The sequence below is a fragment of the Trachemys scripta genome, chromosome 2, assembly GCF_013100865.1.
Source record: "Trachemys scripta elegans isolate TJP31775 chromosome 2, CAS_Tse_1.0, whole genome shotgun sequence".
NCBI classification, from domain to species: domain Eukaryota; kingdom Metazoa; phylum Chordata; order Testudines; family Emydidae; genus Trachemys; species Trachemys scripta.
In genome coordinates this window covers 169515570-169659748 of record NC_048299.1, presented here as the reverse complement: position 1 = coordinate 169659748, position 144179 = coordinate 169515570, and the positions used below count along the sequence as shown (strand labels likewise).

Here is a 144179-nt window from a genome sequence, read left to right as displayed (position 1 = left end):
AAAGGGGAGATTCCCAGCATCTGGATGGAAAACACAGCACTTGATTCTAGCCTGGGATCTGCCTGAGATATCACATTTTCAAGTTATGACAATTTGTGGCCAGAAAAGCTATTGCAGGTAATGTTCAGGGGAGTTTTACACCCGTTAGCTAAACATGTCTTCTTTCTGTGCCCTGCACAACTGGGCTAGTAGTAGCTAAGGCACCTGGTTTTGTAAGTGAAGGAATACAAAAAATAATTTACGTTGTAAATTCTTCAGGGCAAGGACCGTCTCTATTATACGTTTGTATAGCACTAGCACAATGGGGCCCTGACCTGACTGAGGCCTTTAAATGCTACTGCAATATGTTACTAAGTTATTAATAGTGCTAACAACAATTTTCATAACAACAAAGGGTCACAGGTCTGAGCTGATTAGCTAGTGGACATTTAACCAACATGTTTTCCGCCAGAGATGGGAACATGTAACCAATGCAATAGATGTCAAGAATCTGTTTTGCCTCTTCATGTAGGTTTCAAGACAACAAGATTATGTGAGGCATCAGAAATAAAAAATTCAAGGGTTGTATTGTGTTCATATCTTGTTCAACAATGGCAGTTTTACTTTGTGCTTCATCACTTGTGCCAGCTATCAGAGTTTGCAACATCTCTTTCGTCATGGGACCATGGCCAATAACAGCTGCCACCAAATAACCTAAGTCTTAGAATCACATGCAAAGTGTACTCAGGACCATTAAAAAGAAACTAGAGCTCATATGGGATTCACCATCTGGGTTTTCACAAGAGTGCAGGGATAGCACCTATGTAAGGGATGCAGGCTTGCAGCTCCTAAGGGATTTTCTTTGCCTGGTGATGGACCTAGTATCACAGGCATAGCACCATGCCAAGATCGGGAATCCATGAAAGCAAGTATCCATTGCTATTCTGTGCCTTCTCTACAGGTACTGGAAAGTTAACACTCTGGGGGAAAGCACTCACAGTTTAGAACCTTGCACTTCAGAAAGGGGGCAGGAGATTTTAGATTCATGGACTAGGCGAGGCAGGCACTGCATTTAATTTAAAGGACTGCAACTCCACTCCAGTGAACCAATATATTTCTAGTGGTATATTGAAGTCTTACGAACTAGGGTACCGTCTGTTTAATCAGCAAAGACTAGGATCTTGCAGATAGGTAAATTCCTCTGATCTTCACTGACGTTCCTTCACTGACCCATCTACTTCCTGTGGCAGCCTATTGTAGATAATGGACTCCTGTGACACCCTGTGCCTCAAAGCAGCACCCTGGAACCCCTGTATTCATCATTCATATAGTTATGATATATTTCATACAAAGCATGCCATGTAAGATATAAGAAAGTCCATGATCTGCTGTAACCCATGGTTCTGTCCAAATATGTATTCATTAGTGTGTATGAAGTTATGAGTTTTGCTGTATGGTTGTTACTGAAATATGCTGTATGTTTGCTAGTGACATACAAAGGACCCACGCCTAGGAGGGTGCTCAATAACCATTAATCAGTAGGGGAGTTGTAATCAAGAGATCTACAATCCAATGACAGTTGCCCAAGCACAACACAGTGGGGACTGCTCAACTCTATGACTCAGTTGCACAAGACCACACCCAGGGGATTGCCCAGCCCAGTGACTCAGCAAAGCCCACCAGGACATATCTTCTAGGCACATGGTCCAAGGATATAAAATAGGACACTGTGACAGCATGTTTTTGCTTTTCTCCTCCCCCACCTCCAGTGAAAGCAACTGGAATGAAGAGAAGATGAAGGTCATCTGAGGAAACTGGTCCAGGCTTAAGGGGAAGCCTGCGTATTAAGAACTGTAACATCCTGTGAGATGAGAAAATTGCTGATCTAAATATTGCCTAGTGTAATAAGGTTTAAGAGTTAGATTGTACATTTTTCTTTTATTTTCTTTGTTAACTTTCTTGGAACTTTTCTGCTTACAACTTTATAATCACTTAAAATCTCTCTTTCTGTAGTTAGTACATCTGTTTTATACTTCACCTAAAACAGTGTATTTTCTTGAAGTGCTTGGGAAACCTCAGCTCAGGTACAAAAGCTGGTGCATGTCCTCACCACATGGAGGGTGGGTGGACTGGGTTATAAATTTACACTGGTCAGGGTGCAAGGCTGGGGAGCTGTGGGGGAATTGGCTGGAGCCTCTCTATTGTTAGTTCATGAGTGGCTGGGAGCAGTAGTCATGTAACTCAGCTGGGTGTGTCCCTTCCTGTGGTTGTCTGTTTAAGTGCAGTACCTGCCAGAGGTTTGCAGCTTGTCAAAGCATCAGTGTGAGAGGGAGCCTGGGACAGAGGGCTCAATGGTCTCACAGTTCAGATTGCACCCCAGGGATCCTATCACAACTCCCTGCCTTGCCCTCCATCCTTTTGCACATGTCTCTATACCCAGAAAGTAATTTATCATGTCATTAAGTATATTTTACAGCACAGTGATCATTAAAGAACTGACTCCCATTCAAAGCTTATTCCCCTTTCCCTTCCCCATACAGTTATGGAGTTCTGTTCTATGGAGAGAACATGATTAGGAACATTCCCTGGTTAAGTTTATTCCCCATGGAATTGAGTTCTCCTCCTTTGCTAAGTGTTACATTCTATTCACATTAGCTGTTTAGACTTCCCTGACTCAACAACTTCCCCATTAAAAACACTGAGGAATCCTGAAGCCCCTCCAGACAACATCTTAGATTCATTCTATAGTCTGAGTCACTTTCTCTTTGGCTGAGGGACATACACAGTTCTTAATTTGTAACAAAAGAGGTGCCAGGGCTCACACAATTGTTTTACTTTCATAATTGACATAGCAAGCCCAGAGGTGCTGGAACTATGACCTGCCAAGCCTAGAGGTGCCAGGACTCAGCACTGGCAAGCCCTGGCATAAATTAAACTCTGGACATACACCTAACAATGAAAAGGGCAGTTGCTTCCTAATATTTCAGATGAGCAATGTGCCCCCTCATGGAGCAGCATGCAGAAAAAAGAAACAGGGGCCAGAGTAAGGAAAGTTATTCTCTGTAAACTGCTAATGGATTATTTACACTGATTGTTCCATTGTCAGGGATAGAACAAACGGCCAGAGCAGAGATGCAGCTAGTTGGTACTGTTTTCTCCTCCAGATCCTCCTGGGGTAGGTTTTCCTTCCAATGTAGCTGCAAAACAGAAGCACAGTTTCTTAGCAGACGAGTCTTGTGGAATCAGTTAGTCTCTGCACAGGCAGCTTACATACTGCTCTATCAATGTCTTTATTACTCCCAGTGCACAGTGTCCTGAGGCGCACCTAACTGCGGAGGCAGAGTCTAGAGCTGAGAGTGTTTTATTGAGCAATGCACAGTGTCCCTCTGCAACATTAAATTCATCCAAAGCTGTTGAGCAATTTATTTTTTCCATTTTCCTCTTTCCTGTTCAGAAGGGAAGGCCCCACAGACTCAACCTAATGGAAATAAGCTCATTGGACCACATTCATCCCTTGTCTAACTCCATTGCCATCAGTTGGTTTACACCAGGGATGAATTTGGCCAGTATGTTGAGGGTGCTGCCTTTGTTGTTTCTGTAGGAGAACCTACTGGTCAGTCTGACTTGTGAATGAGCTCTGGGATCCCTAACTAACAATAGGAAAACATCTGTCTTGTATCTTTTTATAAGCTGGATGAGATGGAGAAAAGAACTGTCTACCAGGTAAGCAGCAGGAAGTCATTTTATGACAACATATAGATTGTCATTCTCAGCATATTCTGTCTTCTCCTCTCACATGGCATAAAGTCAGAGAAGCCAGAACAAATAACAAGGCCATGAAGAATCAGTCTGAGAGTGAGAGGGTGTGCTGCTGGAGGACTGAGGAGCACAAGCATTATCAGACACCAGGAGGAAGGTCCTGTGGTGAAAATAAGGAAGGTGTTTGGAGGAGGCCATGGAGAAGTAGCCCAGGGAGTTGTAGCTGTCATGCAGCTGTTACAGGAGGCACTATAGACAGCTGCAGTCCACAGGGCCCTGGGCTGGAACCCGGAGTAGAGGGCGGGCCCGGGTTCCCCCCAAACCTCCCAATTGACCTGGACTGTGGGTTCTTCCAGAAGGGAAGGTCTCTGGGCTGTTCCCCAACCCACATGGTGAATCTCTGGGGCAAGAAAATCCGCCAATAAGCGCAGGACCCACCAAGATAGAGGAGGAACTTTGTTACACCCACATATGATGATCAGTTAGACCCTGAGCATGTGAGCAAGAACAAGCCAGCAAAGAGAATGCTTGGTGCCACCTCAGATCCCTGGCCCACCATGCCCAATGTCCCATCTCCAGGCATGGCCATCTCTGATGCTTCAGAGGATGGAGATGAAAGACAAACAAAAAACACAGGTCTAGTCACCTACTAGACCAAGGTGCTAATGTAAGAGAATTTAGGATAGCAGCAGTTCCATGAATGACAGTGAAGCATTACTCTCTAGACAGACTAGCTGTCAAATTAATGCTTAGTTTACTATGGACAAAACATTTCCGTGCAAGGTCAGGAAAGTCAAAGATCTCCCATATACTAGCTTGTGATGTTGTTTTAAGGAACTGTCTGTGGTGCTGAAATCATTGTTTGGGCAGCCAGTGGCACAGTGACATTGACAGTGACATGGCTCAGTGAGTAATTGAAGTGCATATGCGTGTGTGTGTGCGTGTAAGTGCATGCATGAACATCCAGAGGCATGGGAGTTGCAGTTGCAGTTCCAGATGAGGCAAGCGGCCTCCAGCCTGTGTTTGTCGCATCACACTGTTTATAACACATGACACTGAGGCCAGGAGGTTAACATCTCCTTTTCTTGTGAGGAATGCCCATACTATAGGATTTATAACAGATGCCTTGTCATATGGGAAGCTTTTGCTCTTATTTGTACTTTGTCTACTGTACACTGAATGCATTTTCTACCTCTGCAGGTTAAGGTGGTAGTTCTTCAGATCCTTAGTGAGATGATCAGACAGGAAAATTTAGAGGGAGATGGAACATGGTGTAATCTATCACCAGGGAGCCATCATATCATACAACAACCTGATAAAGACAAAAATGAACATTTATGGCCTGATCCTCAGCTGATGTAATTTAGTGCACCCTCAGTATCTAAATCTGACTGTTGGAGTGAGCTGTATAAATGAGGCCATGACTAACAGTACAACTTCCAGCTCCCACAGACAGTACATTGACATAATCCACCCACTGCTGGTTATAGGCAGGGGACAGATTGCTGCATAGTTCATGAAAGTGTAACAATCTGCTCTTCAATTAAGATCGTGAGATTTAACAATAAAAATCATTTATCTGCTCTTTTCCGCTTTAGTCAAGTTTATTTTAAATGAAAAGAACAATGAAAACAATTACATGGAATAATGATGTCAATGCAACCATAAGGTTGCTGGTTTAAAATAGCCAGGATATGCAAAAGGTGAATCCTCCAAGAACATTTACTTGACCACATTGCACAGCTCAGTGGGAGGTGGGGTGAGGGTTGGGGTAAATTTTAAAAATGTAGGTCCTGATCCTGAAAATACTTATTCACAAGTTTAACTTTAAGCACATGAGTAGCCTTATGGGTTTGCAGGATCAGGTTAATAAATAATAAAATATGAAGCCAGCGATTCTCAAACTGTGATCCACAGAGCATTTACTAATAGTCTGCAGAGAGCTGGCAGGTCACATTGTCCTGGCTCTTGATACAATAATGGAAACGGAAGCAGTGGAACAACTTGAGGAGGAGAATGGCAATCAAATCAATGGACCAGGAAGATGAGTTTAGCTGTAGCATTTCATATAGACCAGAGTGAAGCAATGTGGGCTTTACAGAGGCCAGAGAGAAAGGTGTTGCAGTAGTCAACATGGGATTTAAACAGTACCTATTAAGATGTGGTCAACACCACAAAAAAGTTTTAAAAGACCAATATTCAGTTATACATTTAACCAAAAGAAGAATAGCAAATACTGCATAGGTGAGTTAAAATTACTCTAGGAATTTTAACTATGCTTTGCCCTCTCATTTTAACAGGGTGAGCTTAACATTCCTTTTATATAGTTTTACACTTATTATTTAAAAGGAAAAAATGATGAGAGTTGCAAAAGTGCCATGTACTGTTTAAATCACAAATCATTACAGGGTGAAGGCTGGATTGGAAGGAGAGGACAAAGAGTAGAAGTTGAAGGCAGTCAGAGATATTTGCATTTGGGAGTGGGGTATTTCTCACCACTTTGGGGATTGCTATAGGCTGCCCATGGCTTTCTGAGATCAGCATGTGCTAGATGGCAAACAGGAAGGCTGATAGAATCTTGGAAGTGTCACTTCACTGAGCTATGAAGAGGAAAAGTCAAGGAAGAGAGAGAAAATATGCAGAGACACAGCTATGAAAAGGAAGAATTAAGGGCAAAGCGGGTTTGTTACCATATCTGTAATTGCTGGTATATATCTGGACAGTGCTTTTAGGGGTTAGCAACTGGAAAATTATGGCAGACTTGTGTACAAAGGTACAGTCAAATCTTTCTTCTCCCCCAACCCCAACCTCCATTGCTAATTTTCAATCATTGTCTTTAAGCTCAGTTCTCAAAATTTTATTAGCAAGATAATTTAGCTTTTAAAATAATGTATGATGTGGGGGGGGGCAGGAGGTACTTTCAAAAGATATTTTCTGAAATGTACTTTATATGTATATGTTTGTGGACATGTTTCACGGATATCCATTTCTGAGTGTCGTGTGACCAAGAGGTCATGTTCCTTCCTATATTCATTAAATCACTGCTTATGAAATCTGCAGAACTGCATGATGGTAAGTTGGATGTAAGATATTTGCTTAAAATGAATTTAAAGGAAAGATATTCTGTACTTTGTCCATGAAAGGGTAAACAAAAACATTTGCTCTGTGGGGTTTTTAAAAGCCATAGTAATATTTAAAAGAAATGTGAAAAAGCTGTAAATGCATAGTACTTTTTATACTCTCCTGTTTTAGAGGGAAACAATTATAAGCAAAGGCTCAAAGTCATTCACTAATGTGGACTTTCCATAGGACAAAATCCATCTTCTTTTGAAATCAATGGAAAGACTCCAATTGTATTCAATAGGAGACATAGGACTTGGATCTGTAAGGTGCTGAGAACTCTGGCACTGATACAGAAAAGGACTTAGCATGTGCTTAATTTTAAACACTTGAGCAGTCCTACTGACTTCAAGGCATAGGTTCTATTTGGGGTTTACTCAAATAGACCCAGTTGAAGTCAGTGAGACTGCTTAAGAATTTGCATGATCGAAGCCCTGGATGCTGGCTTTTTTTGTTTCCTGCTGTCAAATGTAATTAAAAGACAACTGGAAATACACACATACTTCCTCAATATTACTTTAACATATAAGTAATTACTGTAGTTTCCACAACATTGTTTTGGGTTTGTGAATTGGAGGCAATCCATGAAACAACTGTTCTGTTTAAATGTGGTCTGCTCCAAGAAAAAGTTTAAGAACTCCTACCTTGGTGTTTTGCATGTCTGGTTAAACAGTCACTCTGTGAATAAGCAAGAAATCTACCAAAAATTACCTTAAATGATTTTTACCCCAAAACCTGCTACAGGATAGTTCCTCCTGTTGATCAGAGACATGCTCTGTAACTATATGTTTAATAATTCATTTTTTCACATCAGTGCCAAATATTAAGCTTTACACCCTGATTTGAGTAACTTTTTCCCATTTTACAATTAAATGGAAACCTCTCATGGGAAGAAGTTTGGGTCATTTTTGGAGAACTACCCAGCAGGAGTAAATCATTAGCAAGACAAAATTACAGTGTACAGATTACCACAGTATATGTGCTCACTCCTGCAAACACTACACACATGAACTCAACTGGCCTACTTCCACGAATAGTTACTTATGTGTCTGTTGGTAAAAATCAGGCCCTGTGTTAACCATTGTTGTCATGCGTAATGTTTCTATTTTTTAGCAACCTGGATGATAACATGTTGTCTACTGAAAAATCAAATATCTTTGCCTGAATAAATACACTGGGCATTAGTGCAAACTCCTACCCCCTCCCCCCCCGAGTCCTGCGGCTTCTCCTGCAGGAGTACGGTATGATGCCATATGGTATATGTAAAATGAGAACCGATATCTTGTCTAAAACAAGATTTGGAAGGAGGGAGAGGTTGGTGGCTTTTGCTTTGTATTTAAAACAATGCTGCTTAAAATTGCCAACAGTGAAACTGCCTTTCTACTTAGCAGGGTAATAAGAAAACTCACTGGCATTTGAAGATTGTATAGTTATAATCTGAATAATTTGCCTTCACAAATTATGGTTTGTTTGCCCTTTAGAGGAAGTATTTTGGTGATAATCTGACTATTCAAAATTACCTTTTCATTGAAGATGCATGTTTTCATTACTACACTGCTCTGTTGTCATTTAAGCACTGATTCTGTTAAGCACTTAGGCACATGTTTAAAAATCCCATTGATTTCAAGTTGAAAGTTAAGCGTGTGGTTAAAAGCTTTGCTGAATCAAGGCCTTAAAAAAGGGGGAGGGGGAAGTCAGTTAGGTCTTTTATGCTGAAAACAAGTCCCAAATCTCATTCAGGATTCTTTCTGGATGAAAAAGTCTTCAAAAGTTTAAAAAAATATATGAACTGGCATAAATCTAAAAACCACAAGGTCAGAATCTCAGATCCATCCCTCCATTTGGTATACTAACTTACACCAGCCAAGGATTGGCACAAAACCACAATGAAATACACCCTAATGATTTTTTCCTAATATATCATATCACTCACATTTTCCCCTTGGTACTAGGTTATATAGGCTTATAGTTACATTTCTATAATTCTTAATTATATTAATGTAATATTCTAAAATATTGTGTCTTATTGTGCATTATTTTGTGAGGTAGGGAGGTATTATTAACTCCATTTAACAGATAGGGAACTGAGGAACAGAGAGATTAAAAGTAATTTGCTAAAAGTCAGACAGGAAATCTTGAACAGAGCTAGGAAATGAACACATCTCCTGAGTTCCAATTCCATACATTAACTACAAATCCATCACCCTTCCCTCACAAGAAATGAAGGGTACACCAACACTGCAAAAAAAGACCCACAGCAGCAAGTCTCAGGTCAGCTCACTCGGGCTTGCAAGGCTTATGCTACAGGGCTAAAAGTACCAGCGTAGCTACAGCCAGGATTCTGGAACCAGGGAAGAGGGGAGGATCTTGGACCTCAGGCTCCATCCGAAGGCCAAACATCTACACTGCAGTTTCCACCCGGCAGTGTGAGCTCCGCAAGCCCGAGTCAGTTGACCCAAGCTCTGAGACTCACTGCTGTGGGGTTTCTTTGCAGTGTAGATGTACCCTAAGTCAGAGGTTCTCAACCTTTTTCTTTCTGAGTCCCACCCCCCCAACATGCTATAAGGATTCCGTGGTCCATTTATGCCACAACAACTGTTCTGCGTATAAAAGCCAGGGCTGGCATTAGTGGGTAGCAAGCAGGACAATTGCCCCGGGCCCCATGCCACAGGTTGCCCTGTAAAGCTAAGTTGCTCGGGCTTTGGCTTCATCCCTGTACAGCAGGGCTTGGGATTTCTGCCCTGGGCCCCATAGAGTCTAATGCCAGCCCTGCTTGGTGGACCTCCTGAAACCTGCTCACGCTCTCCCCAGGGGCCCCCAGACCCCGGTTGAGAACTGCTGCCCTAAGTAATCATGGAGTGAGAGTCAAAGTACTGCCATGGATAGAAACTTGCTAAGAGAAAGAAAACAAATAGAAGGTCAGTTTTCAACATGGCAAAAGATAGCTGTGTGGTCCCTAAAATTCTGTGATAGAACTGATGTTATAGAAAGGGGGGTTAATAGTGAAGTGGCAAAATAGGTAGATGTCACAAAATTATTTAGATCAGTTAAGATTTGAGAATACTGAGAAATTTCAGAGGTCCCTAGCAAAGTTGGGTGAATGGACAGCACAACAACAGATGAAATTTAGTGTTAAGTGTGAAGTAACAACAAGGACAACCTGTATACCTTGCTGCATTCTGAAGAAACTGTAACCACTCCAGGAAAAAGATCTGGGCATCATTATGGGCATATATTATATTAAAATTAAATTAAAACTTCCGGCAGAAATGTATTGGTAAGAATTTTTGTACAGCGCATTTTTGCATAAATTATTATAATCTTTGCTATATTATGGTGTTGAATGACCCATTAAGTTTTATCTTAATTTACGCTCAGTTGTAAATAAGTAAATGCAACTTTTTGGTAAAGTTTCTGTATGTATTGATACATCAGGCAGAAAAAGGCAGACAGAATGACTACTTTGTTATAATCACTTGTCTCAACAGGGTCAGATATGGAGTCTTAGCTGAAGTCCTTTTTTATTAGAGATTTTATAAACAATGGCAAATGCAATACTGAGAAATGGGTTTTAACTTGTTACATACAGCCACTATATTTACATACATTCACAAAAGCATTCTTGTTCAGGAAGGGCACTTAAGTACTTGCTTAAGTGGTTTCTTGAATCAGGGCCAAAAGCAGCAATGGAAGTAAGTTTTTGCACTTGCCTGTTGGTTTCACAAGCTGGAGTGAGCAAACCACACATCTGTCCAGTCCTTAAAGCAATGAACCCTTCTTTTGTGAAACCGGTGTTTGCAGAAGTCCCTCTGCAATATTTTTTTTTTCCAGTGTGGAATGTCCAGCTTTGCTGGCAGTTGGTTCTTTTTATTCACGTTCCTGACTAGACTCAATGATTAATAATTCTTATACACTGGGAAAAACTGTTGCTCATTTCCTCCTCTCTAGTTACATTTCTAGTAGTGCTTTCATTATAGACACCAGTTTCTTTGGCATTTTTCATAATTGCCATGAAAAATTAACTGGGCAAACACAGGCTTAATCCAAGAGGAAAATTGTGGTGGGCTTTTTAAAAAATAAATATTCCATCTAATTTTTAAAATGACTATTTTTAGACATAACATTAAATAGTAGAAATGTAATGGAGTTAAGTTTATATTTTTGAAATTAAGGTCTCAGTTCTGCCAACACTTGGCTTGTGCCAGCCCTCCAATCCATTTGTTGCATGTATTTCTCCCACACAGTAGCTTGCTGGATATGTGATTTTTCATTCACACACTGTGTGGTACAAAATTTCTCAAGCTTTGTTCAAAATTCAGGAAAGAATCCCTGTTCAGGAAAGCACTTAGGCATATGCTTAACTTAACATGGGTTGAAGCCCCAGAGACTGCCAGAGCAGGAGAAGGACACTTTCTCTGCAAAGGAGAAATGCATCCTGGTGGTGTAGAGTGAAGCATTTTATGTTCTCTCTGAGGAAGTATGTGGATTTGGAACAGTGTATAAGATGAGGCATTTAAGTAGCTGTAAGTAGAACTGGGTGCAAAACACCACATTTTCTTAATGTGATCAAGTCCTGTCACTGATTATTATGTACGAGTTTATGCACAAAAGGCAAACCATGCTGTATTTTAACAATTACAATCTTTTAGTTTTATAACAAAGAATTATGTAGTGGTAAGTTTACCTTGTAACTAATCTTTTCTTTCTCTTTCTTTCTTTCTTTTACTCTTCACAGCAGTTTGCTATATTACTATCTTGCCTCAGTTTATAACATACTCCACTATGCTGTAATGTAAATTGCTAGGTATAGGGGCTGCAGCATCTCCACAAAGACCCTGTTGTTTTGCCATAAGCTGAGGATGACTTTTAGTTCCAATCATGTTTCCTGATTCTTTTTGCCAGATTTCATCTGTGCCATGGAACAGAGCTGGGACAAGGGTACTTGCCTGTGTCTTTCTTGCTGTGCAGTCCTTTCTTGTCAATGGACAAGAGCACTCTGGATACCATTCAGGTACAAGCTGATAAATCAATTAACTTCTCCAAAAACAAATATGATAAAAAAGTAAATATTTTACCAGAATGATTGCCAATGACCTTGATGACACCTTTTCATTTGGTTCTTTGATGTGCTATTTGAAATGTAATGATGAGCACAGTGCTGAAAAATTAGCATGAGCCGGTGAAGCCAATTATTTAAATACCCATTGATTAATTGGAAAAAGCACATTAACATCTGTAGATAAAAAGCAATAGAAATATAGCATGAAAGGGGCTGATTCAAGATTAGTTTGTGTGACTGAATCTATGTCTACACTATAATTAAACACCCACTGCTGGCCCGTGTCAGTTGACTCAGGCTTGCTGGGCTTTGGCTCCAAAATTGTGGTGTAGACGTTTGGGTTCAGACTGGAGCCCAGGCTCTGGGACCCTCTCCACTCACTGTGTTCCAGATCCTGGGCTTCCGCCCAAGCCCACATATCTACACTGCAGTTTTACAACCTCACAGCCTGAGCGGTGCAAGCCCAAGTCAGCTGACATGGATCAACCACAGGTGTTTAATTGCAGTGTAGACTTACCCAGTGTGAGCTATAAACCCATTAACCGTTTTCAAGTACATAAAAGGTTGTTACAAGGAGGAGGGAGAAAAATTGTTCTTCTTAACCTCTGAGGATAGGACAAGAAGCAAGGGGCTTAAATTGCAGCAAGGGCGGTTTAGGTTGGACATTAGGAAAAACTTCCTAACTGTCAGAGTGGTTAAGCACTGGAATAAATTGCCTAGGGAGGTTGTGGAATCTCCATCATTGGGGATTTTTAAGAGCAGGGGTTAGACAAACACCTGTCAGGGATAGTCTAGATAATACTTAGTCCTGCCTTGAGTGCAGGGGACTGGACTAGATGACCTCTCGAGGTCCCTTCCAGTTCTATGATTCTCCTGATCCTGCAGTTCTTGAATACGTATTGGGAGACTGCAGGATTGGGTCCTATAGTAAGACAAACTATACAGTAGCCTCTATGAGTAAATAAATTCCTATGTTTATGCAACAAAATGCTATTTACATGCAAATATATTATAAATTAAAATAAAACCACTGCATGGCATGACAGCATTTAGAGTTCATCCAATTTCTAATAGAAATAATACACAAAAGAACACTGTACACCTAAAAGCAAAACACAAGCCTTTAATTTGTTCCCAGACCTCATATACTAACATATCAATGAAAAGTAACAAGCTGAATACTGAGATGCTGATGACTACTTCATTAGTCCAATTTACAGTAGTGTTTAGGCCTACAAACAAATGCTTGTGTTTGCATACATAAGTGTGATTGTCTAATTTTAAAATTCAGGCTCAAAGTGGCTAAGGCTATGTTTACACTTATGAAATTATACCAGCATAATTACGTCAGCATAGCCCAGTCATGTAGATGCCGCCTACATCGAAGAGGTTTTTCTGTTGGTGTAGGAACACTACCTCCTCAAATAACATTAGCTATGTTGACAGAATCCATCTTCCATCAGCATAGCTGCATCCACACTGTGGGTTATATCAGAATGGGTACTTCAGTCAGGTGTGTGGATTTTTCACACCCCTGATTGACATAGCTATGCCTATATAACTTTTTCAGTGTAGACCAGGCCTAAGAGAGATTCAGTGTCCTCAGTTATGTTCCAAACCGAGTCAGAAACAGCTATGATAACATCTGTGGTGGCTCAGTTCCCACCTAAGCAGCTCGACAAATAGAAAATAAATATAGACTTGATGGAAAGAACAATTAGATTCTTAATTATGGGTTTTTAAAATTTTTGTTATTAGCCTCCCTGTATTTATTCGGATCTCTGCTGTTTGTTTTTCAAAAACCTCAGACTGGTGATATGGCTGGCTAGAACCATCTTTTTCATTGACATAGTTATGGCTATACCAAAAAGCACTGCACTGAGAATTTAGGCCCAGATCTTGAGAGAAAGCTAGGTTCCTAATTCCCACTGATACCAATGAGAGCTAGGATCTGGGCCTTAGTATAAAAAGTGCTTTATTGTGCCTGTGTATGTGATTAATGTTTTATTATTATTGGTATCTCAAAAATGTATTAGGTGACGAAGACACCTATAGGAAAATAGCGGCAGAATCATACTCTTATTTGCCTGAATTAGGAAGTACATCTTATGATGGCTATAAATCAGAAGATGATTTCAAGATGACATCCACAAGCATCCCTTACCTCACAGACTATCCTGGTAGATATTACCCAGAGGAAACCACAGCTGGATATTATGAGTCGTCATCTTCAGGTTATTACCTGGACAGAGAGAAACACACTTTCCCAACAAAGTACTATGTTGATGGTAGAGATGATACAACTTTGACAGTTAAGGCATCATTCAGTGAAGAGAAAAATCTTTTCCCAGTTCCTGAAGTCTCAAGAGAAGCACAAGGTACGTATAATCTTTATTCTTTCCTTATTTTTCCCTCTATGACACATGTATACAACTGCTGTAGCATACTGTTATCCATATAGCAGCTGCATGTCCAAATACAAACCAGTTTGGAACGAGAAATGTCTAAGGCTGAACAAGCGAAAGTATATCTTAATTTGCCCAATTTCTATCCCAGGCTCATTTTGTTATTATGATGTAATATTTCATTTTCTTCCTATTTTCTTTTCTGCTCACTCTTATGTTACTCCTAGATAACAGGACATTAGCTGTGGCCAACACTACTTTTTCTCCAACTCTACTAAGGCCTGGTCTATACTACCCGCCTGAATCGGCGGGTAGAAATCGACCTCTCGGGGATCGATTTATCGCGTCCCGTCGGGACGCGACAATCGATCCCCGAATCGGCGCTCTAACTCCACCAGCGGAGGTGGTAGTAAGCGCCGCCGACAAAAAGCGGCAGAAGTCGATTTTGCCGCCGTCCTCACAACGGGGTAAGTCGGCTGTAATACGTCGAATTCAGCTACGCTATTCACGTAGCTGAATTTGCGTATCTTAAATCGACTCCCCGCTGTAGTGTAGATGTACCCTTAGTCAGAAAGGTTGGGAACATCTCCCTCCCCTTGTTGGGAACATTACCATCCATTCCATATGTTGGTGGTAGCTCCTTATCCAAACACGTGATGACTTTTTTCACCATTTTCATGTTAGTCATGTTGACCGCTGTTCCATTTTAGTCACTGATCTATTGGAAGAACTAGAAGTACGCAGGGCTTCTGGAGTTAGTATTGTTCCCGGATCACAAAGCGACCTGACAGCTTATCAGCTTGGACCAAGCGTGCAAGTCAGAAGAGAAACCAGGTATGTAAAATGACATCAACAACCTATTAGGTCTTTAAATTGGGATTATGTAAACCCCTTAATCTTGTTAACATCTTAATATTTTGTTTCAGTGAACTTCAGTATGTGCACTGAAGTATAGATTCAAATTAATGTGTCAGATGCTCAGTTGGTTTAAATCGGTATAGCTCCATATAAGTCAATGGGCAATGAAGAGTCCCAAGAATCCTCATCTACTGTGGCATGAGACTATAACATTGTCCTCTGACTATCTGTAATACTTCATTCCTCAATTCCAGACATATGGGCTTCTTTAGACAAAAAGGCCCAGTCTGCACTAGAGATACAGCTGTGATTTTGAAACCACTGCTCTATATAGTTAATCCCTTTCCATCGAGAGGGACACATCAGAGGGATAAACACCAGGGAGAGAAAGGAGTTATTTAAGTTAAGGGCCAATGCTGGCACAAGAAAAATGGATATAAACTGACCATCAATACGTTTAGGCTTGAAATTAGACTAAGGTTTCTGACCATCAGAAGAGTGAAGTTCTGGAACAGCCTTCCAAGGGGAGCAGTGAGGGCAAAAAACCTAACTTGTTTTAAGACCTAGCTTGATATGTTTATGGAGGGGAAGGCATGATGAGGTTGCCTACAGTGGTGTATGGCCATCTGCAACTATTAGTAGCAAATACTCCCAATGGCCGGAGATGGGACACTAGATGGGGAGGGTTCTGAGTTACTACAGAGAAGTCTTTCCCAGGTGTTTGGCTGGTGGGTCTTGCCCATATGCTCAGGGTCTAATGGATCCCCATATTTGGGGGTCACAAAGAATTTTCCCCCAGGTCATATTGGTGGAGACCCTGGGGGGTTTTCACCTTTCTCTGCAGCATGGGGGACAGGTCACTTGCTGGTTTGAACTAGAGTAAATGGTGGAATCACTGCCATTTGAAGTCTTTATATCAAGGTTTGAGGACGTCAGTAACTCAGCCAGAGGTGATGGGCCTATTACAGGAGTGGGTGGGTGAGGTTCTGTAGCCTGCGATGTGAAGGAGGTCAGACTATATGATCATGATGGTCCCTTCTGGCCTTAAAGTCTATGAGAGTCAGTATTTCCCATGACAAATGTTGTTAATGGAAAACAAACATTTTCAAGGGGACTTGATGTTGAACACAGATGCTAAGGTGTAGCGTTTCTTAGGTTTTTCATACATTTCTTTTCTAGATTTATTCTCCCATATGGGTTCCCCCAGGAATTCTCTGTAGTCTCCACCTTCAGAATGAGAGAGGACACCTCAGAGGTGGTCTGGGATCTGTGGGAGGTGATGGACAGAGAAGGTGCTGATCAGTTCAGGCTGCGTCTGTATGGTGAGAGCTATGCAGTTGACATATATAATGCAGCAGGAGCAGCAACAGGTAGTGAGCTCACCACCTTTGAGAACTTGGAGAAGCTTTTCGATGGGGCATGGCACAAGCTCGCTCTGTATGCCAGGAGACACCATATTACTTTGTATGTAGATTGCCAGCAAATGGGCACAGCCCCTGTCACTCATGATGGAACAATCAGAACAGATGGAGATAGTGTTTTGGCCAGGAGAATAAAGGATGATGTTACTCCGCTGGTAAGTACCAAGCCATGCACCTTACTATATATAGATTTACCCTTAACCTAGACTGTTCAGAAACATTCAAAAAGGGATCATACATCACTCTGACTTACTGGAAATATGGACTCATGTTGGCTTATGTGTCTGTGACATGAACCTTTTACTTCACTAACCTTTTTTCCAATGTGCCCAGCCTGTCTTGGATGCCACTGAAATCAGACTTGCACTCCCCATTCTGAACTGAGGATCAGAAAACAGGGTTTGTTCAATTTCATTTGCACTCTACTGGAGCTGAGGCTTTGGCCTCTACTATCTAGCAATGAAGCCACACGTCCTGGTACAAAATGCTGCAGTCCTTAACATGAGAAGTTGCTATAAATATATCACTCCCACAATCGGCTCTCTGCACTGTTTCCCCCCTGAATAGAGGGTACAGTTCAAAGTCTCTGTCCTTTATATTAAAAGTAGTCTATGGGATTCATTCTCACTATCTGAGTTCTCCCTCTGTGCCCATTACCTACCACAACAATGACCTACCACGGGAGCAGTGAGACTGTCAGCCCATAAGGGGAGGCTCCGTAGTACAGGAGACAGAACTTTTACAGGGGCTAGAGTTATGGAACTCACTCCGGCAAGAGAGAAGAAGGATTTCAGTCCAAACCACTCTCCCAACTACATGCAAACATACTGCTTCGTTGTAGTTTTCCCTCAGCAAGTCCTTCACAGACAGACGCCACAGCACAATACAACCACTCGCTCACATACAAACACAAATACAAATTGAAATGCCCATAAACTTATCAAGCTCTCTCTCCCACAAATATTAATGCTATGCCAATCGTTCAGTATTTGGGAGGTGTTTAGATATTGTGGTGATGGGGGGACAGACAGACAGAGAGATTATAATGCGGGTGAAGCTTTCCTGGAATTTCAGCATTTCCCCATTGATTCAATAGGTTGATGTGCAGCAACTACAGCTTTACACAGACCATAACCAGGCAGTGGATGAAACCTGTTGTGAAATACCTGGAGTGGTGAGTTTAGACTACAGATAATACACATGCTTTCTCAGATTTCAATTAAATTCCTGTCCCCATTTTTCACTTTTATTTCTTTTTGTCCCTTGCAGGAAGATGACCGGGTAAGTTCCCGAAAGCACATTCAGTGGATTTATAAATATGGAAATTTCACTTTAAATGCAGAAGGAAAACATAGTTCAAATGTGTGTTTGTGTTTTCTCCCAAGTGTGCTAGTTCAGGACTTATGGAAACTAGAAAGGATTGCAACTGCCAGCCTGGAGAACCAGGTTATGCTGGCCTTCCTGGTCCAAAGGTAAGAAGAGCAATTTATTATTAACTAATGTAGAGTTAGCTTTGAATGGAGAGTGAAGTGTAAGGATTTCAAAAAATGTAAACAAATTTGTAATGTTGGCTGTGACTGGAGGCCCAGGGGAGCCAGCTGAGGTCACTCAATTAGGGTGAAGTGCAAAGAATGGGGCAGGCAATTCCCAAAGCTGGTGGATATTCCAATACTTAGATTTACCAAACCAGCACAAAACAGTCTCTGTTATACCTCACTGGTTACTCAGAAGTCAACAACACAGTTCCCTTGAAGTAACCCAGCCTCAGGCCTCCACCTAGACACCCAAGTCAAATATGATGAGGATTAATTAAAATCTTATTCATCATATAAAAACACATTACCTTCCAGGTTAATGAATATTCCAAATCTTACCCAAATACACTCTTACAGTCGATTCTATTAACTAATCTAAAATAATTAAAAAAGAAAAGGGAGAGAGGATTGGTTAAAAGAACAGTATACATACAGACATGAGTCGATCTTGAGAGTCAGATTCATAGCAGGGATGGAGAGCTTTGTAGATGCAAAGAGTTCTTCTGAAATAGTCCATAGATTATAGTCCAATATTTATATTCAGGGCGGTCCAGTCAGAACTGGGATCTCAGTCCTTATGGCTTAGGCTTCCCCCGCATGAAACCTCAAGCAGATCTGAGATGACAGGATCAGGACACAAGGGTCTTTTATACAATGCCAGACCTTCTTCGACAGGTCGGAGTCCTTAGGAGAACAATATGCAATCAGGGCGCCTTTGAAGTAGGTCTATTTCCTAAGCATCACCGGTAATTAGCTACACAAATTAACATAAGGCAATTGCCTGTTTTTCTACCATTCGCAGATGCTTGGCTATACATTTCAAAGAGAGATGAATACAGCGATATCCTATGTTTACAGTTCATTTAAATGCTAAGATGTTCTCTTGATCTCTGAATTAATGGAATACAGCATAGACAGGGACTGTTTGATTACATTGTTGACCTCTACCAATATATATGTAAATACACAAAACCATAAACAATATCTCCCCATATGTTTTTAAGGGTTGAATATGAGTCATTTATCCTGCAGGATGCTGAACCCTTTCTAGTCATGCGTCACATTGGCCATTTTAAAAAAAGTTTGTTTAAGTTTCTTTTTAAAGCCTTAAAGGCTAGGGGTGAAATCTTGGCCCCATTGGAGTTAATTTGAGACCCTCCACCTCACCAGATTTCAGAGCCTGGGTGCCAACCTGAGCGGGAACACCTAAACTGCAATTTTTAGCCCCACAGCCCAAGCACAAGTCAATTGAGCTGGACTCTGAGACTCGGCACTGCGAGTTTTTCTTTGCAGTGTAGACATACTCAATGGCAGACTCCCATTCATTTAACTGGAGCCAGAATTTCATAAGTACTTGTACTCCTTCTTGCCTTATTTGTGCCTGCCTTTGAATGGTGGTGTACATTTCAGTCACAGCTCTCTTGTGGGTATAGATTTTGCAGGATCAGGTTGTTCCATGTCCCGACAGAGGCTGGGCCTTTTGGAAACCTGAGCCCTAAACTCTGTGGTATTTTCATTTATGAGTAGGATTCTAAAGCAAGCATGTATGCAAATTATTGTTTGCATTTTGGAGTCTGGCGCTGATTTCATTGGGTTTTTAGAAGATTCATAAAAAAGAGTTTAAAAATAGCACTGGGTGCTATTCATATAACAGACTCTGAACTTTCTGATTCATATTTTGGAGCCAAATCTCCCCCTGCTCCGTATAAAGCTCTGTGACATATGCTGCATTGTGCTGCTCTCACTGATCCCATCTCAAGCACTGCAACATGAAACCAAACCTCTAAAGGATACCCAATTTGCCACTAAAATTATTATTTCTGCTTTATGGTCTTTAAAGTTATAGTACTGAGGGTGATCATGGGATAGTTCCTCCCTATGGACCTGACCCTGAGAAGCCCTGAGCACCCTCACTTCCCAGCAAATTCAATGGATGTTAGGGGTGTTCAGCATCTCTCAGGATCATGTCCTATCCTCGGGAAATGTTTGTGCCTTTAATCTAAGACGTGCAAAAGGCTGGCACGTAGATGCTATGAAGACAACAGCCTTTTAAATGCTGCCAGAATAACAAATAATTATTATTTTATTTTTAGACTTTTTCCATCCTAGGGATTAGTGGCTTGTGACTCTCACTTTAGATATTGGGGCCAATATAAGAGCCATTGTCTCATCATATTTGGATTTTGGTAAGCAAAGAGGCGTCACACAGTAGGGACTGTTAGCAGAGTGACTTTAGAATAATGCACAGAAATCCCAGGTAGGAACTAAGGAGAGTACCACCCATCTGTGTTTTTAAAATGTGGTCTCTGTCACTGATTGCAGCTGCCCTCACGCAACGCAACATTTCCTGTGCATTTTCATGTGCTTTGCTTTGCAGGGTGAAAAAGGTGATCAAGGTGCTCTAGGCTTCCCAGGATTTCAAGGAAGACAGGTAATTGACCACTGTTAATTTGGTGAAGGGATGAGTGGACCTGGATGAGGGTAGCAAAGCAAAACATTCTTAAAACTGAAATCTCAGGGCCCAATCCAACTGCACTTAAGTCAAACATAGTCTTTCCATTGGCTTTCATGGGAGCTGGATTAGCTCTGTGTTAGGGCATTAGTGATTCTTTTGTTCCATTAGTTCCTAATAAGTCAAGCTCAAAATCAAAAACTTTGACCCTGATCCTGCCAGGTACTGAGACTGCTCATCCACTACTGAAATTGCAGGAGTTGTTTAACTCGTCTCAGAATTGGGCCCATTACTTTGTTTCTTCTGGAAAATATGCTGCAGAACATCTACCAATGTACTGTGAAATATGCTTACATGATTAACACTAAACTACTCCTTTCAAATAAATAAAGTACATCTTGTGGTGCTGTGATCCTTTTTTAATTCTATGTTGTTCTCTTGCTAAGTCACAAAATTCCATAATTCACAAATCCTCTCACCTTCACTAATGAGAATGAGGGAGGTTCTTCTGCAACCCATTTTTTCCCACTATATCCTACATGTTAAGATAGTATCCTTCCTTTGTTTCTTTCCCTCTGTTCAGTACACAAGACCTTTATGGGCAGATGTGGAAGAGTGTGTGTGAAATATTGATAGGTCAGATCCTGGGTATAGCAAAGAAAGCTGTAGAAAAATAAGAGCATGCTATTTGTCTTTAGAAGTAAAGTCATACAGTGAAATATTTCCATAGGGATACAAAGGAGCAAAAGGCGCTCCTGGAAGAAGAGGTGATCCTGGACCAAGGGCAGGGCTGGCTCCAGGCACCAGCGCAGCAAGCAGGTGCTTGGGGCGGCGACCAACGTAAAGGGGCGACACATCCAGGTCTTCAGCGGCAAGTCCTTAGTCCCTCTAGGAGGGAAGGACCTGCCGCCGAATTGCCACCGAAGGACGAAGCAGTGGCGGCGGCAGAGCTCCCGCCGAAGTGCCGCCAATCGCGGCTTTTTTTTTTCCCCAGCTGCTTGCGGCGGCAAAAATATTGGAGCCGGCCCTGACCAAGGGTTTGGCCCCTTCATTTATTTACTAGCTGGGGGTGGGGGCAGGAAGCCTATCTGTTCATTGTTATTAATGACTAGTGAAGTGACAGCCTGTTGTGCTGCCAGGCAAAGAGCTAGAGTTTGGGGCTCAAGTTTAGAGCCTGATTCAGCACGGTGCAAACATATGCATAATTTTAAGCACATGAGCAGCCTTGTTAACGTCCATGAGATTACTTATGGGCTTAGAGTTAAACAGATGTTTATGTATTTTGCTGACCCAGGCTTGTCTCTTGCTTCTGGGATTAACTTGCACTCACATATTTGCCTTATAAAAATGGCTCACTCTGTTCCCCCAAGTGGGAGGGAGCAACTCACACTGCTCTCTCGAATGTGTGTCCCCACCCTTATCCCCCCTGGGACTAATGCTCAGAGTGGCATCACTAGGTTCCAGAAGGGGCCTGTCCTGGGGTCAGTCAGAGCGAGGTCACTGCAAAGCAGGGTTGCGGGTGAGCGGGAGCAAAGTAGAGGGGAAAAAACCAACCTGAGGAATCTCAAGAGACCCTCCCTCCTTTTCAGCACATTCACCTTTGCCCGCACCCGGAGTTGGTACAGACGCATTATACAGATTCATTCAAATAAGTTAAAATTCATTCCTGTGTAGAATGGCCCACACAAGACTTAGGAACTATTTATGCCCTTAAAACTGGATATAATTGGGGTTTCTATATGGACAGGCCTTCTGCTGGGCCCTGTCTGGAGACCGTACATAAAGTCCCTGTTTAATTTTTAAAAAGAAATTGGTAGTGCCGTGGTTACAGGGCTAACCGCACATGTGACACCCTCTCTGGTGACTGATGCCATCCACTCAGGTGTCAGTGTGAACAGCTTCTCAGTCACAACTGCCCCACCTCTGGACAGAAAGTGTCTTTTAAACTGGTTATAGTCCTTTTGAGTGCCTGGTCCCGAGCACTGGGAAATAAAGCTTTTTGACTTGGCTGTATTCTGGAGGTAGGACCTTCACAACTAGAAGCTCAGGCATCGTCTCTTAACCAGCCTGAAGTGTTTACCAGGCAGTGGCTTATCTCAAGCCATTTTTGTCCTTTCCTGCTTGTGTTTTTTCCCAGCGGCCCCTATTAAACTCAATCAATAAATTCGTACAACTAACGTCCAAATAACCAGATCAACGTACAGCATTCTTAAATTCTTACAAAGCAACCTCACTTCTGTGACAGATGGCTAGTACTATCTTGGGGTAGCAGGTGTTTTAAAGCTACATGTGGCAGAAGCAGCTTTGTTCTTCATTTATGCACTAACATGGATCACATAAGAGTAATGTCAGCTTGAAAACTGGGTGCCAGTCTTGTGTCCATTTATCTGTAATGCACTAGAGACTTGTAATTAAATATCTACGCAATGTTTGGTAGGGTGAGCCAGGACCACCAGGTTCCGAAGGATCCTCTGGATATTCAGGAGCTATGGTAAGTAGGCAGAAAGTAAATCCAATGCATTTTCACATATGCTGTGTGAGGCATTGCAGGGGATGGGCAAGAGTTTGATTAGAATCATCTAAGTAGAATAGATTCAGAATAAATACCGATCATTGTTTTCTTTTGACCGCTATCATTCATTAACTACTCGCTTATCATATGACAGAAACTGATTTGCATATTACCATATTTTTTAATGTCATTCTTATACAGTTCTGAAAAGTGAAAGTAATTTAAAATTTCTGGAAAAGCAAAACATGAAGGTACAAAACTATGCCGCTTTTTCTTCTTTCGAGGGTTAAATGAATAACATTGCATTACTCCCTCAGGGTTTCCTTGGTGAAACAGGTGAACTTGGGCCCCCAGGGAAAAAGGTAACATGAAAATATTATTCTGCTTTTATGCTAAACTTTGCTTGTTTTATTGTTAGCTTGTCCTCCCAGCCCCCTCATCCTTGTTTACCTGTCTTGTCCTACATCTAGATTGTAAATTGTCTGGGGAAAAGACTGTCTTTTGTTACTTTTTTGCTTAGGGCCTAGCATATTAGGGCCCTGATCCTTGAATGGGGTTCCTAGGCACAATAACAATCATCGATGATTTCTCATGGGAAAGGATCTGAGCACAGAAGAGAAAATGAGTCCATCTGTTAATTGTCAGAATGAGTGGTGTGTCAACAGCAGGAAAGACTCTTTCTAAACAAAGAAGGTAACTTGTTTCTGGTCCTTCTCTGTCATAGGGTGAACCTGGTTTGCCTGGACCTCAGGGTGAATCTGGAATAGCAGGAGAAATTGTAAGTGATCAGTCTCTCTCTTTCTGTGCTTGTCACTGGAGGCTTCTAAATGCTGTAGAGAATCTGAAGCCAGAAGTAACAGCTGGTTTTGCATTTCAGAGGGATGCTGGTGGGAGTGGTGAGGATGGTGGCTCTGGTGATCCAGGAGAGACGGTATGAGATGGCAATTTATTGCAAGTAGTTCGTATCTGTCAGGCTTTGTCTTTTTGCACTGTCTATATAAAGCTGAAAAATGAGGTCCAACAATGTGAATGCTGTAAATAACCATGTTCCCATGGCACCAGGTGTTCAATCATAACTTTTAGCTGTGTAATGTTAAGCCAACATTCAGTTCAGTCATCAGTGTATTTTCTCTTTTGTCAGAATGACTCTCTTTTCATGTTTAAGTTCCTGTCTTCCCCTGTTTGAATTTCTTTAAAAGCAACAATTAAAATCTAACACTTGTTCTTACTATCCCAGGATTCTTTTGTTTTTCCCATTTTATCATAGAAATGTAGGGCTGGAAGGGACCTGAAGAGGTCATCTAGTCCATCCCCACACATGAAGGCAGGAGTAACTCTACCTAGACCTTCCCTGACAGCTGTTTATCTAACTCTAACCTGTCTTTAAAACCTCCAATTACTCCTTGTCAACCTATTACAGAACTTAACTATCCTTATAGTTAGAAAGCTTTTTCTAATATCTAACCTAAATCTGTTTATCTCTTTGTAACAGCCCTTAACATATGTCAAGACTATCATCAGGTCCCTCTCTTCATTCTTCTTGTCTCAAGAGTAAACAAACCCAGTTTTCTTAACCTTTCTTCATGTGTCATATTTTCAAAACTTTTATTGTTTTTGTTGCTCTCCTCTGGACTCTCTCCAATATGTCCGCATCTTCCTTAAGGTGTGACACACAAAACTGGACACAATTCTCCACTGAGGCCTCCCCAATGCTGAATAGAGTGGAACAATTACCTCCTGTGTCTTATGTACGACATTCTTGTTGATACACCCCCGGAATGATATGAAGCTTTTACATACTTGCATCACATTGTTGACTCATTCACTTTGTGATCCACTACAACCCCCAGAAGTACTTTTCAGCAGTACCTCTGCCTAACTAGTTATTCTCCATTTAGTAGTTGTGCATTGGATTTTTCCTTCCTAAGTGTAGTACTTTGCCCTGGTCTTTATTGAATTTTATCATTTTCCATTACTCTAATCTAGAATCACAGTAAGCAGTATCATGGCACTTGCTTGACTAGTGTGGGGAAAAACAACAGTCCTTAGTTCCTGGGATGCTAGTGTATCTTCGGTATAAGCAACAAGCTTGGGCTAAAATAGGGCTTCGGCTTGAATAGACCCCCCCAAATTCTATTCCCCTCAATTTACTGGGACTGAGATACATCTATAACTGGGACATAACTATGACAGGGCCACAGATGCCTAAAGGAGCTCACTATTCCAGGCCTCCTCCACAGAGCAACAGGAGCACCACACAGGAATGTCCCTGCTTGAACCATTTTGTGTTCACTGTGCTCAGAGAGCCTGAGAGCCTGGGAGCAGTGGCCCTGTACTCTATGGTAAAGAATGACTCATCTCACTAAAGTCAGAAAACCTGATCTGCACCTGCAATAAGCCTTTCCCAGTTAGATTCTTTGATGCAAATAATGCATTCGTGGCCCACTACATTTAAGCCAGAAATAGGGCAGAATAAAAACCTGGCACCAGATAATAATACTCATTGTGGCAGATCTTCAGTTGTCATAGCACCCTTGCCTTGTAACAGAACTCTGATGGCTTACGCCAGCTGAGGATCTGGCCTATTAATACCAAGATGTATATGAGCTCTGGGTGAGTCAAGCTGCCCTGCTGCAATGTCATTCTCAAAAGTAGCATCCTCTGGAAGGCATGTCATAGCTTGAATTGACATCACAATGTTAGCCATTGCTGCATTATTTTCTGGGTACTATATAGAAGCAACCAAGATAAGTGTCTGAACCAATTACTGTGGTACAATAGTGATGTGGTTAGCAAAATACTCACAGATCTAAGTATTATAGACTCATTATGGAAATTAGAGATGGAAAATACTTAAGCCCTGGTCTACACTGGGGGGGGATCAATCTAAGTTACGCAACTTCAGCTACATGAATGACGTACATGGATCTACTTAGCGTGGTGTCTTCACCACAGTGAGTCGACTGCTTCAGCTCCCCTGTCGACTCTGCCTGCACCTCTTGCAGTGGTGGAGTACAGGAGTGGACAGGAGAGCGCTCGGGGATTAATTTATCGTGTCTAGATTAGATGCTCTCTTTTTTACTGAATGTGGCTGTAATCTGTGTGCACAAAATTATGACGTTACACAGACAAATTTCCACACGTTGAACAATGGCCATGTCTAACATGCTTCAGCAACTGTGTACAATTGCAATTATCTTTATCACCGAGGACTATATATGTTGATTCCCCCAAAAAAACTCCAGACAAATTCAGCATGTAATATTACTTCGAATGAAGTGGTGTTTCCAAAACTGACTGCATGAAAATGTATTTTTTAAAACCATACTAGATGCACTCATTGTTCATTGTTATTTTCCTTGCTTATATTAAAATGGCGAGACATTGGCTTTGTTTTGTTGTGGAGTAGGGTTCCCAAGGAAGACCAGGAAAACAAGGACCTCAGGGGCCTGTGGGACCCAAGGTAATTCCACACCACGTTGCTGTAGGAAAACCCAAACAACTCCAACTAGCCAGGAATATATTAGACTTAAAATATCATTTAAAAAAAAGAGGGAAGCAAAGATAACTCCCTACAATGGTTAAAGGCTGGATTAGGAAGGAGCAAAACCCTCATGAAACCCCTGCACTGACTATCTGGACATTGGATCTCAGTGCACTGGGATAAACAGCTAATTTCTGGAGGTGGATGCAGTGTAGTTGCAGCCATATCGGTCCCAGGATATTAGAGAGACAAGGTGGGTGAGGTAATACCTTTTATTGGAGACAAGCTTTTACAGAGCTCTTCTTCAGGTCTGGGAAAGGTACTCCCAATCTCACAGCAAAATGCGAGGTGGAACCGATTGTTTAGCAGAAGTAGTTAGCACATATTGTAAGAGACCATTCAAGGCAGAGGATGCCAGAGAGTGGGTGGACAGTGCCAGGTAATGGGCAGGGTTTTTGCTTCCCCCGTCTTCTCACTTGCCAGACTAGCTGAGCCAGTGTGTGGGGGAAAGGGAATATAATAATTTATGGTTGGTATAATTCCTGGGAGCAAGGAGGAAGCAGAAGAGGAATTGGGACCCAGAGATGTGTCTGAGTTACAATATTTCCCAGGCTGCTCCTGAGTGGTACTGTTTATGCACCACCCTTAGCTCAGAGCTGTGCCTATGGCTACAAATCTTTTCCCAATGTGATATGTGAACATCACTGAAAAGGAAAAGAGCCAGATTGTGCTTTTAAGCCATTGGCCAAGGTGTGTATGGGGGAGGTCTCTGGAGGATACATACTGCAGTGAGGGCCTCTGGAGGAAGTGTAACTGATTTATCCAGAATTCCTCCATGTAGAAGCAGCTCTGCCGCCCAATTGTAGTATCCACTAATCCATGTGGTCAGAGTGACCCAGCTACACAGAGCTGCAGACTTTATATGACTGTGTATTCCCTTCTACTGTATATTGTGCAGTCTAATATATTTTAGAAAACACAACATGTTAACATTTCTGCCCCGAGAATCATTAACTAACATCAGGGGGTAGCCGTGTTAGTCTGTATCTACAAAAACAACAAAGAGTCTGGTGGCACCTTAAAGACTAACAGATTTATTTGGGCATAAGCTTTCGTGAGTAAAAACCTCACTTCTTCGGATGCAACCAGACTCTTTGTTGTTTTTATTAACTAACATGTGGCTTCAACTGTATTTGGACCCAAAATGGAGGTTTTCATGGGTCCTTGGCTATTTCATTTCCACACTATGCTGGTTACCAGTTTGAGAGATGATCATGACTTGGAACTCAGAGAGAGGAATTCTTTGAAGAATGGAATTGGAGGATTTAGGGATAGAAGTTTAGTTTAGTAAAGAACAATAAAATGAACAGGAATAACAGCTGTCAAATCTCTATTCCAGGGCTTTGCTGGTGCCAAAGGAAACAAAGGAGATATTGGAGAACAAGGATATAGGGTAAATCTACCAAACCATGTCTTGTGTCTCTATCAGAGCGGAGGGTAAGGGCCTGATCACACAATTTCTCAGTGCACATAAGTCCATTAAGGTCACTGGGAGTTTTATGCACAGAGGTCTTGCAGAACTGAATCCTAATGTAGTAGTGTAGACTTAGCTCATACAGAGCCTGATTGTTTGGAACCCATATTTGCATTGGTGAACCCTCACACAAGTAGTCCCATTTAAATCAGCAAGACTGCTGGCAATGAGAATGTGCTCATTAAGGGATAGCCCACAATGGGTACTACATCTGCCAAGTAGTACTGCTGCAACCAGACTTCAAATACAGGGACAGAGTCTCCTACTTTTACTCACTTAGTGTAATACCTTACTCCAGAAGTAGTCCTGTTGATTTCAATGGAACTACTCAAGAAGTAAGGTACCACTAAAGATAAGAGTGACTGAATTTGGCCCAGAGCAGTGTTACCATTACTAGAAATGGTAGGCTGAGCCCATAGAACTGGCCTATGTATTACTTCCCAAGTGTTGTCTACTATTTAAAGTTGTTACTCCCTCAAAAATGAAAAGGGAATTCAGATCAAAAATGTCTTGAAGCAACCAAACAATCTCTCCTAAATAGCAGAGGGCAGGTTTCTGACTTAGATCTGCATGATAGATAGATGTGTGCTCAACCAACCCCTGTGTGGATTTCATGTCATTATCTACATATAACAGGGTTCACTCACCACTGGGGTGCCCCCTTGTGGCTGGGTCAGGGGGTCAGCTCTCATCCAGTCTAGTGCTCCCTTCCGTCGCTTGCTCCATGGCCCCTCTCACTCTCTAGGACTCACAGTGCTTTCCTTGTGACTCAGCCCACCAGCCAGGTCATTATATAATTTTACCCCTTCTCGGGTATCCAAGTCCCTCAGAACCTACTGTCCATATACTGTCCCTGGCAGTCCTCTTTGCCGACTCCCAGTCTGTACCACTTCCCCAGTGGCTGATAGGGGAACTTGGCCCCACCCACTACTCTGGCTTCCAGCCCAGGAACCCTACCATCAGCAGACAAGGTCTTCACACCCTTGCAGCATTTGCCCTGGGCTTCTTCCTACTTGGCCTTCTACAGGCTTTCTTCCCCTCAACTACTCTGGGTAAACCTTTCCCACAGAGATAGGATCCCAGGGTTGTTATTGCCACCTGGCTTTATTCCTATCCACTTCTCTGTGCTTAGCGAGTGACTGTAGACTCTCCCTACAGCTTTATTCAGCTTGCAACTTCCAGTCTTTTTATACTAACCAGCCTGCTTCTGCCCAGCTGGGCTTCATGTTGAGTTAAGCGTGGGTCTCCTTCCAGGTGCAGCCAGATACCCTAATTGGCCCTTCAGGCCCACACTAATCCTTTCAGAGCTGTGTGGGGTGCATACCCTATCACACTGCTGTAGGTTTTTAATTCTTTACTTAAAATGACTACAAAGAGCTGCCATTCGGAAAGGACTCTTCTTATAAAAGAATCAAAATGTAATGGAATTGTTGTTATTATTAAAGGAAATTACACCTGACTGTATGTTTTGCAAGAAGCCGACTACAGGGTCTATATCTGATCTGAAGCATGACTGATGGGAGGTGAAGGCTCTAATGCCTGTCAATCAAAGAATCATGATCTTACTGATGTCTTTCACTTTACATAACATAAAAGTTTGGATAACTCTATTATATGACCATTCCTTTATTTTTCCTTCCACTCAGGGTTATCCAGGAGCCCCCGGAGAGACCGGAGAAGATGGGCCAAAGGTATAAAGAAAGTCTATTTTGCCTGGATTAAGTGCTTTATACTGTACTGCAGAAGTCAATGGGAGTTTTGCCATTGCTGTCAGTGAGCACAGGACCAGATACTAACTGAACACCTATGCTGTCAAGGTTCCTTCCCCACTCTGAACTTTAGGGTACAGAGGTGGGGACCTGCATGAAAACTTCTAAACTTAACTACCAGCTTAGATCTGCTTTTGCTGCCACCACCCAAATGATTTATGAGTTATTTGGGAAACTCTGTCCTCCCCCCAAAAAACCTTTCCCTCCCTGGGTACCTTGAGAGACTCCTCCACCAATTCCCTGGTGAACACCGATCCAAACCCCTGGGATCTTAAAACAAGGAGGAATTAATCATTCCCCCTCCTCCCCTTTTCCCCCCACCAATTCCTGGTGAGTCCAGCTCCAATCCCCTTGGATCTTAAAACAAGGAAAAATCAATCAGGTTCTTAAAAAGAAGGCTTTTAATTAAAGAAAGAAAGGTAAAAATCATCTCTGTAAAATCAGGATGGAAATAACTTTACAGCGTAATCAAATTCAAAGAGCCCAGAGGAACCCCCTCTAGTTTTAGGTTCAAAGTTACAGCAAACAGAGGTAAACACTCTAGCAAAAGGAACATTTACAAGTTGAGAAAACAAAGATAAACCTAACACGCCTTGCCTGGCTGTTACTTACAAGTTTGCAATATGAGAGACTTGTTCAGAAAGATTTGGAGAGCATGGATTGATGTCTGGTCCCTCTTAGTTCCAAGAGCAAACAACCCCAAAAACAAAGAGCACAAACAAAAGCCTTCTCCCCACCAAGATTTGAAAGTATCTTGTCCCCTTATCGGTCCTTTGGGTCAGGTGTCAGCCGGGTTACCCGAGCTTCTTAACCCTTTACAGGTAAAGGATTTTGGTGTCTCTGGCCAGGAGGAATTATAGTATTGTACACAGGAGGGTTGTTACCCTTCCCTTTATAGTTATGAAATATGCATTAAAAAGTTTGAACAGTAAAGAAGGTACAGGATTTTAGGAATGCATCATGCAAATGGTTTATTGTCCCCTGTCGGAGGGATGCACATTTTGGAAGCCACCAGTAGCTCACCTACAAAACATTACTTTATTCCTACTACCAAAATGATTTCATTCTATGTTATTCTTTAGCTATATTATTTCAAACTATGTATGAACTTCCCCATCTACACTGTCATTGTTTGTTGAAATGTTAGCAAACCTTTCCTTTTCTGGATGAGCTGGAAGAACACAGGGAATGTAACAAGTCCACTCTCCTTGGAATGGGCATGGAAACTCAGTTACTCTCTCGACCTTGGAGATGGTCACACCGAAATCAGGACATTATATGGATACCTGAACGTCTAATGCCCATGCTGTGCCTGTTCTGCGGTTTGATAAAAGCCTACAGGGCTGTCAAGCAAGACTCTTTCATGAGCACTAAATTCATTCAAACATACAAACAAAACCAGAAAACTAGATCTTCTGTAATAGTGTTCGGAAGAGTAATGGGGCTTAACCCCCATCACCTACAAGAGCCCCAATTAGTCATGCTCCTCACCTGGGGGTGATTAACTAATTCCCTCCTGGCTAGAGGATTTATAATCTGACAGAGGCAGTTCACTTAGAGAGAGGGACTGCAGAAAATGCAAGTCTCTCTGGTAGGGAGAAGCTCTGGGATAGGGTTTAACAGACAGGACAGAGGACGCTGAAGGAACGAGTTAGACTCCTGCAGGGGAAGCCCTGAGGTAGAGACAACAAGGGAACTACAGTGAAGCCTGAGCGTGGTGGAAAGATTATTAGTTTGAAGGTTTGTTTGGACTTTTATTTGGACTTGTTCATGCTACTTCAGAAGAATTCTATGTGACTTGGCTAGTGGGCCAAGCCACAGAACACTCAAAGGAAGAATCGGGAGAAGATGCAGGCAGTAAAAGGCCATTGAAGGTCCAAGAGAGAGCCCAATCTGTGTGGGGGGGGAGGGGGAGTGGAGGGAGAGAAAAGGATGCTGTGCAATGCTGCAACTGGAGATGAGGGAACCCACCTCATGAGGTGAGGAAGTGCTTATAGGAAGTTATGAGGTGGTGTTGCTATTTTGATTATATTAATATTATAATTTTCAGGGCAATGAAGGATCTCCAGGAATACCAGGCAGTGATGGCATTCCAGGAAGGGATGTAAGATCTAGTTCATAATGCTCAATGAATCCCTTTTCAGGCAATAAAGCCATATCCTAAGAGAGATTCCATTGTCTCCTAGGGTCCTCTAGGAATACCAGGATTAGAAGGCGAGATTGGACTCATGGGACCAAAGGTAAAAAACAACTTGATAATTAAATGACAACAAGAAAGCCATGAGTCCATCATTTACAAATGGTCTCGAAATTATGAAGTGAAGATGACAGCAAAACAAAAAGAGGCTCAATCCTCCATCACTACAAGTTCCCACGCTGTCCGAACTCACAGACGAAAGCTTGTTGAAGCAAAATGACGCTGCAGGCTCAGTAGGGTGTGGTTACATGTAATGACATTAACGTTATTGACCAACCTAGCAGTGTTCCAAGTTCTAGCTTTCCTATTGGTTTTGTTCTCTGTTTTATATATATATAAAAAAAGCATTACCTTTGAGAAAAATAAGGGTTACTAATTTTCTTCAGCACTAGAAAAAAGCTCCCATGTGTTGCAACATGGGTAAATTAAAAGCCCTCTTTTGGAAAGGATCGTCTTAACTGCGGGATAAAGGGTACTAAACTAGATCAAAATCTGTCATAAATTCCCCTTTGAAAAAGGTAATTGAAAGAGGCTTTCAACTGTCTTTGCAGGGAGATAAAGGCGAGCGAGGTCCAAGAGGCCCACCTGGAAGGCCAGGTTCCATGGTAAGGTATATGCTAAAGTATGATTGTGCATCCCCAAGAGCTGTCCTATTCCTAAAACTACATATGAAAAAAATCCTGCTCTAAGCAGATGTGCTCCTTTTGGGCTCAGTCAGGCCTAGGAGGTGCATCACTACAAAGCATAAGAGAACTTGTGGAAAGCTGGTCAGGATTTTTCTCTTTTCCATACAGGGCACCAAAGGTGAAATGGGGGATCCTGGCCTACCAGGTAACCCTGGCCCTAAAGGAATAAATGGCCAAAAGGTAAAGTCGCATGTTAAAGGTGAATAAGTAAAATGGTTACTTCAGTCTTCTCTGTGAGTCATGTCAGTCCCTCTCCTGTCTTTCCCACAGGGGGCTCAAGGTGAGACTGGAGATGACGGCCCAAAGGTATGGCTTGTTATTTGCTTTTGAAATACATACTTGGGAAAAGAGATTATACATCTCCTATTGAGCTGCACTGTAATGTCTTTATAATGGGACTGGTGTGCATCTCTGGTTTATGAATGGGATTTACAAAAAATAAATTTTATGGAGATATCCTATCTCCTAGAACTGGAAGGGACTCTGAAAGGTCATCAAGTCCAGCCCCCTGCCTTCACTAGCAGGACCAAGTACTGATTTTGCCCTAGATCCCTAACTAGCCCCTGCAAGGATTGAACTCGCAACGCTGGCTTTAGCAGGCCAATGCTCAAACCACTGAGCTATCCCTCCCACCCACACATACATCTTCCTGAGTGCTCCAAGAATGAGTGATTTCAGCTGCGATTTGGATGGTCATGGAGCTTATGGCTAAGAGGCTCTGGGGAACAACTCAGATGTTCTTATATTCTCCACAAACCTGACTCGCATATTTAAAACCATCATGCTGCTTCTGCTGCCACACAGCAGGTCAGAGTTCACATCCCAGCCTTGGGTCTGTATTCCTTGAGACAGGAAGGAATGGAAGGAAGTACTGTGGCGGCACTAAACTCAATCTTTGGAGAGGAGGGACATTTTGTGTCACACCCGACTATCCTCTGCGGCCAATGAAGGAGCAGTACTGATGGACTCTGACGGGATCTGTGTTGAGCCCTTCTTGGGGGCAAGAAGGGCTGTCATGACACAGGCTCCTAAGGTTGGAGGGGTGATGGTGGAGAACAATGTGTTTTATCCACGGATCTCAAAGAACTTTAACAAATAATTAATACCCCTACACTGCTGTGTGATAGGAATTCCCAGTGTACAGGTGAGGAAAATGAGAAACAGAGAGGTTGTACCTTTCCCTAGCCCACATAGCAGAACAATGGTTGTGGCAGAACAATGAACAGGGCACAGGAGTCCTGATTCCCAGTCCCCTTTTGCCCTCTAACCACTAGATCATATGTCCTACGAGAGTCACGGTTCTTTCCTAGCACTCCTTCCGGGGCAGGCAGTGACGAACACCCTCCCCACCCCCAGTGCACAGACAGGACTTAGCATAAGGGTTCAGTTGGGTTAGTGTTTTAGTCAGAGGGCGCAGGAAATGCAAACAATGAACACAGGAAATCTTTCTCTAATGAGAGACTGTGAAAAGCTATAAACTGTATTCCTCCTTTACAGGGTGATGTGGGAAGAAAAGGAAGCCGTGGGGATGCTGGACCCCAGGTACAGCCCATGCCCTTTGAAATTAAAGATGTCTAAGTACTTGGTGAATGCTGAGCTCCATAACCTAAATTATTAACCTATTTTCAATTACTTTCTGACAGGGGGATGATGGAGACAGAGGAGACAAAGGACAAGTATGTTTGTTTGTCCATTGTGGTTATGTAGAGTCAAAGAAAATATCTGTCTTGCTTCCAATGCTAGGTCCAAACCCTTTCCCCCACTCCATTGGCATGGAGAGTTCTTATCCAGGGAGTCCCTTTGCTACAGTAGAGAGGGGGGCAGGATTAGGAGAGCTCATTGGTGGACCTGCACACCACACAGGCCATGTAGCTCTGCCCCACACCCCAACACATGTGTTTGGAGTGGGCTGTGAGTAACATGAGCCAAGACAGGTGGGCTCCATGACGTTGTGGAGCCACTGGCCGTTGACTTCTGAGCAGCACACCAACCATCCGGGTTCCTGCAGCCCTGAGATTGCAGCAGCAGCAGCCACAGAGCATCGAGGTTGCTGCTCACAAACTGGGCAGGTTGTTCCTTCACAACTGAGCAGCCACAGTGAAGCCCAGTTACTCATGCTGTGTGCTGGGTAGAAGATTTTCCCCTTCAGGAGAGCAATCTAGAGTGTGAACCTTCATTAGAACCAGCTGATTACTACTTCAACCCCCTACTTAAAACTCGCCCCGAACTGACTTGTTCTCTGTATATTTAGAGAGGCTTTCCTGCCTGGCACTGGAATTAGAAAATAGGCTCAGGCACTGGTTGAGTGATACCAAGTTCTGTGAACATTCAAGCAGGTGGAGTCTGTTGGACAGGGAGGGGGAGATGCAAAAAGGCCAGAGAAGTGGGGACTGTTGGAATGTCAAGGGGGTTGGTGTTTCTCGTATTCTGATAAGCTTTGGCTCACCAAGACCAGTGAAAGCTTATCTGAAATGAACCATCTCCCTATGAAAACCCTTCCTTTGAGAGTCAGAAAGGCCATACAGGATGAATAAATGTGTCCACAAAGAATTAATGCATGTGCCACGCAGCAAAACTCCTCTAATGGCAAGCCACCATGGTGCATATAATTGATAAAGAAATTGAATGGCTGAACTGAATGGAATATGCTACTCGACCTTCCCTGATGCTCAGTACTCAAAACCTCACACAGCAGAAAAGACCTGGATTAGGTACTGGCGGTCCAGGATGTCCAAAGCTAACTATTAATGGTCAGAGTTTAAGCAGTCTCTCTCTCCTGCATGCTGGGGGAGGGTGACATTAAGATTTGGGGCTATCCAGCACAGCCTCCCAGAGCTTCTGGGCAAATGATGTTCTACAACAGCCCAACAGGAACCTAAAATCATTCTCCCTTATAATGCTCACCCTGCAAAGTATAGGGTTAGGTAGAATGAAAAGGATCTGCACAAACACCAAGGAGAAGTAAGAATTGTGCTGCATGAGCTCAGGTATGATGGTGGTGGGTACGTTTAGACTGACAGAGCTGGACAGAGGGAGGAAGGTAGCTGAAGGAACATGGGTGCCTCTTTGTTCATGCTTATTGCTATTTTTCTCCCTTCAAACTTTTCCTTTCACTTCCTCCCATAGCAAGGAGAACGTGGCTTTCCTGGCCCTGCTGGTCCAAAGGGACAAAGAGGTGTCCCTGGATTACCTGGTCCAAGAGGCTTCCCTGGCCCCACTGGAGAGGATGGAGCAACTGGGCCCCCTGGATCTCCAGGGTCTCGGGGACCTGAAGTATGTTCCAGCTCCTTCTTTTTCTTTGCATTTTCCTTATTGGTTATTGGAGTGCTGGTTGTTTTGCTTGTGAATATCAGCATATTCTCTCTCTTCTGCTGCTTATAGACCTTTAGGGATAGCTGTTGAATACGCACTCCCCTTATTTCTCAGTCATTGCACAAAATGTATTGTATAAACATTACAGAAACTAATCCTGGGGGGCGGTAATGGGATAAAGAGCCTTTGATCTTTAGGTCACTAGTTCAAATCCAGCTCAGACTGGTGAAAGTTTTTTCTATGTGAAGGCTATATGAGTTTGTCTATCAAAGTTCAGTTTTGCTTGGAGACACATCACAAATCATCCTCAGAGTTGGCACAAATTGATGTCTTTGCTGTTGTCTAATCGATGAGAAAGTACAATACTATGTGACTTAGGTGACCTATTGCACACGGAGAACAGTCCAATTGAACAGTTCCTGAACAACCCATAGGTGGTAAATTGTTCATCCAAACTATTCGATGAATGTATACAGCCTAATGAATACCCTTGGGAGATATACAGACAAAATACCAATTCTATTTCTGTTGCGTTTATAAATTCGTACTTTCATCCTAGGGTCCAGGGCTGCCTGAGGAGCAGGTGTATGAACTGTGTCGTAATGTGGTTATAGCTCAGATAGCCCAATATGCACCTGCTATCAGATACAAATGTGCCAGCGCCTGTCCTACTGCTAACATGACACTAATTGGCCCCCCAGGGCCTCGTGGAATGGCAGGACCACCAGGGAAAAAGGTGAGAACTTGCTATGATACTGATAGTGTGCATGTGAATATTGTGACAAGATGGCCAATGTTCGTATGGTGGGTCCCGCGCTTTTCTTGGCGGGGGGGGAGTCTGGGTTTGCTCCTCGCTCTGAGTCCCAGCCCCTCTCAACCCCTGCAGGTTTCTTACTCTCTTCCCCCTTGGTTGGGTTACCCTCAGTCCTTAAACACTGTGGGAGGGAGTCGCCCTGCTGGGCAGGGTCTCCCTTACTTCGGTTGTCTGAGCTTTCAAATCCCACAACGCACCTCCAAGCTCCAGTCCACTCTCCTTCTTCCTCCTCCCTGACTGCCTGAAGCAGCGAGTTTTATTAGATTCCTGGCAGGGCTTTAATTGACCCCAGGTGCTCCAATTAACCTGTAGCAACCCTCCCTAGTCTACAGGAAACCCTGCCTTAATTAGCCCAGGGTGTATATATTTCCCCTCTCCCACTCTCCCACTGCTCCCTGGCTCTCCTGTATCACAATATGTTTGCCGGCATCAGTGGAAGTATGGCCATTCACTTCAGTGGGGCCAGGATTTCAACCAGAGTGTGTATGTACACTCTGTGTCAGGTCCTTCTTTGTTTGTTTGTACCCCGGTGTCATGATTGACTGTGAAATAAAACAGTGTGTGCTCTTCCCTTCAGATCACACACACCAGGTATTTGTCCATGTCAGTCATTACTTGTATGACATCTAACGTGGATGCCTGATAAGCACTGGTACCAGCAGAAATTGCCAGCCAAGAAATCAGTCTGGCACTCACCCCTCACCCATTGTTCCACAGCGATACCCTGTGCTCCCTAAGCTCTCCACAAAATGTACTCATTAAAATTTTTCAAAACAAGTGAGGATCAGAGCAAAAAGCCCTTTAGCTGAGATGCCACTGTCAAGGCAGATTGCAAGAAGACAGTAATAAAAGTGCTTCTGCAGTACCCTGCTGGTTAACCAGAAGCCAAACACAATCCCCTCTGGGCATTCCAGCCCTTGGCTCCCACCCAGACAACTGAAAATCCATTTCACCATATGTGAGGTTCTTTCTAATCCTAAAGGACAAAACACATTGCGCCACCAGGTCAATATGAATCTCAGATCTTACCCAAATATCATGCTGTCAGCCAAGCCTCAGTAAGATAACTAAAGATTTATTAATAAAAGGGAAAAAAGAGAAAGTTATAAATGGTTAAGGAATCACATACATACAAGTGATTGCAAAGACCTTATATCAGGTTTGTGATAGAATAAACTGCTGGTTTGTATAAGTCTCTGTGGAATCACCCAAACAGATTGGAGGTCATCAATCCTTGTTTAAAGATCCCTTGTTAGAAATCCAGTCCAGAGCAATGAAGCAGGGGTGAAAGTAACTTAAAGGACTTACCAGTACGTCGGAGTCCTGAGCAGGGGCCTGGCCTCAACCGGAAGAGGCGGGGCCTTTCAAGATTTAAAGGCCCTGGGGCTCTGGCTGTGGCTGGGAGCCCCAGGGCCTTTAAATCACCCCAGAGCTACAAGTTGCAGAGGCAGCTGGGAGCCCTGGGGCTCAGGAGCGAATTAAAGGGCCCGGGGCTCCGGCCACCATGGAGCTCCGGGCCCTTTAAATCACCGTGGGAGCTCAGCTGCCAGAACTCCGGCCAGGAGTCATAGGGCCCGGGGCTCCCCGCAGTGGCAGGAGCATCAGGCTGTTTAAATCACCGCGGGAGCCAGGGTGCCGGAGCTCTGGCAGTGCTTTAAAAGGCCGGGGGCTCCCCGCAGCGGCTGGAGCCCTGGGTCCTTTAAATCACCACCGCGGAAGCCGGTGAAGTCCGGCATGGCATACTGGCTCTTGCCGGTATGCCGGACCGGACCATACCGGTTTACTTTCATCTCTGAAATGAAGACAAAATGGGGATGTTTCAGGGGTCTTTTATATCCTCTGTCATGTGCATGGGAAAGTTACAGTCCCAAACAAAGCCCACAGTCCCTGTTTGTGGAAAGTTACTGGCCCAAGATGGAGTCCAGGATCACATGAGCATATCACATGTCCTTACCTGGCTTTCTGCATCACAGGGGGTGGTCACAGGTTCCTTGATGTCTGAGGCAGGAGGACCTACTGGGCAGGATGAGTTTTCTCTATGGCCCATTGTGAGAGCTGAATGTCCTTGATGGGCCAACACATAACTGTCTAGACTCGATGTAAATCTATTTGAGAGGTTTCACCCAGGAACAAACACATTTGAGATCCAAATACATAGCCACTGTTCATAACGTCATATACAGAGATGATACATGGATTTAACCAAGATAATCATACTCAACAGATTGTAACTTTTCCATTGACACCTTACATGATGCACTTTGTATAAGATGAATGGAAATTGTGTAACAGTAGTAACAGTGATATAAATGGTCACCTTTCTTATACACAACATCACAGCATGGCACCCTGAAGAGCCTTCAATAAGAAGAAATGGCAACCACTGGAATAAGTTTGCACTCTGCCTTCAGTTCCCAGCAGTGCTTTTCTAGCTGACTGGAGCAGAGCTGATACAGAGCATAAGCATTCTCAGCTCAGGGCTGGACATGGACAATTTGATCCTGAATTTCTATGGTGAGGCCTGGAGACGTCCATTAAGAATGATCATAGGAGAGTGGGGTAGGAAAAATGTAGAATCAATTATTTGGTAGCTCTGGTTAGGTCCAGACTGGACATACAATGAGAGCAGAGTTTCTCATTACATCTCAGTGCTTCTGCTTTCAGGTGAAAGTCTGAAGTCCTGAGATTCCTTGGCCTGCTTGTTTTCATTTTCTTAGAGATAGAAAATGAAAACAGATATCTCAAAATTGCCATTTTTTTTTTCTGATGATGGCAAACACCCTGGTTTGTGCCTTTAAAAATTAAAACCACATATATCATTTTAATAGGGAAAAAGAGGTCTGGATGGATTTAAAGGTGAGCCTGGTCCAAGAGGACCTATTGGATTTCCTGGAGCTAAAGGAGCAGCTGGGGAACCAGGTAGGGACACACGTACGCCTAGATTAATTCATAAGCAATGTTCCTCTGCAACCGAATCCAGTGCACACGCTGGTTTCTTTATGTGCTTTGTGCCATGTAGGAGACAGAGGTCAGAAAGGTGAGAGAGGAGATTCGGGCATGGGACTCCCTGGCCCAGATGGACCTCAAGGCTTTAGAGGTAAAGAGAATTTCAAGGGATGTTTTATCTGAGGTTTTAACTTCCTTGCTCTATATTTTTCAGTTATTCACCATAAAACTGTCTATAGACTCAGCTATGAAACATATACGTCCAACTTATTTAATAAAGTTATTTTTTGTACAATGATTTCCACTGAAATATTTACAGCTCTCCGTGAAAATACTTAACTTTGTTCATGAGCTTCACAGTTTTCCTACATAATCTCTATTTTAAGTATGGGGGAGGCCATGCTGCTAATTTGATCTCTGTGCAAACCTGTAAAGCTTTTAATGGCACCTGATGTGCACACTGACAGTGGTGTGTGTCAGCAGGATGTTTGTAAAAGAAATGTTGAGAGAGAGTGACTGGTTGGGAATTCAAAGAAAGGGTCGCAGAGAGGACCCCCACTATTTTCTCCTGACCTTGCTGGAAGAAATCAGATTTCTTACCCCTGAAATGGTGTGCTAATAATACTGGAATAGCTAATGCTAGATCTGGCTGGAGGATGACATTTCCATTTCACAACAACTTCCCAGGTTTCAGAATTTGTTTTCATTCTTCACTGGAACAAACCCAAAACTTTTTGAATGTTTTTGTGAAACAGAATTGTGAAAACATTCATTTTTGGATTGAAAACATAGGTTTTCAATTTGGGTCTCTCTCTCTCTCTCTCTCTCTCTGGTCAGAAGTGACCAAAGAACCATGGACCTCAGAAACCTTCTCATCAAAATTGATATGGCTCTATAAAACATTCCCGCTTCAGTAAAACAGCATATGTCAACAAAAATATATTTAATTTAAATGTTCCAATCAGCTCTAATTAGCATCTAGTGTCAGGATGACCCTGGCACAATTTTGAGTGTATTAAAATGCACTTGCCCTTATCAAGTGTCTAGATTACACTGAGAAAGACTGAGGTCCTTTGTACAGGTTTAGCAAGGTCCCGTGAAGGGGATTTATTTCATGTGGATTCATTCTGTACAATGGGAAGGGAAGAACACACACAGGGGAATTTAACAGAGATGGTATGTGCCCCTAGACTGATTCACTAGATAGCTCCCTATTGATCTTTTTCACCCTCACAATTTGCTGATGATCTTGAATTTCTTCAAACCATGAGCCTGATTCTGACCTCTCTTAGATCAGTTTTGCATCAGTGTAATTCCAACAGCAATAATGGAGCTATGACTGATTTACACCAGTATGAATACAAAGAAAATCAGGCCCCATTTTGGGGCAAGAGGACTCAGCTCAATTGAGTCTCCCCTTTTCTTTATATAATTTCCTTGTTTCGTTCTTCTTCTAGGATTCCCTGGACATCCTGCTGTTGCCAAAGATGGCCAGCCAGGCACAGCAGGTCCCCCTGGATACAGCGGTCCTCCAGGTCAGCCAGGATTTCCTGGCCCTTCGGGTGTCCCTGGACTATGTGAAGCAACAGACTGCAGGATCTATGCGCCTCACCTACTGTCAGAACAGGGATTAGTGAAGGGACCATCTGTTTAATTATAAAATAATAATGATGCCAGGATAGATGTGGAAAAATATCCGGATGGCACCCATTTCCTGTTGGAATAACGCCACCACCTGATTCTTCATTGGTGACCTAGTAATGTTCTACTTGGCTAATGGGACCCTGATATTAGGCATTAAACCCCAAATGTTGTGATTTCTTTATTACATGCCCAGCTATATTTATGCAAATCTGTGCAACTGGTGTATTGTGGAAGTACCAGTTCACCCTCAAATCATTGGTGCATAAACACTAAACAGTAGATAAGTAAACATTGCAGTAAGTCCAGCTAAGAATAAATTTTGCCCTCAGATCTTCAAGTACTACCCCATTTTAATAGTTCTAGTTAAAGTCCTTGAGTGTTTGATTATCCATTGAGACTCAAGGCTGCTTGACTTTTATTTAAAATGTATTCTGGGTCTCTTATAAGCCAAGTGAATGCAGATAAACAAGAAGAGACAAATTCTGCTCTCAGTTATAATAGTCTAAACTCAGAGCAACTTCAACCAAGTAAATCATTTCTCTGGATCTACCCTAAACAGATGAGCTGAATTTATCTCTCAGATTGAAAAAGTCTGTATGGCAGGATGTGGGTTTTTTTGTTTTTTTTAAATCTCTATGTAGACAGCCACAGTCTGTTCATTCAGCCTATTTTATGCTGAACTGTACACTTGCTATTTTATAGTATTCCTGCACCTCATTTTGTAATTCACAAAGCTGGCTGACTAATCAGACCTTGGCATGTCCATATTATCAAACAGAAGCGGACAAAAATCCATGTTTGAACTTGGCTGTTGTTGTGGAAACAATATTGTGCTCTATGAACCAAAAGCTGTAATCCTTTCTCAATCTATTGCCTTCAATAGGTGTCTTGCCTGTTTGTAGCTCTAGAAGACTAGTTCAGTAAAGAAAGGTTTCATCAGTTATTCCCAATTCCCTTATTAGCAGAAGCCTGCTGTCTATGGCAGTGGTTCTCAACCAGGGATCTGGGGCTGCCTGCGGGACCTTGAGCAGGTTTCAAGGGGTCCACCAAAATAAACCAGAGAGCAGGGCTAGTGTTAGACTTGCTGAGGCCCAAGGCAGAAAGCCTGAGCCCCGCTGCTGGGGCTGAAAGCCGAAGCCTGAGCAAACTATCGTTGTGGGTCCCTGGGCAATCACCCGCCTTGTGACCCTCTAATGCTAGCCCTAGCTTTTAATTTACTGGATATGCAGAAAAACAGGTGTTGTGGCACAGATGGGCCAGGGAAGTTTTATAGCATGTTGGCAGGACCTCAGAAAGCAAAAGGTTGAGAATCCCTGCTCTATGGAATTGGCCCTGCTCATAACTAAAGATACAATTCTGCTTTCACTGAGGGCAATGGCAAAACTCCCATTGGTTTCTGTGGTGCAGAATTGAACCTTAAGGGCCAGATCCAAAGTCCATTAAAGTCTATGGAAAGTCTCCCACTTGATTTCAATGATCTTTGGATCAGGCCCTATATGTATGCAACCCACCACTCTTCACCGTTTTGTGGGTTTGGCTTTTCACTGGGAAAGGCTGTGGCACCTCATTCAAAGCTTTCTATATTTTTCTTTATCACCTACTGCCGTTAATGGTTCAGAAGCTGCTTGTGGGGTTCCCAGCCTGTGTTCTGTCCCATGCTATGTACTGTAAACTGTCTTGGGCTTGTCTGTAAGGTGCCTAGCACACATCCGATGCTCTAGGAACTCACATCAATAGCGATACTTCTCAGGACTGACGGGGAGAGGAGGATGTTACCTGTGGGACAGGATTTCATGTTTGACGTTTTACATTTTCTGCACAACTGTCGGTTATTTGCAATTCATTAGTACTTCCCTGGATCTTGTAGCCTCCCGGCAGCTTGACTAAAATGACAGGCTGAAATTCTAGATGTTTACTCTGTCACATTGAGCTACTGCTTCGAGCATTTTGGTTTCTGCATGTTTTGCTGCCACCAGTTACAACACTGATCTTTGTCTGACAAAAAAAATTAAGGACTAGAATGTGATTAAGGCTACAAGACATCAGAGGAGACTAAGAACTGCACCATGTAGCTAGATTTGTGCGACCTGGGTACTGGGTTTGGATGTGCAAGAATAAGTGGGCTTATTACCTATTTACTCTCTCCCCAGAGCAGGGAGTGGGAAGGAGAAGAGAATGGCCCCATCCTACCTTACTCACTGGCCAAAGTAGCTGAGCCAGTGTGAGAGGTAGTAACCTCCTGCTGGTATAGGCCACGCCTATCTCCCGCCCACCTGAAGGAGCAAGCAGGGGAGGAGTTATAACTGACAGGTGCCACAGTGTCTCCTAAAGATACTCATGGATTGGTGTAGACCTTGTCAGAGATGTGCCTAAAGACTCAATCTAGCTCTGGAGGTTTACTTTGGATGCCCAATGGTAACAGTGTCTGTGGACCAAGAGTCAGTTTGAAGGGGTCTTTTCTATAAATAAATTTCCCAGAGGGGAATAAAATAATACATATGCAGATTTGTTTTTCAAATTACAAAACTTTTCTTGTTTAAAGAATAATGGATTTATCCCTCTCCCCTCCCTCCACTAAATCCAACCAAGACAACTTTTTCCTGGTTTTCTCTCTCGCGCGGGGAGTGGTGGTGATTAAAATAAAAGCACACAAAAAATAATGCATTGAGGGCTTAGACTATGCATCCACACTAAAATGTTGCTTCATAGGTACGAAGTGTTTTTAAATACTCAACATTTTAGTCGGGAGTTTGGTTGCACTGAGGTATGGGGTACAGGGAGTGTGTACATACAGAACCAGGCCAAATCTGCTCTTGTGCCTTGATTCTACCATTCCTTGAGAGTGCAGAAAGTGGTGCAAGGATGCTGTGATCCCAGGCAACTGTGAGAAGAGATTATTGTGGAAATTTTCAAAAGGTGGCCTCTTTCTAGGTAGTGAGAAGGGTAGCTGATGCAAATGGCCTGTTGCATGCTCCAGCTAGAACTTAGAGCATGTTTGTGTGCTCAAGAGATTTTCAGAACAGTTTCTTAATTGCATCCAATGGGCCCTGGGCCTGAGCTCTCCTCCTCCCTTCTCTGTCTTTCCACCCTAGTCTGTTCCCCTCCTCTCCATGCCCATGACATTGAGCATGACAGAGGGATCCATCTCTTGCCCCTGCTTTTGAGGGTCACATCTGTTTTGAGTTCAGCAAGGTAGCTCCTCAGGAGCACTGCCACCAGCAAGATGTGTTACTCAGTTCATTCCCCCAGCTGCCCTACAATTGGATTTAATGCCCAATAGCCTCCACAGAGCAGAATTGTTTTGACAAAAGTAAAACAAAATCTCCACCTGTATATAGAAAATTCACATGGACTCCAACGCTTCAAAACCAGAACCATCTCTCTCACAGCATAGCCCAGTACAACTTTAGCTGCCAGGCAATATCAAAGGAATACTCACAGCTTGGCTGGAGTCTTTAGCTATCCAGGTAAAATGTGCAGAATGCCATTCTAGTGCTTAGTGTGCAGGATTGCCCATCAAAGCCAAGTTCCATTTGACAGAATTATTATTAAAAAATCTACTGATCCGCAGGGAGTATAATAGGGGCTTTAACCAGCCTCAGGGAAAAAGGCGCTTTAAGCAGCCCCACGGACACTTGCCTGACAAAGAGAACCCACAATGCCTAGAACTGCTCCTGCAAAGTGTGCTTACCGTACAGAGGCAATTCTGCCTCAGCAAGTGCAAATACAGTTCCCCTTGGGCCCAACAGGAACTGATCACACACACCCAATGGCAGAATTTCACTCTGCTTACTGAATTCAGGAACTCCTCTCCCGTATCCAAAAAGATTGAAATCCACTTAAAACTGGAGAAATGGCTCAGAATCCCATGTCTCAGTAAATGTTACAAAGCTGCAGCTCTCTAGTGGATGGCAAATGTCAGTAGAAGCTATTTCAACTTTGGATCATCCTTTCAACCTAGAGCACAGCTGATGAGCTTCATTTATAGTCTCCAAATTACGAGTATCAGAGGGGTAGCCGTGTTAGTCTGAATCTGTAAAAAGCAACAGAGTCTTAAAGGTGCCACAGGACCCTAACAGAAGTATTGGGAGCATAAGCTTTCGTGGGTAAGAACCTCACTTCTTCAGATGCAAGAACTGAGGTTCTTACCCACGAAAGCTTATGCTCCCAATACTTCTGTTAGTCTTAAAGGTGCCACAGGGCCCTCTGTTGCTTTTTCCAAATTACAAAGCTCTGGTCTCTCCCAGGAATCCTTCTGTGCAGGATTCACCTTCTCAGCTACTTGAACATTTCACCACTGATGCCTGGGGTCAGGATGGAACCACTACTTTTAGCTTCCTAGTTCTCGAGTTGAACAGGGCATAATAATTTGGATTGTGTGTGCCTGGCAATTTTGTATGTGGATTTTTATCTCCAGATAACATATGAACTCTTGAAAAGGTTACAGGCTAAACTCCAACTAGGGCCAAAGATGTGAAAGTCCATTTGTGACGCATGGCTAGAAAGGGTTAAACACTCTGCAAAATAAATAACCCTCAAAGGACATGTGGGGAGAGAATGTTTGTATTTTTGTGTATTTACATATGTATGAGTAGGGTCGACAATGTAATCAACAGTCCCTGTCTATGCTGTATTCTGATAATTCAGAGGTCAAAAAAAATCCCATCCTTTAAATGAATTGTAAACACGGAATATCTCGGTATTCATCTCTCTTTGAAATTTACTGTGAATGGTGGAGGAAAAAGCAAATAGCTTTATGTTAATTTGTGTAGCTGAGTACCAGTGATGGACCTCCTTCAAAGTCATCCTAATTACTTTTTGCTCCCCGAGGGAATCCCAACTTGTCAAAAAGGACATGAAATTGTATAAAAGATCCTTGGGTTCTGATTCTGTCATCTCAGATCTGCTTAAGCTTCATCAGGGGAAGTTTAAGTTGCAAGACTGAGGTCCCAGTTATGCTGGTAAGCCCTGAATGTGATATTTGGACATTGGACTATAAACTATTTCTGAAAGAACTCTTTGCAACCACAAAGCTCACCATCTCTGCTATGAATCTCACCTAAATGAATTGAACTCATGTCTGTGTATATTGATCTTTTAACCATACTCGCTCTCTTTTGTTTTTTAATAAATTTTAGTTTAGTTAATAAGAATTGGCTGTAGGGTGTATTTGGGTAAGATTTGAAACATTCATTAACCTGGGAGGTAATGTGTCCGATTCTTTGGGATTGGTAGAATCTTTTCTTTTATATGATGAAATAAGATTTACAGACATTTTCATCATATTTTACATGGGCATGTGGATGGAGGCCTGAGGCTGGATCACTTTAAGGGAAATGTATTGTTTGGACTTCTGAGTAACGAGTAAGGTAATAAAGAAGATGTTCTATGCTGCCTTGGTAAATCTAAGTATTGGAATATCCACCAGCTTTTTGGGGTTTGGCTGCCCCATTCTTTGCAGTTCACCCTAATTGAGTGACCATAGCTGGCTCCCCACTAGGACTCTGGTCACACCATTATTTTTCTTCTTCCTTAGCCACCACCCCAGTCTCTTCCCAGAGGATGTTGGGTAAACTAACGAATGCTTAGCAGCTATGCCCATTAGATTTCAGTTTTTGTTTTCATGTTATATTTTGTATATAACCATAGTAACAATCACTAAGACAAATGGAGGCCCAGATTGATGTACTGCTGTAGTGGGTATGTGCTGAATACACCGCAGGGCAGCATTTTGAACTACCTGAAGGAACCATTTATTTTGGTGACTGGCAAGATTTTTGAACAGGGCTTCTGTTAACGTGCCACTGTGGGAGTTGTACTGTACTTGTTTGATTAGTGATCATACCTGTTAAGAATGACATATCTACTCAGGCAGATCTGGGTTAGACTGGGACTGGGAGGAGCAATGGAACATCCAATATGTACACAGACATTACATTTTTCTTGCTGCGCTCAAAAACATGAGCCTTTCGGACTGATCCTCTCTTCTGAGGAGCACTCAGGACAGCTGAGGAGAGGGGGCTTTAAGCCATGTTTGCGCTCCTTGATCCTGGGCCCACTTCGCACTGGTCCAGTCCCCCCACTGTAAGTCAGAGCAGCCTAAAGGAGACCATAACTTGTGTTGGCTGCCAACAGCCCCAGTGGAACTGTTACAGCAGTCAGGGAGCATCAGGGAACAAAAATGTCCTTGCCAAATGCTATTTCAAAGATTAGGCCCTCTGCACCAGCCACAGGTAAGTAGGCATTATAGGAGCTACTAAAGTGGCTGTACATAATCAAAAGATCCCCTCGTGCAGCATCATCATCCTGTGTTTGGCTAAACCAGTCTTTGTGCTGGCTGAAGGCTACACTCCTGCAGGGGAGAATCTGATCCAGAGTGTTCTGCTTGTAGTTGCAAACGTGCTGGATCACTAATGGGAGAAAAAATGTCCTTAACTGCAATTAGATGTGAAAAGTGGCCTTCTGCTTATGGGGCCATAGTTCACATTGTCTCTTTTTTTTTTTTGGGAAAATGCAGGATTAGTTTTCTATGCTCATTAAGACAATGGGACTGACATTAGAAACAAGTTTCTGAGACTCAGAGTTAACGTCATGAGTTTGTACAGTAATTATGGCATTGCAAAGATTTGTTCACTTTTGGCAAAGAAAGGTTATTTCTATTTTCCTTCCTTCCAAGGATGTGTTCATGTCTAAATTTTAAAATAAAATCACAAATACTTTAAAAGTTTAAAAGTTTATTGCAAGAATGCAGCAGTCAGCCTTTTTTTGGTGTTACATGGAAAATGAACAAGCAAAATGAGTAGAAAATATAGAGCATGGTGAAAGAAAAGTACATGTTAATAATATCTCCCCATAATGAAGTTATAATTGAACAGTCAACCAAGTACATTATCTGTGGAAGAGGATACAGCTTCTCATGTTACAGTACAGTATCCAGATTGATAAGGAAATGCGTTTTCCATCCACAATGTAACTACTTTTCTTTAAAAAAAAAGTAAAATAAAATAAAATAAAATGGCTAGGCTGGGAAAAAAGTAAACTGTTCAAGATTTGAAAATATTGTGTTATCAGCTTACAGTTGTGAGGGTATGGAAATGGGAGAAGCAAACAATAGCCCATGCAAAATATACAGGAAGAGATTAATCAAAAATCCAAACATTAAAAAATTGTGAAACTCTCAACTGTTGCATTTTGCTGTCCTGCAATCTTCTCTTCAAAAGTCTACACCCAAAACATTTTACAGCTTTTTAAGAAGAGTAGAGAAGTTAATCACACCCAGAAAGGACTTTATGATTTATTTTGGGCATGAGTTTATTTTCCAGGAAGGTCACTGCACCCAAGCAAATAATAGTATGACCACAAACCAGTTTGTTTTGTTTAAAGTGAAAGTAATACAGATTCATCTAAATGAAATTAAAATTCAGAAACACTTGTTAACTGACTACTAACGCCCGATAGAGCTGCTGCTGAAGGCTGAATAGGAATAAGAATATGAAGCATTTGCTGATGCATCTAAACTTCCTCTCCTGGATCCACTTCGTGAGCCTGAGCGGGAGCCTGAGCGGGAGCCAGGGGCAGAGGAGACATTATAGGGACTAGAGATGCCTTTGGACGAAACAGAAGCAGCTTCCAACAGTCTCAGCCCAGTGACATCCTCCACCATTGATCGACTCATTGCATCTTTGTAGGATATTTTCAGCTTGGTCTTGGGGCAGGTCAGAATTTTGGTATAGCTGTTAGTGTCTTGCAATCTCTGAGCATTCCGCCCATCAATCAATCCTTTCCTAATGGCTTCCTCCATACTAATTCTTCCACGCACTTCTGGATCGACAAGGCCTCCAGTGAGGTACTGGAATTCAAGAAAGCGCTGACCAGCCTCATAAGGCAGCCACTTTTCCTTCACTGCCTCTGCTGCTGACATTCTAGTGCCACCCTTTAAGCCTTCAAACCCTAAGAAGGCCTTCTGAGCTGGCTTGAGCCGTGTGGCCATATCGTGATCAATGATGCCTTGAGCAACTGCATCCTGAAGTGAAAGCCTTTGGCCCGTGGTAGGACACATTATGCCTCCTGTGCAGGCCTGGGCTTCGAGCAACCGCTGTCCTGTAATGCTGTCGACAATGCCCCGTTGTATAGCTTCTGAAATGGAGATTCTCTCCAAGTTTTCAGTATCAAATATGGCTGCAATGGGGCTGCATTCCTCCAGGGGTGCTGAAAAAGAACCACTCTTTCTCACTGAAGAACTCCTGACACTCAGCACTGTGGGAGATTTAGTCACTGACTCATGCTTAAATACTTCATCACCGCCATTCTTGCAGGAAATCATGTCTGCAAATTGTGTAAGGCTCAAGCTTCCAGAACGGTACTGGTCAAAAAATTTCCTTTCAACAAGACCCTTATCAATAGCATTCTGAATGTCATACTGATTGCCTGTTTTCCTGTCCACAAGGACCACTCTTGTGCTTCCATCTGACCCTGTAATAGTTATTTCTTCCCACTCACACTCCTGTTCAGAAAGTTCCATGTAAGTGTCATAATCTATGAGGCCTTTATTGTACGCCTCCTGCACTGACATTTCCCGGTTTGTTTCTGGATCTACGATGACAACCCTGCGTTTCCTAAGGGTGTTCTTCTGTGAAGTTTGCACCACCTTTTTCTTGTCTCTCAGGGGCAGAAGACAGAGCCCTGTTGCTTCATCCTTTATGCACCTTTCTTTCAGCTGCAGGTAGGTCAGATTTTCTTCGGTGTTAGGATCAAAAAAACCCTTCGTATCATCACTTGGGTCTGAGAGGATTAAACTGAGCTCTTCATTGAAGTAACCACGTGTGTATGCCATGTGAACCGGCAAACGGTGGCTTTCTTTGGGGTCAATGATTCCCCCAGTGGCAATCTGAGCCTCTAGCAAACGAATGCCATGGCCTTTCTCAATGAGCTCCTTATTCATTGCCTGGAACAAGGAGATGATATTTCCTGTTTCTGGGTCTTTGTACCCTGTGACTGCTCTTTCAGCAGAGAGAAGTTTGTCTTTAAATTCAATTCCAATAAGGCCTCTTTTGTAAGCTTCCTCAACTGGTAGCCTCACATTGCTGACAGGATCCACCATGAAACCAGTGGCTGCTTGGGCTTCTAGAAGTTCAAGGGCTGTACCCGGTCTAACCAGGCCTATTTTCATGGCCTGATAAATGCCAAGCTTCTCTTTAGTGGCCTCATTGTAGATCCCTGCTATGCAACTAGAGCCCTGGAGGAAATCCTTAATACTGTCACTGACTTCTTCCACACTAATTGTGCCTGCTTCGAGACCACATGCTGTTGATTCCTGAATAATTCCAGAGCTGACCAGTTCACTTATGGGGACAGGCTGCCTAATCCCTTGAAATGACATACTTCTCTTGTGCACGGGAAGGAGAAGTAGGCCAGTGTGAGGTTCAATCCTGCATTTTTCCCTCAGCTGGATGTAACTGACCGCCTTCTTGGTTGCAGGGTCAATAAAATTCTTTGAAGCACCTTGAGGGTTATTCAGGACTCTGTACAGGTCTTTGTCAATCAACCCACGAGACAAAGCAACATCTTTTGGCAAGAAAACACTGTTGACAGGGTCAACAATGCCTCCTGCAGCCATCTGGGCTTCAAGCAGGCGAATCCCAGTTTCCCTGTCAATCAGATTTTTCTTGATGGCATCAGACACTGGCACTGTTTTTCCTGAGAATGGATCTTTAAATCCCATAATAGCCTTCTCTGCTGTATAGATTTGTTCTCGGTCATCAAAGTCAATCAGGTCTCTGGCAATCGCACTGTCCACAGTCAACAACTCATTTCTGTGCGGGTCAATCACGCCTCCTGTAGCTGCCTGGGCTTCTAAAAGCAGGACTGTGTTTTCTGGGGTAAGAAGCTGCTTCCGTTTGGCCTCCAACAAAGTGTACTTCTCCTTCGGAGTAAGAGATGCTCCTGCAATAGCCCCTGCCCCTCTAAGATAAGGTTCGATGTCAGCAGCAACTTCTTCCACTGACCTTTGTCCCCTCAGGAGCTTATCCAGGGTGCTTTTGTCTATCAACTGACATTCATAGAGCTGAATTGCTGTAATTTTCTTACGCAGCCCATTAAACAGCAATTTGGAAGGATCAATGGCAAAGTCCTCTTCCGTCTGAGTACATCTGTGGGATCCACATGGGCGATACTTAAGTTTCTCAATCTCCCTTTGCATTCTGAGGCGCTCGGCATCCATATCCGATTGGCTTTTGCAGCTGATCTCTTCCAATCTGCACTTGTATCGGTCTTCAATCCTCTTAATCTCCATTTGTAACCTTTCAATCTCAATCCTCAGGGCATTCTTCTCCCTCTCACTCTTTTCTCTCTCAGATTCAAACTTTCTAATGGTCTCTTCATTTCGGGAATACTGGCTCTTCCACTGATTTAAGTCATTCAGGATTTGTTGTTTCTCACTTTCCAGCCGTTGTTTCAAACGAGACTCTGATTCCAGTGTAACCTTTGCACGGTTCAGCTCTTCTTCTAATCTCTGCAGCCTTGCCCTGTCTTGTTCCAAGGTACTTATTTTTATCAGCAGGGTCTCTCTTTCTTGCATAATGTGAGTATACTGACTTTGGGATTCTTGAATCCTGTTGGATGCCTAAAATTTAAAAAGCGAAAAATTGAGAGAGAGAAATGTTAATTATAATTCCCACTTATGATGTTCTTTATCTTTTTCCCATAATTTAACATATCACGTATTGGCACTGGAAAACCTTCTGAATATCCCTATGCTGTATCCAAGATTCTGACTATGTTTTAATATACACTGACACCTTCTCTGAAAACATTTCTGCTAGCACCTAGCACATAGTGCCTCAGACCCACTTTTCGCTTATAGACTGTACTGCAGCCCATCCTAACTGTCTTGTTTTTAATTCTGTCTGTGGGTTAGGGAAGCCTTGGTTTTATGGTGATCAGTTACCTTCTGACTATATTTTTACTATTACTCATACTATATATGTACAGTGTACACAGACACATAAAGGGCCTGATCCTCAGCTGGTGAAAATGGACATAGCTCTATTTACTTAGGCCTCCTCTTCTTGTCAAGATTTCTTATTTTCAGTTCCAAATATTTTTACTTGGATTTCTTTAAATTTTAATGAATTTAATGTCACTTAACGTATGCGTACACATATGCACAGAGATATATAGAATGCATACTCTATATGCATCAACTGTATTAAATTAAATAAACTATGTATGTAACATATATGTGTGTGTGTGTGTTTCTGAGTAGAGACATAGATAGACAGACAGACAGACCGACCGAAAAGAGAGAAACAATATTAGGAGTTTAAAAAGAGAAAAACAAAGGGAAAGAACGATGCTGAGAACAGAATCGGAAGACAAGTACCGAGGATGATATAATAAAAGATTACAGAGAGTAAGTATAGGGAAAATCATGGATGTAATAGAAAAATATTTTGAAATAAGCACAGAAGACGTGAAACTAAACTGCAAAGTGGCAGAGTTATGAATGATGTTTTTGACAGATGGTATATCATAACTATGTATTTCATAGTTACATATACATGCATAAATATATCCTGTAATACAGTGGTGTATACGTAATATATTTATTTACACATATATTCAACCATATATATAAAAAACACACACACAGATTTTAAAGAAGAATTACTTTCTGGAAAACAAAGCAATACAGATGTGGATTTGTTCTATTACTGTATATATAATATATGTATTAAACCTGCTCAGTAGATAAGGTTTCATAAATGCTCACTTGTACATGTAATAAATGGAAACTGCTCTTTGGCAAGTGACCAAGCAAAAGAATGAAGGATAAAATTCCATATTTTAAAATTATCTCTGTAATCACATATCATGGATATTTTGGGGAATATGGGCTCGTAGTAAAAGTTTCAGAGGAGCCCAAGTGGCTTAGTACCAAGTCCCATTGAAAGGCAATGACACTTAAGCTTCTAAGTCACATAAGCACTTTTGAACATTTTACTCTCAATCCTCAGCTGCAGCCAAAGATATGCTCAACCCACTTGAGGAGAGGGGGCAAAGCCTCTTAAGCCACTTCTGCGGCTCCTCAGTTCTGGGGCTAGCAGCTGGTTCAGCGCCTGGTGCAATTTACAATAGTCTCCGGACTGTTTTCCCTTTTGCTGGATGAAACAGTCCCCAAGTGTATACAGCCCACGGGCACAGCTGAAACACAGTGGCAATCCAGATACTCCCTCTTCCCCTGTGGCTGTAAAGTGGGGATTAGCACAGAGCTAGGGTTTCCTTCACACTGGGGGAAGCCTCAGCTGGATGGGTAGCATAGCTTTATGGCCCATTGACACTGCTTCAGGGGTGCAGAGGAGCTAGAAAAGGGACCTGGATCTGACTATTTTAAAAATCAGATTTAAAAGGGAAATGAATCTCAATTATAATTAAACAGCAAAGAGTAAATTAAAAGCCATTGGAGTCAATTATAATTAAACAGCAAAGAGTAAATTAAAAGCCATTGGAGTCAATTATAACATCGGAGAAACAGTAAAGTCGTGATCAAATATTTGTGAATACCTCTAGCGCCTGCTTTTGGAATTTTTCAATTTCCTGTCTCAAATTTTCCCTTTCTCTGTGTAAATCATTAATCAGCCCCTGAAGTTCCAGGGTTTGCTTGCTGCTTGTTTTGAGTTGATTCTTTAGTTCAGCAATAGTAGCATTTTTTTCACCATCAGCTTCACTTTTGCCCCTTCTTAGATCATCATATTCCAATCTTAAATTGCGCAACTCTTCCTCTAACATCAAGTGTTCCTTGGTAAGGTTCTCAGTAAGAGACTGAAGTCTTTCGATTTCTATTTTGCACTCATTCAGGCTCCTGCTTTTGTCCTCAATAGCTTTCTGCAAGTGCTCATTTCGGAGGTGAGCCTGTTTTAAGTGTTCCTGCTCTTGAACCAACTGGTGGCTTAAAGTTTCAATCTCGGATGTGTATTTTCTTATCTCCTCCATGAATCTCTGCTTTTCTCTTACTTGACCATCTAGTAACTCTCTCTGGTGCTTAAGGTCATCTTCACTCCTTTTCTTTACAATGGACACTTCCTCTATCTGCTGAGTGAGATTGGTGATTTTAACTGACTGCTCTCTGAAAGATCTCCTCATACTTTCTAATTCCTCTTCTACTTTCTTCCTCTTGGAAGACTCCTCCATTGTGTTTTTATTCAACCTACAAAGTTCCTCTTCCAGTTTATGTTTCTGGAGCTGCAAATCTTTTATAGTGCTTTGCAACTTTGCACTTTCTTGATCCTTCCCTTTCTTCTCTTGTGAAATTCTTTCATATTCAATTTTCAGTCGTGTCAGTTCCTGTTCCTGGATCCTCAGTTTGTTGATCGTCTCTGTCGCACTGACATTAGTTTTCTGCAGATCAAACTGAACTCTTTGTAATTGTTTATTTTCCTCCTCTAAGTCTTTCCTTTTACTTGTTTCCACTTCAAACGACTTTCTCAGTCTTTCAATCTCTTTGTTTCTCTCCTGAATTGTCTTTGCCGCATCATCAAGTGACTGCTTGTATCGCATGCTTTCTTCCGAGTGCATCTGAATGACCTGTTTTAGCTCAACCTCCAGTTGATGTTTCTTCTGGGAGATCTCTGAGCTAGTTGCTTTCTGCTGTTGAGCATTTTCCTCTATTTTTCTAAGGTTCTCTGTTGTCTGACTTATTGTGTTCCTCAGTCTCCTAATTTCCTCACACAAATTCCTATTTTCTCGCGAGGCATTGTCAAGCTGTGTTCGGTAACTACTCGTGTCCTCTTCTTTTTGCACAGTAATCTGGTGAATCGTAGTCTTGGTGATATTAATTTCGGTCTCGTACTTGTTCTTTAAACTAATAATTTCCTCATCAAAATTGTTCCTTACCTTAGCCAGTTCATTTTCAAGTTGCCAATGGCTTTTAGCCTCTTCCTGAAGCTGAATCTTTAATCTTTCTAGCTCCTTTGTCTTTTCCTGGATAGTTAATGCAGCCTCCTCAAGTGCCTGCTTATACCTTGAGTTGTCTTCATTACGCTGCTGAATTATCTGCTTCAACTCCAGCTCCAGCTGTTGCTTCTGCTGTGACACTTCAGAACCACAGGCCTTTTGCTGAAGAGCGTTTTCTTCTGCCCTCCTTCGTTGCTCTGTTGTTTGCAAAATGGCATCATTGAGTCTCACAATCTCATCTTTAAGGTCTCTGTTCTCCCTCGCCAGTCTATCCAACTGGTTTCTGAGACTTTTTGTATCATCTTCTTTTTGGGAAGCTATCTGATGGATTGTGGTCGTCTTAATATTAATTTCAGTCTCATACTTGTTCTTTAAATTACTCATCTCCTCGTTAAACTGATTCCTTACCTTAGCCAGCTCATTTTCATATTCCCTCTTCCGTACGCCCTCATCCTGGAGAAGAACCCTTAACTTTTCTATCTCGTACTCTTTCTCCTTGATAAACTTCTCAGACTCTAACTTTTGCCAGCTCAGGCTATCTTTCTCATTTTGTCTTGCTTTCTGCAGTTGGTCATAGTCATTTTTCTGCTGCTCGTATCTATCCTCCATCTGCTTCCTTTTCCTTTTCTCATCTTCAATCTCATAAGTCAGTCTTGTTATCCTGTCATTGAGATCCTTTATCTGACCATAGCATTTGTCCAGGTTTTGCTTAGCAGAACTGCCATCCATCTCAGCTTGTCTCTTCAACTCCTCCAGACTCATGAGCTTTGCTTTGAGCTGGGAACAGTCCACCTGGAACTTCTGCAGATTCTGTTCCAGAAATTTATACTTGTTGCTATTATCGGAATTTGCATCTCTGGCAAGCCTGAGCTCTTCTTCTAGCATTTCAATTTTAGTGCTTTTCATCTGTGGGATAAAAATTGAAAAAATGGGCTATGATAACTATTTTGAACCCATCCTATGAATTACATCTTAAAAACCAACAACTGCAAGGAACATGCCCAACAATGCACAAAACTTTTATTTAATCACATCAGGACAGACTCAGATACCCATATTCACACCGAGTAGTACCTAGTACCTTACTCTGCAAAATCAATAGGATGATTTCCAGAGTAAGATTCTACCTGATGAGAGTATAGGTGGCACAATTTGGCTTTTTGTTTTGGCAAGATCAAAGCTCCCAGTGCCACATGCTGTTGGGAATGAATGAAATATCTTAGTTTCAAACACATTTAAATTCCCCTCTACCCAGAATTTACTAGCAATTGATATTGTTCATACCTAAGGCTACAATTCTTTCATGGAGGTCACAGAAGTCACAGAATCTGTCACTTCCAGCGACCTCCATGAATTCAGCCCAGGCAACCAGGAGCTGCAGGGTCCCCCTGCCACCTGGCATGGATACCCCAGAGCTGCCATGGGCGGCGGAGCTACCCCAGAGCTTCCTGCCGCCGGCATCAGTGGGGGGACCCTGGAGCTCCAAGCCCCCACAGGGGATGGGAGCACCCAGAGCTCCGAGAAGGCCCCTGCACCTGTTTAGCCAATGGAGGTGGTGTGGAGACCCCACAACTGATTTTGTCAGTGATATTTTTAGTAAAAGAATCACTAACAGATCACAGGCTTCCATGAATTTTTCTTTATTGCCCATGACCCGTCCATGACTTTTACTAAAAATATCCATGATAAAATCTTTGCCAGATTCATACCGCCCCCTCTCCTGCAGGTGCACAGTGCCCCAAAAGAGGTAGGGTGGATGTAGGATCCCAGCTGTCTGCACTGGCCTGTAGAACAGGACTAGTATAGCAGAGTGAGTGGATTATATGCCGTTAAAGAAACATAGAAGTGGGCACATTCCCCCTGTGCTCCAGGGAGCTCCTTCAGAGATGGTGTTCACAAAAGGCACACATGTTCCCTTAAATAAGCTCACTTTAATGGGCTCACTATATTTGCAATCAATCACTTTCCTACATACACCTTACATTCCTCACACATGACCTCTGAATTGGGCCTGATTCTGGTCTCATCATGATGCATCACATCAACAGTAATGCCACTAAAAATCAGTGGAATCACAACACTGCAAAAGGACATAAGATCAGACTCAGGCCCACAGAATGGGTATGTGGTTTGCAGAAGTAGTCAGGGTTGACCTACTAGGTGAGTGCTGGGTACTTTTGCTATTCCCACCTCACATGTAAGTCTAATAAACACCAGCTTCTACATCACCTCAAAATTGGCCCTGCAAGTCACTACCACCATCTTTAAAACGGGGAGAATGGAATTTATTTGCCTACTTCAGAAGTGTGCTGCGAGGATTCATTAGCTTGTTACTGATATAATTCAGGGTGTTTTTTCCTTTCCAATACTTTGTTTTGCATTTCACTAAGGGAAAAAGCTTTTGACCAGAGATACCTTGCTCTCAGATACTGTGGTGACAATGGAAAGTACCAGAAATAAAACAAGTAGGTTACCTTCAAATCCTCCATGCTCTTCAATATTTCACTTAAGAATTTGTAATAATCCCCTGATCTTGTAAGAAGCTCTATGTACCGAGACTGAATTTCTGCAGCCTGGAAAATAAAAACAGAACCATGGTCAGTCTATATTAGAAAGCTGTATGAGACCAGATAGGGGCTCAGGATTTTTTAAATGGTTTAAATATATTCCAAGAAACATTGATTTAGAGAGTGTGCAGCTAATTCTCTGCCTTCAAACAACTCCCGATAACCCTACGAGACTTTGGGAAGTGAAAATGCCCCTTTCTGAGAAGGCTATGCCTCTTTTTTCCGATATCCATTTGCCCCACTGCAGATATGGTGTGAAATCCTGGGTTCAGTTCCCCGCATCACCATATATTTGGGGCAAGTTCAGGTAAAAGTGTCAAAAGCACCTAAGTGACTAATGAACCTACGTTCCATTTTCAAAAGTGACTTAGGCACTTTTGAAAATTTTACCCTTAACCAATCTGTGCCCCACCTGTAAAATGGAAATGATATCCCAGTCCTGCCCTAAGAGCTGATTAGGGAGATTTAATGAAACAACACTTCTATATTTTAGCCACTGATTTCTGCTCTGCTCCTAGGATAAGAGAGGAAGGTTTCACACTTCTAATTTTATTTTGAAATGCAACGGATTCAAAAATGCTTTGTGACCATGTTATCTATTCAGTGTGACATGCTGAAGTTAAACATTACAAATAGAAGCCGCCATGATATTCTAACTTTTGATGTACGATGGAATGTAACATTTCTTACAGTGAAGCAGTAATGATGGCACAGAACTTTTCTCTCATTTTCTGCATCCAAAGGGGGATTTGGACGCAGTGAAACCGGTGCGGTTCCACTGCACAGGGGGCTCGCTATACAAGGATGTGAAAGGAGATCTGGTGATTCCAGAAGGAAGAATTAGGATGTTGGATCCATGACAATGTAGATCCATCAACTATACACATGTGTGCGTGAGCAGCTCTATTGCTGCTCCGCAGAAGGATCCATCCACTCAGCCCCCTGGAACTCTCCTGCACAAAGTCTGGCAAGTCAGGCATGGCACAATGGAAAGGATTTGCCCTTAAGAGTCCAGATTGGCTTAACAGAAATGCTCATAGACCCTAAACAACAGTAGTGCTAGCGATTAGGATTCAGCAGCGTATCTAGCAGGATAGCTTCAGCCGAAACATCTCATGTGAATAAATACAGTTTACAAGGAACTGGGGGGGAAAGGCAATGTACCTCTTGAAGAATCAACCCCGCAGGTGACTGAACTATAGTCTTCTTGATAGGTATGTTGAGCAATGTTTCCAATCCTGAACTGTAGGAAGCAGCCAGTAATTCATAATCCTGTAAGGATGAGAACAGAACACAATGCATTTTTAATGAATGCTGAGAAACCTCTCCTGGTCCAGATTTTTAGAACTGTACCCAAGTATTTATTGCTGTCAAAGGCTATATGCGCTCCTCTGTTTACATAGTATGGGGGAATCTGATCAGCCTGAATCCTGCAGAGGACACTCAGATGAGCGTGTGTGCGCGCTGCGCAGAGGGGAAAGGTGTTTGGCTCTGTGTGTGTGTGTTTGGCATGGTTAGTTAGGTGGAAGGACTCCTGGGTGCAATTGTTCTGTCACCTTTTCCCCTAGAACAGCAGTTCTTAACCAGGGGTCCGAAGCCCCCGGGGAGCCGTGAGCAGATTTCAGGGGGTCCTCCAAGCAGGCCCAGCATTAGACTCACGGGGGTCCAGGGCAGAAAGCTAAAGCCCTGCCGCTCCAAGCTCCACCACACCTGGGGCTGAAGCTGAAGCCTGAGCAACTTAGCTTCACTGGGCCCTGTGTGGTGTGGGGCCCCAGGCATTGCCCTGCTTGCTACCCCCTAATGCCGGCCCTGGCTTTTATATGCAGAAAAATAGTTGTTGTAGCACAGCTGGGCCGTGGAGTTTTTATAGCATGTTGGGGGGACCTCAGAAAGAGAAAGGTTGAGAACCCCTGCCCTAGAGCATTAACAGAATAACCTCCTCTGTGCCTTTTTTACATCACAGAAGGGGTGTGAACACGTGCCAGACACAACAGAGCACGAGATGGGGCTGGGAGAAACATGGAGACAAAAGCAAGCCATACAGAAGGATCACCAAAGATCACCATTACTGTCCCCTGTGGATCTTTCTTGACCTCTGTGGCTATTGTATACTCCTCCTCCCTGATCTGCACTGCCATTGGCCCTGCCTCCCAAAGCAACCCAGAAGCCCCAGATTTCTCATCCACTCCCACCCTTTTAATGTGTGACATGGAAAATTTGGTCTGGATATATAGTGCCTTTGATCCTCCTTCAGAAATCCAGCAGAGGTCAGTGGGAGCTCCATGCTGGGATGAAAGGAAGTGATGGCCTTAAATATGCAAGTAACTGAGGGTACAAATTGCTTTCAGTAAGTTCTGCTTTCCCCAAGTGCTTTACACTAGCAATTTCTTCACATACAGACCGGTCTGAAAGAGGTGAGTGTGGGAGTTTTGCCTGAGTAAGAGCTAAGTGAAAACTGCAGGAGGGGGTCCACATAGTGAAAAGCCATTCCTTGTTTAAGTGCTAGAGTAAATGTACCTTAATTGCAGCTGCACACAGATCTGCTTGCTTGAGAACCTCCTCCACTTTGTCTCGTTTTCCTGTTATTTCACTATGCAAGTTCTGTCCAGGAAACAATAAAATATATTTTAAAAATTAATGCACTTCCACTTGCCAAGATTCTCCCTTGTTGAGGAGAACAGCAGGTGCCTGTTGCTTTCTTGAAAAGGTGACTGCAATATAATACGATGGAATCATCAACGGCTTAAGCCTAAAATCCTTACTCTGTTACTCAGGCCTTCCACAGACTAACTCTCGTTGGATCGATGGAAACTTGCCTAACAACTGAGTAACAACTGAGTAAGGACCTCAGGATTTGGGAAGTGCCTGACTTTAGCTAACACCCATTAAAAACCCTCTTTTTACTGGATTTTCCGGCTGTACTGATCACGTAACTTATATCAATTAGACTCCCTTGGACTAAATTCAAAGGTGATGTGTAAGGAAGTGTCAGTAGGTGGGCGTGAGTCTAAGAGGGTCTGTGCTCAATTCTTGGCTGTGCTGTTGCACATAGTAGGGATACTAATACTGCCTTGCGCCCTCCGTTTATACAGAGCTGAGGGCAAGTCTACACTACAGTGCTACGTCGGCGCAGCTGCACTGCTGTAAAGCATCTGGTGAAGACTCACTATGCTGACAGGAAAGTCCTCTCCCGTCAGCATAATTACTTCACTTCGGCGAGAAGCAGAAGCTATGTCAGCGGGAGAGCGTCTCCCGCCAACATAGCACCAATGTGGACAGTGCGAAACTTGTGTCACTTGAGGGGGAGGGGCTTTTTCACACCCCTAAGCGATGTAAGTTAGATCAACGTAGGCCATAGTATAGACCTGCCCTGAGGCACAGATAAATTGGTGACCAAACTGTGAAACCCTACACGCAATGGTGAGTAGCTACTCACGAGTAGCACTGTGGATTTCAATGGGACTACTTGTGACGGTAAGTGCTCACCAATATGAGGAAGAGCTTCACAGTCTGGCTATAGGTGACTTGATCAAAGTCACATAAAAAAATCAGTGGCAGAGACGGGAATTGACCGTAGCCTTTCTGAGTCCTAGTTGAATGCTTTAAGGACAAAACCATTCCTGACCCTGAACATTATGGGGCACACTGGGCTCCAAGATTCCCCCCCTGAAAATAGGCTGGAAATTTTGTGAGAGCAAACTTAGACTCTACTTGAGCAGGGATGAGTTGGCACAGAAATGCCTGGTATTTCTAAACACTCAACTCACCAGCGAGGACCCGGGTTGTGGCTGTCACCATTTTTTAAGAGCTGGAGAACAGTACTTCCAGAATGGTTTTCATGGCCAATCTATACGTTCTAATATCCTTTTTGACTGTAAGTTATCTACCTTATTTATAGGAGGACAGTTACCATAGAAGTAACAATCCTAACAATGTCATACTTATGAATAACGCCCAGAAAATACACAGGTCAGTCTGATTTCCATGTTAGGACCTAAGAGTTATAGTGGTAGGATGGCCCTTGTAATGATCACAGATGGAAGACAACCGAGGGGGAGGCCAAGACTCAGTACATAGACTGGATATCAGTAAACCGTAGAGAGACCAACTTGCATGACAGCCATGCGTACAATCATGAGTTTTGGAAGACAGCTATCGAAGTCACCGCCCCAAAGAGGAAAGTGGCAAAAAAGAAGAAGAGTCTGTTTTCCATGTTTAGGTATAACACCATTTCAGAATAGGAATAAGTCACTAATGGGGAGCATCTCAGGATAGTTGCTGCATTTCTTAAGTGGCTAAGTTTAATCAACTTTTCAGCTGATGCCATACAAATCCTGAGGCAATCTTTTGCCTGTGGCTTGTTTTTGTTCTTTTGGTAGTGCAAATATTTTCTAACTCAAAACAGACCATTACTATGAAGACAACACTGCTGCACAATTAATACATTTTAAAAATCTGGTTCACTGAACACACTGCAGTAAGGTGCCATGTACCTTCTGCTCATGTGAATATCTCATGATGGTGTTGCAATCTCCTAATTTCACAGCTTCAATTGCATCTTGCCTGCGCTTAGCATCACAGATCCATTTGTTCAGAGCCTGGTAAAAATCACGGTAAGTTTTCAGCTGTTTGACCTGCCTTTCTAGATCCCATGATCTAGAAAAAAACAAAGAAAAACCATCAGTGTGAAAAGTACAGTCTCATTTTTCACAAATTTTCAACTGTTTAAACAATCCCATCTCTTTGTGCTCATTATTACAAGAGGTAAAACAACAGCAGCTGCTGAAAGGTAAACATTTTAAAATTTGTATGCTGAAATTTACATCTAAACCCATATTTAGGTACCTAAATAACCGCTCTTATTTTCAGATGTCACTGCAAATTGTGAGTTCTCAGCACCTCTAAAAATCAGACCACTTATTTAGTTGCCCCGTATGGATTTTGCTGCCTAACTTTTGTGTGAGGATACCATACAAGTGCCTGATCTAATTCCCACCAAAGTCACTGGAGAGACTCCTATTAATTTTTTTTGGGGGGTGGGGGGGGGAGGAAGCAAGGGTTTGATCAGACCTTAAGTATGACAAGAATCAGGACTACTGATGCAGTTATCCGGATTTACATCAGCATAAGCTTGTTTACTGTAACTGAGAGCAGAATTTGGCCTGAAGTCATCAGTGCTGGAACTAGGAGTGCTTGAAGTGCTACCATACCCCCTGGCTTGAAGTAGTGACAACCACCCAAATACGTGGTTTCCGCTTTCAGCACCCCCACTATAAAAATTGTTCCAGCACCACTGCCTGAAGTAACAACTTCAGGATTTGACTCTAATATATTAAAAGTGAAATATTATTTAAAAAATCTAATTTCCTTTTTACTCTTTATGCCGTTCTATTTTTTTTCCAATTTATTCAACCTAAACAATGAATACAGATTAATCAGTTTCATTTTTTCTAGTCATTTTTTGTCTCTCACACACTAGCACAGTGTTGCAGTGTTCAAGTAGCAAAACACTACACAGGAATGTTTTAAATCCAAACAATCAACTATTTTCAGTGACATTTAAAAAAAAAAATCCTAAAAACATTTATTTCCATATTAGGTTATATAAATCTTTCTCTTCCCCCAACAAAACTCTACATTTTGGACCTGTCCTACCCAACAGTGTCCTTTAAAGTGTACTTAGCCCATTTTTTGACAATTCTCCCATTGCATAGAGCTTGGTTTATGGCAGAGAAGACCAAAATTACCAGAATGCTGGTTATATCAGCTCATTGTTTTCCTTCTAGCTACAACATGATGATTATCACAATATCAAGAACGACGGGGGGAGTGAGAGGGGAAGAGAACTATTAGGAAATATAGACAAACCTGTGGTCTATCTGTTTCTCTACCCTGTGCCAACGGTCTGTTAGTTGGTTGACTTTGTCAGTGTACTTCCCAAGGTCCAAATCATAGAGAACATAAGCCTGGCAAGACTGCGAGTGGATTTGCATTGCTTTCTGCAGCTCAGATTCCAGGGTGTTCAGCAATGACTTTTTCTGGTTTAGGTCTACTTTCATTTTCTGGATGTGAGAGAAAACAATGAAACATTTAGTTCCCCACCAGGTCTTGACCTTCTATAGTATGTATAGTGTGTTATTAGGGTTGGTTTAAGCATTTCGGCCCTGATTCAGCAAAGCACTGAACCATATGGATGTCAACAGGATTTCAGAATGTGCTTAAAATTAAGCATGTACATACGTGCTTTCTTGAATTGAGCTCATTGTCTGTGACTACCTTTTAAAAGAGCTAAGATGGTAAAGGGTGGATTTTAAACTGCTCTTCCAGTTGCTCTACACCTGAGTCTCATTTAATTTCAGAGGCTTTATCTGTACATGGAACAGCTACAGGATCAGGCCACAATACTGTCAAAATACTTTTTATCTAACTGTATTTAAAAAAAAAAATCTTTGAGGATCTTTAAACAATGACAAGACCTTTTTCTTTAGATTAGTTTTATACTAAACTTAAAAAAAAAAACACAGAAGTTCACGCATTAAAAATAAATAAATCTAATAATAATACATTTGGGGTCTCACCAAACTGCATATTGTGCAAGTAAAGTCCACCTTTGCACTCCCCCAATCCTAGGGTTGCTCTATTCAATGGTGGTCTCTGGGTGAAAGTGCAAGTAGCCTTGGGGCTGCTCTAAATTACAATGGCTGCAAATGGCTATAAGGGGCTGAAACTATAACTGTGGATTGGTGTGGTATAAGGGTACTCCAACTGCGCCCCCTTTGCTCTGACCACACCCTCTTTTTCCCCACTACAACAGCAGTAGAACAGAAGAGCAGTATACTCTCCTAGAAGATGATCATCCCAATGCCAGGTAAATGGGCTCTATAACCAGATTCTACCCACAGTGAAGCACAAAGCAGTTTTTCCACTTATGGACCTGGTCTACTGCGAGTAACTTAAACCTACAAAAGATATCAAATCCAAATAAATTCATAATAGAGGCTGCCGCTCCATCCCTAGCTTGCACAATCATGCCTCAGAAGCGTAGCTCATCCCTTACGGACGATCATGCACTCTTCAGACATCTCAGTTAGAAGACTGATTAAGAAGAGGTATTTAGGGAGTAAATCTAGGAGACACTAACCCTGTTACTCAGTGAACCATAGGAGTCCCCTCTCAACCCCCCACAGGGTTTATTCCTGAAAGTCACCAGGAATCTAAAATATAATTTCAGTGTGTGAAAAATGTCCCTAACAGTTACAACAGGATCCATAAATATTCATAATCTCTAGCTATAAAAGCATTTAATCATTTAATCAAACTCTGTTTTCTGTCAAAGCTGATGATACCTATTCACGTAGGGTCCAACCCTGCAGCTGAGGGGTTGCATGTGCCTAACTCTCATGGAAGATCTGAGGTAAGCTCTGTCGCAGGACCAGGTCACTGGCTAACACAACACTATGATTTAACTGGTCATACCTGAGATGTCAGGAAAGCTAAAATATCACCCTGTGAAGCTTTCTAAACACTAGAAGGCCAGATCCTCAGCTGGCATAAATCAGCATAGTTCCACTGAAAATCAACAGAGCTATGCCGATTTACACCAGCTGAAGATCTCCCCCCTCCCGCGTCTTTGGAATGTCAGGAAAAACAGCACTTCAGCAGGCATTTAACCTCTCACCTTCAGACAGGCTCGGTAAGCCTCCACTTTATCAAGGTCCAAAGAAACTGTTTCCTCTTCGGTGAGTCTGACTTCAAAAACTTTGATTACATCTTCTGCTTGTAGAATAACCTGGAGCAGTGATCTCAGCGCATTCAAACTGCAATAAACAACGTGACCCAAAATAAATCCATAAATCTAGGAAAATGATGCTGTTTGGTTTTACAGGAACAGAGTTTAAGGCCAGAAGGGACCACCAGATCATCTAGTCTGACCTGCTGGATATCACAGGCCACCAGCATCACCCAACATCCACACACTAAACGCATTATAATTTCACTGAATCTTATTAGTCAAAAGGGGGAGCCTGTGACAAAGAAAACCCTGCTACACTAGACTCTTTCAGAAACTGAGATGGAAGTCCACATAGGTATATGGGCCAACCCACATGGGCCACTCTGCAGGATCAACGCCTAGAATATTAATTCTAGGAAGTGCTTTGTTACATAGTCATATGAAAGGCCCTACATAAAATAACGTTTTTTATTGATAAACAAAAGCAGATTTCTGGACTAAGGGAATCTATGGGATTCATGGGACTAGTTAAGAGAAAGGAAAATGTTTAAAGTTCATGATTTGTTGTTATAACTTTTATTTTCTTACCTGTCTAAGTAGCCAGCAGAGACACCATTAATATTTTCCAGTTTCTGAAACAAGTTAGTTATCTCCAACTGCAAATAGACATACTTTTCAGAGCCTCTGAAGTTAGGCAGCAGGTCCTTATGCTTGTTGAGGGTGTCGGACATTGTTTGTGAATCATTCTGTATACCCTGATGAGAGAGAGAGAGAGAGAAAGATGTCTGTTTTATGCAGATACATTTCTCATGGCTAGATGAATATTCTGCATTGTATATGCCACTAATCTTCCCTCCAAAATATTTCACTTGACCTAATGGATTTCAGCGAGGACTAAAGAAGGGTCCTCAACCTGCATTAATAATATTCACCTATTACCTCTAGGCACAGCTCTACTCACTTTTATGCACAAGCACAAAAAGTGTAGAAGCACTGGCCACTCCTCCCCCAAACCCCTCCTGCTTTACGCTGAGCTACATGGAATTCAGCTCTACAGGGACCAACAACAAACAGTGCCTGCTTCGGCACTGCCCAACCCCCTATAGCAGCACTGCCATGGTCCTGCTTTTCTGGAGGCCTTTGCAGCCTCCATGCCCCTGGGGGATTTCACCCTTGAAAAATAAGTCAGTTCAGAAAAAGAAAACCAGCTTCTTTTCTTATCACTTTCTGAGCCACTGCATTAAGGGGACACTGAAGTACAGTCTTATACAATTAACTGAAGCTGGTCATATTTTTAATCATTACACAATGGGCCCAATTCAGGCTATGAACAGGCACATGCCCAAAAAGTCATAGTCAGGAGGGGAACTGCCAGGTGTCACTTTTCTGATCCATTCCCCCATTCAGAGTTCATAACCCATAGGTCTGCTGCAGCCAAAGCAATGGAAGGAAAATTCAGGGACAGAGCATCCAGTCTGCATTTCACACAGATTACAGCTGCCTCCGGGGATTATCTGGGCAGAAAGATGTTAATATTGCTTTTGCGCATGTGCAAAACGTGAACCCATGTCCACGCTACAAGCCAGGGGGGCCTGCATCTAGTTCAATAGAGTTTGCTTCTAAAATCAGATTGTTGTCTCTTTCTGTTTAATCCCCCAAGGGAAGAATGAAAATCCAATCCATACAACTACAGTTAGTTCCCACTTGAAAAATGTCTTCTCTCAATTACACTCACAAACACCCAGAGAAAAAGAACAGGATTTAGCTATTTCCTAGCTGATCTGGAATGCAATACAGCAGAGTCTGCTGGAAATGTTCACACTGGGACTGAAAGGCTCCGGGAAAAACATCTACACTTACCTCTAACTCATTTATTTTGACTGAAAAATTGTGGGAAGCCCCCTGATCCACTCTGAGCGGGGTTCGTTGCACCATACGCATCTCACAGATTTCTATTTGCCGACGAAGTTTCTGGAGTTCTGTCAGCAGCCAGGCCTCCTGCTTCTCAAGTTCCCGGTTTCTTTCATTAATTAGAACTGGTTTTGATGCATCCAACTGAGTGATTTCAGTTGTTACCACTGTAGAACATATTAGGAGATAACCATTGGCATATGAAACCTGTCAAAGAGCTAACATGCAAAGTCACGGCAATAACAATTTGACCTAACAGTTCATTTGGCTTGTGGAATTAAGATCCCAAACCTTCATTTGTTCTTATGCAGCTGTAATAGAACAAACAAAAAATCAGGTGCCACAAAGAAAAGGCTATATTAAAAAAATGCAACAATGAGGTTTTACTTTCTGATCACTGTAAATAGACAATATGGGCTAACTTCTGCTCTCATTTGTGCTAGCATCTCCACTGACTTTGCTGGGATAAGTTCAGATTCACACCAGTGTAACTGAGAACACAATTTGTTCCTCGGGGCAAACTATTGCACATCCAGTTTTGTTTTCTTGGGAGAAGCAATAGAGGTTCGTAGGCACACATCTTAAGTGGATGTTCTTAATTACTTGTGTGCCTGTAGGGGCCTAATCCAGTGCCCAGTGAAGTCAAAAGGAGTCTTTTTATTGATTTTAAAGGACACTGGATCTGGCCTAGCCAAAGAGAGAGCTCAAACATAAATATTTTTATGAAAGAAAAAAAAAAAATCATTCAATCACTAAAAAAACAAAACAAAACAAAAAAACAGACAACAAACCTTGTTGCTGTTGCTGCTGTAGCTGCGGCCGTTGCTGATTTGGCAGTTGTATAACCAAGGTTTGATAGTGCTTCTGAGCATCAGTGAACTGACTCTGGATTTTCCGTTTGTCATCATCACCAAACATCTCTGAGCCTTGACTGTTCCTAAGGAATTCTTGGTAATGGATCTCCAAATCAGTTATGATTCTCTGATAATCTTCGGTGCGCATTGTTTTCAGCTAAAACAAAGATGCAGAAATTGTTAAAAATGGAACAACTGGAGCAGGCTCGTGATAAGTTAATCACCAGGAAATATATTAGCCTAGCTGTGCTATAAAACAATAGAGGATGCACACTTCAGAACAAAGTTTCCCAGCCTATCTATAATTGAAAGTGAGTGCTCTGTAGAGCAGATACATTCACTCTCTGGCTGCCAAAGTTTGGTGGTAACTGAATGGGTCTGCTGTTCACACCTCAGCACCTATCAATACCAGCAGTACATAATGAAACGGGGGCTATGAAAGGACCCAAAAAGGCAAACTTTCCCACTTGCTAATCTTCCAGTACATCCCTGCCACAGTCAAACAGGAATGGGTTTTGCTTCTCCATTAATAGAATGAAAGGTTTTATAGATCTATAGTCCCTGCACAACAAACTCATAAAGTCTAACACAGTGGTTCTAGACATGACTACATGTGACACCAGTGTCAGTACAGTATGTGTGGTCAGTGGCAATATTAGTACTTCAGGCTTTCGGTGACTGATTTTCTGAGCTTTGGCCCACTTTAATGATGAATTGCTGCTCCGGACCCCAGTTCATTCCCACTGTTCTCCTACCCTACAAATCCATGGCTATCTGCTTTATATCCAAGGATATCTGCATCCGTGCATGCAGCTGTATTGTGTACCATCTCTGCGGTTCATGAATCGGATGTGGATTCAAAGTTTTGTATTCACGCAAGGCTCTAACTAATCTGCATGCTGTAACCTGAGATAGAGTTTAGGCTGTTCTAAATCACAGTACTGGGAGTTTAGAGCACCCCACATTCTAGTGTGTGTTAGAGGGACAACTGAATAGGACATACTGAGCACTGCTTTGTATAGCAAGAAGTCTAGTCAACTGGCATAGCTGTATGAAAAGGCTGAGCTCCACTGGCCCATCATAGCAAAGGGCAATTAAATACCCACCTTAGCAATAGTCATAGCCCTGATTTTCTCAATGTCAATCATGCAATAGTGCCAGGACACCAGACTCTTCATGTTGATGTATAGCTGGTTCCACAGAGCCAGAATAGCTTCATAGTACTGCTCAATCCTGAGATGGGAAAAGAGATTTCACAGTCAGTGAGAACTTCTAAGCCTCCTGCCCATCGCAGAAACATTAGTTTGAGAAACTCCAGCCGGCCTGTCTAGCTGTGTGCTGAGACTGGCCTCTGAGAAATGATCTCTGTCAATTAGCTTTTGCTTATTTTTAAACCAGAAAATACATTACAAATTAATTTACAGGTAGTATTTCAAGTTCTACAATGTATTTTAATCATGAGGACATGTGAAGCTACTAGTGAAAAGGAAGAAGGCTTTTACACATGACGAAGAAGAAAAAAAAGGGGCACAATCCATTTTTTCTCCCTCCCATGCAGGCCACATTAAAGTGATGTTAGAAGTGTGACACAAATCAGCAAAAGCTACAAAAAGTTTTGACTGAAGACGATTCAGACCAGATCCAGAACTGCAGTCCAGGAGTACTCAGTGTGGCTGTCAGAGGGGAAGTTCCCAGTCCTACAGCTGCTTCACACCAGGCCAATCCTTGGCACAAATTAGAGTAACCTGTGGTCCACTCTAATCTGTGTCAGTGGCCAATGGCTCCAAGGCAGCTGAGATGGTTAGGGAGCAGGGATGCAGACAGACATTTCTTTTTCAGTCTGATTTTTAAATGTTCTTAGTATGCACCAAGTTTCATCCATGGGGTGAATTTCTACAAATAAGGGGCCTGATCCTTTACTCCTGTGCCTGATCAGGCCCAAGTTATAAAGCAGGGCTTTTTAAACAGACTCTTCCCAAACCTAGGCAAAATATTCAGAACTTTGTCAGTAACTCACTTAGTAGCAAGATCCACAGCTAATGGATTAGGAGGAGGAATAATAAGACTGACAGATGGCACCAGCATATCCACTCCCCCTGGGCCAGTCACAAGCCATTTGCTGCGTTCAGTGTTGTCCTTCAGTATGCATTCATCTCCTTTGCGCACAGTTTTCTGTAAGTAAAGCAGGAGAATTATTTTTTAAAATATTCTTCTTAAGCTTAAGCAAAATATGGTTTTCTAGTTAAGACGGACAGACCATTAACCGGGGGGTGGTCTGTGGCTTTAACCCACTTCCTATGGTGGCGTAAGGAGGCCCAGTGCCTCACTGGTATTTCCCAAAGCACCGTGCTCGTGGGTCATAATTACCTAGATCCACCATCCATGTCTGCCAGGAGCTCCTACAGCCCTGAGGCTGCAGTCATGGCCACAATGCATCTCCACTGCCCTCCCACATCCAGGAAGGGAAGATTCCTTCCTCTGTTTGCCCTCAAAAAACTCCCCAGTGAACAGCCCAATTACTCAGGCACTGTGCAGTCATGAATACAGGTCTAGGGCCACTCCATCTTGTCCTTCCTCACCAGCCAATACAGGGCAGGTGTGGAGACCCTTTCCACAGCATGCAAGGCTGTTCAGACACCCCTCAATGGCTGCTCCACCTGCAGTCCCCTCATCAGCTCCTATCCAGCATTTGAGTGGTGTGAAGAACCTTGTGCTAGCCCTCTGATCCACAGAGGAACTTTACATTTGCATGTGTAAATATCTGCTCCAGAACAAATTGTGAATTCATCCAATCGGGGACAGAAACAATAGCATGCAATCTATTGACCAATGACAACTAAGTGACGCAGTACAGTTACGAATATTTGAGCAAACTATTCAGAAAGATTCAAATCAATTCAAAACATTCGATCTTGACAAAGAGAGGATTAAAGGTTACATTTGTCAGATCAGGGATTCATTGGCAATTATTTGGTCAGCTCTACTTTTCATAGTGTTCATTCTCAATCTGTAATGAGTACTCTACCAGATCCTGTTTGTAGTCACACAGGGCCTTGAGGATAATGGGCTTGTTACTCCTGTAGTCTGGGTTACGAGGCTTCAACTGCACAATCTTCCTGGATTTATTCACCAAGTTCTGCACTTGCCTCTTGTATTCCAGAATTTTCTCTCGTTCATTCTGGAAAGGTAAATTGTATTTTAACACTTCATTTAAAAAAAAGAAACCATATTCACTTCACACATCTGTATTAATGTCACAATGGCCCACATCTGGCTCTCCCCGAAGACAGTGGCAAAACTTCTATTGACCTCAATTTGATCTATGAAAAAATTGTAGTTTTTTTTGTTTTTTTTTTAAAAGGCTGTAAGTGAATTAAAGTATTTCTACAGCTCTGCCAGCTACTGAGGCATCCCATAGTGTTTTATCTGGATCTATGATTTGTTTAAAGTGAAGTTCAAAAGCTTGGGGCCAAATGGAAAGAGCCTAGCACACTATGCATTCTCTCAGAATCAAACACCCTCCTCCTGAATCTTCACTCAGTTCTTGTTCAGGCAAGTTCCTACTAAAATCATTGGCTGTTTTCACTGAATAAGGAGTAAGTCAGGACTGTATGACCAGCTCCTGATGAACAAACATTTAAGTCAAATATAGCTTCAAGTCTTAAGATTTGCCAGGGAGACTACTACAATATAAAATTGTGTGTTAGATCCTTTATTAAGCATACTATACTTTTTTGGAGGGAAAGGAAGAGAATCTGTTTTGGTGCCTACAGATTCATCTGATGTCTGTTCTCTCTATTTTCTAGCATGCCTTACACCTGGGAATGAGCTGGGCCCACACTATATAACATAACACAATGTTCAGCAAAGTTGCCTATGAAGAGTTGAAATACAAACTCAAATAATGCTGACCCACGTGTGAGACATCACCAGAAAGATCCACCAATGTAGTGTCATTCTGTCTTATACTATAGAGTACTGCATGCACTAGTACACAAAATGGGCCCAATCCTACTTCTGCTGAAATCGATGAGAGTTTTGCTATTGATTTCAATTGGAGCAGGCCCATAATTTGTTAGTGAAATCTGCAAGGGGTGACAGTACCTCAAGTTCTTTGATCTGTTCCAGCAGGCTTTGGAGTGACATGTTCTTGTCACATATGTACTTCTTTCTGACAGAGTCCTGTAGGTTCTTCAGGTAGTTTTCAGTGGATTGAGCCTCTTCAAAAAACTACAAAGAAGGATTGTGATTTCAGTTACACAGAACTCTCAAAAACTACTCCTTTAAGAAGCGGTGGGTATCTTCACAAGTAAAAGGAATCAGAATCATTATCTAACATGAGAATCCCAATTTACATCATGGAGAACTGCAGTGTATAAAACAATAATATAATGTTATGGGGTACTTGATACATAACTATATGAATTTATGAAGATTTGGACATAGGAAAAATGTCTTTCAAGTACTTAGGGACAAAGTTCATGCTTTTAATCAACTACAGAAGTAAGGGAAATGCCAACTTCCTATGAATTGTTGGTCAAATCAACAGGCCAAATTCTGCAGTTCTTACTCGAGCAAAACTCACTGAAATCAATGGGAATTTTACTCCAGAAAGGGCCAGAGAACATGGTCTTCTGTTACTCAAAATTGATAGTAATTTAATTGAGTTTTTTGAAATGTGACATTTTCAAAAAAATGTTATACAAAGCTTGAAGTATAAATGAAGAGAAATAAAACTTCTGATACACAAAGAGCATTATTACTGCAAACACCAGAACTCACCTGAAAGTATGCTGCATTCTCCTTCAGATGAACATCAATGCATTTGGTGATCTGAAGAATCCAGCTCCACTGAGTTTGCAGTGTGTCCATGTATGCCTACAAAAATTAATTTAAAAAAAGAACATGATTCGTTGCACCAATCTTCCACTCACCTCAAGTCTAGAACATGATTCTTTTTCTTTAAACTACCTACAAAGGTAGGGTCTGCTACTGCAAATACATGCAACTGTGAATGACTTTCCGATTTTCAGCAAGGTAGCAACTGACTAGCTAATTGACTGTGTAGAGTCAATATTCACCATTTCCTCTCTATAAAGGACTGCTTACTTCGTGCATTTGACAATCTGAAAAATAAAGGAAAAATCTTTTTTTCCCCAGTAACTTTTCGGTTACAGTGTTCTTAGGTGTCACTTGTAACTATAGCAGTTCTAATATTTTCAGACAGAAATGTTATTTTCAAATTGATGGAGTCTCTTTAAATGTTAGATAAGACAAAACAATGTATTCCAAATTGTGAAAACAAAATTTCCTGGCCTACCTACTGATTTACATTCTAGATTTCAGTTGGAGAAAGTGCTTGCAGTCAGATTAAATGATCCCTCAATGAGAGGCGTGGCTACCTTCAAAACCTGGGCAGCTAAAAAGTCAGAGCAACAAGAATGAGATGCCTAGCTACAATTAACTATGTCTCATATAAATCAATCCATGTGAAATGAAGGAATTTAGGATACACCTAAATATTGCCTTAAGACCAACCATGAATTTTCTAAACACCCCTCCCCCCCTTTCCTTTAGGAAAATGATCAGTTTTGGCAACAAACCTGTCTCCCTGGAGCTGCCATACAAATATGGAATTTAATTTACAGACCTTCCACTTCACTGGGAATTTCACTCACAGAAGAACTATGGGATCGGGTTTAATCCCAGATAGCATAACCTACCTCAATTTTGTCAGAAGCAGGGTGCTGATTGAGCACTAGTTGGTCACTTTCTTGCTTAAGTTTGTTGAGGTCTTTTTCTTTAAGCTCCAACTGGCTCATGCGTTTCTGTGAATTCAAAGCACAGCATTAAACAACACTTCACAGGCAAATTAACAATCACATGTCATTATCTTGTTTAATAAGAGTTTCCAAAAAACGTTAAAGGCTGAAAAAGTACTGCAAAAAACTACTAGCATATAAAAATTAAATAATTATATGTTATGTATTCAAAGTGATATATTAATATAGTCCATTAAAAAAAAAACTGTTAAAAGAACAACCTCTCCAGTGCCATTCCTGGGGATGTACAGGTCTGTACTGTTCCCTTTGCAGGGTAACAAAGCCACCCTCTAGCTCTTACTGTCTATGTGCAGTGATCAAAGGAAAATTTGCAGCACCTTGCAAAATCTAATGTAATATGACTAAAAAAGTATCTGCTCAGGACTGTACATTTTGTTTTCTTCTTTAAATGAATGTGGTGCTTGGGAGAGAAAGCTTGCATTGTCACTGCCTGTGTCTTTCGCTGTCTAAATGCAGCATCTTTCCCAACACTCCCTATGTGCCAAGAGACAGTCAATAGAGGTGAGACAGTAGTTTCTTCTCTATGTCCATGTGATCGTTGCTCTCTGCACAATTTGCCAACAGAAGTGCTAATTGAAATAGTGGGGCTTTTAGACGTGGCCATCAGTCCATAAGGAACTGGCCTGAGGTCACCAAGCCATATCACAAAGGGCACCAGAGAGTCACAGATTTTAAAGCCAGAAAAGACCATTATGGCTATCAAGTCTGACCTCCTGCTTAGCACAGGGTATAGAATATCTACCAGTGATTCCTCCAGCAAGCCCATGACTTCTAGTTTAGCTAGAGCCTATCTTTCAGAAAGACATCCAATCCTGATTCAAATACCCACCACACACAGATACAAACTAGCAACCTGGAAAGTGAAGGAATTCAGACACAGTACCAGTCTCCTGAGCAGTGCAGTGCCCCGTCATCAGGATTTATTACGAAAAGTCCACAGGGAGGTTGTTTTTGGCACTAACTTACAGAAAAGGCCTCCTGCTTCCTGGCAATATCTGTGTTCCGGTCACTCCAGTCATACAGAAGTTCCTCTTCCTCACAGTCATTGATCCACATGATCTCTCTGCTAGTGGCTTGGATGAGGTTCTGAAACTGACGCAGTTGATCCATTCTCTCAAAGGAGGATCTCTACAAGGAAAATCAACAATAAAATGAAAAGGTTAAAAAAAAAAATCAGAATCACAAAATGCACCTTCTTTTAAAATTAATACAAAAAATAGATTGCAAGGCAACTGCTGAAAATAGACAAAGTGTCTGGATTTATTAAGTAGTGGGATCCAGAAGTCATCAGCCTCTGAAAACATTTGGTTCAAGCATAAATAGAACAGCATGACTCAGTATTTGTATGTGTTTTGTTGAGCGAGTTTGGGTTGTTAAAGAGGTGCATCTATTTACTTCCAAAAGCAGGAAATAGTTCAAGAAAGCCCCACTGATCTAAAGAGGAACACAATGCGTGATTGTTATTGGTACAACTATTAGCAGAGCCCAACAAGGGACAAATCTGCTGTAGATCAGAGAGTACTGAACTTCAGGTACCACTGCAGCAAATAGTAGGGAGTGAATCTCACAGGCAAGAAAGATACAAAATAAATAAATAAATAAATAGAAGCGAGAGACTAAAAATGAAGGGGTCAGTTTTCCTGCTGCCCTGCTAAGTCCCATTACTGCTAGTGGGAGTTACGTTCATATGCCAACAGCAGAACAGATCCCTGGAAGTGGAACGCAGGTCAACAAGATGCATAAAAGAATACGGTACAAAAGTGCGAATTAGACACTCTCAGCATCTATGTTTTAAAATCCAACCTGCCTCTTAAACAGTGAGAATGAAATTCACCCCTCTGCAGATTGGGCTGAAGTGGGACTGGCAAGGTGCACAAGCTGTGTACTGGGCCTCTGCACAGGAGGCTATTTTATCCTTATTGTATCAACTGTAAGCAAGTTATCAAACAGAGCACGCGTTCCAAACATGTCGGAGGTAAACAAATGTTGTGCTTACCAGCACGGTTTCATATTCTTCTTCTAGCTGATGAACTGCAGCCTTCTCACGCTGAAACAAAGACAATAATTATTTAGTGTGCTTTGCATACTGACAAACCTAGAGATGAGAGAACTGGGCATACTCTAGGATGCTTACATACTATAGCAATGGGTGCCACAGACAATCCTAAGACAGATGGATATTAGGGCTGAATGAAATCACACTCAGTCTCATGAACTGACATCAGGTAGACTCAGTTGTCTGCTCGTATTTCCGTTACAGGAACTAAAAAATCGTGCTGATATGACCCAATTAACTTAGGCCCAGACTGCACACTTTGGCAAAGCTTTCCGCAAGGGGTGGTGCAGAGCTCCAGCACCCCTTGGGCAGCACCAGAACAGTCTGACCATGCATTGGATGAGCAATCTCCCCACTGCTGCTCAGTACGCACATCGTCTCTGTAATTCACCGAACTGCTCCTGAAAGTGGGTGTCCTGTGCAATTACATGGAACTGACACATTTTTAGAACTAGTGGATAGCCTTACAATTTCCACAACGCTATGTCTTCACAACACACCACTGGCAGCAGCGTATAGGGTATGGCTAGCTACATGCTGCAATTAAAAGCAAGTTGCATCCACACTGCAGCGTGTAGCTACACACATCAGTGAAAGGCTCTGGCACTGGAGAGGTAGCCGGGAAAGGCTAGGCAGCATCCAGCGACAGGACAAGGCTCTAGTAGTAAGGAGGCAGTGGGGCACTACATTGCTAAAAATAGCAGTGTAGATGGGGGAGGCATTGCTTGGGGTATAGATAGCTGTGTAGGGTATATACCCAAGGGTGCAGGTGTGTCTTTCTTCGCTGAAGCAGTGCCTCGCCATCAACGCTTCTATTTATATCCATGCTAGGGAAGAGTGCAGTGTATGTACTCTACACCCCACTGTAAGGAGAGTGCACTGTAGACATATACCCAGAGACAGCATGGTCTAGTGGTCTGAGCATGGAGCTGCACGTTCTTGTTTTTAATCTCAGGTCTGCCACTGACTCCTTGCGTAATGTCAGGTAAAACACTTAGGGCTAGATTGTGCCCCTTCTTACTTGTCCAAGCAGGGGAGTGGAAATGAGATTGCTCCCCCACCCCCTTCTGCTTGGCCGAGAAAGATATACTTAGGTCTTGGCTCCAGGTCTGTAGCACACAGCCCTTGGGCTCCCATGTGACCTATAAAATAGGAACAACAATGCTGACCTATGCCACTGAAGTGTTGTGAGGATAAACTTTAACAAATGTATACAAAATTATGAAATTCCACATCATTGCTCAATATCATTATCTTCATGGAAATATTGGAAAAAGAAGGGAATAGCAAAAAAAGGCAGGACAGATTACAAGCATCCGGGCCTAAAGCTGCCGTAATCTTGACAGCCAGGCCTTTTGAACAGAAGACACCTGGCTATCCTCACTGCTGCAGTAATTTTAGCAACCTGTGGATATGAACTTAGAAGGATGGAGAAAGTCGATTACCAGATCTGTTTTCACTTTGTCCAGGTGCCAGCGATAGTCCCCGATGGCATTGTGAAATCTCCTGTGGTCATTAATTTGTTGCTCAATAGCTGCTGCGTCAAAACCCCATTTCACTAACTCCATTTCAGCCTAAAGAAAAAAGGGAAAGCATGTGTCTCTTCATTTGCAATAAGGCACATATTATCCAAAACAAAGCACCAGGGAAAAAACACACACACAGGGAAATCCGACTCTAGGAGGTAAGGTGTACAACTGAGCTAAGGGAAGCTCAGAATAGGAGTTAAAAAAAGTTTCCTAAAAGTGAGATCTTTATTAGATGGTGTAACAGGCTCCTAACATAGTGGCTGAGGAACCATCACTTGAGTCACTTAAAACTGGACTAGATAAGGTATATTTTCATCTTTAGTGGGTCTGAGCTAAACTGTTCCTTTATGTTCCCCAGAGTAACTTAATTGACATCACAGGAGCTTCTCTGATGTCTCTGGAAACAGAATCTGGCCCTATGACTCTGAGATTCATGTAGCTTGTGAAAATACATACAGCCAAATTCTACTCTCAGTTACACATTACATTTCCATCAAAATAAATTACAGTAACTTACAAACTTCAATAGGGGGCAGCACAGGTATATCTAAGAGCAGAATTTGGACTATATTATTTAGACCAGAATGACTCTGGAACACATTGTCTGTCTGGCCTATTGGTATATGCAGTTGTAGCTGTATTGGTCCCAGGATATTAGAGAGACAAGGTGAGTGAAGTATGTCTTTTATTGGACCAACTTCTGTTGGTGAAAGAGACAAGCTTTTCAGCCACATAGAGCTCTTCTTCAGGTCTGGGAAAGGTACTCCTAGCGTCACAGCAAACGTGAAATGGAACCAATTGTTTAGCATAAGTAGTTAGCACATATGGTAAGGGACCATTCAAGACAGAGTGGCTTATTGGTAGAGCTCTACCAAATTCACAGTTCATTTTGGTCAATTTCACGGTCATAGGATTTTAAAAATCATAAATTTCATTATTTCAGCAATTGAAATCTGAAATTTCATGGTGTAATTGTAAGGGTCCCAAAAAGGAGTTGGGGGAGGGGTCACAAGATTATTGTAGGGGGGCGTTGTGGTACTGCTACCGTTACTTCTGCGCTGCTGCTGGCAGCGGCGCTGCCTTCAGAGCTGGGTGGCTGGAGAGCGGTGGCTGCTGGCCGGGAGCCCAACTCTGAAGGCAGAGCTACTGCCAGCACCAGCGCAGAAGTAAAGATGGCCTAGTATGGTATCGCCACCCTTACTTCTGCACAGCTGCCTGCAGAGTTGGGCCCTCAGTCAGCAGCCGCCACTCTGGCCGCCCAGCTCTGAAGGCAGCAGCACAGAAGTAAGGGTGGCATAATATATGGTATTGCCACCCTTACTTCTGTGCTGCTGCTGGTGGGGCACTGCCTTCAGAGCTGGGTGCCCGGTCAATAGTCGCCACTCTCCATTTGCCCACCTTTGAAGGCAGTGCAGAAGTAAGGGTGGCAATACTGTGATTCCCCCTAAAATAACCTTGCAAACCCCCCCCACACACACACACAACTCCCTTTTGGGTCAGGATCCCCAATTTGAGAAATGCTGGTCTCCCCGTGAACTCTGTATAGTATAGGGTAAAAGCCACAAAAGACCAGATTTCATGGTCCGTGATGCATTTTTCATGGCCGTGAATTTGGTAGGGCCCTACCAATTGGTAACATTTCTATTTGGGATGCTTGCTATGTCAAGGGAAAAATCTCTAGAAACGTTCTTTGAAAAAGTGACAATGCACCCGGACAATAGCTAGCAAGGATTACAATTCCTTGTTTTGATATTTTTAAATACCAAAGTCCATTAAATCCATTATAAGGATGATCAAAATCATTATGCTTCCAACTGTAAACACACAGCCAAATCACTTTTTTGATATTTGGCTTCTTCTATATTATATATGAAGAATTGTTTCCATGCTGATAATTACCAGATATTATCTCAGTCTGAGAGAGATATTGATATGTATATATGTGGTGTCTGTGAATACACATACATACACATACGTGCCCATATCACTCCTGGGCTGAGAGCATATCAGGTAATTATTAACCTGAAACCAAATCGCTATGACTCAGCATTGCAATACAACTACTACTACAATACCTGCTATCTTGAGCCACACCCATGGTTAGGCAGAGCTGGAAAGATTCCAACAAAGGAAGCCATTTTATACAGTCGGCCATCTATAAATTACATAGGACTTTGACCCTTTTTTCATTTCAGCTAAAGGCCAAAGTGTTTAAAGCAGCAGCAACTTAGATGATTGCCAGTGTGTAAATAAGGAGTGGCTGGATTCCAGCTCACTGCCCCTCTATACACCACGGAAATTCAGTTGGGATATTTAGCAGCTGATTCTCCTATCAACAAACCACCATGAAAGAAAAATAAAGCAGAGGCAGAAAGCAACAGCTGCTGTGAATGGTTTCCCATGTATCATATTACTAGGGAAAACATTACCTTGGTCCTGTAGCTGGGCTCTGCATAATAGATCCTAGACTCCAGGGGAGTGAAATACAGTATGTATTGTGGAGTACAGGAAGCAGGGAAGAGTTCAAAACTAATGTGAACTGTCAAACAAAAAAAGTGCTAAGGGGCCAAATGATAACTGACCCAGCCTGGGTGAGCTAAGGGAACTGGCATGGGGAGTGAACCCTCTTTTTCCTCTAGAGCTTCTATACAGGATGCAGCCAGAAAGCCTGTGCTCCCTGTGTACAGGTAGGCCTGTCTGAATGGGGTGTCCCATGTTAAGTACAATGGCTGGTGGGTGATCTCTGGTCTTCACACTGACTTGTAGCTGGAAGTCCCCCCGTACAAGTTACACCATTTCCTAAACTGTAACAAGCGCTAGCAGTGAGCGTGTTCCTCCCACAGCATGTTTGGAGGAATCATACCTACTCCTGGACTCTGCAGGCACAATGCTAGTGCATCTCCACTTCCCCACCCCCATCTACAACATGTCTCTGTGGAAGCTATTTCAGAACCCACAGCCCTGGAGAGTGACTGGTATTCACACAGGTGTGGAGGATTGAAGGGAGTGTGCAAGGAGCTTATCTTTCCTCATGTGGTTTGCAAAAAAGCCACCTGGTAAATACCGTAAACGGAAGCTAGGAAGATGGGGCTGTAGCCGTACGTATTATCATAAAAGCAGATTAAATAGTTCTTCGTTTTGGAAAAGTAATAGATAGAAATCCAAATTCAAGGCTGGATTGGTGCAAATTCCAATTGCAGCCATTTTCTCCCACACCTCCCACCAGCCAGATAATGGGTGCACTCCAAGGATTTATCAAATCATAAAAATAAGGTAACCACCTCCTCAGCACAGAACCAGACTACTGGGTTATAACAGGTGTCTTCAGCAACTTATGTATACAGACAAATGTGAATTTTTCACATGTGGCCAGTGCACATGAACATTTGTCACATCTGAAATTTTGCTATTTAGGGAACCATTTTTAAAAGCTTAGTCCTCTAACTAGCAATGCTACCTTCCTACTCTAGCTGGGATGTAGGTACACTACTGGGGTACTAGCTACAGTGTACTGGCCAAAAGGATAAAACCATGGCAGATGGTCTTAACTGGGCAGTTGGTAAATATAAATCAAAGGCATAGAGGGTGTATGTGAAGGCAAAAAGGTAGGCATGCAGGGATAGTGCAAATGCTGAGCACGAATTTGAAATAAATGGCCCATTATTTCTTTGTGTCACAGTCTTTGTTATACCATCTGGGAGCCACCTTTTCTCCCTGTTACATAGGGTTCTGGATCCTGTTCTTTATTTCAATGAAAATACATATCTATAATGAACTGCAATTAAAAGAAAGAAGAGACAACACCACATTGTCTCACAAGCTTTTTTTAAAATGTTCTGATGGTTCCCACAACACCGAGTGTGAAGTGAGATTCAACGCTGCACCATTTTTGACTACCCTATTTGCGCTTCGGATAGGTTTACCTTCTGCTGCCTCATCCAGCCCAAACATTCACTGGTGATGCGTTTGGTGTACTCATCCCAGCCTGAGCCGCTCTGAGAGGAATAGCAGCCACCACCCTTAGAGCTGGCCCTCCGGACGCGAGGCCCAGTGATGGCTTTATAAAGGGCACGCATTTGCTCTTGAAGCTGAAGAAGCCTGAAAAGGGAAAGGAAATAGTTAGCACGAACCAGGAAAATACCCAAAAGAGATGTAAATAAAGCAATTCACATCTCCTACTGAACAAGGAAGTGTGCAAGAACACCCCCCACACACACACACCGCCCGTAGGATGACCAGACAGCAAATGTGAAAAATCGGGATGGGGGTGGGGGGTAATAGGAAAGAAATATAAGAAGACCACTCAAAAATCGGGACTGTACCTATAAAATCAGGACATCTGATCACCCTACCCCCACGTGATCTGATTGAGGAACAGAACCTTGACAAAAATCTCAGGAAAGCAACTGAGACAGAAGATTTCATGAGAAGTATAATGCTGCCAGGTCCACTGAGCGGTATTGCCCTGCACTAGCATGAAGGGAACTGGAGTTTAGTTCCATCTTCTGATCTCTTGCTTTTCTGGCAGCAGGAACTGTGAGCATTTCAGAGGCAGCAAATTTGTGTCTGGTGAGGAGGAGAGTCCCTGATATCACTCCTTACTCGTTCCTCTGACTGAATGGGGAGTGAGGATGACAGGTTCAGAAGGAAATCCTGCCAATCCTCAAATGAAAGATCATTACAGTAGGTCAAACAGACACAGCTACATCCTGTCTGCTAAAGCTCCACACTAAAAATCACATGCAGCAGTAAGTCTCATATACGTACACGGAAAGTAATTATTTCTGCTGGCCTCTGCTGCAGAAATGCCTGTGTACACAGCACACAAATCTCATGAAAGCTATCTTTTCCGATAGCTTAGGTGGCTTGGTTTTCCCCCAGCTTTAGATGCACAAGGTGTGGCACAATTCACATGCAGAGAGGAATAAAATGGTATGCACTTTCATATGTGCCAAAGATTCCGCACTACAAGGCCAGCATGCTGGAGCAGATTCTGATCTCAGTTACAGCATAAAAGCAGAGTCATGTCACTGACTTCAGTGGAGTTACTCCAGATTTGCACTTGGGTAAACAAGATCACAATCATTTGTCCCATTGCTGGTTGGGGTTGTTTTTTTTTAAGCTCTGAAGGTATAATGAGAAGGCTGTTTGTTTACAATGTGACGGGAGCACATTCTTCTTGTCATTCACCAATGGCAGTACCTTTTCTGATATATATCACAAGGCTGGCCCATTTGCCTCATCTCTCTGATCAGTCCATCTAGGATATCCATATGTTCATTAGCCTGCGCAAAACATTCTTCCAGTTCTCTGTTCCTGCTTATTTGAATGCCATCCCCATATTTCAATTCCTAAATGAAACAGAAGAAAAATCATACATTGTACAAATCCCAGCTCAGTAATTTAGTTAAAGAGAGACAATGCTTTGATCTGTTATCAGGAGCAATTACATTTTAAAAAGGTATGACACACTGCACTTGGAGACAGCTGATAAACTCTTTTTGCTTTCAGTTCTGTCAACAAGCAATAAATAAGAAATGAATATTAATAAATATAATGATTTGAAATGCAACTATTTCGAAATTCCTTATGAATCTCCTCTTCTGTGATTATACTTTTAAATAATAATTAATGTCTCTGCTTTTGTTTTATTTCCCACTATACCAAAATGTCAGCACTGTAGATACAAATCAAAGCCTTCCAAAAAAATAATGATAGTCTCGTTAGTACACATAGCTTGGTTTCCTTGAATCTGGCATTGGGACCATCATACTAACCCTCAAAATGAAAAATGTTTCCATACTTGTCCACAATGGTCACATTTCCCACGTTGTTGTGTTAAGAACTGCCCCTAAGTCCATTGACAATTTCAGACTTGAACGCTTATGGTCTTTATAAACACCAGAGATTAAATCCTAGCTCCATGGAAGTCAACAGCAAAACTCCCATTTACCTAAATGGAGCCAATATTTCACTCCAGGAATTAAGGGAGTAACAAGTAAGTGCTGTGCCCCAATGGGAATTTTTTTTTTTTTCCTAATGTAAAAACAGGGACAGGAGTGTGGTCAAAGGGTCAAAAGAAGGGAACCTGACAGGGACACCGAGCAGAGAACCCCGGACAGCGCCCACTGCTCCGCAAAGGTGTCAAGGGAGCCAGTGGACGCCGCCCAGAGGAACTCTACCCAGATACGGGAACGGACAGAGGACCGGAAACAGGCCCCACAGTCACAGGAGCCTCCATCGGCCAACCTCCTCTCCCTGGTTTTGTAAATGGCCTGTTTAGCCAGGGCCAAGAGGAAGTTGACCAGGAGGTCCCATGACTTAGTGGGGCCACGGATAGGGAGTGCGTAAATGAGAAGATGAGGGGAAAAGTGCAACCAAAAACGCAACATAATATTGGTGAGGAGCCGGTGTAGAGGCTGCAACCTGGCGCACTCCAAGTAAACGTGAGCCAGGGTCTCCCTCACACCGCAGAAAGGACAGGTGTCTGGGACAGGGGTAAACCGCGCCACGTACACGCCCGTGCTCACGGCCCCATGAAGGAGCCGCCAGCTGATATCCCCGGCAGGCCTCGGGACCAGGGTGGAATATAGGCTGGCCCACCAGGGCTTCTCACCCTCAACAGGTGGTAGGAGGTCCTGCCATTTTGTATCGGGGCGGGACACGAGGGTGAGGAAGTGAAGGGTGTGGAGCATGAGCGTGTATAGATGTTTCTTTGGCGCGGTCAGGAAACGAACCGGCTGCAAGTCGTGCTGCCAGCTCACGGAGATGGGGCGAGGGGGCCGGTTGGGTCCACGGGGCAGGGGCCCAATAAAAAGGTCTGGAGGGCCAGGGGTGGAGAGTGGGTGGGGCGTGGCCTCGTGCAGGACCCGGTCGAGGTAGACCCGAGCAGCGGGTGGCAAAGCGGCCCTCACCTCCTGAAGTACGTGTCAGGGAGTACAAGGCCTGGAGAGCCCCATGCGCCGAACGAGCGTCAGGGGATTCAGCCAGTCTCCCCGGTCGTAGTCCAGGAGGTCTCCGACTCTGGTGACTTCTGCCAGGACCAACCTCTGGCGCACCGCGGGGGACTCCGCCATCTGCACACGGAGCTGGGGGTTGTGTAGCAGGGGCTCCACGAGGAGATCTGCCCCCCCCAGTGGCCGCCACGGACCTGGTCACTGAGAACAGTTTCCAGGTCCGGAGGAGGTCCTGGTAGAAGACCGGCAGCCCGGAGAGGTCTCGCAGAAGACCTCTCGGATCGAGATAAAGGAGCTGCCAGTCATATCAGAGCCCTCAATGGGAATTGCTAGGCATTGTCCTGATTCAAGTGAAATACCTTCTGAGAATCACAGAATGCACTCACCCTGCATGGGGCCAGTGCTATTAACTTGGGATAGAGCAGGGACAGGCCATGGCCAGCCCCTCTCACATCCCTCCCTACCAACTTGTGGAGGCTGGCAATAATTGCTACCTCAGACTCATGAACCAGAATGCGCACAGCCGCTGCACGAGGGGTAAAGGATCCCTGACCTGTCTCCCTACTTGTGCACCTACATGGGACCAGTCACAATCGAACATGCATTTTTCCCCCCCCCACCACCTTTAGGCAGGCAAAATTCTTATGGACTTGACACTCTTTGGCCTCAAAAGAATTAAAATTAAACAGTGCAACAAGTGGCCCAGAGCCAGAATGAAGCACTTCTTTGTTTTAACTCCACTGAAATAATATTAGGTGAAAGAGACAGTATTTGCTTTGGCACGGACATTTCCAAAAGCATGGACACACACATGCAATGACTCAGAAAAGGAAACAAAACTCTGAACCAGAGAGTTCATTCCTGGAAGAGATTGGAGCCCACAGAGGGCTCTAAAATGTCATTTTAATTACATCCTCTGCAGAGATTGTGGGCTTAATTCAGATCTCAGTGACTTCAACCTCATCATGTGCTCAGCATCCTGAATTCCCTTTGATTTCAATCTGAGTTCAGGGTGCTCAACACCTAGCAGGATCGAACCCAGTTACTCCAGTGTAAATCCAGAATAACTCCATTGCACACCATTGACCAACTCTGCATTTACACTGGGGGAGCTGACAGCAGAACTGGAATGGATACATTTAAGAAGAGACAGCTAAGGGGACCTCAGCCTAGTTTCATACCCTTCCTTACCAGCCAGGATACAGTAGTTTTGTGCAGGGCTGGTTCAATTTCAGGGCAACTGCATCTCAGAACACTTTGCTGAACAAATACAGCCAAGTTTGGGGAAGCATATAAGTGGACACACCATTTACGGGGATGGTTTGCACCGACAGTGGTGTCAGTCTAACATTGAAAATTAGAGCTGGTGTGATTAATGTTCCATGACAATTTTCACAGAAAGCGTGTTCCTTTGTCTTAATCAGAAAATCTTGGAATTAATTTTTTTCCAGCCAGCTCTACTGAAAAGTCAATCGGAAGTGAAAGGTACATGTTTCAAGAGCGAGATCTGAAAAGGATATATAGTATTTCAGGCCAATAGAGGAAAGGCAAGCTTTCCTTTGCAGAACATCTGAAAGGATCAGTGAGAAGAGGAAAAGTGGAATTTCAACTTTGAACCAAAGTTAATTGTGTGCAAGTTCTGAAGTACCATTACCTACAGCGTTAATATTCATTTAGGATAAACAAAATAAAGGGGACTCACAGGCTGCACTATAAGTTCAGCACGCATCAGGCAATCCGCACAATTCTGCAAGAGATCCTGAATGGTGTTCTGACGTCTCGACATGGTACCGGTACCATTTTGACTGGGAGGAAAAAACAGGAATAGTAGAATGAAATTTGCAGCATGAATTAGGCTTTCATTTAAATACATTTTCAAAGGAAGTAAGAAATTCATATTCCCAACAATTAAGGAAAGTGATATGAAATAATAAATTTAGTCAGGCTTCTCAGAGATCAATATGCTGCATCTCCCCTCCTATTTTATCCTGCAGTGAAGTTAGAATGCTGACTCTGCATCATAACAATCTCTGTGGGAACAGGCTGTAATTCTAGAAGCATAGGCTTGATGATGACTTCACTGTAGGATCAAGCAGAAGGGAGAAGCTGGCACCTGGTAAAGGAGAAAGTTCTTATTCTAGCACAGATCTGTGACCATAGCAGGGGAACATATCCATCATACAAGAGTAACAAATTCCTTACATTCTTCAGTATATACCAAATAGTAGCACAATTCAGACCAGTGCCTAAGCTGCTTTAGGCTATTCCAGGGGACCAGAACTGGAGTACAAACAACCCAAGACTGAAGAAGCACAAAGGTAACATAAAGCTAACTTTCCAAGCTGCAGCATGCACTCCTCGGCAGCAGCACAGGATCTAGGCCATATGCACTCCTGGGTATTTGGAAACCAGACTGAAGAAAAGCCAAACCATATGGACTCGATTTTAACCCAAGCTCCTTTTCTACATCCATAATTCTTTGTGGGCTCAGCTGATGTCTTTGGATCTACAAGTATCTCTCCCCTTACACCTAAAATCTACATTACAACAATTGCACCTGCAATTATTTGCACTCATAAAATTCAAAACATAAAAAGGGAGCATTCTTGTTAAGTGGCCTATATTTTTCAAATCATTTTTTTTACTAGCGTATGAGAACACTATTTTTGCCTATTAATCTTTTAGGTACCCTCTCTGAAAGTAAAATGCCTTATATTCACAGGAGTTTTATGTAAGGGGAGAGATCTTCAGCTGGGTCAAATGAACATAGCTTCACTGACTTCAGTGGAGCTCTGCTGATTCATATCAACTGAGGTAAGGCACAAAGGGCTGGTCTACACTAACCCCCAGTTCAAACTAAGATACGCAACTTCAGCTACCTGAATAACATAGCTGAAGTCGAAGTATCTTATTTCGAACTTAAAGGTACTTACCGCAGGTCCAGACGCGGCAGGCAGGCTCCCCCATCGACTCCGCGTACTCCTCTCACAGAGCAGGAGTACCGGCGTCGACAGCGAGCACTTCCAGGATCGATCCGGGATCGATTTATCGCATCTTGTCCCAGAAGATCAATTGCTTACCGCTGGACCAGCGGGTAAGTATAGACGTACCCAAAGAATGTATGAAAATTCCAAAAGGTCCATTATGTCAGTCTAAGAATCTCCATAGCTGACAAAGAAAATCCTTTCCAAATAAACTAACCTACTACAACAATTTAAAAGACTGAAGAACAAGTATAAATCCAGGAAGCCTACACGTATGTGTGCATTAACTGGCATGCACTGACTAGAGAAAAGATCCCTGTATCTGAAAGTAAAGGTGTAACCACAAGATTCTGTACTTCAGCATCAGTTTCACTTTAAAAATTTAGACAGGCTAATTCCAGAAATAAAAACTTTGCTTTGGTGAAGTGCAATAAATGGTTCTGCGTAGAACTGCCAGGCAGGTGTAGCTATTTGGTGCCAAAGCCCCAGCTGGTAAGACAGGGTAGCTCCAGGAAGTCAATGGAGCTATGCCAATTTACACTAGACAAGGAGCTGGCCTTTGAAAAGGATTTATCTGCACAAACATACATTCACATTCAAAAATGTCCCTCCTATTTTAAAACTAAAAGAATATGGAAGTGAACTTTCTAACAAGTTCTTAAATGAAATATTAGCTAATATAATGCCTAAACACACTTTGATTGACACAAACTCTACAACAGTGGCAGCAAACAAATCTAACCAGTTGTTGAAATATATACCACCTCTTATTATATCAAGGATTAAATATCACTATGATTTTTCATCAACATGTTGCAATCTCTTACATTAATACACTATAATATTTTTCACTCTCTCGAGCTGTAGGGTACTTTATAAGCAATACAGGGTAGCATTTTCAAAAACCATGACCTAACTCTTTGTTCCTATTGAAGTCAAGAGGAGTTTATTCCTATTGAAGTCAATGGTAAAACTCCTCTTGACTGCAATAGGAACAGTTAGGACAAGTCTGCATTCTTCTAAAAATCCCATCCATGCTGCCTAGCAATCATACAGCCAATCTTGTAATGGAGGCAACAGCCAAGTGGATGAACAGCTGGGAAGAGAAGCTTGGGCCAGAGAAATCAGGGCAAAATCCTACTCTTCTAAAATGTGATATGGCATCTTTAATATGCATGCATGGAAGAAAGAACCTTGATTTTTAAAGTCTCATCCAAATGGCCAATACACCCTGCACACAACTCCATTTATGTTCTTCACAAGGCTGTAGGATCTAGTTAACCCTGATGTGATTCAAACCAAATGAGCTGTTACAGAAGCATCATGCTGACGCACACATCTTCTGAGATTGTTTGAGATGAAACAGACTTCCGGATATGAAACTGAAGGATTGTTATTATTATTTGTACTGAGATAGCACACAGCGTCCCCAGTTAGGGATCAAGGTCCCGTTGCGCAAGGCATTGTACACACATACAGTAAGAAGACGGTCCCTATCACATATGGAGTCATTCTTTCACTTAGTCGAGAAGAACCAGTGGATTCACACTGTCAAAATCACACAACCTGTCTATTTAGATAGAGGGGAAAATCAGAGATCAGGTCTTTTGTCTGGACTTCCAAAACAAGAGTGCACTGACTTTTACTAAATATGCATTTGGGACCTGATTCACCGTTACATTATTCTAGTTTTACATTGTTTAAGTGAATGGAAACCTATGGAATTACACTGGCATAAAAACAGAGTCCGTCAATGGTGAATCACGCCTTAGGTCTGGAATGATTTATAAATCCATATTTTTTATTACATCTCAAAGACTTACACAAGAATATTTATTCTGATGCTAATTCATGACTTTCAAAAGTATGATATTAAAATATCCTAAAGCAGCAAAGAAGCATTTTGTGCTTTTATATAAAAGTATGTGTATATATCAAAACAATTTGATTTTGGGGCAGGGATGCAGCTTTTAAAACGTAGGGTAGGGTGGTGTATTTTGCAAAAGCTCCAGCATGTACCACTCCAGGAGGAGCACCAGAAGAGAAATGAGGCAGAATCTCTCCAAGTTCTGCTCCTTGTGCACTGAAGGCATGCACTTTGTTCCATTCCTTAGGATGGAGGCTACTCCCCTGCTACATTAGTCTGTGGCTCTCCATGAGGGAGCAAGGATGTGGCTCCCCAGGGATTGCTGTTGTGATCAGTCTTTGTGCAGGAACAGATTTCATGAGCAGCTCCCAACCCTACAGAAGGGCGGGTCTCAATCTGGCCCTAACTAATTATTCTTAGATTTTAAACCATGTTTTCATGTGTGCACGTACAGGACGTCCCACACCTAAGCCTATATATGACTGTTAATTAGCAATAATCCTCACAACTGCAAGAGGAGGAAAACAAGAAAACATTACTTTTAAAATGAGACAGAGACACTTTCCCAAGGCCACACAACGAGTCAGCAACAGAGCTGCGGTAAGCAAGAACTCACTTGCATGTCTGCGCCTGTTCTCTATCACCCAGTGTTGCTCACTGCTAGTGTTACTAGAAACATTTGAATAGTCTAAAGATTTCTTACATTATATATTTTGAAAAGAAGTGATTTCTCTTTTGTTAACACTTAAGTCCTGACCCTCAAGTCCAGCTGAGCTGTTCTCAGTACAGAACCTAAGAGGTGAGCAAAGCGGGAGGGGGAGGGGGCAGGGGGCTACATAGCACTTTTGCAGTCCCAGAGGCCCAGGACTCCTGAAGATCAGTATGGTCCCAGTGTAAGCTGGCACAGCCTTAGGGCTGATCTAACTTCCGCCAACGGGACATTGACTGGAGAGTAGCAGCACTCCCGCTGCAGGCAGTGCAGAGAGGTGGGGTGGGGCTCATGAACAGCCAGGTGCCCTCTGCAGAACTAGTGGATACCTTCAAGAATCCTTAGGTCAGCTTTACAGCCCCTTTATGCCTGGAGAGCAACACAGAAGGGATGCAAAAGGCCAAACCTCTGGCCTGTGTATGTATAAGAGGATACACATCAAAGGGCCAACAACACCTAAAGGAGTTAAATGGTTGCCGCCCCCCGAGAAACAATTTTTCCTGTTTTCACAATTAAAACAAGTTTTTAAAATTATCTTTATGCTCAGGTTCAAAGACCCAAGCAATTGCCATATGCAACAAGCCAACACTTGAGGGAAAAAATCACGTTTTTTTTCACTCCCTCAGACTTGTCTGAACAAGCAACAGATTCATCAAGGCATTACTTGATATGCTCACTCAGCAGTGGTTAATAAAAACCTGAACTGGATTCTAAATTCGAAGAGCAAGCGCTGTATGCATCTTGTTTAACCAACTGCTAAACAACTTTATATTTGCTGCCTACTAGTCACAGGTGTTCCTGAACTTGGACACAAAAGTACTCCAATCAAATACTAACAAAAGCTGTGACCTGCATGTTATAAATTTTATATGCTCACAGGAAAATACAAATGAGACATATTTTGAAGAGGAGCGTGTAAAAAAGTAGCTACATATCTAGTCACAATATTTAAATAGATGTAACCAAAAATAAAAATACCATAAAACAAGGTTTCCCACGGTGAATGCATGAAAAAATCAGGAATGTTATAACTGAGTTTTCGATATATCACTTTTGTTACAAGTGCTAATTTTGCATATTGAAGCCTCACCAAACGGACTCATCTTGTGAGGTGTTGAACACCTTCTGAGAGATGGTAAGCATCCTCCACTCAACAGAAGTTGAGGGAGCACAGCTCAGGAGGCTCTGTACCTTGCTGGATCAAGCCTTTAATCCTGTAATAGAGAAAGACTTGGGTGAAATCCTGGTTCGAGTGAAGTCAATGGAAAAATTCCCACTGACTTCAATGGAGCCAGGGAGTTTCTTCACCATTAAAACATACAGGATTAAGCCTTAGGAACAACATCATCTTTTTAAACACACTATCTATCTGCTGAGTATAATATGCTTCACTAACATTTACCCACATAACTTTGTCTTTCCCATTCTTAAATCTCAAGGAGTATGGAATTGGGCCCAAAGGCTTTAGCTTAGTGTGCAGATCCAGGAAATATACTTCTTCTAGCAGAAGCCTCACTTGAAAGAGACCGACAAGGCTACAACTACACTACATACATCACTTGAAAGAGGCTTTTTTTCTAGGAAGACAGCTTGTAAAGAAGTGGTCTCACCCACTCTCCTGTAAAGAGCGAGTTATGAAAGTGACAACCTGTTTTTCTTCCTTATTTCCCAAACAACTCCCAACAGTCCACCCCATTTCTTGCTGTGGGTTTTCTTCTTTTGCTGACCTACAAACAATAGCTTTGTTAGCTGATTGTGTTCTTTGCTTTCTATCTTCTGATTGGTCACAGCAGGGGCCCTCCTCACTCACAACTTGAGACTGTGAAGGGGAGCAATCTTATCAGTGAAGAGGATTTACATTGGCCGATACCCTGTAAACCACAGCAATGCTCGATAGGCAGGAAGAAAGGAAACTCCAGTCTTTTTTTCTGAGTTTACTGTTTGTTATTCTGCCAGACCCTACAAGCTACTTCAGGGCTGGTATGTGGATTTCTCACTCCCTTGCAATTTGCTGGGTGTGTGAGCTACAGTACATTTCAAAATAGCGCATGTATTTAAGTGAATTTGGATTTGCAGCCAAGTATTATGTGCTTGATAATTAGCTATAGACTGAACTGGTATACTGGATTTTATCCCTAGATAGCAAAGGGTTAGATAGTCAATTGCCTGATGAACTGGCAAGATTCACTGTCAAACAGTATCTACTTTCAGGACTCAAGCTCATCCCAAGTTCCCAGGCCAGCAGAAGCTGGGAATACCGCAGAGACAGCATACTCAGCCCTAAGGGTAGGGAGCGCCTAGCACTGCTCTGTGAGTAAGATGTTACTCAATGCGAATAAGAGGGGGAGGTGTGTAGGCCTCAAAGCAGCAGGATCGGGCCCCAAATTTAACCCTATTGATTTTAAAATTAAGGTACAGTAGCTTTTGCATTTTAAAAATATCCCGGTTTTGGAGGTTTAACATCTCCACTGAAATCTGGCATATGAATTGCCAGCCTGAATGCCATTTATAAGATTGATTGAATAGATTATGGCCCCGATTCTGCAGACCTGCTACAGGCAGAATTTTCGATGTCAATGGGAGCTCTGCAAACAGCACAGCTGCAGGATCAGGCGCTAATTATTTTCTAATTATACAGTAATAAAAATGTCCTTATCTTTTGGACACATCCCAGCTAAACACCTAACTGATTTTAGAAACATCAGCCTTTGCAAAGAACTATTCCTCAGACTGGGGTAAAGATGTTCAATGTTTTGAAGAGAAACATTTCAAACATTTTGGACAAATGCATTTCAGCTCTTTGTTTAGAACATTATTTTCCCATTCAGACATAGGCGCTGGAAGTAGGGATGCTACCACACCCCCTGGCTTGAAGTGGTTTCCATTACATACAGGGTTTACAGTTTGGTTCAATGGCTCTCAGCACCCCCACTATAAAAATTGTTCCAGCACCCCTGCATTTACATGAAGTTTAAACACAAAATCTCATGAAAATGGGACCAAAACTATGGACTAGGGTTCCATGGGGAGATCTCCCAATGGAGTCAAGAGGATTTTTAGTCTGAACTCCTGGCAAGATTGGGCCTTGTCAATAAAAAGATTAAAACAAAGGATATGCTGTCAAGAAGAAATGAAAGGATGTTGATGCTAGACCATTAACAATAGCACTCTCAATCAAGTCCAAATTGAAATAAATTATGCCTACGCTTTTTATACCACTATTAAAAAATAAAGAAAAGCTAAATTAAAATAAGTGTTAAACAAAAATAAATTAAAGGGACCTCATATCTCCTCTCACTTATTCTGGTTCAAATCAGGAGAAATTTAGGAATAACTCCAATGAAGCCAATGTAGTTACACTGGGATAAAACCCATGAAGGACGGAATAGAATAAAGGAGGAGTGTATTCTTCCATTAATTTACATGTATAACTTATATTAAATGTTATTAATTGGATTTTTGGGTGAGCTCGTGATGGCAGAATAAAGCCTTAAGAATGCAACACAGCCTATGTATCTCAAAGTTAAAGGATAGGAGATCTCCATCAAAGGATTCCACAACGGAATGATGCTACATACCACTGGTAGAACATCGTATTATTCCAGTTATCCAGCAATTTAGAGTTCAAACATGAAGAGGTATTATAATTTATATTATTACAATATGTGTAATAATAATATATTGGTTTGTAATAACAATTAATTATCTTTAATTATGACGTAAGGGCACCTTATCAGACATAAACTATACTAAGAACCAGAAGATTGGGCACATAATTCACAATAACTAATAACTAAACAACATGTAATGTTTACTGTTGTGTGGCCCACTAATAAAGGATCATATGTACCCAAGCAGAGTTGCAAGTGGTGGCTTGGGCAGCCTTACTTCCAAATGTCTTTTATGGAGGTATTTGATTCAGTACAGTTTGTTTATATGTGTCTAGTTCCTTTAGCATATTCCTCGGAAGAAATGAGACAATGTGCCATCAACAAAAATCACAGGGTCAAATTCTACTCTAAATCAGGTTTATACCATTGTATAGCCAAGGCAACCCAGCTGAAGTCAATAACGTGATTAAATCAATGATAACTTTAATAGAGGTACTCCAGATTTACCAAAGTGTAATTGAGAGCAGGATTTGATTTATGTGGTTTATCTTTCAAGCAGGCAATATCAATGTATGATTGAAGTAAAATATATATGCTACTTTTCAGCCATGTGAATCACTAACCAAAATGATTAAAGTTCTTTTCTATATACACCTTGATCAGACAACTAGTATTTGGTAGGGCCAAGTTTTACCCCATAGTTACTCAAAGTCTTCAGTAAGACAACTAGGACCAAGTCTCACAATCTGAGCTATTTAAAGAAATCCTTCTTGAGTGTACAGGGGTCTAATCTGATGGAATTCATTACAGTGTCATGGCCTTAGATTGTAATGGCTGGCAGAGATTAGAAACAAATGCAAGAATTAATAAAAAGTGGTTTCATAATTTATGGTCTGGTCTACATGTAAAAAGTTTTACTGACATGATGTCAGTAAGAGCTGGAATTTTTCACTTTCATAGTTATGACAGTAAAAGCCTTAACATGCATGCAGCTATATCAGTATAAGGTGCTTTGCATCAGCATAGTTTATTTCACTTCAACAAACCAGAACAGACTATACAGGTATATGCACTTTTATACTGGTATAATTGCATCTACACTAGGGGGATTTTCCTGCTTTAACTATGCCATATTGTAGTGGCTCTAACTAGTACCTAAGTCCTCCAGAGAGAGCCCCCATATGAAGTAGAAAAGTGATCCAAGTAATAATTAAAATTATTCTTTGCTTGCCCTCAAAGGACTCCCAAAAAATTAGCTTACTTAGAAAGGTAGCAAGATCTGATAAAATAAACTGTAAATAGTACTAATCTCTGAGTTGACTTCAAACCTGGTTCACAGCAGTTACAATAAACCAGAAATGTTTATGAAAATATTCTGTTATTAGACTACCTCCACCAACCCTAGGGCCAACTAAGAGTGATCTATTTTTAAAGGATTTTCTTCAAAGAATTTGACAGGTGGGGGAAAGGAGATAAAATATTCTGAATTACACAACATGCAAACAGTTTTCGGAAGTGTACTGTATTACAAGCTGCAGACACACACAAAAAGTGGACCTGGGTTTTGAAAAGTACAGGTGAACTCCAAACTAGTTCTCTTTTTGTCTACCTAGACAATCCACTTGTATTTGCTTTTCCTAACTCTTTAAAACACCTGACAGAATGCTAAGAGCAACAGTGACGGATGTCTCCCGTTAATAAGCAACAGCGACGCCATTACAAGAATCTTCACACTGTTGAAATTTAGAAACTTCTACACAAGCTGTCAACCCTGCCATGTCCCTGCTCTGGATACAAACTCAGAGTTAGAACCCCACAATTTCAAGCCGGGCTTTGTTGCAGAAACAGAATAAACAGCATTTGGTAAACTTAGATTTAAAAAACAACAACAATGCATCCAAACAGCAACAAAGACAATAAGGCAACTTGATCTCTTCCCAGGGTACTGAACAGCAACCCCCAAGAAAATCACCCCACTATTATCGGGTTTGCACAGTCTTTCAATGGTTTCTTTTATTTTTATTCCATTTTGAGATGACTAAAGGCTGCTGAACCTTCTTTGTGTTATGGTTAGCTTTGCTTCGCTCACAGACAGCAAAATCCCATGGGCGTGAATGAGTTGCAAAGAGCTTTATCTAACAGCTTCTGAAGAGGCCCAGATCTCCATTCCAGGGAAGAGTAAAAAGAAAGCCTACAGAGCCAGAGATGATGATAACTATAAATGTTCTTGTATTTCACAGGAAAAGAGATCAAAGAGCACTGGCAAGGTAAAGATTTCATATTTTAACAGGTAAACGTCCAGGATACAAATCTTGTTCGGCACATGGAATAAGTAATGTATAAATAACTCCCTCTTCCTGCAGGGAGTGTTTATTCTCCCTTCTCCCTGCCCAAATGTACCAAACAAATAAACAAACAAGGAACTACTGAGGCGAAATGAATCGCCTGCAGAAAACCAGCATGCAACAGTAGCAGTAAGTTACAAACTTCAAGGCTCACTTGCGTTAGAAAGGAGTTTGGGTGGAATAACTCGTCCCCTCCCCCTGTGTACACCAAGAGTACCTAAAGGGGAACAGGAGGAGATATTTTTGCAGCTTCTCCACTCTTGTGCAGAGCCTGATCTCTTCTCGGACTGAGCCGCAACCCCACCCCACTCCCCCCTCCTCCCTCACCCAGCTCAGCCGATCAATGTTTTCTTTTTTTGCCTGCGATCCCGTCGGGGGACCCACGCCCGCCGCTCGGCTGCACCTACCCGTATCCCTCCGAGCTGAGGTCCTGTACATAGTTTTTCTGGATGGTGTACATTTTGTGGGTAGTATGGCCGCTGCCGCCCACCATATGGGAGTTCATCTCGTAGCGCATATCCGGGCCGGATTCGGCTCTGACCATCCGGGCCAAGGTGTTGAGCCGCGGGTGGGACTCGCCGTTCATGCTCATCTCGGCGGCGGGCAGGGGCTCGGCGAAAGCACCGGGGAGGACAAAGCGATCAGGGCAGAGTCATTCACAGCCAGGCCGGCTCCCAGCGGTCGGGGCTGCAAGTACCAGGACGGAGAAAGGGGAGCGACAGGTGGGGAGGAGAAGGGGGGAAGTGCCAGCGTCCCTAGCGGGAGTGTCTGCCCAGGACGGTAGGCGGGGGACTGGTGTGAGTTCAGGGGAGGGGGACAGACGTGCAGAATGGAAGCGGGTGCAAAGGCACAGGTGTGTAAAGGGGGGGAGCGGATCGGCTGTCCTCAGCGGGAGGGGAAGAAGAGGGAGAGGTAGCGAGGGGAGCAGAAGAAATGGCACCAGGTACAAAACTAAGCGGAGCGGGAAAGAGCGTGGTAGGGGCGCAGGCGTCTGTCTCCGCGGGGCGCAGGTTGGGGCAGCAGTGGCAGGAAAGCCGGGCTGCTGCAGGTGGTGGTGGTGGAGAAGGAGGCGAAATCCAGTCCCTCCCCGCTGGCGGAGGACAGGCGCAGCCACACCTTTTGGGTGCTTTTTTAAACAATGACAAGCCTGGGCGTGGAGCCGCCACCGCTCCCACCCCTCCCTCCTCGCCTCCTATGTCTGACTCCCGCCCCCCACCTGAGCCCAGCCCTGGCGCTTGCTCTCGGCGTGCGACGCCCATGGCCAACATACACACACACAAGCTCTGCTGGGTTCTTCCTTTACGGCGGCCCCAGCTCCGCCCAACCACCGGGAGGCAGGGCGAGGAGCCGAGGCAGCGCACGGGAGTGTCTCCACGCGGGGGAAGGCTCCCAGGGAAGCGAAGCGCCCTGTTCCCAGCAGCGCGTCCGAATGACCGGCTCATTGCACACCCCGCCCCAGCGAGTTGCCTTCTTTTGCAAGTGTGTGGCTGTTTTTATTAACTGTTGGGAGCCCCGGCTGGTTCTTTGCATTTCTTTGGATGGTGTCCAGCTCTTGTCCGCTGCCAGGCCCCCGCGCTGCACATTGCTCGCCCCCACGGTTCTCGGGTGTGTATTACCTACGCGCTCACGCCCACCGTGTGTAAACACAGCGGAGACCTGCTCTCCCAGGGGCTTCAGCCTTAGGTACTAGCTAGCTGCACCACAGCGTGCAGGGCGTCTCTCCCCCCATTCCCCCCCTTGCACTCACAGGTTAGGCACAACTGTAGATAGTCGCTGCAAACTACCTGCTTGGAGCGACTGAGGCCTGGTAGCTTCCCCGGGGCAATCCGGGGAAGTAAGGCTGAGATATGGTCACACCCCCTTCTAAGCCAGCCGGGGCAGAAATAGGCAGCCATAGAGGGAAGGCCAAACTGCACAAGTATTGTTCCTACCTAAGGACAATTTTCCTGGAGCTTCTACTAAGGTAGTAGAGAGCTGCGCTGTGCCCAAAGCTGGCACTAGTGCCTGATAGGTACAGCCTGCTCTAAATGGCAGAACCAATGCAGACACAAAGAGACAAAATAATCCGCATTAATAGAGCCATAGCAGAGATTAATTTGGGCCACGATTCGTTAAACAGAATATTCTTCTGGGGCATCTAGGGTTTGCATTGTATATTAGTAAAATCGAGGTAAATCACTATCTCTTCACCATTGTCAATCAATAAAGGCTTGATTCTGTGAACATTTCTCAATGGGTAAAAGCTTCCCACCGTCCAAATCAAATACATTGCTGAAGTAGCACTGCATTTCCTGTGTCAGCAAAGGCAATGTCTGAGTTGAGTAATTTGCAGACTCTGTGTCTCTCTCTATGGGGAGCTGGAGCATGTGTGTATGAGAATCTCTTGTATGGGGAGCAGCAGTGAGAGGGGGTCTGTGACTCTCTTGTATGGGGAAGCAGGGGTATCTTTAACAGCAACCAGGGGTCTAACTGGGATCGCTCACTCAATGCTAGTTTTTCTTGATGGCTGCCCTCTTGTGCTCCAGAATCTAAGCTTTGTTTTTTGTTTGTTTGTTTTTTAATAACTGGATTCTAGAGCTGGGCTGGGCTGTTCTCAGTAAAATTTGGAGTCAGCAAAGGTATCTATAAGATGCATTATGGCTTCTTGAGCCTCAGGCCCCAAGGCCAGTCTTGAGGATCACTTTAGAACAACCTCCGAGTCATTAAAAGTTGTGCTGACTTCAGCTTGCAAGGAGCCATTCTAGCTCCTAGGAATAGCCTGCATGGGAAGGGCATGTTGGGGCCCTGCACAAAAGAGGAACGCACAGAGCGCCTACATTGCCTGGTTTTTAGAGGTGTTGAGTACCCATTGATCTCACTGAAGTCGAAGGAGTTACTCTGGGAATGCACCCGTGTAAATTAGATCAGAATGTGGCCCTAAGTACACATGACATTGTAGAGGAGGGAGAGCTGTTCCAAATAAATAACAGTCTTTAGACTGCCTACCAAGAGAAGGAACCTATCTATAATGTAAACAATTTAAAATGCCAACCAACTGCAACTCTGTGTTTGTATGGTATCTACTGTGTCAGAGAACAGATGGTTTTCAGTGTTGGGTTATTTGAAGGAAAAGGGTGACTAAGTTTTATGCCCATGACTGGGGTGTTTTTTGCAGGCATAAGGGAGCAGTGCAGAAAAACACCAAGGATGAGCAAATAAGAACAAGTGAGCACTTAAGTTTGATGCTTCAGCAAAGTTAGGAAAGCAGGAAGGAGTATGGAAGGAAATAAGGGCAGAGGCAGGAGCCAAGTAGACACCTATTAGAGGGATGAGGAGATGGTTGAGTTTCATGCCTCAGACCCTCCAGTTTGAAATCTGATAAAAGGGTTTATTGAAATGCAGATTATTGAATTATTGGCATAGTTCTGCCTAAGATCAAGATTTTCAAATATAGGTTAATTAAGTTAGGCACCTACATCTGTAGTTAGGCCTCTTGTTTGGATGCCTAACACCCACAGCTCCCATTGACTTCAGGGGGGTTTCTCGTGTATAAACATGAGCCGTTTAGCCTAATGTCATATCTAGTAAGCAGTGTCAACTGCTTTCTTAACACAGCATTAGGAACATGGGCTACCACCTTAACTGACATAAATCAGCATAATTCTATTGGCTTCTCTGGAGCATTGCCAGTTACACCTGCTGAGGATGTGCCCTATGCATTTTTATAAACATTTAAAATCTGCTAACTGGATTAACATATCTCAGAAAGTGTTTTTATGTTTAGTTTTAAAATAAGCCCTGTTCTGCCCCACCTTTCAGCTCACACTGGTTTACAGTTTAGTGAGACATTCCATTATTTTTAATGGACATGCAGCATGTTTGTGATACATCCCAAAGGCTGTATGAGTCATTTTTTCCTGGACATGAACAGCATGCTTTACAGCAAAAGGGCTAGATTTCACTTGTCCTACTCTGTGCAGATAGCCCCACTGAAATCAACAGTAATGAGTAAAGCGAGAGGGTTTGACCTGTAAAATGGTTAATTCTCCATATGATTATAAATTATAGAATATAAATATTTTTATCCTACAAAACCAAATTCTGTTTTGAATATTTCATTTGGTAGAACAGGGACAGTTAGACAGACTGAGACAATAACAAGTCATTGCAAGTTTATCTTAAAATTACATTTACCAATGGAAAATGTCAGTGTCCCAATTAGAAATAGGAAAACATTGCTTAGACCTCACTCTGTTGCTACTTTAAGTCCCAATCGTGTAGTCCTTAACACTCTTTGGCTTCAAAGAGTTTGCCAGAGTAAGGATTGAGTAATCCCCACTTGAAGTAAAATCTGAGGGTTTCATTCTCCCCTCCACATAGAAGAGAATAAAATCTATTAATTTCAACATCTGGAGTTTCTTACTCATTGTTCCACCAAGGGGGACATGTTTTGCCCCCCTGGGAATGAAGCCAGGGGTTCCATTCCTTTAATCTATGGAGTCCCAAGAATCACACAGATCTTTAGAGGATCCACATCAGGTGTGGGTATAACATTTGTCTCCCCTACACATCAAATCAGCTCTGCTGGCCAATGTAGAGTGGGGCTGGGCCAGCCCCCCCCCCCCCCTCCTCTCATAAGAATGGCCGTACCGGGTCAGACCAAAGGTCCATCTAGCCCAGTATCCTGTCTACTGACAGTGGCCAATGCCAGGTGCCCCAGAGGGAGTGAACCTAACAGGCAATGATCAAGTGATCTCTCTCCTGCCATCCATCTCCATCCTCTGACAAACAGAGGCTAGGGACACCATTCCTTACCCATCCTGGCTAATAGCCATTTATGGACGTAACTACCATGAATTTATCCAGTTCTCTTTTAAACACTGTTATAGTCCTAGCCTGCACAACCTCCTCAGGTAAGGAGTTCCACAAGTTGACTGTGCGCTGCGTGAAGAACTTCCTTTTGTTTTAAACTTGCTGCCTGTTAATTTCATTTGGTGACCCCTAGTTCTTGTATTATGGGAATAAGTAAATAACTTTTCCTTATCCACTTTCTCCACACCACTCATGATTTTATATACCTCTATCATATCCCCCCCTTAGTCTCCTCTTTTCCAAGCTGAAGAGTCCTAGCCTCTTTAATCTCTTCTCGTATGGGACCCATTCCAAACCCCTAATCATTTATTTGCCCTTTTCTGAACCTTTTCTAGTGCCAGTATATCTTTTTTGAGATGAGGAGACCACATTTGTATGCAGTATTAGAGATGTGGGCGTACCATTGATTTATATAAGGGCAATAATATATTCTCAGTCTTATTCTCTATCCCCTTTTTAATGATTCCTCTCCACCCATCTCCATCCTTTTGGGGGTAGCTTGTACCAAGAGGACACTAGCAAGGAGAAATCTGTGAATTTGTGCCTGAACTCTTTGCAGAGAAGTGGGAGGCTCCTACAAGGGGTAGGCACAATCTATCCAATCAGCTTTTGTAAACCTGTTCCCTCCCATTCCCTCCAGAACCCCCCAAACAAGCAAAGTTTTGGGCCTGAACTATTGGTCAGCGTCCTTTTCATTATTAATTAATTATGTGAGTATGGCAAGCTGAATTTGTCTCTATCTCAGCTGGGTGCCTGTATTTTGTTATACAAAATAAAAGTGAATGCATGAAACAGAATCATAGAACCATAGCATTAGAAGGGACCGCAAGGGTCATCTAGTCTAACCCCCTGCCAAGATGCAGGATTTGTTGTGTCTAAACCATCTAAGACAGATGGCTATCCAGTCTCTTTTGAAAAACCTCCAGTGAAGGAGATTCCACGACTTCCCTAGGCCGTTTTTTCCATTGTCCTACTTTTCTCACAGGTAAGAAGTTTTTTCCGAGATTTAATATAAATCTGCTTTGCTGTAGTTTTCACCCACTGTCTCTTGTCCTACCCCCCGTGGCAAGAGAGAACATTTTTTTCTCCATCTTTCATATGGCAGCCTTTCAAGTACATGCTGAAATCCTTGTTAATTATCAGCTATCATCCCAACCTAGCAGGTTTTGTTCATGTACAATCACCTGAGTATATCTAAAGATACTCCCTCTTGACATCTCTGTGAACAAGAAACAACTAAATGAGCTGAAAAAACAAGTTGTTAACCCAACATGTCTGATAAGAGGCCTGATTATTGGCTTTCATTGTTGTTGGTTAGAAAAACTCAATGTTATGACTTCAAATATCAGTTGACTTGTAAGCAAAATTAGAATTTGACTTCTGTTTATCAAACTTCCCCCAGTTTTGGATATTGAGGCCAAGTCTACACAGGCAACCCATTAATCTAACTGTGTATCTTGCTAGTATATGACTACTCTGCATCAGCATTCCTATATATTGGTCTCCCTGTCTTTGGCTAAATGGTAGCAGCGAGAAATTCAATGATTCTTAGGCAGTAAAGGTGAACCCAGGAATTTCTACTCCTTATTCAACTTATCAGGCTTCTCACACCTTCTCTGTGTTATCTCAAGAGATCTCACAACCTAAGTTTGATCAGTTCATGACAGTCTCTGTTATGGAGTTTCTTTTCCATGGAGGGTCAGATCATCAGCAGGTGTAAATCAGTGTAACACCATTGATTTCAGTACAGCTACAGTTTTTTAAACTCAACAGCAGCTCAGAAAGTGATCTGGAATTTCATTAGTAACAGAACTGTGGGTCGCAATTCCTCTAAATGCATCGACAATGCCCTTTTACAGGAGACTGACCTATCCCAGACCAATTTATGTAGTTTCTAATTATTTTGGCCAGCTCTATAATCCCTTGTAGCCCAATCCACTTTAAAATTTAGATGTGCTGCAGCCAGTGCTGTGATAAAAAGAAAGACAGCCTAACTCTTCTAGGGACTCAAGTTATGACTACAGAGCTGTCACTCTACAAAGCAGCTCCTACTCTGTACCAAAAAGCAGTGAGACTGAGGATGCAAAGCTCACGCTGGTGGGCTGCCATTCCCCTGAGCACTCGCTGCACTGTAATCTTTACATTACCAGTAAGTGGTATAACAAACAACCCTTTAAATTCAAGAAAAAAGTCATAGTGGGACTGTATGTTTGTTTCCATTAAATGCAGAAATTAAACTTCCAAAGAAGGCTGTGGTGAAAGATGTCAGTCACATCAAACCTGACCGACTGCTTAGATAAAAAGTTTCAGATGCCTAGCAGTTTTGTTTCAGGTGGCAAAAGCCATTGTAGCTAACATCCTTTGTCCCACTGTGGACAGCAGAGAGAGTGCACCGTACTTCTTCAGAGCTTTTTGTTTCATGTTATTTTGCACAGGGTAATTTCCCGGTGAAAGCAGGTCCAATTATTTACTGTTATATTATTACCTGTGCCCTTGAAATTAATTTAGCAATTCTATTTAATGAATGGCTGATGAAACATAACAGAGCTTAAAAAGATTGGATGATGTCGAGAGCAATAGAAGGGCTTAAACCTTTTATTGTTGTTTTTATTAATAGCATGAAACCTTTTTGATCTCCATGGAAATTATACATGCTATATATACTAATTTATGTGGGCTAATGATTGAAGATAAATGTGAGCTGCTTGAAAGAGCAAATTCACTCTCATTATGTGGACAGTTACACGTGTTACACATGCAGGCTAAGATGCTGAAGGCCAGGTGAGTTACACTCGGCACAAAACAATGCTTACCTAAATTTCACCTGTAGTGAAAGTATAGTCTTCTTCTTCATTCCCAATCCTAAATTATTGCATAATGTTGCTGTTCGTTGTTAGCTTGCTGCATTTCGGTTTCCTCCTCAGAAGCAGCTGCAGTTCACTGGTAGGTGAAGGAGCAAAATCATTACCATTTCTCTTTCCTTTAACCTTTCCATCCTCCACTCCATCAATTTTTTCAAATATAATAAAAGACAATAGGTTAGGATCAGAAATCATACTGCAAGGGACTTTATAGATCATCTAGTCTAGTCCTCTGCACAGAATTTACCCCTCTGTTATTTCTATCTTTGTGTTATTTTGTATACCATACTAGTATATATATATAAAATGGACAAAAATCTGCTATCAGCAACAACAGTAATAGTACTAATAATCTACCTATAGTGCTGTAGGTTCATATAGTGTTTTAAAGACGTATAAGAAGCCAAAGTCTCTGCCCAAGGAGTTTACACTCTAAACACCTGAACAAGATTTGAAGCAGGACAAAATTAAGGCATAGGCACTATGCGTGTGTATGTAGGGCCCTTACTTTTGGACCTATGTGACAACATCAGAATCTCAGCTTTTTTTTTTTTTTTTTTTTAGTTATGTTTCTTACTCTCATAGTTTTGAAGTACAGCTTGAAACTATGAACCAAGGGTAGCTGATGCAGCAATGTCTGCCTGAGTCCTAGGGCTCCAGTCTGCCTTACTCCAGCCCTGGATGACAGCTGCTGTTAAATAGCAGAAATTCAATCCAGTTAAAACAGAATTAAACTGGTTGGCTGGGGAAAAAAGTGGATGAGATGTCAGAGATCATTTCTGTCATTATTTTGGGAGCATCCTTTTGTTTCTAAGATTCAGAGTTTAGAAGTACCACTGAATTCTCTCTCAGCTGAATGCGGCTACATGTCTGTTACTGCGGGCAGAAGTTAGCCTGCTATTGGATTCACAATCACAGTCCAGTTTGCTTTCAGGGTATTATACCAACTAAATTAATTTTCTACTCTTGTTTGAAAAATAGCTATTGACCTGTCAACAATTGGATGAAATAATCATATGACTTTGTCTCAATCTACTGAGTTATGGTTAGCAATCCAAAATGTCAGGCCCATTGCATCTTCCTTCCTCCTCTCAATTCTTTCTCAATTGCTGTCAGCTGGGCTCTGTCCTATCTATCGGAATACTGGTTGCTCCTCAAACAACTGGGGTATTTTTCAGCTCAGCCACATGCAGTCTGTTCCTATGAGTGTTGGATGTGCCTCTTTGGTACTGGGAATTGTGTGCCTGTGGACTGAGGACAGTCTATGGTTTTATGAAAGGCACTGAAACTGCCCCCACTCAATGCTTTATGCCAGTGGTTCTGAAAGCTGGTCTGCCGCTTGTTCAGGGAAAGCCCCTGGTGCGCCGGACCGGTTTGTTTACCTGCTGCGTTCGCAGGTTCGGCCGATCGCGGCTCCCACTGGCTGCGGTTCGGCTGCGGTTCGCCACTCCAGGACAATGGGGGCTGCAGGAAGGGCAGCCAGCACATCCCTCGGTCTGCGCCGCTTCCCGCAGCCCCCATTGGCCTGGAGCGGCAAACCACGGCCAGTGGGAGCTGTGATCGGCCGAACCTGCGGACGCGCGACAGGTAAACAAACCGGCCCGGCCCGCCAGGGGCTTTCCCTGAACAAGCGGCGGGTTAGCTTTGAGAACCACTGCTTTATGCCATTTGTTCTGAGCAACCATTAGTGGACCAAATTACACACTGGCATAAGTGGGTGCAACTCCCCTTGACTTCAATGGAAATTTCATCCACACATGCTAGTGCTGAATTTGGTCTACTCAGCTGGATGTAGTAAGAGTTTAAGTTAAGACTAGGCTAAATCATGATACTACTGGTTGTATGGAAAATGGACCCTCTCTTAAAATTTCCAGTGATGTTTTCAATGAAACACGTATAACCCCTACAAAATCAAACTGAAGGGAAAATGGGGATGATTTCCTGATTCTAGTGGAATTTACCCCCTCTCTGGCCATTATAAATCATCCCTGGGGTGCATAAAAACACTTCTGAGAAGCAATATTTTTTCCTTTCAGCATAAACCAGATTGCATCAAATAGAAAGTATTTAAAAAACAAAAAATCCCCAGGGAAGAAGCTTCATGGCTCAAAGCATTTACAGTCTGACATAAAGAGCTTGGGCAAATTTTCAAACCTGGCTGTCTAACGTTAGCCTCATAAATCCATATTTAGGCCCCTAAATAAAAGTAAGTGCTTACTCCCCACAAATCCTACTGAAGTCAATGGGAGCTGCTGAGCACTTTGAAAATCAGGCCATTTTGTGTAGGTGTGGAAATACGGATTTAGTAGCCTAATGTTAGGAACCCAAGTGTGAAAATTTGGCCTTTGTGTTTAAATAGGACAATGAACAAGTTTTTCTTTCCTTCATCCCTTCTCTGATGATCAGTTGGCAAGAGCAAACAGGACAAATGCCCAGTTTTGCCAAAAAAACATTGGAATGCTCGGGATAGGGCTTAAAAAGAGGACTATCTGGGCCAAAACGGGACGTATGGTCATCCTACTAACAAGTGCCCACTATGGTGGTTGATATTTTGATGTGGAATTCTGTCCAACAGCTACTCAACCAAGATGCCCGATTCATTTCACATCAACACCCATTAAATGGTAGCAACGTTGGGACATGTCACCGTGGGCCAGATTCAAACCACCATCTAGAAAACTTCATAGCTTGTTACAGTTACCAGTCCCCTACCTCATTCTTTCTCCATGTGGTTATTCAGGAATTCTGTTACATAAAATTAGCCATATTCTATCCTCAGTTACATTGGTGAAATTAATGAGGTTGCAGTAGCGTAAGTGAGGCCAGATTTTGGCCCCTAGCAGTGAGCTGGAATTGTAATCATGATCTATATTCATATTACTTCATATTTAGCAAGCTCTTGCTTCATTGTGTATTGCAGAGAGGAATGGAGATGCTCTAATGTGACTTACTCTTATCTCTTGGGAAGAACCCAGAAGATAGTGTTGGGCAATTGCTCCGCCAATCCAAGAGTATATTCCTGTGGAGTTCTGCGGAGCTCCATTTTGTCCTCTCTCTTGTTCAGTCTGTATATGTAGCTGTTAAGAAGGTTGGTGAGGAAGCAAGGGCTGCAATATCTTCACTAAGCTGGGCTGTAGTCCACGAAAGCTTATGCTCTCATAAATTTGTTAGTCTCTACCGTGCCACAAGTACTCCTGTTCTTTTTACTCAGCTATGTGTTTCTTTCTTTTCCTACTCAGATAGTGTTCCTTCCCCAGTCTCTGGGTGAGCTTGCGACAGGGATGAGGCCAAGATGGCTGAGGCTCAATCCAGATAAAAGGGAGATGATGTTGGTAGGCTGCAGAAAGCAGTCAAAAGATGTAGTAAAAATTAGATCTGTCCCTCTGCCAATGGGAGTTTCTCTGCCATGTGTCACTTAACCTAGAAGTCTGGTTAGATTCCCAATCATTGCTAAATGGTGGCCAAAACCATTGTTTTTTTCATGTGTGTCATTCTAGTGGGTTGTGACAATTTCTTTCCAGCCTGGACCTCACCACTATGATGCATGCCTTTGTCACCTACAGACTGAACTATTGTAATGTGCTCTGAGATTGCACCTTACATCTATTCACAAACTAAGTTAGTGCAGAATCTCTTTCTCTAAGTTCTTCTATGGCCCTTGTCACCATAGTATTTTAGCACCAGCACTTTGTTCAGTGGAGCATTTCACTGCAAACAAATTAAATCAGTGCTTTGTGAAATGATTGGCTGCCTGTGGGTTGCTGCAGTGATCTATAAATCATGGCATGATGGCCTAGAACCTGCCTACATAAGAGAATGCCTCTTTACCCATGTCATACTGCTGCAGCTGAGATCCACAGAACTGGACCCTCCAACCCTGCAAATAAGAGGGGTCTATTGGCAGATCTTTTCCAGCCATGATGGTCCCTTTCCCCTGGTGCACTCCCCTCCGTTAATCTGAAATAGTACAGAGCTGATCTTCAGGGCATGCTGCAAATTTCATTTTTAAGAGAGGTGTTGAGATGGAAAATGCTGGTTAAGGGATGGCAGCAGGGTATTACTTTTATCCGCACTATATACTTTGTTAGTTTATTTATCGTTGTTGTTTTTATATTTTGTAGGATTGCTGCTGCTTTTTTGTTTGTTTATGGTGACTGTGGCTGAGGATTTCCAAGCAGTTGAGGAGATTGAGACACATCTGCTATTAAAATCACTAGAGAGACAAGAGAATATCTTTTAGAGACAAGCTCTCTCACCAAGAGAAGTTGGTCCAGGAAAAGCTATTACTTCACCCACCTTCTCTCTCTAATATCCTGGGATTCACACAGCTAGAACTACACTGCATATTACAGTCACTAGCAGATACGTGTCTCAGTGCCCTTGACTACTTTGAAAATCGCCACTTGTACTTTTAACAAATCATCATGGGGGCTGGCCTGTGGCGTCACATAGAGGCCCTTTGTGGTTTCATCGATCTAAACGCACACCGTGAATGAAATTTTCCCTTAACTTGTACCCTACTGACTTCAATGGGAATGCAAGGGTCTGACTGAGGCTGCCTGAGTAGAGTGTCCACCCCACACCAGTAACCGTTGCACATAAGAGGTCAGAGTAAATGCACCATTCCTCACACAGGCAAACCCTGGCAGGAGAATGCTGGAGGAAGCAGCAGCATGTACACATTGAAAGGGAAGCAAGGCCCACTGCTGATTATTTTCATTATGCTCCTCATAGCACCATTGTGCCTCACAAAAGCATAGGGTTTCCTGGCATGGCTGCTTATGTGCTGCACCCTTCCCACCAATCCCAAAGTGACTCTGTAACATAAGATTTCACCTGCTGTTATTCTCATGGCAAGGAGTGCTCTCTCTAGGCCTTGCCCATCACCACAGTATGTGTGTGCCTGTTCCCAGCCCCACCGCTAGTCTACTATGTCTCTGTGGGCGAGTCAGTCAGCCATGTTGTACCTTAGTTGCCTCATCTTCCTGTTTTAAAGAACAAAACTCACCTCCCGGGGGTGTTGTGCAATTGAGTGTTTGTAAATTCATTAAGTTGGTAACACACTCGAAGATCCTCAGATGAAAGGTGCACTAGAAGTGTAAATTATCAGTACTATTATTATTAGCCTGGGAGTGGGCAGATTCAACTTGCCTCAACAAGCTCTTCAGCCTCATTCACACAGAAGAGCATCCCAACTTGTGTTTAAGCAGCACTGCCAACACAAGCTGCTCTGAAGGAAGGAAATCACATCTCCTCACTCCGTGTCACGTGCGCTGACCAAATGTGGTCTGACAAAACATGAGAAAGGGCTCAGTTGGCCTGCCGAGTAGAATTTTTTTTTAAGGCTTCATCTACACATAACAGTGCAACACCCCTAGTGTGGACACAGTTGTACATGGTACAGCTTATTCTCATAAGGGAAGGAGAATAAGCAATCCCAATATAAGGTACCCTTCTCTGAGATAACTGTGTCAAACCCCTCAATGAAATAGTCAAATCGGTACAAAAATTTGGCACCAATCAGGCCTGATAGTCATTACTCCGCTTCCTTATATCTGTCTCAGATGGGATCCTTTTGTTCCCCATGAATAGTATGTTATTGGTCCCATTGATTTCAGTTAGGTCATTTGATGAGTAAAGTACCACTAAAAGGGATCAAGGTTATCACAACCATGATCTTTGAAAACAGCCTGAATCAGCATTTCTCACAATATCTTGGTTGTTCAGTTCTCCGCAAGGGTAGGCGAGGCTCACCACACAGGGCCTGATCCCATACTCTTTATTGACACAAAACTCGCACTGACTTCAGCCAGGAGCTTTGCCTGAGCAAAGGAGAGAAGAATCAGGTACATAGCTTGAAAAAAATCTGTTACTGCACAGGGTAGCAGCAGATTTTCCAGATCTGTGGTGATGCACAGATATTTAGCCCACTGATATATTTCTTACAGGCAAGCTCAGTGACAGTGCTGCAGGTTTCTGCTTGTAATATAAAATATTATTACACTAGAGATCATTGTATCCTAATGGATTTAACTCAGAAGGTCAAGTTTTCTGCTGGTAAAAATGGGCACAACTATCCTGACTTCAACAGAGGTTTTTCCTTGTACTCCAGTGAATAATATGGCTGCCAACTTCTCATTTCACTTGTATTTCAAGGACACAAGGTGAAAACTAGTGGTGACAAATCTCAGTAAGCCTCAAGGGTCAGCTCTGAACTCATTCATCAATATGGACTTGGTGCTCTGGTATCTACTATTCTTATAGACCAGGGATCGGCAACCTTTGGCACGCAGCCCATCAGGAAAATCCGCTGGCGGGCTGGGACGGTTTGTTTACCTGCAGCATCCGCAGGTTTGGCTGATCGCAGCTCCCACGGGCCATGGTTCACTGTTCCAGATCAATGGGGGTTGCAGAAAGTGGTGGCCAGCACATCCCTGAGCTCACGCCGCTTCCCGCAGCCCCCATTGGCCTGGGACAGCGAACCGCAGCCAGTGGGAGCTGCGATCGGCCAAACCTGCAGACACTGCAGGTAAACAAACCATCCTGGCCCGCCAGTGGATTTCCCTGACAGGCCGTGTGCCAAAGGTTGCTGATCCCTGCTATAGACAATAATGGTTTCACCATTTCCCCTCATCTCTTAAGTATTAAGAGAACTTGGTTGAAATCTTTATTCTTTCCTTAAGTAAAGCTCCCAGTGAGGAGGCACTGTGGGTTTTGCCTGGGTCAGAGCTTGGGTCCTTAATTTTTGCCACTTTCTCCAAACACAGTTGAATTAGGGAAATGTTGAGCCTTGCTATGTTATCTCAATTGTTGCTCTAGATAACAATTCTGTTCCTTGTCAAATACTTGAGATGAGAGGATTCTGTTTGTTCCTTTGTTATTAGGACACTTAGGACTGCAAAAAGAAGTGTCGTAATAAAATCTACTTGTTTGAGATGCGAGCACCCTGCCCTCCCCAGTGAGGCATTGGCTTTCTCCATCTTTTAGGGACCCCACATCTCCCTACAGGATTTAACCAGTGATGAGGGACATCATGAAGTTCCCTGAGCATTTTCAGAACTTCGGAGAGTGGAACCTGCTGAAACTTGAGGAAGGAGATGTGCCTCCCTCTGCTAGGAGTGGTGGTTTTTCTGTGTGTGTGTGTGTGTGGGAGGGAGGTGGGGAAGAGGGTCCCCTGTTTCATGAAAGATTATGTGGGAAAACTAAGAACCACCAGGCATTAGTCTCTTGTCATATTCAGTTCTTTTGGTAAACATTCATGTTTATCAAGGGATTCTAGTACACAGATGGCAGTCACCAAGAGCTTTGGAGACACAATAAGATCATCACTGAAGGACATAAAGGGAACATCCAGCCAGACTACTTTAAAGACCTAGCTAGAGATTGATCCCTGTGGCACTCAATCTGCAAGGAGGCTACATCCCTGTTCATATATTTGGCTTATCTTTATTTATTTATTTTTTAAAGGAAAAGTAGGCACACAAGCCTTGTCTAAACTCATGGCTAGATTTGTCACTTTACAATCTGCCCTGAGTAAGGGATAATATAAACTTGCACTGTGCTAGGAGCAGCCTAGGGTGCAGATTGTGAGTCACACATGGGTAGGCCTGTGTTCATCAGCTGGTGTGCTAACTCAGAGGCAAGGGGACAAGGCTCTGCCCAGCTGTCTATAAAGGCTCTGTGGAATCAGTCCCCCTTCTTGCGTTGCAACCTGTGGTATGGGTATTCAGTGCAAGAGAGGATGGAGAGCACCTTACAGCTCAGTAAGGGTGATGATCTAGCCCTGTAGGTTTTAGTGAAATGTCGTTCCCCTGCATTGTTCTAGCATCAACACATCTCAACAGGTGCTAGCAATGATGTGAGCACTAGCATATCAGTTTTTAACCACTGTGTCAGCTAACTGTACTCTGAGCAGGGTTGCACAGTTCTGTGGTAAAAGCATTGCCTCTACTAGCGCACTCACCACCTAATATTGCTGGGACTGTACTGGTGCTTAAGCAATGATGGGAAATTTCCCTGAAATCCAGAGTGTAGACTCTGACATACAATCTAATTTTCAGTGAATTTGTGGACTTGTTCTTACATGTATGCAGGTGCTTTCCTGCCTGACACCTCTTCTGTCAGAGATTCATTCAATGCACATGACTAGATAAGAGTCTGTCTAGCTAAGTTTGTATACAAATCAAGGATTTGTATGAGGAGATTCAGTAGTGCGTGCACAAATGATCACCTAGAGCAGGGGTGGGCAAACTTTTTGGCCTGAGAGCCGCATCGGGTTTCGTAAATTGTATGGAGGTCCGGTTAGGGTGGGAGTTGTGGCCTGGCCCCCACCTCCTATCTGCCCCTCCTCCCCCAGGACTCCTGCCCCATCCAATCCCCTGTGTTCCCTGACAGCCCCTCTGGGACCTCTGCCCCACCCACCCCCCTGTCCCCGACTGCCCCTGGAACCCCTGCCCCTGACTACCCCCTGCCACCCCATCCAACCTCTCCTCTCGTTCCTGACTGCCCCCTCCAGGACCCTGCCCCCATTCAACCCCCTGTTCTTCTCCCACCCCCTATCTTCACCACGCCGAACTCCCCTGCCCTCTATCCGACCCCCCCCCCCGCTCCGTGCCCCCTTACTGCGCTGCATCTGCCACCACCACGCAGCACAGAGCACCGGGTCAGGCTGGGCTGTGCAACTGCGCTGCCCCAGGAGCTCACAGCTCCGCCATCCAGAGCATTGCGCCAGTGGCAAAGCAAGCAATCTGAGGCTGCGGGGGAGGAGGAACAGCAGGGGAGGGACCAGGGGCTAGTCTCCGGGGCCGGGCAGGACGGTTCCCACAGGCTGCAGTTTGCACCCCTCTAACCTACAGAAAAATCAGACTGACAGTGTCACTGTCATGTCTATATTCTTCACTATTGTTAGTCACATCCTGTTGTTAAGTGTCTTGGAGGAGACAACCAGATTTTTTGCCTGATAGGCTGATGGGTTTCTTTCATGCCTATTACCAACAGAAAGGCAATCTTCTGCTTCACTGAGGGCTTTTTTGCTTGCATCCTCTTAAAGGCTGGCCCCAAGCACATCCACCTGTAAAAGCCAGTGTTCATGTTGCACTGAGAAGGAGATTAACACCAAAAATGGATCTTGGTCTTTCTGTTGAGAATAGCCCTTTGAGAAGCTTGTTCCAACATGAACTATAGGATTTTTGCACAGACAAACAGTTTTCCATCTGGCACGCAAAACTTATTTGAGGGGTGTGGCTTCTGCTGGGACTATAGGCATCAATGAGTCACACTTATTTGGTACTGATGCAGTGCCCTACCCCAACGAGTGTCTGTTTTTCTCTCCTCCCTGTCAGCCATTAATTGTCTTTAATTAAGGTGCTTTGAGAAATCCCTCACACTCATCAATACTGTTAGCTATTCACGCTGGCCAGTGGAGTGGCAAGGACTTCAGAGTTGTTATAAAGTACTAAGATTCCCAAAACACAAGCCCTCGCTACATTTCAAAGCTGTTTGTTTCAAGTTCAAAGGACATGCTGCACAAGAGGGAGTGATAACTCATTCTCAAGAGGTGCCAGCTTCAGACAGCATGCCAATAGGTTTATGGCATTAGCTCTGCTTTAATTAGGGTTGGGGTGTGTCTTTTCACATTGATAAGCATCACAAGGCGTAGGAAGCAAAGTCTGAAGCAGTCATCCTGCCACACCTCACATGCAGGGTCTTCTCTGTATGGCATTCAGCACATTTCAGAGCCCGAGTTTCCTAAAGCACCAAGAAAAATTAGATGCTGCCCCTCCCTCCCCCACCAGCATAACCTATTCAAAGAAATTCCAAAAAAGTAAATGGATTCTGAACAGAGTTGTTACCATGCCAGTTTGGAAGGCAAGAAGGAGAACTGGATGTGATGACACTTTGTTTGTGCTAACTATAACAGGATGGAATGCCTTTAAGAAACCATTTGTAGATTACTTGGTAAATAGAATAAGAGGGGCACTGAGAATACTAGAGGCATGATTCTGCAGGGAGATGACTGTACCTTGTAAGGCCTTGTCAACACGGGGTGGGGGGGTAATATTTCACACTAACTTTAGTTTGATTGCATTAAAATGACCTGCATCCACACAATGCAATTCTTATGCTTTAACTGGCAAGTGAATACAAGTTTTATAGTCCACTTTTAAAAATTACTAAATTAATTACAGATTGAGTTAGTGCAAAGTAATGTGCTTGTAGACACATCTCTACTTCACACTAGCTTGGCAGTCCTCCAACTGCTATCCCACACTGCTTTGCATGACACTGGGACTGGTGTGTCTGTTTACCTGTGTGCTCTCTGCTACTCTGGAGTCCACTTGACCAGACGTCACTTCCCCATTCAAATGCTAACATAATACCAGCATTGGTCTATTTGCTGTTGCACGCTCCTGGAGCTGCATACCTCAGCATTCTTCCACTGTTATTATAGCAGTGTTACACAATGTCTTGTGCAGATGCCTGGAGCCTTGCAGAGGTCCTGGATCTCCATGCCTTCTGGGGAGAGGCAAAAGTGCAGGCAACCCTTACCAAAACAAAAAAAACACAACCCCAATAAAGACACGCATGAAGCTTCATTAAGGAATGGCCAAGAAGAGTCACTGCTGGGACTCTATTCAATGCTTCACCAAAAGAAAAGGGCCCAAGAGAGCTTGTAAGAAAGCCAAGGACAAAGACCAGTTCTTCAGCAGTGCTCTTGCTACTAGCCCCTACTTTGAGAAGCTGAACTGGCTCTTAAAATACCCTGAGAGAAATCCTGGCCCAACTGAAGTCCATGGCAAAACTCCCATGGGGACCAAAATTTGATCCCATATATTTGTTTAGGAGACAGATTTTCTATTACATTTCATTACTTTCCTCTGTAGCATGGCCTGGATGCAGCTTTCAAAAAGAGTGTCCATCAATTTATAGAATTATAGAGTGCCAACAGTGTTGGCAACACACCACTAACATTTAAGAAGACCAGTTCTTGTCCCAAAGGTCTACAGCCTCAGGCAAAGAGAGAGAGAACAGTTCGTTGAGGGAACATAAAAACTCCAGATGATTGTGATATTTTGGGGATCATCCAGATCAGTAAGGGTTCACCACCCGCCTTGTAACTATGCTATGCTGCTATGGCTCAGAGCTTTGATCCCAGTAGCCAGCCTTCAAGCATAAAGGTCTCACCCTGGCTTCCACTTGCCTAGTTACTCTTTGTAGGGAGACCGCCAATAGTCCTTCTGGTCCCAAGTCTCCCCAAATTCATCCTCAATTTCTCAACTACCAGACAGATGCTTGGTTTTTTTCCCCCTCTGGTTCATCACCTCCCAAAGGAATTAAATCAGCTCACTCTTGCACACATACGCCACCATTTGCACAACAGAGACCTGTTGGGGTAAAAACAAACAAAAGGTGTGATTGGAGAAAAAAAAAGTCTCAAAGTTAAAATATTAAGAAAAAGCAAACAGATACATGTTACACAGAATCTCAGGCTTTACACTTGTATATTAGCAAAAATTCCTTTCTGTACTACAAGTTACCTACTGCCTCTGAACAGTTCCCTAGCATGGCCTCTGTCCTAGAGAGTATGCATGTTTCACAGACAGCACGCCGTTTAGATGCTGGCCCTCACTCAGTTTCTGGATAGCCTTCACTTTAAGCCCTCTTTCCTTTTAAGAAGGTTTGCAGCTTTGTCTCCTTTCTCTCAGACTAGGGTAATCCATGGTTACAATGAACAGGATCAGAGCAGCAGGAAAAGAAGATGATTTGAGCAGAAGCTATTTGGATAAACTAGAGCAGGGTTGAGATGAGATAGGAGGAGGTGGTTTCCATTTATTATCAGTACTAGTATTTCAGTAGTGTCTAGGTACCCCAGGTTGGACCAGAACTCCATTGTGCTAGGCGCTGTCCACACACACAGTTTAAAATGGGTTTCTGTTTTATAAAGGATTAGATGAGAAAGTTATACAAACTAACCCAGGCACTTACACTTTTATTTCTTAACACAAAGGACCAGACACTGCCCTCTGAGAGGTTAATGCAACACCATCACTTTCAATGCAAGTGACACTCACTCAGAGGGCAGCTTAACCCTCATTAATTATTAGGTTTAGGATTTTAACTCAAGTGTAGGTAGGATGCAGTGTGAGGCTGGGCCATGAGTTATCGCCCTGAGAAGGCAACCTGCAATTGAATTCATATTTCAGTAGCTGAGTAATTTAAATTTCTACATTTCAAACATGAGTGTTTCTTTGGTCAAGTTATTCCATCAGTCCCATTATTGTTTGCATTACTGTAGCAGTAAACAGGTCACCTACCTCCTGGGCAGGCATGGCTATACAACACCCACCTCTAGTCCCCTTTCTCCAGGGCTACTCAAACTCCACCTACTCCATATTTTAATAACATTCCCCTTTTGAAACAAGATCCAATTATTTAGTCTTTACAAATATTACTGCTTCACACCAGCGGAGCAGACTAATGGTTCTGCAATTCACACCATTCTCTCCTTGAGTCAGGAGTCACCGCCTTCACACTAGTCTCATTTTCTAAGAGCCAGGAGGTAGACCACAGTTCAATCTCTCTCACTCCCTATGTTAGGAGTCCCCAGCTCTTCTTCACAGAGTTGGGTTATAATTGAAACAGACCTTTAACTCCCTATTTTAACCACTTTTGACCCCTACAACACTCACCTTCCTCCTCAAGCCAGATCCAGCTTCTGCCCTGCCTGGCACTCCAGCTGCACCTAACAGGTGTGTCCCAACATCTCACTCAAGCTCCTATCCCACTTTCCTGCAGGCCTCTCCTTTAGAGCCTGAGTTAGTCACATGACCAAAATCATTTTCCCACCTGGGAAAGTGAGTTGATCTTGTTAAAGGCAGAGCTGAGGCCTATCTCCTCTAAGGAGCCAACCACCCTATGACAAGCACCTAGAGCTCCCCACTGAGATCAGGGGCCAATTGCACAAACTGTAAAAACACAGTAAAAGATAGACCCTAACTCAAAAAGCTTCCATTCCTCATAGACAGTCAAAGGGTAGGAAGTATCATTACCCTCATTTTGGAGACAGGGAGTTGAGGTGAAAAGAGATTAAGTGACTTGCCCAAGATCACACAGGAAATCTACAGCAGGCTCTCTGTGTCATTGTTGATCATCCTTATTCTAACTTGCTCACTGCAGAAAAATAGATACAATCCTCTTTCCCCCCAAAGCAGAGGTGCAACTGAAAATGTAAAAAAGCAATGGCTTCCCCTGCCCCAGACTTTTCAAGACCCTGTTAGGCAGAGATGCTCCCCATCCAGCCTGCAGCTCCAAATGTGCTGATAGAAACCACTTTAGAGATCAGTTGTTGAAAAGATTTCCCATGGGGATGGAGGGGCCAGAAGTGCAAAGAATTATTTATTCCCCATCAAAATGCCATTCCCTGCCCTAACACCATTCCTGACTCCATCACACTCCATGATAGACCGCTGGCTGATGGGCACACTACCTTCCGCTAACAGGCAGCGTTAATGCTGGGTGAACTCTGTCCCCACTGCACACACCCTCCTAACCCCTACTCCCCTGAGTGTGGAGAGTTTCCCAGTATAGCTGGGCCCTGAATCCTCCCTTGCCAAAGGATTTCAACACCCAACCCTAGGCTTGCCAACTTGGTAATATTTAAAAACCAGACACTCCAGCGGGAATGCCGGAACCTCCCCTGCCCCACCTCTTCCCCCAAGGCCCCACCCCTGCCCCACCTATTCTCCCCCAAACCCCACCCCACCCCTTTCCCCAAGGCCCCCTCCTCCTACCACTTGTTGCTTTTCCCCTCCCACCCCCTTGCCGCTACCCCCTCCCGGGTCTGGAGGGACTCGCCTGTGGAGCCAGAGCTGGGAGCTGCAGCTGCCTGACACAGATAGGAGGCGGCCCCAGCTGAGTAGGGGCCGGTGCGGGTGATGACCCAGCAGTTCTCCACCTCCCCCACCCACAGTAACTGGACATTGGGTGTCCGATCAGTAGATCTGACTGGCCACTGTTGGGGGTCCCCTTTTTTACTTGACTTTCTGGTCATAAACTGGGCAGCTGGCCACCTCACCCCCATCATTGTTCATTAACTAGCCTTTAAACCCTGAGTTTGGGTGTTGGATATAAGGGGATTTCTTTCCCCACCCCTGACCTGAGACACAGCAGCTGTTTGAGAGGGCAAGGAATTAGGAGGACTGTATCCAGCTGAGAACGCAGAGGGCATGGCATGGAATCCCAGAGCTAAAAACAGGGTGACTGGAGCTATTTTAACCACAAGGTGCTGGGCATTTCCATCCATCTGTTCCCAGACTTGTGCAAATGCATCAACGTTGAGATTCAGAATGGGGGTGATGCTCCTGGGAGACTCTGATGTCTCAGATGGGCACAGGGGGCTTCCACTTGCATGCACCTGCAGGGAGCAGGGACATCAGCACATGGAGCCAAGAGAGCTGGGCCAGTTACTAACACTGACATTTTCCAGCATGGTGCCCCCTCACGAGAGCACAGAGCAATTTGCTTCATGGGGAAGGGGGGGGGGCAAAGGGTCAGCATTACCAACTCCCTTTTACAGTTGGAAGCATTGGGACACAAGGAAGCGATCCCCCTAAAGCTACACAGAAAGTTAGCAGCAGGGCTAGGAATGGAACCTGAAGCGCAGGCCCTTGTTCTAACCAATGGAGAACCTGGCTTCTCTAGAGGCTTGCATTTTTTATTCTGAAACCGGTAATCTTTGGTGGCTGGGTAGATCAGGAGCTGCTCTTGTCTCTGACAACAGTGGTATGGTGTCAGCAGATGAGTTCTTGTCTAGCAGCCCCATAACATTTTGTCCCCAGACATCAACACAGGCAGGTTGGTTTGGGGACACTACTGTAACTTTATTCAGGAACATGACTGGGACAATGTGGGATCTCACAGTGAGGAGAAGGGGATCCCCTGGGATCACACAGAAAAAGAGGACAGGGCCACATGGGGTGATGCAGGGCATGGGGACACATAAGCATGTCTGGAAGCAGGGCCGTCCTTACCCATATGCAAAGTATGCAGCTGTGTAGGGCATCAGGAAATTTGGGCACCAAATTTCCTGGTGCCCTGCGCAGCTGTGTGCTGCTCCAGCCTCTGCTCCAACTCTTCCCCAGGGCACCCAACTGCTCCGCCCCCGCCCCAGCCCCGCCTCCACTCCCCTGAACTCTGCAGTATGGCCAGGCCTGCACTCACCTGCGGTGGGAAGTGCAGACCCGACCCCAGCCGCACTGCCAGTGAGTGCTGGGGGGTGTTTCCCCCTTGCCCCCCCAAGCCAGCCTTCCCCCCATGGAGGCCTAGGGCCCACGCCTCTGCTCCCCACCCCCCACAGAGGCCTGGGGACAGCCCCCCTGCAGAGGCCTGGGGCCACACACACACACACCCCACAGGGGGACTGCGTAGGGCCCCAGAATACCTAGGGACGGCCCTGCCTGGAAGAGGACAGGATCACATGGAGTCACACAGGAAAGAGGATAGGATCATGGGAGATCATGCAGGGAGGAGAAGGGGATCCCTTGGAAACATGAGATTCTGCAAGAAAGAAATGACAGAAGGGAAATACATTTTCCTTGTGTTGGTTCAACAGCCATCTCCTGTCAGTGGTTCCTCAGCTCTGGAAGTTACCTTGGTATGGTGGCTGAGCTTCTCTGCTGTTTCACTGCTGAATCAGACAGCACTGAGGACTCCCCCCTCCCATCTCCCCATCATGGCTATGCTGTGACGGGTTCATGACATTCAGGTTCAAATAACATGAAAATGATTGATCCAATGTGTGCTTTATGCTCTGTCTACCCTATCGATTTCACAACAGACTTTGGAAGGAAATTAAAAAGACTTCCTTTAAAAAGTGGAAGTCAAATCCTAGCAAAGTAAATAGAAAGGAGCATAAACACTGCCAAATTAAGTGTAAAAATGTAATAAGAAAAGCCAAAGAGGAGTTTGAAGAACGGCTAGCCAAAAACTCAAAAGGTAATAACAAAATGTTTTTTAAGTACATCAGAAGCAGGAAGCCTACTACACAACCAGTGAGGCCCCTCGATGATCAAGATACAAAAGGAGCGGTTAAAGACAATAAAGTAATTGCGGAGAAACTAAACAAATTCTTTGCTTCAGTCTTCATGGCTGAGGATGTTAGGGAGATTCCCAAACCTGAGCCGGCTTTTGTAGGTGACAAATCTGAGGAACTGTCACAGATTGAAGTGTCACTAGAGGAGGTTTTGGAATTAATTGATAAACTTAACATTAACAAGTCACCGGGACCAGATGGCATTCACCCAAGAGTTCTGAAAGAACTCAAATGTGAAATTGCGGAACTATTAAGTAGGGTTTGTAACCTGTCCTTTAAATTGGCTTCTTTACCCAACGACTGGAAGATAGCAAATGTAACGCCAATATTTTAAAAGGGCTCTAGAGGTGATCCTGGCAATTACAGACCTCTAAGTCTAATGTCGGTACCGGGCAAATTAGTCGAAACAATAGTAAAGAATAAAATTGTCAGACACATAGAAGAACATAAATTGTCGGGCAAAAGTCAACATGGTTTCTGTAAAGGGAAATCGTGTCTTACTAATCTATTAGAGTTCTTTGAAAGGGTCAATAAACATGTGGACAAGGGGGATCCAGTGGACATAGTGTACTTAGATTTCCAGAAAGCCTTTGACAAGGTCCCTCACCAAAGGCTCTTACGTAAATTAAGTTGTCATGGGATAAAAGGGAAGGTCCTTTCATGGATTGAGAACTGGTTAAAAGACAGGAAACAAAGGGTAGGAATAAATGGTAAATTCTCAGAATGGAGAGGGGTAACTAGTGGTGTTCCCCAAGGGTCAGTCCTAGGACCAATCCTATTCTAAACTACTCAAGATAGTTAAGACCAAAGCAGACTGTGAAGAACTTCAAAAAGATCTCACAAAACTAAGTGATTGGGCAACAAAATGGCAAATGAAATTTAATGTGAATAAATGTAAGGTAATGCACACTGGAAAAAATAACCCCAACTATACATACAATATGATGAGGTCTAATTTAGCTACAACAAATCAGGAAAAAGATCTTGGAGTAATCGTGGATAGTTCTCTGAAGATGTCCACATAGTGTGCAGAGGTGGTCAAAAAAGCAAACAAGATGTTAGAAATCATTAAAAAGGGGATAGAGAATAAGACGGAGAATATATCATTGCCCTTATATAAATAGATGGTACGCCCATATCTTGAATACTGCATACAGATGTGATCTCCTCATCTCAAAAAAGATATACTGGCACTAGAAAAGGTTCAGAGAAGGGCAACTAAAATGATTAGGAGTTTGGAAAGGGTCCAATATGAGGAGAGATTAAAGAGGCCAGGACTTTTTTGCTTGGAAAAGAGGATACTACGGGGGGATATGATAGAGTTATATAAAATTATGAGTGATGTGGAGAAAGTAGATAAGGAAAAGTTACTTACTTATTCCCATAATACAAGAACTAGGGGTCACCAAATGAAATTAATGGGCATCAGGTTTAAAACAAATAAAAGGAAGTTCTTCTTCACACATCAAGTATCAGAGTGGTAGCTGTGTTAGGCTGGATCTGTAAAAAGCAACAGAGAGTCCTGTGGCACCTTTAAGACTAACAGATGTATTGGAGCATAAGCTTTCATGGGTGAATGCCCACTTCGTCAGATGCATGTAATGGCATCTTCACACAGCGCACAGTCAACTTGTGGAATTCGTTACCTGAGGAGGTTGTGAAGGCTAGGACTATAACAGCGTTTAAAAGAGAACTGGATAAATTCATGGAGGTTAAGTCCATTAATGGCTATTAGCCAGGATGGGTAAGGAATGGTGTCCCTAGACTCTGTTTATCAGAGGGTGGAGATGGATGGCAGGAGAGAGATCACTTGATCATTGCCTGTTAGGTTCACTCCCTCTGGGGCACCTGGCATTGGCCACTGTCAGTAGACAGCATACTGGGCTAGAGGCTCTTTGGTCTGACCCAGTACGGCCGTTCTTATGTTCTTATGTTCTTGACTGCTATGGGTACCCTCATGGCCCCTCAGTATGCCAACATTTTTATGGCTGACTTAGAACAACGCTTCCTCAGCTCTTGTCCCCTTACACCCCTACTTGTGCTACATTGATGACATCTTCATCATCTGGACCCTTGGAAAGGAGGCCCTTGAGGAATTCCACCAAGATTTCAATGATTTCCACCCTACCATCAACCTCAGTCTGGACCAGTACACACAAGAGGTCCACTTCCTAGATACTACAGTGCTAATAAGCGATGGTCACATAAACACCAACCTATACAGGAAACCTACTGACCGCTATACTTATCTATATGCCTCCAGCTTTCATCCAGACCACATCACACGATCCATTGTCAACAGCCAAGCTCTAAGATACAACTGCATTTGCTCCGATCCCTCAGACAGAGATAAACACCTATAGAATCTCTATCAAGCATTGTTAAAACTGCAATACCCACCTGGTGAAGTGAAGAAACAGATTGACAGAGCCAGAAGGGTACTGAGAAGTCACCTACTACAAGACAGGCCCAACAAAGAAAGTAACAGAACGCCACTAGCCGTCACGTATAGCCCCCAACTAAAACCTCTCTAATGCATCATCAAGGATTTACAACCTATCCTGAAGGATGATCCCTCACTCTCATAGACCTTGGGAGACAGGCCAGTCCTCGCCTACAGACAGCCCCCCAACCGGAAGCAAATACTCACCAGTAACTATACACCACACAACAAAAACACCAACCCAGGAACCAAACCCTGCTACAAACCCCGGTGCCAACTCTGTCCACATATCTATTCAAGGGACACCATCATAGGACCTAACCACGTAAGCCACATCATCCGGGGCTCGTTTACCTCACATCTACCAATGTGATATATGCCATCATGTGTCAGCAATGCCCCTCTGCCATGTACATTGGCCAAACCGGACAGTCTCTAAGCAAAAGAATAAATGGACACAAATCTGACATCAGGAATCATAACATTCAAAAACCATAGGAGAACACTTCAAACTCTCTGGTCACTGAATAACAGACCTAAAAGTGGCAATTCTTAAAAAAAAAAAAAAAAAACTTAAAAAACGGACTCCAATGTGAAGCTGCAGAACTGGAGTTAATTTGCAAACTGGATACTATCAGATTAGGCCTGAATAAAGACTGGGAGAGTTTGGGTCATTACAAAACCTAAACTTTATTTCCCCAATACTAATTTCTCCCTACTGTTCCTCACACCTTCTTGTCAACTGTCTGTAATGAGCCAGTCTCTTACTACTTCAAAAGTTATTTTTCTTCCCTTGATATCCTGCTGTTAATTGATTTATCTCGTTAGACTGACCTCAGACTTGGTAAAGCAACCCCCCATCCTTTCATGTATTTATACCTGCTCCTGTATTTTTCATTTCATGCATTTGATGAAGTGGGTTCTAGCCCAAGGAAGCTTATGCCCAAATAAATTTGTTAGTCTCTAAGGTGCCACAAAGACTCCTCGTTGTTTTTTCTTCAGCTTCTAATGGCTCTATTTACTGTGTATACTTTTTTTATCTGATGGGACTCCGTCAGCCTACAAGATTAAAAAACAACAACCCAACAGTTTCTGGAGAGTTTACTAACATTTCTGGGAATGCTTCTGTAAGTATGTAATTCTCGCTTCAGACAATTACTAGGGATCAGAGAACAACTGTGAATAAATCCTGCTTGAATCTTTACTAACAAAACCAAACCTTTGGGTATGTTTGGCCCCCTGTGTTAATGGACTGTGCTGCACTTCTGGGGATCAAGTCTCAAACTCTAATAACTATAAACCACATGTGAAAAATGCGTCTGAGGGGCTCCGTTCCCTGGAGACAATCAGAGTCACAAATCATAACCCAATTTAGCACAACAGGCAGCCTCTGGTATTCTTAAACCCTGGGACTGAAATTACCTGTTCAGTGAGAATATGGCTAAAATAGTTGCTGGGCTTGTGATGGAGATGTGGCAGCCTTTGCCACAATGAACATTCAGTACCAGGAGAGTGATAAAAATAGGAGCTATCCAGGAGGAATTGGGAAACTTAGGGCTAGATCCTCCACTGATGTAAATGAGCATAGAAACATTGGCTTCAGTAGGAGTATACCAGTTTACATCAGCTAAGGCTCTTCCCCTAAGACCTCCATCCTCTCTAATCAATAAAGATCCATGTGTTGCTTTCCCAAGGGTCAGCAAATCACTGCACATCAGAGGAGCTACAGAAGTGATTTGAATTCCTCTGCATGCCAGGCTGAGCGGAGAGCTTTTTAAGTAATACTCCATCCTGCACACGTTCAAACAATAGCTGGCCCATATTCATGGAGTCATAGATTTTAAAGCCAGAAGAAACCATTATGATAATCCAGTCAGACCTCCTGCATAATACAGGACACAGAATCTCACCCAGCAATTCCTGTAAGCCCATAACTTCTGGTAGAGCTAAAATGTATCTTTTAGGAAGACATCCAGACTCAATTTTAAAGCTTCAAGTGATGGGGAATCCACCATATCCCTCAGTAAGCTGTTTCAATAGTTACTAACCTTCACTATTCAAAATTTGCCCCTTAAAAATATTTGGATCTAGGCTTACATGGGCGTTTACGGACATAGGTGCGGTGTTTCAATTGACAAACATTGACGTCCCTCATTAGTTCTCCCTCACCAGTCACTTAGACACAGATTATCATCCTATCTGACACAAAGAGACTCTGTTGCACAGTTATATGTGTGATTAAATAACAGTGTCAGGAGGAAAAGTCATCTCCATGGTCTCATTTTGGATTATGGATCATTAAATCGGTATCTTAACCTATTCTTCTCCCAGACTAGGTACATACAGTCCCAGGACTGTTCAGTAATTCAGAGTAACTAGCACCAAAAATTTGCATCTACTCCCGGAAACACTATAGACAATCACAATGTAACAGGTCTCAGCTCTATTAAAGCAAAAGGGAAAATCACAGCAATGGGGCAAAACATATCACACATCTCCTAAGTCAAGTAAAACTGTGCTGAATTGACCTCTAGCAACATCAAGCATTGCAGAAGGAACAAATTTTAGATTACATACATGTAAAATAATGCATTTAAGCAGACAATTCATTGATGTGTGTTATGAGTCTCCTAATAAGCACCTGCGGTTCTGGCTTTTAAATGTAACTAACAAAGAATATATTACTTGCAAACCATGTCTTTTTATCTTGCTGCAGGTAATAAACAAAGGATCTGCAGGAAATGTGAGCAAGGGGTTTTCAGGTGTCTGACATTAAGGGTTGCTTTATATTGAGGGCCATATTGTGGCTGACTCTACATGACTGTGTGCAAGGAGCCTTCTTCCCCTCCCCTTGCCACCCTGACCACCTGCAATGTATGTGGAAGCAGCAGCACAGCACAAAGCTAGCTCCAGCGGAGGTGCTTGCCATCTCAAAGGAGGAGGGAATGAGATGGGGACATGACCATGGAGTTACCCAGAAATCCCCCTGGTGTTCCTACTGCAATGTGGAGCCTCTGCATCCCCGATTGCAGAGCAGTGCATTAAAAACACAGTCTAGTCCAGGGGTCAGCAACCTTTCAGAAGTGGTGTGCCGAGTCTTCATTCATTCACTCTAATTTAAGGTTTTGCGTGCCAGTCATATATTTTAACGTTCTTAGAAGGTCTCTTTCTATAAGTCTATAATATAGAACTAAACTATTGTTGTATGTAAAGTAAATAAGGTTTTTAAAATGTTTAAGAAGCTTCATTTAAAATCAAATAAAATGCAGAGTCCCCCAAACCAGTGGCCAGGACCCAGGCACTGTGAGTGCCACTGAAAATCAGCTCGCGTGCCATAGGTTACCTACCCCGGTCTAGTCCATATTGTTTGACAATTGTGGAATGGTAGGCAGAATACTGTCACTGTTTGGCTTCTAAGTTAGGTGTGAACAATTCATTGATTGAGCACAGTAATTCTCATGTGTCTCTGGGAGGTGAGGATTTGTTCATTTCTGTGTGCTGGTGTGAGGATCACACTGGTAGACATTTTCCTGCAATTAATGCTGGATTACGTTTTTCACAAGCAGTCAAGTGCCCGCTCAATTTCCTGGTGCCTTGGAGGGCTTGTCCTCCAGGTATTGTCTGGAGTCAGCTGGACAGTTGGACTTCATCCAGACAGGCTAGAATGTTATCCACTATTGTGTCTCCCATGAAGGGGGAAGACTATTGAATTGAGTGAGTTAAAACATCTGGAGTGCACTTATTATTAAAGGCCTGTTGGTTCAGTAACTGATGACATCTGAAGATATTGTGGACAAAAACAGCTAAACAGCAGGGTCCAGATTGTGACTATCGCCTACACAGATGCACAAGGGAGGTGGAGAGCACAAGAAAATTCCTCCCTTGCACATCTTGCAGATTGAACGGCCATAGCTACAATCCATGTTCAATCTCCTGAAATGGTGCTAGCCAACCAAAAGAGGGTGAGGAGGAGGTGAGGCCCAGGCCCTAAGCTCGCTCCACGCCACCCAGCAGAACTGGCTGGTCAGACAAGGGAGCACATACTATGCCCTCCGTCACACAAGCTGGGTGCATCAGGGGGCAGATTCCTCCTGCATGGTTGGGAATTCCAGAAGATACTGCACCTCTCTGAGGTCTGGTCTATACTACCCGCCTGAATCGGCGGGTAGAAATCGACCTCTCGGGGATCGATTTATCGCATCCCGTCGGGACGCGACAATCGATCCCCGAATCGGCGCTCTAACTCCACCAGCGGAGGTGGTAGTAAGCGCCGCCGACAAAAAGCGGCAGAAGTCGATTTTGCCGCCGTCCTCACAACGGGGTAAGTCGGCTGCAATACGTCGAATTCAGCTACGCTATTCACGTAGCTGAATTTGCGTATCTTAAATCGACTCCCCGCTGTAGTGTAGATGTACCCTGAGACACACACCTCCAGACACTCTGCCTGGGGTGAAGCAACTGTGCACTACCCTCTGTCCAGAGCTCTGGCTCATAATGACCAGAGAGTCCACAGAGCTGATCAGAAGAAGAGAGTTTCACACTTCTGGGCCAAATTCATCCCTAGTGTGACTCCTCTGAAATCAAGGGAGCTACACCAGTGGTGGTTTGCTCCACTGTACTGTCCAGTTAGTGTTAGAATCAGTATTAGTAGGCATTGTGCATTTGTTATTGGTTTCTTTCTTAGCTTGTCATGTGTACATGTATCTCTGTATGCTGGGCTCAATGAATCTTTCTTGTTTATGCTATTCTTGGAGTGATGCTACTTCAGAGCGATCCAGCACTTGTGAGAAACAACTGTGACAGGCCCACCCAAGAATATGGATGGGAAAAGGTTAAAATGCAAAGAGGGGAAGCAAGCTGAGGCATGGTGATTAGCTCCAGCATACAGAGGAACCTAAGAATTGCCATCCTCCTGGCCCAGACTAGCTGTTCATCTAGACCAGTATCCTGTCTCCCACAGTGGCCAGTGCCATGGGCTTCAGAGCTCAGTTCAAGAATGTCTGTGAGAGTGCATGACAAAATTCAAAATAATTTCTGTTTCAAGAGGAAGAAAAGAACAATTTCCCCTTTTTTTTGTATTTGTTACTTTGAAACTACCTGAAATACAACCAGAAAGTCTCCAGCCCAGCAATCCAGAGAAGCCTGAATCCTTCAAATCCCATGGCTGGGTGGCTTTGAGGAACCACATGGTACACTAAAAACATAGGTTGCTGCAACTGCAAGTCTCTGTTTACTCTGAGGCTGCCACATTGAAACTGAGCTCTTCCTGAGAAGAAGAGAAGCCCTTTCAGATGGAGAGGGATTGCCAAGTGCTCAGTCAGCAGTCAGTCTCAGTCTCAGGATTGAATGTAGCTGTCCTGAGAGCTCTGATCATTCTTGATAAGCCATACCCATGTGTAAGTGAAATACCTTCCGGGCAAGCCAGCTCCCATGTATTCTTTTCAAAGTTACACTGGAGCAGAGCCTTTAAAGGGACACGCCTTTATTCTGGGGAAGGAGCAGCAAGTTCCCCTCTAATGTCTTTTGCACAGCTTCCAGCTCCAATGAGGCTTGCTTTCTCACCAGTTAGCACTGGGTGTGGAAGGCAGGCAGCTTCCACCCTTCCCTATCCCTATCCCTGCTCTCGATAAAATGAAAATCCTCCACTTTCCAGCGCAGGTAGCAGCATGCACTGTGGGTGTTGCTTGCTTTTGTTCTAGAAGTGATACATTTAAGGTAATTAGCAGTTAGCCAAACAGAAAACACGAGGTAATATTTTTATAGGGGCTACTAGGCTGTGATTATATAAAAGGCCAGGATGCAAGTTGCTTGGAGAAAACAGAGCTTCCCTCAGCTAGGGGTAAACTTTCCTCCTTCATTCCAAACTAAAGAAAATATCTGCATTCCCTCCCCTCCCCATCACATGACAGAGTAGCAGCCCCACCACTGTATTGCAAAAGAGTGGAAAAAATACTTGCCATTCCCCACTCACACCCATTATCTCCTCCTATGTGTTCACCGCCTTTGAAAACTGTATATGACTCCCTGGCTTGACAATCAAACAAAGCAAGATTGTTCTGGTCTAAAATATATCTACACTAGTACAATGAGATACATTTGAGAGCAATACTTGTACCTAATAATGCAGACAATCAGCCCCCAGAGGTGGTGCTGATAGCCAGACTCCATCGAGAAGGCAGAGGGTTATGTACAATGCATTAGAAGTCAAAAAACAGACTTGTGGGTTCACAGTGCATTCTGACTTTTTAAGGGAATAATTTCACTCAGTGAAACTCAGACAAATGGAAACCCTTTTCCCAGAATGGTGTGACTGCTATATTAAAGTAAGTAGATCGTAATGAACTGGTTGTAATACCGATCAAGAGACAGAAAGTTCCCACCACCTCCTGCATGCAGACAGCAAGCAGAAGAGATGTGCCAGGGATGCATTTAGAAATTTTAGATGATGCACTACCACAGAAAATGAGGCAAGGCAAAGAAAGAAAGAAAAGGAAAGTGGGTATTGGACTGAATTGGGGTACTACATGCAATCATCCCCTTGTAGTATGTGTACGGGACAGGGGACTGACTCAGTGGTGAACAAAGGAAAGCCTCCCAGCTTTCAGAACGAGGAGTACTTGTGGCATCTTGGAGACTAACAAATTTATTTGAGCATAAGCTTTCATGGGCTAAAACCCACTTCATCGGATGCACACAGTGGAAAATACGGTAGGAAGATATATATACACAGAGAACATGAAAAAATGGATGTTGCCATACCAACTATAACGAGAGTAATCAATTAAGGTGGGCTATTATCAGCAGGAGAAAAAAAACTTTTGTAGTGATAATCAGGATAGCCCATTTCCAAAAGTTGACAAGAAAGTGTGAGTAACAGTAGGGGGAAAATTAGCAAGGGAAAATAGTTTTTACTTTGTGTAATGACCCATTCACTGCCAATCTTTATTCAAGCCTAATTTAATGGTGTCTAGTTTGCAAATTAATTCCAATTCTGCAGTTTCTTGTTGGAGTCTGTTTTTGAAGTTTTCTTGTTGGAGTATTGCGATTTTGAGGTCTGTAATTGAGTGACCAGGGAGGTTGAAGTGTTCTCCAACTGGTTTTTGAATGTTATAATTCTTGACATCTGATTTGTGTCCATTTATTCTTTTGCGTGGAGACTGTCTGGTTTGGCTCATGTACATGGCAGAGGGGCATTGCTGGCACATGATGGCATATATCACATTGGTAAATGTGCAGGTGAATGAGCCTCTGATGGTGTGGCTGATGTGATTATGTCCTATGATGGTGTCAAGACATCAAGAATTATAACATTCAAAAACCAGTCGGAGAACACTTCAACCTCCCTGGTCACTCAATTACAGACCTCAAAGTCGCAAAACTTCAACAAAAAAAAGTCAGACACAGACTCCAACGAGAAACTGCAGAATTGGAATTAATTTGCAATCTCTGCTCGTACCCAATGTGTGAACAAGAGCAACAACTCTCTTTGCCCATGCCAACTCTGTTGCATCATCTCCTGTGATGAGAATGCCAGAGATATGATGAGGATGATCCTAACTGACCATAGGCTGCTTAGCCTCTGGGATCTCAGGTCACTTCACACATTATTGGTTTCAGAACAAGAAATACAAGAACCAAAAGAAGCAGGTTTTCCAGCGGTTAGAGCAGGGGCCTGGAGGTAAGGAGAAATGGATTCTACTCTTGGCTCTGTTGCAAACTGACACTGTGGCTTTGAACCCCAATGTTCAAGCACGTACACACATCTGGAAACAAAAGTGACCCTTTGGACAAAAAGTTCCAGCCTCGTATAGTTAATAAAGTGCCCATTGCAGGGATCCGGGCCTCACCCTGGTGTTCTGGCCAAACCCCAGCTCGGGGATTCCATTCCGCACCCTCTGCATTCTCAGCTGGGTCCAGTCCTCCTCCTCATTTCTTGCCCTTTCAAACAGCTGCTCTGTCCCAGGCCAGTGGTGGGGGAAGGGATCCCTTTATATCCCACACCCACCATTGAAAATGTTTTCAGAACATGGTCCATTTTCCAAAGTAGACAAGATACCCCAGAATTGTAAGGTATTATTTAGTGCCATTCCCTGGACTGATCCCATCCTGACCCCATCACGCTCCATGATAGAACTCTGGCTGACAGGCACACTGCCTTCCAGTCATGGGCAGAGTTAATATTGGGTTATTGCAGGGTCACAGACCCTCCCACCATCACCTATAGCAGGAGCAGTGGAACAGCACAGGACCCCCAGGGCAGGAGAGGCCATTGCCTTTACAGAGTATCAGCTACACCGACACCATTGGGATGGGCACAGAGGCGTAAGGATGGCCAGTTTGGGCTTCAGGGGTGACATAGGGGCACCAGGAGGTGGGGATTAAGGGGCAGTTTATTTTTTAAAACAGTATAGCCAAGACTTGCATCTTTGACGTTTATGGCCTTGTGACTAAGACATTAGACTAGGACTTAGGAAATCTGGGTTCACTTCCTGGCTTTCTGTGTGACTTTGGGCAAGTCATTTAATCACTCTGTGCTTCCATTCCCCATCTTTTATATGGGGATAATAACACTTCCTTTCACCCATCCTTAGTCTGGCATGTCTATTTAGTAAGTGCTTTGTGGCAGGGACTGTCTCTATCTGTGTGTTTGTACAGCAATGACCACAATGGTGCACCAATCTCACTTGAGGCCTCTAGACACTGTCAGAAAACAAAGAAATAATAGTTACAAGAAGTGTTTATATTACATCCGTCAGGGAGGTTGTGTTTTCACCCAAGGTTATAGCTGGGGTCAGTGAGGCACAAAGAGATTAGGGCCAACATTTTAAAACTTGGATGCCAAACGTGAGGCATCCATATTTAGGCCCCTAAATAAATGGCCTGGTTTTCAGAGATGCTGAGCACCCAGCATCTGCCATTGAGAGTTATGCAGCTAAAAATTAGTGCAACAGTTTTAAAACTGTTTAGAAAACTGGTCACTTCCCAGGCCACAAACCATGATGTGTTAGCGCCCTGTGGTGGTATGATCAATTTCCCACCATCTGAAGGGGGAGTTGAAATGGAAGGGGCTCATCTCCACCTGCCTGCAAATAAGAACTTGCAGAATACCTTATCTTTATCCCACAGTATGACGTACTTGCAGCCGCAGTGTCATCTTCCACTTCTGCCAGCAGAGTAGTGCCCATGGAGGGAGCCATCTGTGGCACTTTTAGGTACCCAGCGGAGCTCTACACCATTAAAAAAAAAAGTAACAGGACTAAAAAAAATGGAAAACGATGGAATCCACAACTTCTGCAAAGGTTGTGACAAACTTACCAGCTTAATGATTTCACAGCAAATCTGGGGGAAACATTATTATTAATTATTTGTATTCCAGTAGTTCCTATAGGCCAAAACTGGGATCATGGCCCCATTGTGCTAGGCGCTGCATGTATAATAGTAAAAGACCACACTTCCTATTCTAAAGACTTTACAAGCTAAATAGGAAAGCGAGATGCCGGGTGGAAAAAAGGAAGCATCACTACCTTCATTTTTACAGATGAGGCACTAAGGGAGAAAAAAATCACTTGCCCAAGATCACACAGTCTGTTGTAGAGCCAGGACTTGAACCTACACGTCCTGAATCCAAGCCTACTGCTGTAATCACAAGACCAGTCTTCCTTTTTCCAGCCCAGCATAAATACCTGATTTGCATGAACAAAAGGGGCTATTGCGCACATAAACTTGGCATGCACATATATATGTGAGCAATTGCATCCAACTAACTGTAAAAGCCTGGCCCATAATTTTCTTACACTGTACTATGCTGATTGCAGCTCAGTATTCTCCTAGAATATGATACTAACATTATGACTTTGTTGTTTGCTGAAGGTGCTATATACACTTGGTAACTTGCCCATGAAGGCTCTGGTTATGTAGTAGCTAATACAAATCCCAAAAGCCAACTAAAATGATTATTACCATCATGGTAATGCTGTGTCCAATTTCAAATAATGCAGAGTCCTTCTGCCGCCTGCATGCTGATTAATAACACTGTAATTATACCTGCCACTGACTGAGTTCTACACAGAGCTCATCATTGGATATCACAGTTTGGCAATGCCCTGAGAAACCCAGGCCCCTTCCAGCAATCAGTGGGAGCAGCTGCAGTCCCAGTGAGTAATATTTCCACCAGATTACAAATAAAACACTCCAGCAGAGCTGCCTTGGATTCACCCATAAACAAACCTGCTTTATCTCTCTTTCTCGAGCCTCAGCCCCTTCTCCCCACATAAACACAGAGAAGTCAGAGGATGAGATAAAAGAACTGCACATTCCATAGTCCAGTCAAGCTTCTGAGTCAGAACACCGTGCTTGGGAAAATGATATCTGAAGTACAGACAGGACATCAAGGGCATCAGAGTTTCAGTGACTAATCCAGTTTTTTTTCACTAAGATATAGCTGTCAGGAGTGAGGGGAAATAACATTACTAGGGCAGTTAATTAATAGCAGTTAACTCCCGCGATTAACTCAAAAAAATTAATAGCAATTTAAAAAATTAATCATGATTAATCATACTGTTAAACAATAGAATACAAATTGAAATTTGTTAAATATTTTGGATGTTTTTCTACATTTTCAAATATATCGATTTCATTTACATCACTGAATACAAAGTATACAGTGTTCACTTTATATTATTTTTATTGCAAATATTTTCACTGTAAAAAAAAACAAAAGAAATAGTATTTTTCAATTCACCTCATACAAGTACTGTAGTGCAATCTCTTTATCATGAGCATGCAACTTACTAATGTAGGTTTTTTTGTTACATAACTGCACTTAAAAACAGAACAATGTAAAACTTTAGAGCCTATGAGTCCACTCAGTCCTACTGCTTGTTCAGCCAATTGCTAAGAGAAACAAGTTTTTTTACATTTACGGGAGGTAATGCTGCCCTCTTCTTATTTACAATGTCACCTGAAAGTGAGAACAGGCGTTCGCATGACACTGTTGTAGCTGGCATTGCAAGATATTTACGTACCAGATGCGCTAAAGATTCATATGCCTCTTCATGCTTTGGCCGTCATTCCAGAGGACATGCTTCCATGCCGATGACACTCATTAAAAAAAATAATGCATTAATTACATTTGTGACTGAACTCCTTGGGGGAGAATTGTATGTCTCCTGCTCTGTTTTACCCTCATTCTGCCATATATTTCATGTTATAGCAATCTTGGATGATGACCCAGCACATGTTCGCTTTCACTACAAAATTGACAAAATGCAAAGAAGATACCAATGTGAAATTTCTAAAGATAGCTATAGCACTCGACCCCCAAGATTTAATAATCTGAAGTGCCTTCCAAAATCTGAGATGAGGTGTGGAGCATGCTTTCAGAAGTCTTAAAAGAGCAACACTCCAATGTGGAAACCACAGAACCCGAACCACCAAAAAAGAAAATCAACCTTCTGCTGGTGGCATCTGATTCAGATGATGAAAATGAACATGCATCAGTCCGCTCAACTTTGGATCTTTATCAAACAGAACCCATCATCAGCCTGAACACATGTCCTCTGGAATGGTGGTTGAAGCATCAACGGACATAATCTTTAGAGCATCTGACATGTAAATATCTTACAGCGCTGGCTACAACGCCATTCAAATGCCTGTTCTCACTTTCAGGTGACATTGTAAACAAGAAGCCGGCAGCATTATCTTCTGCAAATGTAAACAAACCTGTTGTCTGAGCGATTGGCTGAATAAGAAGTAGGACTGATTGGACTTGTTTAACAGCGCAATTAATCGCGATTAATTCTTTTAATTGCTTGACAGTCCTAAACATTATCAATAGTTTTATAACTGTTATTATCTATAGATGCTTCAAGCCAGTCCCCATTTCTGTTTACACCATTCTCGGTGATGCTGTGGTGTCATTCCCTGATGTCACAGTGGACTGTCCTTTTCCCATGGAAGGCCATATGTTCAATGTGAAAGAAAGTGGAGTTTTCAACAGGGTAGGGTGTAATTCGTGTTGCACTGCTATTAATTCACAACGACCTTGGGGCAGGAGCGCATACCCTTGTGCCCATGAGTCTTGATTACTATACAGTGGATTCCACTTATTAGGAACCGCTCAGTTCCCAGCAAAAAGATGCCATTATCCAGAACTTGTTACAAATAAGCAGAAGGCACGTTTGTGGGGCTGCAGTCAGGGAAGGAAGCACAGGGACGTACCGAGCTTAGCCGCTGGTGCCAGGGCAGGACACAGCCCAGAGAGCACAGGGAGAAGTACCATGCAACCTGACTGCAGTTGGGGGATTTCTTCCCCAAAAAGGTGTTAGTAAGTGCCATGTATGTTGTCAATGTCCGAATCTCATTAATATTAAAGCCAGTGGGGTGGAATTGGTTCCCTGCAAAATGCTTTTATTAAGCAAAAGTTGTTAATACTGGGATTTCTATTAAGTGGAATCTACTGTAATTCCTTTTTCTTGAAGTGCTGAGTAGGGCTGGTCAGTTCTTACAGCAGAATTGCTCACTGGTTTGAGCTAGCATGATCATCTCTTGTCCACCCTCCAGTCCTTATATGGACTGGTTGCAGCGATTGGCTTAAAACTAGTAGTATTGGGTTTAAAAGACTTTTTTTTGGGAGGGGGTGCCCCACCCTACTTTTGAGATGTGCTCCATAAACCTTGTATTGCTGAATAGCTGCACTTACACACCGCCTGCTGTTTAGAGTTCCCACCCAGATGTCTAGTGTCAACAGGTAATCATGCTGTTGCCATGGTGAGTCTTGCTACATGGAATTTGCTCCCCATAAAATCAATTGCATTTGATGCCTCCAGCTTTCCCCACTGGTGTCTCCCCCTGAAATCCATCTAATTAGGTGCCTCCCCTCAAAACTTTTTATTGCCAAGGTGTTGGTACAATGACGCTCAGTCCTATATTTATGACCATCTCTTTCAGTGCCTTTCCCTTTTCAAACTGGATTATTTGCTCCTAATCTTATAAATCAGATCCTTAGCTACACAACAGAATACTAACCAAATGCAATAAAATAAAAACACCATAAAATACCACCCACTTAAAATATAGACACTTATTAGCCTGGTCCTCAGCTGGTGTAATTAGTGTAGATCCACTGCAGTCACCAGCTATGTGTGTGTTTTGGCTACAAAGGAGATGATATAAAAATAAAAATTCCCTGCCATTCTCACATGACAACAGTGGTACTAAAATAAAACCACTGGGCACAATTTGGACTCAAATTGAGTTTCAAAGGGGTTTGAATTTGAGGTTCTGGTGTTTGTCCATCTCTTAAAAAAAGAAAATGTGAAAAACAACCACATGTAGATTTATCAAGCTTTCTTCTTTCTCTCGCTGAATGGTGCCTGCTGGGTGTAGTCTTCATAAGTCAGATGCCATACATAAAACATGTGCCGCTCAAGGCAGAGTACTTCATTTACTGCCATTCAAGTTAGCCAGGGCTGCAGTGCCAGCTCATCGAACAAGGCACAGGACAATAATGCTCGGGAAGCAGCTTCAGTTTCAGCAATTAATGTAGCTTGGGAGACGCCTGTGCCTGAAGCACTTTTGTTACACTCCAAAAAGCTGCTGAGTGTGGCTGAATGGTGGATGACACACAACGCTGTATATTATGTATTTTACACAGAAGGAGTTTGATCCAGGCCTCAGTGGTGGACACGGGGGTATGCTGTCCTTCTTTCCTTAAAAATGCAATATGGATTTTGATTGTAATTAACCTGGTCTTAAGTGGTTTGTCTGCAAGCCGAGAAATTAGGGGCCTGATCTTGCCTTCCTTGGAGACTCCAAACTTCCATTGACTTCATCAGTATCTAGGTATGATTGTGGTTTTAAGGGGGAAAATGGTTGGGGGGGGGGGGGTTCATTTAAAAAAAACAAAACAAAAAAAACAGCGCACATATGCAAATGTAGGTCTTGGTTAGCTCACTGCAGTGATGCCCAGTTTCTGCAGCACACTTGCACAGAACTGAATAGGTAGGGGACAACATCTCTGAAACACACAGGTAGTGTTCCAAGCCCCTCTACGCTCCTGTTTCTACAGGACAAATAAAATTCATAAGTGCAGCACTTCAGAGACTGAAAGGTTTCTTTCAACAAAAATTTCTTTGGGGAAGAGCGTTATCTCACACTGCTCAACAGGGACTCCTCTGGCTGATGAAGGAAGTGGTACATAAACTCTTCAGCACCAAAGGCCCGGCTGCTCAGTGCCGCCCTGAGGATTCAGGGGGCCTGGGGCAAAGCAATTTCGGGGGGGCCCTTCCATAAAAAAAGTTGCAATACTATAGAATACTATATTCTGGTGGGGGCCCCTGCGTGGCTCGGGGCCTGGGGCAAATTGCCCCCCGGGCAGCCCTGCGGCTGCTTGTCAGGAGTCTAAAGTCTGCACCTAGTTTGTATACAAGCTTGCATACATTTACAAAGTATTTCAATCAGTGAAAAATGCAGACAGTTTTTTTTTTCTTTTTCTTTTTTTAAACCAAGCTCTGGAACCATGCAGAGCATTTTACAAATCACAGAGGCGTGTAGGAGAAAGGGAATCACTGGAAAGGCTGGCACTGCTTCTTTGAAGCTATCAAAATCTACGGTCAGTTCCATCAGAAGCGCAAAATGCTGGAGGTTTCCATCAAAGGGAGCTTTGATTGTGCAAGGAATTCAGGATCAGCACAACACCTAATACAGGGTCTGATCCAGTGTCCATTGGAGTCAGTCAATGGAAAGACTTCCCTCCACCACCTCATAGGAAAAAAATGTAGAGGCATTAAACTGATGTAAAATTGTTCTTGTTCCATGTCTTATGTATTCAGCCACTGCTGACACAGAATGGCAAGAGCAAGAGGGAAAAGGTCATCTGCAATTCAAACAGATCACATATTTTGGGAGAAAAGGAAAGCCACCACCTTTAGAAAAGGAAAACAAGCCTCCATGGTGCAGGCCCATGTGTGCAAGCTGACACGAGGTAGGTTTCACTTTACTAAAATTATTTTTAACCAACTTGCCTGCACCTGTCAGGGAGAAACTAACAACTTGCTATAATCACAGGGTTCTAAAGGGAGCATATCTCACACCCAGCTCTGGGGGAGTTAGAAAGTCTTAATAAATAGTATGTAACCAAAGTAAGCCTAGAATGCAAGATCAAAGGCTTTACCCATCATTCCGACCCATGGGAATGCGGAGTGCAGCTGTGCACATGAAAGGGTTACACCCAAAACTGAAATACATATGCCAGCCAAGGTAGAAATTTTTGTTTCCAATCACAAAGATTCTTGCCTCCATCGTCCATGTTAATATGTAGCAGTCTCTCCCTGATAACTTCCCATTATTTTCTTCCACTCTCTTGCAACTCATTTAATTTTTCACTGTGTCCGGAAGGTCGCTTTCCGTAGGACTGGTCCCAGGCAAAGCAAAACTGAAAAATATAATCCTACTGTCTCTGGATGATAGGCCTGCCAGTCCAGACATGCTCCTGAAAAGATCTAATTCCTCTGATTCAGGGCCAGCTTCCCTGCTCACCTCTCATGCAAAGAATGTGATGGTTTTCCAGTTTCTCACATACCAAGGACCCAATTCACAAAATCTCAAGAGGTTTTCCTCAGAATTTTCTTCACAAAGGAAATGTGTTTATAAGTAAAACAAGTTCACACTCCTCTCCCTCCCCAACCACAATTAACTCTTCAGTATGCTCCCCAAGAACTGATCAAGTATCAAGGGATGGAGACACAGTTAGACATATATAAAAAGGTATCTCTGACTTAGACATGCAGGACCCAATCCTGTGAGGTGCTCAGCACCCTCCACTGCTATTGGGAGCACTCAGTTCCTCACAGAATTGAGAATAATATTCATGAGATCTGAGGAGAAATGAAACAATAAACTGCCCTTTGAGGCTGCTAGTTAAATGCCAGAGGGAAGATGAGGCTTTGTTGATCACAGTAGCCATTTGCTAGGAGTAGACTCAAACACCACAACAGTTCTTCCTAGTATAGATATTGAAAAATAAGAGAAGATATTGCACCACAGATTATTTTGCTTTCCTTGGGATGGTTTGGAAGTCTGCTGCTGTCTTATTAGACTTTCCAGTGATGTCAGTTTGGGGCATGGCTTTAGTGACTAATTGTTCAAGGGTGGGTTTAAAGGAGTATGTAATTGTTGCAGGGTGTGGCCAATATGGGAAAGTAGCATTATGAATGGATACATTCCAGAGTAGAGTCTGTTCTCAGTTACACCCTTGCACCTGATGAAGTCCCATATAATACTGGATAACTCTTACTAACGCTACAGACCAAGTTCCACTCTTAGTTATACCCGGGCAACCTGACTTCAGCTACACAAAACTGTTTAGGTAGCCATGATCACATGTCAAACAATGTATGTTGTCACTGACAGCTGTGTAGTACATGTACATCTTAAATCTTAAGATGTGTGGCCACCAAGTTACTGCATCAGGCAGTGTTTGTAAAATAGGCAATTGCTGACTTCAGTGGGATTGTATGGGTGTAACTGTAATTTATGAGGGGATCATGAAAGAATCTCTGAACTGGACTATCAAGGGGAGCTCAGCCTTTACTGATGTTAATCTCCTTCTTCCTCCAACCACCTTTGCACTTTTCCCCTTGCTGTCCTTAATGCACTGACACAAAATCCCTAAAGAGAGCCATAAAGTTGCTCGCTACCTTATCCTCCTCCAAACTCCTCCTCAAAGTTCACTTCTGCCATCACGCCTACCAAACGCTGCCAATTGATAATGGCTAGAATTAAACTGGGCATAGAGCTAGTCTGTGCAAAAACATGCTAGTATGGCTGTCACCTTGTCCTCCCGCGTCCCCACTCCCATCCATTTGTTTGTTCCAGCCAGGGGTTGTCTCTTGTCACTGACCAAGATTGTAAATTCTTTGGAGGAGGGACTGGCTTTTTAATACTTGTACAGCACCAAAGGACAATGGTCCCTGATTGTGTCCTCCACATGCTACTGTAATACAAGTGATAATAAATAATTAGCAGAGCTGAGTAAGAAAGACTGCACAGAGCCCGCTTTTCCAATTCCGTGCTATCAGACTTTCATTTCATGAATCCCAAATTTACACATTTTTAAAACAGACCAAAAGGAAGCCATGTGTCCACTGATTTTAGTGTCTTTTCATCACATAGGAGCTGGAACTAGGGGTGCTGCCGTACCCCCTGGCTTGAAGTGGTTCCCATCATATACAGGGTTTACAATTTGGTTCAATGATTCTCAGCACCCACACTATACAAATTGTTCCAGCTCCCCATTTCAACATTTATTTTATGATGCACTATGCTGCTTCTGACTGCAGCTTGGAAGCACCTAAAGCACATGTGGTACAATCAGCATCTTTTACAGCAGTCATTGTTTTGCAAACGTTAACCTGATGCAATAACTTGAGGGCCACACAATTTAAGAGTCTAAAAGGCTGCTCTAACTTGCACCATCTACCTGTGGTCCTAGATACACTTGAGCCAAGCACCCACTGCTGACCAAAGCGAGGCACCAGAGTACAGGGACAACTACAGCTGCTCTGTGCCACTAATGGATCTCCCTATGTAGGGGGATCTTCCCATGAGGCATCTCTCTTTTTCACACACACTCCCCCACCCGCACCCAAAGTACAGAACCTAAGGAAGTTCTCACCCCTGAACAGAACTTTCTCCTGTTTTCTTCAAGATTTGATTCAAATATGAAGCACTTTAAGTCACCCAGCAGCTGCATAGCCTGTTTCGCTACCTTTCAGTCTCTGAATTCGGAATACCTCAGGTCACCCAGTCAGCCCAAAGAGCCTCGCCCCTTATCCAGTGTTCCACAGCGGTACTCCGTGCTCCCTAAGCTCTCCACAAAATGTACTCATTAATATATTTCAAAACAAATGAGGATCAGAGCAAAAAACCCTTTAGCTGTAGCTAATCTCTGCCAAGCACAATGTTCTTTCAGTGGTAAACAGTGTAACATGTAGATGGCTGTAGGATATTTTAAGACAGCTGTGATAAAAGTGTGGTTCCACACAAAGAACTGACTGGTCACATAGCACTGGCTTCTCCTCCTTTCTAGCTGCTAAATGGCACTGGAAATACATTACTCTCATTATTATATCATTACTATCTATTTTTCCTTGTGTGTAACTGCTGTCATTACCACAAGGGTGTTCTTGGATCATCAGTGGGAGGGAAGATGGTCTAGGAGCCAATCTGTCCATTAAAATGTGGTCCACATTCTAAAAAAGTTTGAAAACCTCCATGTTAATATCTGTGAAACCAGCCTGCTGAGTTCAATCCTCTTTGAATGATTTTTTAAGTGTAAAATCAATTGGTTTTTAAATGTGTATATTGTAATTGCAGGGCTGCGTTTGTTTTACTTTTGGGGGAGATTATGGTTAAGTTCCCCCTCTACTTTACTATTTAGTGACTAAGCACTGAGATCGCTATAGGAGAATAGCAATGACAATCGCTGGGGCACATCATAACAGAAAAGACTGTTAAAGATATGATATTTTTCATCTTCTCCAATCCTTTTTAATCTCATCGTCAGGCAACGTCCATTGAAGTCTGGAGAGAGAGAGAGAGAGAGAGCGCCCATAATTACCTCTCCATAACGGCCTGTAGTAGTTCCGGGGTGGGGCTCGTCCCTTCCTGGGGCGCCTGAAAGCCAGGCCGCCCCGCTACAAAGCGAATAACAGTTCTGAGCTCAGGCCCTTTGTGCAGGGGCTGAGCACACAATTAACAGTTCTGAGCTCAGGCCCTTATGCAGGGGCTGAGCAGACAATTAACAGTTCTGAGCTCAGGCCCTTATGCAGGGGCTGAGCACACAATTAACAGTTCCGGCCCTGGGTCAGGGCGGGGCTGCACACCAATAGTCAGTCAGTGGCCCAGGCCTTGTAGCAGGGGCTGGGTCAGTTTGGGTTAGCCCAGGCCCTAGGTCAGGGCGGGGCAGCAAATCAATAGTCAGTCAGGGGCCCAGGCCCCTTGGACAAGGAGGAGGAGGAGGAGAGACTGCCGGCGCGGGGTGGCAGGGGGGAACACAGGCCCACCCACTCCACTGTGTTCCAGCCCGGGGCCCTATCCGCAGCAGTCCTTCTGCCGCGCAGTCAGTGGGGATCCTGACCGCAACACACTGACATGGGTTCGGGGTCTGCTATCCCCGGGCCACTTCCCATCTCCTCCTCCATGGGTACCTGCTCCTCCTGAGTTCCGTCTGCTGGGTCACAGATCATGGGCTCCTCTGGGCCCCGAGCACCAGGTAGGTCTGTCGCTCCCTCTGGGCCCTCGGCGGGGGGAAGCTCAAACCGCTCCTCAGGGTACCGGGCTCTCGGCAGGCTCGGCCAGTCCTCCTCAGGGTACCGGGCTCTCGGCAGGCTCGGCCAGTCCTCCTCGGGATACCGGGCTCTCGGCAGGCTCAGCCAGTCCTCCTCGGGATACCGGGCTCTCGGCAGGCTCAGGTCCGCGGGAGCTCGAGCACCAGCGTCTGTCCTCTCCCGCTGCCGGCCAGCTACTGAGCGCTGGGGCCTGGCCTTTATACTTCCTGTCCCGCCCCTTGACTTCCGGGGGGCGGGGACAGGCCGCAGTGGCTCCGCCCACTCTGGCGGCTTTTCTGGCTCATCACTTCCTGGGGCGCCTGGAAGCCAGGCCGCCCCGCTACACGGCCCCTTCTCCAAATCCAAGTAAAAATTGTTTTTAAAGGAGCCATGTAATTTTTTCTTCTGTTTACGTTAGTAACCGTGGCTGAGATTTTCATAGCTAACTAGGGATTTAGCCACACAACTCCCACTGAAATGGATTTCACTGAGAGTTGTGCAGTTACATCCCCTAATTAGCTCTGAAGATCTCAACCAGTATCTCCCCTGTACCCATGCTTTGTACCCCTGTACCCATGCCCTGTACCCATGCCCTGTACTCATCCTGCTCTCAACTCCCATTACCCACACTGGGCGTTGAGAGTGCTCAGCACCTCTCAGGATCAAACGTTTGTTTATACTGTACCCACACTGTGCCATGGTTTCACTCCACACTGTGGTGCTAGTGCTGCTGCACCAGAAGCAAGTCACTGCCCACACAGGGAGCATCCTACAAGCTGAAGCCACTCCGGAATTAAGTACGCCTCCTCCCTCCCTTCCCTTTACTTCGCCTCCCACGTAATCGGCACTCAAGCTACTCTGAAGGATGTGGCCATGAGAAGGAGACAGAGGTAGGATGAACCAGAAAATGGGGGTGGAGGGCGAGCAAGCAGGTGCTCATTGCATATGGGTAGATTAATGGAAAAGTAACTGAAACAAACGAGTACCACACACAAGTTACTGCAGCTCTGGGGGAACGGGACATTCTAGAGCACCAACATACAGGCTTTTCACAGGCTCTCTTTCATCTAGTTTTCCCATCCCCTGCAGTTGCCCCTTCACTTGAAACATAAGCATCATTGTGGCAGAGCAAGTTGTTTCTGGTATGAAAAATTATGGAAAAATAAGCCCACAGGTCATGCTTTTTTTATACAGAATCATAAAATACACTTTACATTTGCAAAGCTCCTTGTATCCCCCCATTTCCCAAAGCATGGACAATCTCATATATGGAGATATACCTATCTCATAGAACTGGAAGGGACCCTGAAAGGTCATTGAGTCCAGCCCCCTGCCTTCACTAGCAGGGCTAAGTACTGATTTTGCCCCAGATCCCTAAGTGGCCCCCTCAAAGATTCAACTCACAACCCTGGGTTTAGCAGGCCAATGCTCAAACCACTGAGCTACCCCTCCCCGCCCCAATCTACAGTCTTGAGCCTACTAACACATCTGCAAGGGAGTAACTTTATGCACAAGTAGCTTCATTAAACTCAAGGTTACTCACATGCATAAGTATTTGCAAGCCGGGAACCCATACAGAGTACCACTAAGGATATTTCAACACTGCAGTTGGGAACATGCTTCCCACCTCAGACAGACAGACACACTAGCTCTGCTCAAGATATCTTGCTAAAAATAGCAGTGTAGCTGGGGGTGGCTCAAGCTAGCTGCCCGAGTGTGAACCCGGTGGGTCTTGGCAGGTTTGTCCTCAGGTGGTTAGCCTAAGCCGCCACCGACAATGGGGGGAGAGGGGGATCTTCCCATGAGGCGTCTCTCTTTTTCCACACATACTCCCCAACCCGCACCCCGACAATACTGCTATTTTTAGTGCGCTAGCTCAAGCGAAGCGAACATCTGTCTATCTCCCGAGCTGGGAAGAACACTCCCAGCTGCAGTGTAGGCATACCCTAAAAGTGCAGCCACCTCCCGTGCTGAAGGAAGCAAGCAGCCACCTGGTGCACAACATGCCAGGCAACAGTAGGACTAGGGAGGGAAATGTTTGGTTGGGACAAACGTTTACTCTTATCAAACACAGCAGGGGATCTATAATGCTGCACAGGATGTTGCTTTTGAAGGTCTCATCTAAGACAGCCACCCCCAGGGACTGCATACAACTTGATTTTTAACTACACTTTAAAAAAAAAAAAATCTTTTTTTCCATTTTTAA

At 43.3% G+C, this 144179-nt stretch overlaps 3 protein-coding genes and 1 long non-coding RNA gene across 5 annotated transcripts; 3 read left to right on the top strand and 1 right to left on the bottom strand.

Moving 5' to 3' along the window:
* The first annotated feature begins 17798 nt into the window (after positions 1-17798).
* Positions 17799-20564, top strand: LOC117871618. Its single transcript, XR_004644302.1, has 3 exons — positions 17799-17882; positions 17987-18073; positions 20514-20564. It is a non-coding gene; the product is annotated as an uncharacterized LOC117871618 (long non-coding RNA).
* Positions 20565-23029: 2465 nt separating this feature from the next.
* On the top strand, positions 23030-32009 carry LOC117871800 (collagen alpha-1(XXIII) chain-like). The gene is made up of 8 exons (XM_034759558.1): positions 23030-23079; positions 23418-23462; positions 23825-23878; positions 23978-24031; positions 26510-26563; positions 27984-28037; positions 29765-29809; positions 31938-32009. The coding sequence occupies exons 1-8, from the start codon at positions 23077-23079 to the stop codon at positions 32007-32009; spliced, it is 381 nt and encodes a 126-aa protein (XP_034615449.1). The 5' UTR covers positions 23030-23076.
* A 1776-nt stretch (positions 32010-33785) lies between these two features.
* LOC117871799 (collagen alpha-3(IX) chain-like) lies at positions 33786-41957 on the top strand. The gene is made up of 8 exons (XM_034759557.1): positions 33786-33803; positions 34268-34312; positions 34414-34446; positions 35897-36043; positions 36642-36818; positions 39725-39815; positions 39916-39993; positions 41300-41957. Exons 1-8 carry the CDS (start codon positions 33786-33788, stop codon positions 41494-41496), a joined length of 786 nt encoding a protein of 261 aa, XP_034615448.1. The 3' UTR covers positions 41497-41957.
* Positions 41958-48760: 6803 nt separating this feature from the next.
* Positions 48761-97523, bottom strand: DSP (desmoplakin). Of its 2 annotated transcripts, none has more exons than XM_034762280.1 (24): positions 96808-97523; positions 86587-86689; positions 83131-83279; positions 81852-82026; positions 77845-77973; positions 76340-76390; positions 75310-75471; positions 74224-74328; positions 73283-73378; positions 72605-72730; positions 71526-71678; positions 70518-70672; positions 69607-69733; positions 68438-68657; positions 67596-67813; positions 66324-66490; positions 65682-65820; positions 63872-64065; positions 62497-62659; positions 60521-60604; positions 59168-59275; positions 57911-58009; positions 54048-56342; positions 48761-52107 (listed from the first exon to the last, which is right to left on the bottom strand). In XM_034762280.1, the coding sequence occupies exons 1-24, from the start codon at positions 96990-96992 to the stop codon at positions 48931-48933; spliced, it is 8580 nt and encodes a 2859-aa protein (XP_034618171.1). In that variant the 5' UTR covers positions 96993-97523; the 3' UTR covers positions 48761-48930. The 2 variants fall into 2 exon arrangements, with proteins under 2 accessions (XP_034618171.1, XP_034618173.1); XM_034762282.1 differs by having other exon boundaries at positions 55845-56342; positions 96808-97520.
* Between the last annotated feature and the right edge of the window lie 46656 nt (positions 97524-144179).

Bases quoted from the DNA above. Each gene is read 5' to 3' on its own strand.
- LOC117871800 (XM_034759558.1), top strand. The intron at 28,038-29,764 runs GTAAATCTACCA...CCTTCCACTCAG, and splicing joins TTGGAGAACAAGGATATAGG to GGTTATCCAGGAGCCCCCGG. The intron at 29,810-31,937 runs GTATAAAGAAAG...TATAATTTTCAG, and splicing joins CCGGAGAAGATGGGCCAAAG to GGCAATGAAGGATCTCCAGG.
- LOC117871799 (XM_034759557.1), top strand. The intron at 36,044-36,641 runs GTATGTTCCAGC...CTTTCATCCTAG, and splicing joins CAGGGTCTCGGGGACCTGAA to GGTCCAGGGCTGCCTGAGGA. The intron at 36,819-39,724 runs GTGAGAACTTGC...TCATTTTAATAG, and splicing joins CAGGACCACCAGGGAAAAAG to GGAAAAAGAGGTCTGGATGG.
- DSP (XM_034762280.1), bottom strand. From the start codon at position 96,992: ATGAGCATGAACGGCGAGTCCCACCCGCGGCTCAACACCTTGGCCCGG. The intron at 74,329-75,309 runs GTAAGTTAGTGC...TTGAATTCACAG, and splicing joins GGAAGCAGGAGGCCTTTTCT to AAACGCATGAGCCAGTTGGA. The intron at 70,673-71,525 runs GTAGAGTACTCA...CTTTACTTACAG, and splicing joins GTGACTACAAACAGGATCTG to AAAACTGTGCGCAAAGGAGA.